The following is a 138,681-nucleotide window of genomic DNA, read 5'->3' as shown; positions in this document are numbered from 1 at the left end:
TCCTTCCTTCCTTCCTTCCTTCCTTCCTTCCTTCCTTCCTTCCTTCCCTTTTTCCATTCTGTCCATCTGTCTTCCTCTCTCCTTCTGTCTGTCTTGTCTATCTTCCTTTCTTTCTCCTACACATATTATTAGAGAGATGAAGGGGCTCACCGGTAGGCACAGTCAATAGTGGTAGAAGTGGTATTAAACCCAAATTGTCCAAAATCCAGGGCTTGTTCCTTTGGAGCATTTTTCTCAGTACGCTTTACTCAATGTGCACTGTAAGGCATTTGTTTCTTTGATTATTAGAAGCTTCCCCCAATAATCCTTATCCCCAGACACACCTAACCCCAACACCTCTCCATCTCTGACACTCACTCCTTTCTCTTTCCCTTCTAGCTGGATGCATTTTGTTCTCACCTGTCTTAAAGGGGCAGCTGACATACTCAGGATGAGGATCCCATAGGAATTCCTGAGGATACAGGTCAGTGTGATGAGTGGTAAGGAGTGTGGGAGGGGTTTAGGAGGGGATGGCCAGGAAGCCAGGCTCAGTAGTGATTTGGGGCCTCAGTTTCTCCATCTGTACGATGACAAGATTGAACTAAGTGATTTCTAAGGACCCTCCCAGCTCTGACATTCTATGCTCTATGATTGTCTAAGGGGGAGAAGAGTTAGAAAAATCAAAAGAGTGGAGGAAACCCGAGGCTCTGGGCTCAGATGGCTAAGTCCAGTTGAAGGCTGACAAGACTCTCCCATATCTTTCACAGACTTTAAGTTGGTGTGGTTAATCCCAAAATGGAGACTTTGTGGAAGCATGGCTTACACCCCTAAAGCCACCAGTGCTGTGGCCAAAATTCCCCTTCTGGAGTGTCCACTTCAGCTTCAATAGCGACACCCAGTGATGCTGCTTTGACTATGAGAAATTCTTTGTCATTCTGAAGAATGGGTAGAAGATAGAGAAAGAAGACTGTGACACCCACTACAAGAAGGGAAAGGTTCTATCTAATTACATCCATCCCCCTGAGTTCTTTCCCCTTTAGAGTTCCTTGGCCATGTCCATGACCATGTTTATTAGAGTTCTAGCTGGGGCAGCTAGATGGAGCAATGGATAGAGCTCCAGCCTTGGAGGCAGGAGGACCTGAATTCAAATCTGGCCTCAGACACATGACACTTACTAGCTGTGTGACCCTGGGCAAGTCACTTAACCCTGATTGCCTCACCAAAAAGGCAAAAAAGAAAACAAAACCAAAACATTAGAGTTCTAGCCCTCTCCACCCTGAGCATGGAAGGCAGACAGCACAGTGGAATCAATACTGAATCTGGACTTGGGCTAAAAACTTGGCTCTGTCATTCTTAGATGTATGACATTGGACAAGACATTTCTCTGGGCCTCAGTGTCCTCACCTGTAAAATGAAACATCTGGACTGAATGAGCTCTGAGATCCTTTCCAGCAGTCGATCTGCGATCCTATCACCCTCTGATCCTCTTTCTAGGTAGCTGAGAGACTCAGGATGGGGCGATCTGGCTACTGCTTCATATCCCTCCTAACAGATGCCACAGAGCCTTGGAGGGACGTGGACTTGGAGCTCTGATCACAGAATGACAGGAGACTTGTGTTAAATCCCTGAGCCTGGCCCTGACCTGTGGTATGACCTTGGGCAAGTCTTCTCCCCACCTTGGGCCTCAGATTCCATATTCATGAAATGAAGAGATTGGATGGCGTAGATTTTAGAAAATGCCTTCCAGCTCTGATATTTTCTGTTCTGAGGCCCCTCCCAACCCTGACACTCTATGATTTCAGGTTTCCTTCAAGCAATGATGATTTTGAACTTCCCCAGGTCTCTGGTCCCTTCCCCAGGGTGATGTAGTGGTGGTGGTGGTGGTGGTGGCAGGGCTGGGAGTAGGGGGGTAGTCCTATTCCCAGAGCTCTTTCAAAGGAGCGTGACCTTGAGGGTTTTCTCTGTTTCTAGGTGAAAGAGACAAGCTGACAGACTTTGGGGATAAAAGGGGGGCTCCCTCAGGCATCCATGGCTCTCAGATGGCTTGAAGAAATCTTCCCCTTCCTCTGGATGGGAGTTCTATGCAGTTCTTACAGCTTATTATAAAGCTGTAAGAGGGAGGGTGTGTGTGTGCATGTGTGTGCACATGTGTGTATATCCATGTGTGCAAAGAGCTCTAGGTTAGACAATAGGAGACATTAGTGGTGTTGCTTTGGCCAAGATGCCTCCCTAAGTCCCAGTTTTTTCATCTGTAGCTTGAAGGGCATCGGGTAGCTGGCCTCAAAGGTGTCTCTCCACCCTGATACTCTGGAGGCCAGAAAGAGAAGTCACTTCCTCAAGGTCACACAGTCAGTAAGTGGTAGAGATGACTCTTCCGATTTCGCGTCTGGGACTCATTGCATGACACCACACTTTCCCCAAGATGCCTTCTTCCCTTTGGATACCTGAGTTGGGTGCTCACCCCCTCTGGGAAACCCCTCCATGACCAGGTTCATTTACCTTCTCAGAAGTGACCTTATCTCTGACTTCCTGGGCCCGTCCCCAGGCCTTGAGCTCCCCCTGCCCAAAAGTATTAGCTTCTTCCTATGAGATGAGTTGTGGGATATCCTGTCAGAATGTTCCAGTGCTCTGTGACTGAGTAATTTAGAAGGAACTCTTTGGTGACTGGTTTCTCTACTTTGGCTTAAATATTAATACAACTTTTAGGTGTCTAACTACTGTCTCCTGTGTCTTGAGGAAGAGAAGGGGGGAGAGGAAAGAAGGCAAACTCTAGGTGGACATAGAGGTCAGCCTGTCTCCAGCAAGTGAAAATGTCAGGAGGTGGGAGATGGAGTGTTTTGTTTGATGAACAGCAAGAGGCCAGTGTCACTGGACTTAAAACTATGTGGTGGTGGTGGTGGTGTGTGTGTATGTATGTGTGTGTGTGTGTGTGTGCATGTGTGCAAGAAGGGGTATAAGGTGTGAGAAGCCTGGGGCTTTCTATTGAAAAATTACACTTCTGTGGCTCAGATTTTGCTCCCATAAAATCAATAATGAATCAATAAACATTAATTAGGTGCCTACTATGTGCCAGGCACTAATCCTCAAGAATACAAAAAGAGATAAAAGACAATCCCTGCCCTCAAGGAGCTTACAATCTAACGGGGGAGGCAACATAGAAACAAATAAACACAAAGCAAACTAAATGCAGGATGTTGGTGGTAGTAGTCTTTCATTTTTGAAGGGGACCAATGACATCACAGGCGATGATGTCTTGTGTGTGAATTGGATTGAAGTGAGGCAGAGTTGCACAAAGTCTTCCACCCCACTCTCTCTTCCAGTCATCAAAGTCCAGCGACAAGACAAAAGGTCTTGATGATGGTCCAGGATGCAGTGAATGACGTTGGCATCCTCAAAGTCTGACCAAGATCGAAGTGCTCCACAGCCCCTGCTTCAGCCATCTTCAAATTGTTCTCATCCATCCATTCTGCCAGGGGAAGTTCTCATATCCTCCTAGCCTATTGATTACCCTCAACCTAGTTTAGCCCGTCTGCCAAGACAGTTTACTGGGGTATGGCTGCTGTGCATGCTACAGCTTCTTGGAGCCACAGGTGAGAGTTGAGTGCCAGGTGCTATATGAATGGTAGGTATTATTATTAAGTATTACCTAGCCTAGGAGTGAAGTCTTTTAGCAAGGCCTCATTACATCCAGGGCAGACTATTTAACTTTTGGATAATTTTTCCTTGTTTTAGGGGCATGTTCAGAGAATGTGAGAGCTTGCTGAGTCTTTTTCAGGGCTACTCATCCAACTTTGGTGTCCACCTGGCACCCCTAAATTCAGGATAAATAGGACACAAAAGAGGGGAAGGCATTGGAATTAAGAGGGGTTGGGGAAGGCTTCCTGTAGAAGGTGGGATTTTAGTTGGATACCAAGGACCATAGTCAAAGTAGAGGAGGGAGAACATTCCAGGCATGAGGGATAGACAGAGAAAATGCCTGGAGCTGAAAGATGCTCTGCGAGGATCAGAGAAAGAAACAGAGGGGGTTTATCCTGGAGAAGAGAAGACTCAGGGAGCACATGCTAATTGCCTTTAAGTATTTGAAGATCTGTCCTGTGAAAGAGGAATTAGCCTTGTTTAAGTATTAGCAATGTGGGTGTTGGGGGGAAGGTACAAAGAGGCACTTACTTAACAAGGAAAATTATCCAAAAGTGAAATAGTCTGCCCTGGATGTAATGAGTCCTCGCTAAAAGATTTCACTCCTAGGCTAGATAATACTTAATAATAATACCTACCATTCACATAGCACTTTAAAATTTGTGAAGCTTTTTGCAAATATTACCTCATTTGATCCTCACAATGGCCCTGGGGAATAAATGTTATTATTATTCCTATTTTTCAGATGAGGAAACTGAGGCACAGAGAGTCTTAGAGACTTCCTTAGGGTCACATAGATAGTGTCTGAGGCAGGATTTGAACTCAGATTCCAAGTCCTGTGCTCTATCCACTGCACCACCTAGCTGCCCCTTAAGAAATTTTAAGGATGCAAACTGAATAATTAAAACCAACCAACTAACCAATCAACCAACCAGATTTTGTGATTATTGAATGGAGATATTAAAGAATATACTTATTTTTCAGTATTGCATGGCATCTTCACAAAAATAGATCATATGATGGAACATAAACAACTAAAGAAAAAATGTAGAAAGACAGAAATGCTAAATGCATTCTTTGTTGACTACAATGCAACAAAAATTATTAGTTAGGGAAATATGAACATAGGACACAGACTTAAATATAGAATGATAATGTTTTCTAAAAGAATGAATGATTCCACTCTTTCTGCTGCTATCTTTTTGGCAACTCTTCTGTGTTGTGTCCAGAAGTTGAAGATCTCATTCACCCACAGTGAGGATATCATGAACTGAACCAGTAAGAAAGGAAGGGCCTCTTTCCCCTGTATCTTCTTCTCCTTCTTCTTTTGCCCTTGGCTCTGAGAAATAGGCTTGGAGATGTTTGTTTCTGTTTTGTGTTCCTTGTCCTCCTCAGTTTCAGGTGCCAGAGGTGATCCCCATGAGACCCAGGAGTTCCATCTATGGCAACTTTGGAGTCAGAATTACAGATTAGGTGGTACATCCCTGAGAAGCCAGAGTGCCTTGATCTCAAGTCTGAAGGAGGTGGAATGGGGTTGGATTTGAGACTGGGATTGTGCTCTATGGGAAATGAATTAAACTATGAATTTAATCCCCTTCCATTTCCCAGAGAATGAAGTAATGCAGGGGAGGGGGGAGGATTATGTCTCCCACATGTTGGTGGATTAAGTTTGTACATTTGTAATTATACCTTTTAAAGTAAATATTTCTATGTAAAAGTTTAAAAAGAGAATGAATGATTCAAAAAACAAGTCATGGAAACAATAAATAATTACATTAAAGAAAACTATAATGATGAGGTAACATCAAAAATTGTGGGATGAAGTTAAAGCAGTATGCTTAGGGGAAATTTTTTTCTTTTTTTAGGCAATTGGGGTTAAGTGACTTGCCCAGGGTCACACAGCTAGTAAGTGTCAAGTGTTTGGTCTGAGGCTGGATTTGAACTCAGGTCCTCCTGACTTCAGGGCTGGTGCTCTATTCACTGCGCCACCTAACTGCTCCAGGAATATTTCTGAACAAAAGAAAAAAAGATGTTGATTGATGAAAAAACTAAAACAACCTTATGCAATTAATCAGTTAACAATTCTCAAACAAACACAAAAGTAGAAAATTTGAAGTCAAAGAGCAGATAAACCAAGTTGAAAATAGACTATTGAGATGATGAATAAAACTAAGAAACTAGGGAACAACCAATAAAATAGAAAAACTTTTGAGTAATTAAATATGACAAAAGACAGGAAAACCAAATTGCCAAAATAAAAAACGAGAACATGGTATGAATGGAGAGGAAATGAGAAAGTTATCAGATAAATCATATTTCCAACCTCTTGACAGCCTGGTGTGTTTGACTAGGGTGCAGAATGAGATGTGCTTTTTCAGACACAACTAATGTGTTCATTTATTGTGCTTCAGCAAACTTATTTGCTCTAAGAGAGGACTTTTATTGGTGGGGGGGGAGTGGAGGGAGAAGATTAGTGGGAGAGAGTTATAGTAATGTCTTAAAAAAAAAAGAAGAAATGAAAGAAGAGAGCATTGAGAAGCACTTAAAATATATTTTAGTGAACAAAACCTAAGTTCAGAAGGGGATACAGATACACAGGTCGGTGTTAGTACTATAGCGTTAAATATATCATATACAGGTTTGTTTCCCAAGGAGGCCATTGATAAGAAGAAAGTCCCCTATATACTAAAATATTTATAGCAGTACTTTTTTGTGATAGCCAATACTTGGAAACAGAGTTGATGCCCATCAATTGGGGAATGACTAAACAAATTTTGTACGTATATATTTATGTAATGGAATATGACTGTGTTGTAAGAAATGATGTATGTGATGAATACAGAGAGGCATGAAAAGATCTACATGAACTACATGCAGACTAAAGTCAGCAGAGCCAAGAAAACAATATATAAAGTGACCTTACTTAGCCTTAATCACTGAATGGGTGCTGCCTCAGTCAAAGAGAACAACAATGGAAATGGAAAGAACAACCATACACACAAAACCAAAAGTGGATGTTGCAAAATTATAGATTAAGTATGATTAGAAAGAAGAGTATTAGAGGAAACTCCTAACCCATCCTTCATGAAGGTAGAAGGTCCACAAATATTGCACATTGCACATGTTTTTGGACTTTTTCAAAGTATTGATTGCTTGTGCTTATTTTACCTCTTCTTTTTTTTATTTTAAAGATATTTACTTATACTAAATAGTATGTGTATTAATAGTATTAAAATACTATTTTATATTAGAGTTACATGAACTGATACAGAGTAAAGTGAGCAGAACCAGGAGAACATTGTACATGGTAACAGTAGTACTGTACGATGATCAACTGTGAATGACTTAGCAATTCTCAACAATATAATGATCCAAAACAATTCCAAAGGACGTATAATGAAGAACACTTTCTGGAGGCAGCTATGTGGTGTAGTAGATAGAGCACCGGCCCTGAAGTCAGGAGGACCTGAGTTCAAATCTGGCCTCAAACCAAACACTTGACACTTATTAGCTGTGTGACCCTGGACAAGTCAATTAACCCCAATTGCCTGAAAAAAAAAATGCTTTCTGCCTCCAGAGAAAGAACTGATGGAGTCTGAACTGAAGCATACTATTTTTCCACTCTTTATTTTTTTGTTTGAGTTTTCTTCCACAAAATGACAAATATGGAAATATGTTTTACATGATTGCATATGTATAGCCTATATCAGATTGCTTACTATATTGGAAGGGGGCAGGGGAGAGAGGGAGAGAATTTGGAACTCAAAATTTAAAAAACAAACAAATATTAAAATACTATTATATTGAAAATACTGTTATATTAAAATACTCCTTGTTATATTAAAAATACTATTTGTTATATTGGATGGTTTTCTGGGAGGGGGAAAGGAAAGAATACTGGGGAATACTATGGTGATATATAAAACAAAATATATCAATAAAAACTTATTTCTTCTGGGTCACATCAATAAAAGATGGAGGACTAGACTTTTTCTCTGATCCTCACAACCTCTCAAACCTCTCCAAAACATAAATTATGTGCCAAAGGTAAAACAACCCAGTTGTTTCCATTGTCTAAGTCACCTAGAATCAAAAAGAAGGTAAAAAAAAAATCCCAAAGCCCATGAACTGTTACTCACTGACCCTCACTGATTTAGCACCCCTCTCTCACCTCCCACACTATGGGCATAGGCTACACTAGCAGACTCAAGGACAAGATACAGGCTTGCAACAAAACCCACCCTTACACTGTGTTCCACCCTTCCTTTTTCCAGTTCCATGGAGATCCTGAATCCAGGCTTTGGAAATTTGCTCTGGCCAAGGCAAATACCATAGCTCCTCAGGAGCAAAAGCCTGCTGGGGGCCACAACTTTGTGGCACCAGTGCTGCAAAGCTCTGAAATGCCAGTGATGACCAAAGAACTAAGGAACAGAGGGAATAGGACAAGACACCAGGACAGGACACTGCATGTGTTGGGATGGGGTGGAATAAGGATGGTTGTGCAATACTCCACTAACCCTAAGGGAAAGAGCACAGCATTCAATGGGGGTCAGTGCTTACCACTCAAAAATTCAAATGTGGCAGAGACTTAGGGTGGTGAACCATGAATTGCACAACATGAGAGGAAACTGAGATGCTTTGAGATCCATCCCCTAAGGAAACCACAATGAGAGGGAAAGTAGACAGAAAATGAGTGACAGGGGAAAATATAGGGAAAAAAGGCTGAAGTTACTAAAGATTTTAGAAAGAAGAAAACTTTAGCCGATGCTATAAGCAAACTGGGAGATCAAGGAATAGTTTACCTGTCAGATTTATGGAGAACAGAAGGATTCATGATCAAACAGGAGATAGAGAACATTACAAAATGCAAAATGGATAATTTTGATTACATTAAATTGAAAAGTTTTTGTACAAATAAAGCCAATGCAACCAAGATTAGGAGGGAAGTAGAAAACTGGGAAAGAATTTTTACAACCAGTGTCTCTGATAAGGGCCTCATTTCTAAAATATATAGAGAATTAAGTCAAATTTTTAAGAAAACAAATTATTCCCCAACTGATAAATGGTCAAAGGATATGAATAGGCAGTTATCAGATGAAATTAAAGCTATCTATAGTCATATGAAAGAATGCTCTAAATCACTATGGATCAGAGAAATAAAAATCAAAACAACTCTGAGGTACCACATCACACCTATCAAATTGGCCAACATGACAAAACAAGAAAATGATAAATGTTGGAAAAGATGTGGGAAAACTGGAACACTAATGCATTGTTTGTGGAGTTGTGAAATGATCCAACCATTTTGGAGAGCAATTTGGAACTATGCCCAAAGGGCTATAAAAATGTGCATACCCTTTGACCCAGCAATAGCACTTTTAGGGCTGTATCCCAAAGAGATCATACAAATGGACGAAAATATTTATAGCAGCTCTTTTTGTGGTGGCAAAGAATTGGAAATTGAGGGAACGCCTATCAGTTGGGGAATGGCTGAACAAGTTGTGGTATATGAATGTAATGGAATACTATTGTGCTATAAGAAATGATGAACAGGCAGACTTCAGAAGAACCTGGAAAGACTTGTACGGACTGAAGCTGAGTGAAGTGAGCAGAACCAGGAGAACATTATACACAGTAACAGTCACACTGTGCGATGACTAATGTTGATAGATTTAGCCCTTCTCAGCAATGAAAGGATCTAAGACATCTCCAAAGGTCTCATGATTGTGAGGAATGCTAACAATTTGGTTCCCACAGAATTGATAAGAAAAGAGGACAGGGGGAGATTAGGTTATTGATTAATTGATTTCTTGGTTTATTGGTTTACACAAATATATAAACAAGATAAGGGACTGAATGGGATAATATAGGGTGAAACCCCCTCAGGGGAATGAACTAACTCCGACCTCAGTTACTTTTCATACTTATGACTGTTGTGAGACTGCACCCAGATGACCTTGCAGCACTTTCTGGCGAAACCGGATGTTCTGGTTGTGCAAAGAGACCACTCCCTTCTAACTTGTTTCGAACTTCCTTCAGTAGAAGTTAGAATTCCGTGAATAGATTGTGCCTGTAATATACCCAGCCAATGAGTTGAGGGTCAGGGGGTTAGAACGGGGACATTGCCGGTAGGGTCTATATATTCTGCTTTACAAGACACTCAGATGCACACCCTGGCTGGAGCCACCTTGAGCAAATGCTGGGTGTGTCCTTTCTCATGAGAAAGCAATAAAACTTGCTTTTGCCTTTCTTAAGAAAAAGTCTCTGATTTGATTATTTTGGGGGTCACAAACACCCCACACATGATGGAAAATGTTATCCACATCCAAAGAAAGAACTATGAAGTTTGAATGCAGATCGAAGCATACTATTTGCTATTTTTTTCTTCTGTTTTGTTTTGTTTCCTCTTTCTGGTGGTTCCTTCTATTGGTTCTAATTCTTTCTTACAACATCACTAATGTGAAAATATGTTTCATAGGAATGTATATGTATAGCCTATGTCAGATTGCGTGGCATATTGAGGAGGAAGGGAAGGAGGGAAGGGGAGAAAAATTTTAAACTTAAAAGCTTATGGAAGTGATTGTTGATAAATCAAAATAAATTAATAAAAAAGAAAGAAGAAAACTTTAGAAAGATCTTAAGCATAAGCTGATAAATCAATGAGAATAAAAACTTATTTCAAAAGCATTGTGTACAATAGAGTTTCATATTTTTATAAACAATCCTTTTCCTGATATTCTTTGTATTTGGAAATAGTAATATTTGTCACATTCATAATTTTAAAAGAAAATTATCAGAAACCATTATACCAATTATATCCAAACACATCTGATAAATTAAATTAAACAGATGAATATTAATGTAAATCATAGAAAATCCTCTAGAGTCATAGGATTACCTGGATCAGTTTCAGTCTTGGAGGGGTCACTCCAAAAATCACACCTATGTAGCTCATTGTACTCCCACTCAGAACCGTCCCTAGGAAATCTCAAAATACAGTCAAATAGATCTCATAGCTAGGTCTCTACAGGTATAGGTAAAAGGGTCCTTAGTTTTCACACAAGCACTCAAGGTAAAAATGTATATTTGGTATAAGATAACTTTCATTGCCCACCTCCCCAACATGCTGAAATAACAAAGGACAAACAACAGCCCATAAATAATCAGTACAATTTTTCTCCTTTTCCAGTAAATTCCAACCTTTCTCAAAAGGGCTTATACAAAATCTGGTAGACTCATAGTACCACTGTTCTGGGGAAACCTGGAGGGCTTGTTGGAGGTAAGAGAAGTGATCAAGCTCTCTGTTTGAATGTGCCCCCATTTAGCAGCAGATGCTTTCTAAATGACTGCTTTTGTGGTAGATCTCATCAAGCTGCTAACTCAGCTTTTGATACTCAGCACTTTCCCATCTCCTCTCTGATTGGAGGGTTGGAGGGTAGAGCACTAAACCCCTCCCAAAGCCTTCCTTTATAGATGGCAGGATTTGGACTTTCCAGTTAATTTTCTTCCTTTCCATCTGCAGCTCTGCTTGGTTTCAACCACACAGGACACAATACTCCCTATGTCTCCTCATCCCTTTCTAACTTTTTTTTGTGTGCCGTCTTCTCCCATTAGATCATAAGCTCCTTGAGGACAGAAGTCTTTTTCTTATTTGTGTCCCCAGCACTTAGCAGAGTGCCTGACATGGGGTAGGTGCTTAATAAATGTCTATTGTATTATATTGTACTGTAAATCAGCAGCAACCTTACCAGGAAATGAACCCCACCCCAAACCTAAGCTTTGGGTTAGAGCTAGATGATTCTCAGAAAGAATCATGGGGCAAAGCAGTAGAAACAGTTGCTGAGGGTACCTGAATAGTTAGGGTGGGACACACTTTCCTTCACACCTGTGGTTTCTGGTTTCAAGTCCACTGGGTCATCCTATGATCCTACCAGCAAAAGGAGGAAACAGGCAACCTAAGGCTGGAGGCTTCTGGCCCTTCTTTATAGACAGACCAGGACTTGCCTCTTCACGTGGGCTAGGTTGCTCCTGTCAGTTCCCTCACTTTCAATACCAAGTGGGGATCGGGGGTTCAGAGTCTGAAGCCCATCAGTATTGGACTCTTCCTTCATTGATGGAGAGCAAGGCTCCACACTTGTGTGAGAGCCGGGTGGGGGACTCAGGTTACTTTTGTTCCCATTATTTTCATAGAAATTGTCCCTAGGACTTTGAGAATATATTCTTATATACCTCCTGGCCCAAGATAGAAGGGAGGATTCTTTAGAGGGGCCAGCCCATCTTTTGGACCATAACTTTTATGGACAGGGAAGCCCCCTAAGGCTTAGAATTAATGATTAACAAAAGACCACTGAGGGATTTTAAGAGAAGTACACACCCACACACCCACCTACACACACGTACTTCTAACACTGGAAACACTCCCTTGGAAGAAGCCTCTTCCTCTGATTATCTAGCTCCTCCTTGAACCACCCTTTTAAGGAGAATGCCTATGCCAACCATCTCTTCCTTCAGCTTCCTTTTTCATGGTGTCTTTCCCTATCAGAATGTAATCTCCTTGAGGGCAGGGACTTTCTTGCTTCCTTTATTTGTATTCCCAGAACTTAGTATCAACTCTGGTAGATAATAAATACATAATACATGCTTGTTGACTTCCCACATACATATACACATAAATACATTTGTTTTTTTGCCAGAGTAGGGAACTCCTGGTGAGGAAACCATCTCCACCAATGCAGATTGGCAGCTACCGTTCACTTCATGGTCTCAGACTTACCTGGAGCATCTCGAGGTTGTGACTTATCCAGAGTCATCAGCCAGTATGCGTCAGAGGTGAGACTTGAACGCAGGGCTTCTTGGCTCTGAGGCCAACTTTCTATCCACTCCTTCATCCTACTTCTTCTTATCTTAATACTTTGATAATGTTAATTATAACTAATAATAATGATTCTAAGTCAAATTATAAGGATTTCAAAGAATCCAGGCCCAAAGGAAGTATAGTTTCCAAGAGTTCATTAGTTCAATATTCAACAGGGAATCTCTTTATTGTTGGTGACTATTAGCAAAATATGTCTTTAAGCAGGAAGCAATGACAGATTTCTTTTGCATTTGACAAGACTTGTTTAACAGAAAAAGCAGAAGAAATCTTAACGAAGACAAAAAAACTCTACAGGATTCTGACATTTGTGAAGGTTCTACCTGAGGAAGAGAGGTCCCCTAAGAATGTGGTGTTGCCAAATGTATGTGTGTGTGTGTGTGTGTGTGTGTGTATGAATGTGTTTATGTATATATGTGTGTATATATGTATATATGCATATATGTATTTAGGCTTTTTGCTCATTTATCCAATATATCTGCAGGAATGACAGCTTCCCAGGAAGCATGAGTCACAGAAGACTCTTCCTGCAGGCTCAGGACTTGAAGGCAGGGCTCCTGACCCTATGGAAGCTTTTTAAAGGTCTGGAAAGGAAAAGTGGAGGAGAGAGTAGACAGACAGTGTAGTCATAGAACTCTTCCCAGGGGGCTTGGAAGCCTCCTAATAGTCTGAACTGAGTCAGTCCTGGCCCAGGCACATAGCTCCAGTGTGATGTAAGAGAATACAGCAAAGATAGCTCGAATTCCTGACAGAATTGTGGTGAATCTACCACAACAACTCCCCTTGCTGCTGTTATCTGAAGTAATAAGTGACAAGGTTAATCGCTAAAGATCACTTTAACGTTGTGCCTGCTGTTTGCTTTTTCTAATAATGGCTTGATAAAGATCAGATCATTTTAGGGGCATCTGGAGTTTGTGTCTTGCTATAGAAAGCATGGGAGAGGGAAGGAAAACCCAAAGATATTTGATTGAGGCTTTCCCTCATTAGATTGTAAGCTCCTTGAGAGCAGGGACGGTCTTTTGCCTCTTTTTGTATCCCCAGCACTTAGCCGGGTGGTTAATAAATGTTTATTGATTGATTGAAATTCACCTGGCTAGGAGATCAGGATCCTGGTTTAGCAATTGAGAGATTGTGTGGGGGCTCAAGCATCTTAGGAATCATATTTGCAATTTGCATTTTTAATTTATTTTCTTTGTAGAGAAAGAAAGTCAGATGGAATTGGCAAGCACTAATCTCATTGTCTCCAAGCATTCTGGTGGATTTGTGCCAGGACCTTTGTGGTATTTTTTCTCCATCCACTAGGGAGAGGTGTGGAATAAAGACATCAAGAGAAGGTCACTATCTGAACCAGCCACAGTGATCCCTGCTGGGCAACATTTCAATATTTAGGTAATTAAAGAAAACCAAACGTAGAGGTAAATGTCAGGCACAGCATGTGCTTCTTAAGAAAAGAGATGATGGAAATCTGTAAGACAGAAGGGAAAAGAAACCCTTCTATCCAGCTGGTTGTAAAATCACTTCCAGGAGAAAGGTCAGTCAGTCTATAAACATTTATTAAGCACTTACTAGGTGCTAGGCACTGTGCTAAGCTCCTGGAGATACAAAGAAGGGCAAAAAACAGTCCCTGTTCTTGGGAAGTTCACAGTCTAATGTGGGGAGCCAATAAGCAAATTGTGGGAACTGAGTGAACCCCACTGACTCCGTCTCCCCATTCTAGGGCTAGCTCAGTTCCCTTTCTATTCAATGATAGGTCTAGTACAATTTCTGTCTTGTCGGAAAATTTTATTCAATTTTGGGCATTGTGAGAAAACTTTATTGCATTGTTTGAAGCTAGCCCTGGATGGTTGGGAAGCTGGACCACCACTACCTGCTGCTTAGAGACCCTTAACTAAGAACCTAGGTTATGCTGACCAGAGAAATCCAGTCAGATCCAAAGACTGATGCAAGGAGTTTTCTAACAATTGTATGCCTCAAGCAACCCATATGCCTTATCTGAAAACTGGACTTACTGTCTCCTTGTTCCCCTGATTGAGTAGAGCCATTTGGGAGGGATGGGACACCTCTTTAACTGATTTCAGGAAATTGCACCTATTCACTCTCCCCACTCTCAACTCCTGACACTCATTCATCCCTCTCTCAACTCAGCCCCTAATCTTTTCTCCAACTAGAAATCAGATGACCTAATTTTGTATCCTGGTTTATATCCTGTTAATTGTTTTCTTTTCATGCATAAAAATCTATTCGCCCCCATATTTTGGGGTCCACAGTCAAGCTGAGGAGGCCTGGTCCAGATTTGCTATGTTGGCATGCATTGTTTAATAAACTGATATTTTTGGAAGCTCGAACCTTTTTTTCTCAGTTGCTGTTCATCCTTCATTTTCAAAGAGGACCAATGACATCATGGGGTGATGTCTTGATTTGGGGGTGAACTGGATTTAAGTGAGGCAGAGTTTCACAAAGTCATCAGTTATTTCTGGTTTCACCAGTCACACCAAAACAAAACAAAACTGTACAAACATGGTATATGCGGGATAAATTGGAAATAATCTCCGAGGGAAGGTACTAGGATCAGGGGGAATTAGGAAAAGGTTTTCTTTAGAACTCGGCATTTTAACTGTGGCTTGAAGGAAACCAGGAGGAAGAGATGTGGTCACCTTAGTCTTGCGATGCTTTGTCATGGGGTGGAAGTGAGGCTGGGTTCTGTAGGGTTTTGCCAAGGGAGCACATCCTCCAGCAGGTTCGAGGAGCAAGGTTTTGGTTCCAAGCCCTGTATCAGACTGTGAGCCTTTCATCAGAGCTAAGTTCCCAGAGGCTCATCATAGAATGATATTGGCCTCCTTAGTCTTCTCATAGGACACTCCAGCTCCTTATTCCACCGGGTGTTATCCTCTTAATCTTGTTATTGTCTGTTATTGTCTGTCCTTCATTCTCAAAGAGGACCATGACATCAGGAAGATGATGCCATGACTTGCAAGTGAATTAGATTTAAGTGAGGAAGGGCTGTGCAAAGTCACCAGCCTCACTTTCTCCTCCAGAGCCATCTGGGTCCAGTGACGAGATAGAGATCAGGATGACTGGAAATGGCCCTCATCCTCTTAATCTTGGGAGATGCCTGGAATACTTTCCCTCTTACCCTCTTAGAATTCTTTGTTTTCTTCAAGTTCAAAACTCTTGTCTTACACGAGGTCTTTCTGATCCCCCAGCTACTAATGCCTTTCTCTTCCAATTATTTTATATTCATTATGTATCTTTCTTGTGTATGTTTATACGTTTACATCTTGTCTCCTCCAATAGAATGGAGATTCCTTGAGGTTGGGGACTATTTGATTTTTTTTCTTTGTATTCTCAGCACTAAGTGCAGTGCCTGGCATTTAGTAGGTGCTTACTAAATGCTTGTTGACTGACTGATGGATGTATCACATACTCTCATAATGATGCTACATGCATGGTCATAATACATAATCAAATAAGTATAAAACACCGAAAATAGCTAGTGGACCTCCACAGAGGTGATAGAAAGATAGAATTCTAGACGTGGGGTCAGGAAGACCTGAGTTTGCATCCAGTCTCAGACACTTACTAGCTGTGTCACCCTGAGCAAGTCATTTAACATCTCGGTAAATCTGTAAAATGAAAGGTTGAGTTTGATGGCCTCGGAAGTTCTTTTCAGCTCTAAATCTATGATCCTGGAGAGAGGCTATCCTAGGCTAGAAAGACAACGTTGTCTCATTGAGACATTGGACTCCGTTTTGCAGGAGTTCAGGAGTTTGTGAAACCAGTTGGGAGACAGAGAGAGAGAGAGGGAGAAGAAGAAGAAGAAGAAGAAGAAGGAGGAGGAGGAGGAGGAGGAGGAGGAGGAGGAGGAGGAGAAGAAGAAGAAGAAGAAGAGGAAGAAGAAGTTAATGACAACAAGGGGAATGAGGAGGAGAGGAGAGAGTGAGAGACAGAGAGAGAGGTTAGAGGGAGAGAAAGAGACAGAGGAGAGAGAAAAGAGAGGAGAGGGGGTGGGGACAGAGAGAGGAGAGACAGAGACAGAGAGATAGGGAGAGATCACAGATCTAGACAGAAAAAAAGAAACAAAATATGCGCATAGGTAGGTGTGTGTGTGTGTGTGTGCGTGTGTGTATGTGTGTGTGTATGTGTGTTGGATGGAATGCTAAACTTGGATTCTGGAAGACCAGGTATAAAGTTTTCACCTCTCTCTGACACTTACATGTGGTTGGGGCAGCTACCAGTGTTTGAATGCCTTGACAACTTTCTCTGACTTATCTAATGAGTCAGAGGTTTAGTGATACATGGGATGGCTCTGTAGTTGGTGGAAACCTGCCTAGCTATGGTGTAGAAAGTACTTTGGCATCGTTCTCTCGGAGTGAGGCTGGCTACATATCCCCTTCTGGGTTCTAAGGGGACCCCTGAGAGTTTGGGGGTGTCTCTCTTTAAGGCTATTGGTTTGAGCCTCCATTATGTTGTGGTTCTCTCCCCACCCCCACCCCTAGCTGCCACTGACAAGGTTCCAGTTCCTTTTAACTGATTAGCTTTCACAGAGGCATATTTACTTTGAAGCTGCAACAAGAACAGAAGCACAGACATTTCCGCTCCTCCCTCTCCAACACCTGCAGGCCCAGTCTCCCCCCCCCCCCCCCCCCCCCCGTATCACCTTGGTCTCTGGGGACAGCAGGGTCAGACTTCATGCAGTTTTGTCATACTCTTGGTCCTGCCAAGTTCATGTTCAAACGCAGCGTGCTGCTGAATGAACTTTTATTTCAGCTCTTGCTCAGCAGGATCATTCCTCCACCCTCAGGGCCTCTGAGCTGAATCGAATAGCTGCAAACCCTGACACTGTCCTGACCTTTCAAAACTGTCAGGTGTGTAGCGTCTAAGCTCCAAGCCTCCAAGCACCTAAAATGAAAAGGCCAACGTGGGCCACATGTGGCGTAGGACGTGGAGGTCCCAAGGCCTCTCCCCTCTCTTCTCTTACAGGCAAGCTGTTCTGGAGAACAAATCCTTCTTGTTCCCTTGGACCACAATTCCCACAAGCCTTTGCAGACACATTCTAGATTATAGAGCATTGGGACTTTGGTACCGTGACAGACAGAAGCAGAGAATGAACAGCCATGATGGGTCATCAAAATTCTGAGACTAGAGGCTGCTGTCTACAACTGTGTAACCATAAGAGGTCAGTTCCTTCCAACTCTCCCTCCCCAGTGGCTATTAGTTGGCAGGAGCTTCATGACAATTTTCTCTATTTCTGGTTCCTGATTTTTGTTTTATATTACAATATCTGTGGTCAATCATGATGACTTTTGTGATGTATGCCTTTAATTTACTTGTGTACCATTGTATCGGACTCTTTGTGACCCCATTTGGGGTTTTCTTGGCAAAGATACTAGAGTGGTTTGCCATTTCCTTCTCCAGGTCATTTGACAGATGAGGAAACTGAGGCAAATAGGGTTTAAATGACTTGTCCAGGGTCGCATAGCTAGTCTGAGTTCAGATTTGAACTCAGAAACTTCCTGACTCCAGGGCAGGCACGAATAGTAGGCATTTAATAATTGATTCTTTTTTTTTTTTAAACACTGCAAAAAGGTAATCTCTATTTACAGAAGAATGATTTAAAGACATTATGCTTTTCTTTACAAATAGATGTAGAACAAGAATTGTCCCCTTTTAAAAAACTCTTTACGTATTTATCTTCAGGATTTCCACCCTCCACTATTAAAATCCTCCTGATGGGCTGTATCACAGTTGTAAAAATTTGACTTTTTTTTTTTTGTGAGTCAATGAGATTAAATGACTTGCCCAGCTAGTAAGTGTCAAGTATGTGAGGCTGGATTTGAACTCAGGTCCTCCTGACTCCAAGGCTGTTATTCTATCCACTGTGCCACCTACCTGCAGGATATTAGGGTGAGGGCAATGGGGAACACAGGTGACTAGTTTAGTTTACATAGAATTTAAATAAGAGAGGATTAGGCTTCCCCACAATGTTAATTTCCCATCTACCCCTCTGTTGAGCCAAGGGGTATCAATGTTTTTTTTTTCAGCCAAAAACAAGGTTTATTGAAGATTCACCATATTAGCTAGACTCTTAAGTAATCTGAGCATCTGTGGGCTATTGTCTAGATTGTAAGAATCAGAGCATCTTAATGGAGACAAGATGGACTTTATATACAGAAAGATTGTGGGAGGGATCTAGGAGTGGCCAAGTAGTCTATGAGGTAATAGAATTCCAGGGAAATGGAGGCTAGGTGGGACCAAGGGTGGGAAGTGGCCTGGAGCCATAGAGAGGCAAGACAATTGGAGGGGAGATTGGGTGTAGCCACAATGAAAGGCCAGTTGATGGGATTATAGCCTCAGGGGAACGCCAGAGATTTGGTCACTGTGGGAAAGTGCAGGGTTTTTCCTTTCTGGGGCCCAGATCCCAAACCCATCATTCCCTACTCAAACAAATGGGACCCAAATTCTTTTGGAGTAAGGGGTGAAGGTCTCGGCTTCTGAAACTGCTTCCTACTGGCAAGGGGCGTAGAGCTGTCCCTGACTCGAGGGGGTCCCAAAGAGGAAGTTGACTGGAAATGAGCACAGGCTGCATCCAGGGAATGATGTAGGGACTGGTATTTGCTGTTACCAACTATAGGTGAATGCCCTGTAGTCTGGAAGACACAAATCTGACAGAAAAGACTGCAGGGCCCAGATATAAAACAGGGACTAGATTTAGGGCCCAAATGAGAGAATAAAAAATCATTAGCTCTATTTTGGATTCAGATAATTCAGTTTTCCAACCATGCAGTAATAAATTCACCTTATAGCCAGACTCAGGAATAGCCAGGTGGGTAACATTCCCTTTCAAAGGAACATAATGGGGAAACTGAGCCAGGAGGATCCCATCTTAGACTGAGGCTAAAATTGCCCTCTCAGCTTTTCCCCATGCTGACTTCCTACCAGTATCACATTCTCTGAGTAGCTTGTGACATATCTCTCAAGATGGTGGATTATTGATTATTGATGGATTATGATCCATCAGACGATTCAAAGTAAAATCCTATGAGCTTTTACCTCAAACAGCAAGTTTCACTAATCACAGCTTAGGAAAAACTTTTCCGGGATTTACATCTCAAACTTAAATTTGTCCTGGTGTAAAAAGCCAATCATTAGAGATTTCTATACACTTGCAAATTCTCAGCAAGCCATACATAACCCAAACAAACTTTTTGGCTAGTTTACACATTAAAACAATAACCAACAATAGCTAAATTATTTCAGCTGTAACCAAACTATGAAAAGTTGCTTGACATAACTGATACAAAAAGTTCACCGATTTGAAACTTGAAACAAACCCATTACCAATCAGGTGACTTCAGTTTTGTTAAATGCATTTCCAAATTACTTTACACAGAGAATCAGCATCTCATCGTTAACAGTTAAAACTACAAATTTAAAAGAGCACGCTTACCCAAGTTCAGTGGCCAGCTTCTTTACTTTGAGCAGGATGTGCTGAACCTGGGTGATGCTTCCAGGCAAAGGTTGCCCCAGAGCCCAAGGCCACTGCCAGTGGGGCCCACTCGGTAGCTGCTGCCCCTCCCCCTTCCTTCCTTTTCCCCAGGTCAGAGAGGGTGAAATCAAAAGTGAGGGGTAAAGTAAAGTAAAGGGTGAAACTCTCTTCTCCTGTGAGAGGGGTTAACAGGTATCCTATTGACTCAAGAGAAGGGAGTGGGAGAAAAGAGTGACCAGCGTTGCAAGGAGAAGTTCTAAACTCCTTAATGATCAATCATAAAACCTCCAGAATCTGTCAAGATATTTTTAGCTGTTCTAACTTTCCCTGTAACCTCCATGAAGGAGGATTCAGAGGTGCAGAGGGAAGGGAGTAAGTAAGCCTTAGGGAACCAAAAAGCAACTGCAGTTTTCCCCAATTCCCTAGCGCCAAGGAAATTAACAGATACATTTACAGGTAGGGCATCTGTCCTTGTCCTCTACGCTGAGGAAGGGGTACCCAGGTCCATGGCCTTGAACCGACCCAGTGGACCGAGAGCCTGAGAGCATCAGGCCTCGTGTGAGACAGCCTCGTAACTGTCTGCCCGAAAAGCACCTCCAAGCCTTGATGCTTGGAGAGCAACCCAAGGGGTATCAATGTTTAGCACTGAGCACTAGCCCTCTCTCCCAGAGCCTAGCGGGTAAAGATTCCAGGAGGTAACCCCGAGGGTTTGGAACATCTTTTTTCTTTGCCATCAGCCTGAGCCCCCATCAGTTGGGTTCTCTCCATTTCGGGGGGACCAGTGACTAGTACACCAGTTCCATTTACCTGCTTAATGTTGGATAGCTTTTTATGAATGGATATTTACCTCAAAAATGTAGCAAGAACAAATAAATGTAGAAACATTTCTCCCAGCACCTCTGGGGCATACTCTCCCCTGTACCACCTCAGTCACTTTGGAGCAGGCTCTAAATTTCACTCCATTCCTATCTAGCATTTGTCTCACCAAGTTCATGTTCAGAAACAGTACGACTGCTGCTGGTTTACCCATGTCAGCTTCTCCTGGCCTGGGTGTCAAGGTCATTCCTGAAGTCTGGTCCTTCCTCTGGAAAGCTCTGGTGCTGGCTGCATCACTCGAGTCTAAGCAGGTTCTCCATCCCTGGCTACAGCCTAGGCCCTGGAACATGGGATGCTGAAGTGCCCTCTGGACCTTTAGAACTCACTAGGTCTTGTGGCTTCACTCCACCTATATTGGCAAAAAACAAAAACAAAAACAAAAACAAACAAATGAAAAGTCCAAGGTCTGAGGCTCAGTTTTTGGAATCCATGGTGGATCAGAGGGTTCTCTCCTTACGGCATGGTCTCTGTCCAGTTGTGCTGAGTGGAATAACCAAATAAAAGAGAAAAAGGACTATGCATTTATATAGCACCTACTATGTGCCAGCCACTGTGCTAAGTGCTTTTAACAAATATTATCTCATTTGATCTTCACAATAACCCTGGGAATTGGGTGCTATTATTATTCCCATTTTATAATTAAGGAAACTGAGGCAGAGAGGAATTAAGGAACTTGTCTAAGGTCACACAGCTAGTAAATGTCTGAGGCTGAATTTGAACTCAGATCTTGAGTCCAGGTCCAGTGCTTTCTTACTTGTGACTGCCACCAGGTGCCTCCAGTGAAAGGAAGAGGAATTAGCCAATGCTGACAAGCAATTTTGGATACCTCTGAAGTCAATCTGAGCCTCACACTCACCGGACTAGCAGTCCAGCACCAATTATGGAATGTTTATACATGCTTCCCACTTTCTCCACTTAGGCTTCATCACAATTCCCAGGATGCAGCTTCCTAGCATCCTTTCCCTCCTCCACTTTGCCTACTAATTTCATTTAAGAACCAGTGGAAATCCTACCTTCTACAGGAAGTCTTCTCCAAACTCTCTTAATTCTAGAGCCTTCTCCCCGTTAATTATCTCTGATTTATCCTGTATATAGTTAGCTTTGTATATATTTATTTGCATGCTGTCTCCCTCATTAGATTGTAAACTCCTTGAGGGCAGGGACTGTCTTTTGCCTCTTTTTTTTGTACCCCCAGCACTTAGCACTGTGCCTGGCACATAGTAGAAAATAAATTTTTATTGACTGATTGCTTCATTTGAGCAAGCTAATGAGATCTATATGCACCAGTCTCCTATTACAAATGCATGATTATATCCTGGAACCATTGGTGATCACCCCAGGGAAAGTGAGCAAGGATTGAGCTCCTAGCTCCTGAATCATCCCAGCTCTTTCTTGTCCTTGGCTTTCTCTTTCCAGCCCTGCCCACTCCTTCCAGGCCTCTTTAGTAAGTCTGAGGAAATCATTAAAGAATTAAAACTTGCCTCTGTTCGGGGTGAGAAACAGGTCATCCTCTTTCATTGTAATTGCAAGACTAGCTCTCCACAGTCCGGGAGGATGGAACTAGGAGCCTTGAGTGGGAATAGCCGGGAGACCCTTTGAGTGTTTGCATAAACGCCCAAACCCTTGGAGCTGTCCTAGTGCTACCTGAGGGGCTGCCCTGGAAGCAGTGGGCTTTCCCTCTTGTAGGTCCCAGCAGCCGTCATTGAGGGGAGAAATCACTGTGGGGAAGGGGCTCACCACTAGCAATAAGTACTGACCTACTGCCACTAACAGGCAGATAAATACAGGCACTTTGGGAGTGGCAGCACCCCACAGACCATCAGCCCTGCCTCTGACTTAGCCCTCCCAGCCATCACGTGTGAAGAAAGGCCTGGCATCTGCACCAACTGCCTGTCAATTTCCATTTACAGAGAAGGCAAGCCAGCCTAGCTGAACCAACAGGGCACCCCAGGGGAGAGTCAGGAGGCAGTATGTGGTAGATGAGTCGAGTTAGCACACCTTCACCACCATCTCCTTCAGACTCCGATGGGGACAGGCCAGAAAGCTGAATCCAAGAGCCTTGGGAATAGTCAGGCTTCCAGTTCAGCGCCTTCAACCATCATACTGGGAAGTAACCCCTGGGGAGATACAGCCTGGCCACTGCCCCTGTAGGGGCTTCAGTCACAGCCACTGAAGACCCAGAAAAGAAAGGTCTTGACACCAGTTTTTGGCGTTGTCAAGTGGTTGTTCATCAGATACTGATATGGTTTTTTCAGTGACAGTTACTTTAAAGAGGAAGCTATCTGCTTGGCTGCTGGCCCCTAAGGGTCATGGCACCTTTGATCTGACTTGCAGCTGAAACGTTTCGTGTGCGTTGTCTCCGCTCTTAGAATGTGATCTCCCTGAGAGCCTGGACTGTCTCCTTTTTGTATCCCCAGCACTTCACACAGTGTTAGCATGCAGCAAGTGTTTAAAATATCCTCATTTATTTGTTCATTCAGAGGCTGCATGACAACCTGTCAGGAATGATATCACGATGAGCTTGGAATATGGGTTGGATTAGGTGGCTGCCTAGCCCCCTTCCGACTCTGAAATTCTTTGACCCTGGGCCAAAGAGGCATTAGGGAGCATAGGAGAGGAGCCTGAGGCAGACAGGCAATCGGGAGATTTGAGTTCTCGAGTTAATCCATTGGGTGACCTTGAGCAAGTCCCTTCTCCTACTCCTTTGTCCTCCATCACACCACCCCACTTCCAAAATGAAGAACCAAAACCTGGTTCATTTGGAATCAGAGAACCTATGTTTGACGCCCAGCTTTCTGTATGTAACCTGTGTGACCTAAGGCAAATAACTTAGCCTTAAGCAGAGAGCCCTCTGCCTCAATTTCCTCAATGAAGAGCGTGCATAACCTTCAGTCGGCTCATAGCCGCCTGCTCCCTTCTCAGTCTCAGTCTCTTCCCCACTCAATCTCCCTAGTGCCTCGTTTTCATAAGGCTTCTCAAGGACTCTGCAGGGAGGGAGAGAGTAGGGAGAAGGGTGGTGACAGACTGGAGTCACTGTTTGCTGCTCCTTGGGGAACCAGCAAGCCCTGGCTTTGGCTGGCTTTAAAGCTATGGAGTTGACGGTGAGGATGGGGTGCCCTCTTGTGGGTAAAGGAGACAAGTGCAGGGAAGAGAAGCCCTGGGCTCCGTGCAGCTAGTTGGCAGAGTGGGGGCCATTCTGTACCAGATTCAGGGCTGGAAGGGGCTTTAGAGATCTGAGCCAGTAGCCTTTCTCCATTTTGCAGATCAGGAAACTGAGGCTCAGAGAATTGAAATGACCTGCCAGTATATGAACCCAGGGCTTCTGGCTCCGTGTCCAAGGAAAATGTCTCAGAGAACTCTTCTCCAAGGAAATCTCCCTGATTCCATCACAGAACCCTCATAGAGCACAGTGCCTGGTCCTCTCCGTGGCCTGATCTCCTCTGCTCTGGACCCCTTCCTAGAGTGTAGCCCCTTGCATTGAACGCAGGCCCCTTCCTGCTTTAAAACCTATGACCCTCGGGGCAGCTAGGTGGCTCAGTGGATAGAGCACTGGCCCTGAAGAAAAGAGGACCTGAGTTCAAATTCGACCTCAGACCAAACACTTGACACTTACTAGCTGTGTGACTCTGGGCAAGTCACTTAACCCCAATTGCCTAAAAAAAAAAAAGAAAGAAAGAAAAAGAAAAAAGAAAAAACTCTGGCCCAAACTCCCTGGGGACCGTTAGGTCTCTAACCTAAGACCCAGCTCTGGAATACCTAGCTTCAAACTCCAGCAGCAGGAGGTTGGAAGGTTTCTTTAAGGGACCACCCTGAGCAGAAAGATCCCAGGAAAGCATCCTTTCCAACTTAATAATGAATGATGTGAACTAGGAAAATGAGCAGCATAGAGTTCTGCGTGTGGAATCAGGAAGAGCCCAGTTCAAATCTTGCCTAACTGTGTGACCCTGAGCAAGTCACTTAACCTCTGTCTGTCTCAGTTTTCTTTCCTGTAAAATGGGCATAGTCATAGCATCTAGTTCCCAGTTGTTGTAAGTATCGGATGAGATAATATTGGTAAAGTTTATGTAAATGCTAGCTGTTGTTAGGTGCCAGGCTTGAATTGGCATGAAACTGCCTAGAGGACATGTGGAGGAGGGAGAAAAAGGCTGGGTAGGGAATCAGAAGGCCTGGTTTCAAATCCAGGCTCTGTTACTTTGTGAATGTTGGCAAATAGTTTCCCTTCTTTGGGCCCCTTTTCTCATTCGCAAAATTAAAATAATTTCTTCCTTCTGCAAAAGCCTTCCAGGAAAGTAAATCATGGTCCTTTATTTGATCTTTTTAGTCAGATAATTATGTTAATGAGAGCTCCTAGCCTGGCAGTTGGAGGACTGAGAGCTGGAAGAGGCCATTCATGAGCCCAACCATCCCGATTGACAGATAGGGAAACTGAGGCCTGTAGGTGAAGTGAGTTGCCCATAGTCATATTAAGTGGTACAGCTGGGAATTGAACCTAGGTCATCTGGCATCAGAGACAGAGCTTTGTGGGCTGTGTACCCCACAGTGAGAGAAGAAGGAAGCAGTCTCATCCCTGCCCCCCTCCCGCAACTAATAAGCTTCTTCCTAATTAGGAGCTCACATTCTTATGGGGCAGATCCTAAAAGGATTTTTTCTGTGAAGTTTGGAGTCAGTCAAAGGGCTGCACTTGAGGACCTAGAGGTCCACACATGGCCTCAAGGCCGCAGGTTCCCCACGTGTTCAAGAGGGCTAGCATCTCTGGTGTGAGGACTCACCGAGCACTTTTCAGGGGTGCTCATCCACTATTGGTTTCCACCTGGTGCCCAACTCTCAGCTCTGGCTCCAAGGAGCTGTAGAATGTGCAGTGGCTACATCCTGGTAAAACCATTGCCGCAGGTGGGCTAAACCAGGCTGAGGGTAACTGAGAGGCCTCAAACACAGTGAGGTGGGGGGTGGGGGTTGTGGGTGTGTCTCCCCAAAGCACGTGAAGACTTCTCCCAGAGGAATGGTCAGATAAGAAAAATTTGTACCAACAGCCACAAAGGCAGCTGAAGCAGGTGCGGGGCCCTTAGAGTTTGGTCAGATATCAAAGATGCCAAGGTCATCCATCGCATCCTGAGGCGTCCCCAGCCATCCTGACTTTGGTCCTTCCACTGGACTTCGATGACTCTGGAAGAGAGAGTGAGGCTGAGACTTTGTGCAGCTCTGCCTCACTTCAATCCAATTCAAGACATCAAGTCAAGACATCATCCCATGATGTCATTGGATCTCTTCGAAAATGAAGGATAAACATGATTATTGCTATTATTATGATTGTTAGGACCCCTGGGGCACTGCAGAAAGCCTCCTGCAGAAGACGGGATTTGAGGGAAGTCTGGGAAGCCAGGAGGTAGACAAGAGGAGAAAGTGCATTCCAGACACGAGGAACAGTCAATTCCAAGGCTGGGAGATGAGACGTGAAGTTTGCCCAGTGTGTCTGGATTCCAGAGTGTTTGGAGCAAAGTGTAAGGATTCTTAGACAGGTAAGAAAGGACGCCATCTCAGGCAGCAGCAGAGCCCAGGAAACTACTAGGATTCCCAGGCTGGATGGGGACCTCTCCTCAACCAGCAGTACCTCCTGAGGGATGCCTGTCCCTCTTTCCCAAAAGATTTACTCCTATGCCCCCGTGGGACAGAATGAATCTTTGTTCCAAGCCCTTAGGGCAGGAGGAGGCATTCCCAGCTGGGTGTGGGGCAGAAAGTTTCCTGAAATTTCCTCAGGCTCTTCCCTAAAAGTTGAGTTTGTGTGACCTTTGTATTTCGAGAAGGAGGAGGGACAGGTCTATTGAAGTCAGCTTTTACCAGCTCCTAAGAGCCAATTCTTAAGCATGCATTTACACCTCAGAAATCAGCAAAGTTGACCAATCAGGGCTTGATTTGTTGTTTTATTGATGTCTGGACTTAAGAAAGTGATGCACAAGTGTGTCATGTGCATATTTCCCCCTGGAGAGCCAGTTAAACATTTTACAAGCCCACTCCTGGACTGGGCTTTAGGAGGCAGTGTGGTAGTGGGGAAAGAATAGTGACTTTGGAAGCAGAGGCCCGGGGTTCAAATTCTGGCTGTGTCACTTACTTCTTGTGTGACTTTGGGCAAATCATTTTACTTCCCTAGACCTCGGTTTCCTCATTTGTAAAACAGGGAGGACAAAATCATCTTTGAGGTTCCTTATAGTTTCACATGTGGTCCTCCACCTTTCAATCAATTGACAAACTGATTGAGTGCCAGGCACTGGGCACCAGACAAAAAGGAATCAATCCCTGCCTTTAGGGAGCTTCCATTCTATCAGGAAGACAACATGAATATAAATACATACAAGCTTAGTTTTTCAAGGGAGGCATGGCCACCTGGTGTGGGGTTAGAGTCAGGAAAGGCTTCCTGTAGAAGGAGAAATTTACAGAGTTTGAAAGGAAATAAGGAATTGTGGGATGGGAAGAGAGGAGGAAATGTATTGCAACAAAGGAGTGCATGAAGAAAATGGAGAGAGATAGACAGACAGATAGAAACAGAGAAAGAAAGAAAGACAGAGACAGACAGAGACTGAGAGACAGAGACAGAGTGAGAAAGACACAGAGAGAGACAAAGAGAGCAGAGAGAGGAAAGAGAGACAGAGACAGAGACAGAGACAAACAGAGACAGAGAGAAAGAGAAAGAAACAGAGAGACAGAGACAAAGACAGAGATGGAAAGAGAAAGAAAGACACACACACACAGAGACAGAGAGTGGATATGGTAAATGAGACCCGGGGAGAACAAGTCCATTAAAGAGCTGGAAAGAGGAAGAGGTGTGGGGATGGCACGGTTAGAGAGGAAGGAAGATGATCGGCCATGTGGTCTCTCCAAATCCCTGGGAAGGAAAAGTATGCAGTAGGAGGGCGGGGTCTACAGTGTCTAATGCTCAAAGGTCAAAGGATAAGGATGGCTAAAGCCTATGCAAAGAGTGGTTGTCAGCGTGCATAGTTCAGAAGAGCATAGGTTTAAGAGCTAGGAAGGGCTTCAGAGGCTACAAGTACAACCCCTGAACTCTGTGGAGAAGGGAACTGAAACACAAGGTTTAACAGACTTACCCAGTGTCCCAAAGCTAGTAAAGGGCAGAGGTGGGTTTGCACCAGGTCCCCTGGCTCTCCCTGTACCTTGCTGTCTCTCTAGCTTGCTGGAGACTAAAGCCCGAACGCATGGGGTTGATGAGCCAGTGGGTGGTGAGAAAGTGTCCACCTGTGACCATCTTCTTACTCAATCTGCACCAATTGCATGCTCTAGCTAGACTAAATAAAGACCAGGCCTTCTCCTTGACTCTGGAAGAACTCTGGACTTGGGAGTCTGGCCACCAGAGGTCTAGCCCATATCCAGAAGTGAAGTCATTAATTAAGTACCAAAGGATCCGATGGAAAGTAGAACTCAGCCCATTCAGAGCTCCAAACCAAGTTCTGGGTTCAAGCCCCAGCAAATCTGAGTAGCTGAGAGTGGGTTGAGCAAGGACCCATCATAATGGCCTCTAGTCAACCCCTCCCAGGTACCTGAAGAGCTATTCATTTAGTTGAGGGAAAGGTTTAATTAGCCTAGGCCTCCACTAAATCAGAACTGCCTTGCTCCTAAACTCCCCAGGCACCCCGCCTCTCCGGCATCACCCATTCCTTCAGGTTATCTTTGTGCCATCTCTAGAACTTTCTTATCTTGTTTAAAAGCACATGCGCATACACACACACCTACACACCAATGAGGCCTGAAAGACTGGTTAACCCAGATGAATTCCCTTCAGGTGTGGAAGGAGAGTCCATAGGAGGAGAACCTGGGGAGAACAGCTAGGGCAGGTAAGAGATCTGGGTCCTGGAGTGACTCCAGGCCTCCAGCCAGCCTTCCCAGGTCATCTCTAGAGCAATGACTTGGGCGGTTACAGGAGGGGTGGCTCAGAGCTAATGGTGAGCTCCAGCAGGGAAAGGAGGCCCAGACTCAGAGGGTTTCCCTGTAACTCCATGTCAAGGGCACCCTCCTGATCTGACAGACCCAGGGGGCCTTCTGATTGTTCTGGCTCATTGACACGATCCAGATCATCTGCAGACTTCAGCTTGTGGCCCTGCCCAGAGCCCCAGGGGTGTAGTCACCTCTTTGCTGATGCCCATAGCTTCCTATGGATGCTCCAGATGTGCCATGATGGGATCCTAACATGGGTCATTCTTTCCACTGAAGCCACAGAGGCCTGATTTTCTCATGGGCTGTGATGGCATAAGCCTCAGCTTTTCTTAGTTCTATTTACCTGGGATTCACTAGTCAGTCCAGAGGGACACACCAGAGCTGCAGTCTTCTCCATGGTTATTAAGTCCAAGTCAGCTGGACTCATGCTAGGTGACCCTAGATACTCTTCAGGGTCCTAGGGGTGGTCCCTGGCCTTGGCCCTAGTTTGGTGTCATGCATCCTTTGGGCTTCAGCTCATTCCAGAACAGCAACAGTGGAGGACAGGTTCTCTCCTCTTGGGTGCCTTATGCCCCTTTTTTCCATGGTGTGAGCAAAAACCCACTTGGTCCTTCCTGAAATCACATTTTGATTCCATTACTAGAGCTGAGTCATTACGCCTCAATTGAGTGACCTTAGTTTCTGGGGAGGCGAGACGGTCTGAAAATTATCTGTCACGGCTGGACCTCATTGGAGGTTTGGGGAGATCCACCACACCATTGACCTCCTGTCACTGTTACAGTTGCCCTCACTTGACTGGAGACCTCATGGACCCATGTGTTGTTTCTGGGTATTCTCTTTACCCTCTTCTTCCCTGAGGAACCTTGGTTATCACCCATGAGTGCCTGGGTGATCATCCTGAGCCCACTGCTCAGGAAGCAGGAGTTGTCACAAGAATGTCATCATAGTCCTCCCAGCACTTGGATGGGCCTTGCTCCAGACTCATGCATCCCATGATACCCCCACATATCATCACTCAACTCTTCAGAATTCTCTGCAGCTAATAATATGAACCTGGAGCCCTTGTCATTCTCTTCTTGTGATGGAGAGAGGAAGGAACTGAGCATGCCTGTCCTCAGTCCTTTCTGGAGGAGAGGGCACTCAGTGGGGCATGACAGCTGCCTTAAAATATTTGAGGGGATAGGATCAGGTTTGTAAGAGGGCAGAACTAGAAGCAAGGGGCAGAGGTTGCAAAGAGGAGGATTTAGGCTTGAGGTCAGGAAAAACTCCCTAACAAACAGAGCTGAGTAGCCCAAAGTAGGATGGACTGCCTCAGAAGGTGGTGCTCCCAATGTGACAGAAGACTCACAGAGTGGGAGATGTCACAAGAAATATATGGAGAGGCAGTTAAGGGGCACAAAGGATAGAACACTGACCCTGAAGTCAGGAGGACCTGAGTTCAAATCCTACCTCAGACACTTAATAGTTGTGTGGCCCTGGGCAAGTTCCTTAACCCAGGTTGCTTATGAAGGAAAGAAAGAAAGAAAGAAAGAAAGAAAGAAAGAAAGAAAGAAAGAAAGAAAGAAAGAAAGAAAGAAAGAAAGAAAGAAAGAAAGAAGTACATGGAGTCGGGGAATGGAGCAGACAGAAGCAACCACCATGATGCCAGAAATGAGGCTGTGTGGGCATATTGGCACAAGGAATGTTAAGACAAACATCACTGGAACCCTCCCCCACTATGGGCAGCAGCTATTTCCTTTCTGCCCTTGGATTTCCTCATAAGAACCTGAAGCCCTTTCCCCCTAGGCACAGGGGAAGTCAATTTCCCTTTGGTGGGGGGGGGGTTGTTTTAAACATTTATTTTCTCTTTATAAATAGCCATAGACATTTTCCAATCTTTACTTATTTATTGGGAATGAGATCAGGAGGAGGTGGTTAAGGGGAAACATCCTGGGAATAAAGAGAGGAAATTTTAATATTGAGATGTTTCACCAGAAGCTCTCTCTGACTGGGGCTGGGGGCTCAGAGCTAAAAAAAAAAATAGAAGAAATTATAGTTCCTGTTACAACTTCTCAGAACAAGACAATATTTATATTGATAAAGTAAAGTTAGTGTGTGTGTGTGTGTGTGTGTGTTAAAATGGCTGAATAATCCTGATTAGCATGTCACCCCTCCCTAGAAGAAACTGGCGGGGGGGGGGGAGGGAGAAATGTCATATGTCATGCTTGGAATCAGGAGGCCTGGGTTTATGTCACTGACTGTTTCCATGCCTTTGAACAAATAATTTTTCTTCTCTGAACCTAACAAGGGGATTGGATTGACAGTTTCTAAGGTTTCTACCAGTTGTGACATCTGTAATTCTGTGGGTCCTAGAGCCTTCAGGGCTGAGAGGCAAAGGAAGAGAAGACAACCTCCTCTCCTCTCCCCTAATGGGTTTCTTCCTAATTAGTTCACCTCTAACCCCTCTCATTCTTAGCAGGTAAAAACACCTTATGCTACCCCTCCTGCAGAGCAGAACCAAGGACCCTGCCTGGCACTTAGCAGTGCTCCCTGGGATAGGTTTATCTGTCTTTACCAGATTTACTCCTATACTCAGGGATGATGGGCAGCTTCAAACACTGGGGGCAAGAAGAGGCATTTGCCAGCTTGGCCAGATGGATGCTGGGACATAATAGAGAGAGTGCTACCAGTAACTGCAATCCCACCTCAGGTAGAAGAGCCTTAGGCTCTTGAATAATCCTTAGATGTTTTCTCAAATACTGACTGTTTGCTCCCCAGAATTTTAGATAGATGAGGGGAAGGGCATTGAGAGAAGGAAGACATTCCCACTTGGAGCCCATCTGTTGATGTTGAGCCCAGCCTATGGAGCTGGTGGGGAGTGGAACGAGCAATTGATAAGTGTTACGATGTGTCAGCACTGTGCTAGGCACTTCATAGATACTAGCTCATTTGGTATAGTAGGAAGATGTGAAGCCAAGAGATGGCTCTTGTCAAAGCTTCGCTCCTCTCTTCCTACTGATCTTGGCCAAGTTACTCCCAGTCCATGGGCCTCAGTTTCTTCATCTGTAAATTGGAAGGGAGCAGGTGACTAGATTTAATCTCTAAAATCTGTCCCAACACTAACATTTCATGTCCTAAGGTCTCTCCCAGTCCCAGCATTCAATTTCTAACAAGAGTTGGAAGGGCAATTAGGACTTTATCCCCGACACAGATATTGGGAGGAAGGCACTTTCTCCCCAGTGTAGAGCACTGGCTACCCGACTAACCCACCTCCTCTGTTGGGCTCTGTCTGCCGCTCTCCAAGGTCCTGGCCATCATGCCTCTCTCCTGGAGTGAGTTGGCCCTGACAAGTAGCTAGTGAACATTTATTAAGCACTTACTACATGCCAGGCATGACCACTAGGTGGCGCCATAGTGCATACAGCGTCGGTCCTGGAGTCAGGAAGACTCATCTTCCTGAGTTCAGAATCGACTTCAGACACTTACTAGCTGTGTGACCCTGGGCAAGTCACTTAACCCTGTTTGCCTCAGTTTCCTCATCTGTAAAATGAGCTGGAGAAGGAAACGGCAAACCACTCCAGTATCTTTGCCAAGAAAACCCCAAATGGGGTCATGAAATGTTGAACACAACTGAAAAATGACTGAACAATAACTTATCAGGCATTGTGCTAAATCTTGCACATGAAGAAAAGCAAAAATATCTTCCCTGACCTCAAGGAGCTTACATTCTAATGGGGAAGACAACATATAAACAACTATGTGCATACAAGATATACATACGGTAAGTAGAAAGAAATCTCAGAGGGACACCCTGGATCTCCAGGGCCCATAGGTGCTGTCCGTTTTCCCCAAGCAAACTTTGAAAATAGAAAATAGCTACTGTGACTTGTTCTATTTTTATCTCCCTAACACTCATGGAGGGAGGAGAGACCCAGAGACACCATGAGACTCATACTGCAGTGGAGAAGAAAAGTATGATGAGGGAATGAGAAACTCAATTGGGGTACACCCCATGGGGAGGAGGAGAGGACAGAAGGAGAGGAAATGGACCACCTGTTTCATCTAATTACTCCTGCTAATACCAGGAGGCAGGCTCTTCTGCCTGATGTGGGATTGCAGTTACTGGCAGCACCCTCTCTATTTCTCTGCCCTAGACCTGCCATAGATACTTGGGGTGGGGGGAGAAGTAGGAATATTGATACCTAGACATCAGATTCTGGGGTTGAGAGGAAAGACCTGGAACTGTGACAGTGATAGGATGATTGCATTGAAGAGAGTAGTTACAAATCCAAGGAACTGGACTTCCTTGATGGCCCCATGCCAAGAGGGCATATCTGGGAACCAAGCTAGACAGCTGGGTCAGAAAGCTCTGCCAGAGAAGGACTTGGCAACAGTAAGCCAACTCCCCAGAGATGTTGGGTGAGGTTGACTTTGCCAGTGACGTAGAAATAGATGACCCTCCTCACCCCCATCTTGGACATCTGGAGTTTAGGGCCAGCCAAGGAGAAGCTGCCACCAGGATGCCTGGGAAACCTTGCCTGAGATGAAGAATGGACAAACAGTCCATGGGACCCCAGTTCTAAGGACAATGCTAGGCAATATTGGAGATCCCTGAGGGATCTTTGGGCCACTGCCCCTCCATGGGTATGAGTGGTCAGGGGGGCAGTCACAACCATTGTAGTGTGGTGAGGGAGTCTATTTCAACACTTATGACTATGATGAAAGGAGGCATGGAACCATGGGTCAAGAGCTGGCCTAGAAGCCAGAAGGACCTGAGTTCAAGTCCCAACACTGATATATACCGGCAGTGTAGAACTGGGCAGGTGACACAACCTGTCACTGTTCTAATCAACTCCCCAAGACTAGCTGTAGACGAGGTGCTGCCTTATATTGGTAGAAAGAGTTTTTTCAACCAGAAGATCCCTAGACCAATGAAATCACAGGCCCATTCCCTCTTCTCTGACTGTGACATGGAAGTGATACGGGTTGGGGCAGAATGAATGCTAACTTTTCCCTGCTAAAGGCTCTGGAGAGCAAGCTCTGTTCACTTTGGGAAAATGAATATGTGAACTAAGTTGAGTGTTCAGACCTCATTAGTAGTGCTGCTGATGATTGGGGAGTTTTAATTCTGTGTTTTGTTTTCTTTTGTGTAAGGTGTGTGTTGACTGCGTAGGTTATATATATATTCATATGGGTTGCCTAAACGCAGCTCACTGGGAGGCATGGATAGATATCTCTGGAATCTTGCCCACCCCTCTATAAGGGAGTCTGTGATTTCTGCCTAAAAGGGGAGTAGAGGAAGTGGCCATTAGACAGGCTTTCTCATCTGAGAGAGAAGTACAGGACTAAAATTGTGTGTGTGTGTGTACACACATATACACATACATATACTCACCTAAATACTTCTGGTTTAGGAACATGATTTTTTAAAGTTCAAAACCAAACCAAACCAGAAAAGCCTCCATCTCCCCTAGTCACTATTCCTTGAAGGGGGAGGGTACTCCAAGATTGCACCTGCAGATTGACTCCCACAAAATGCTAATTGCACAGACCATCGCAAATCGTGAATAGTGAGTGAATCCATTTATCCAAGTAGATGGTAAGCAGATAGGTATGTATAAGATAAGTAAGATAAGTAAGCAGATAGAAGAGGTGATGCAGATTAGAATATACCGGGAGAATACACAAGGGTGAATGGGAATTTTAGATGAATCAAATTGTCTTCTATGAGAGCTAGGTGGTGCCATAGCGCATAGAGCACTGGGCCTGGGGTCAGGAAGACATCCTCATGAGTTCACATCTGGCTCAGACACTTACTAGCTGTGTGACCCTGGGCAAGTCACTTAAGCCTGTTGGCCTCAGTTTCCTTGACCGTAAAATGAGCTGGAGAAGGAAATGACATACCACCCCAATATCTTTGCCAAGGAAACTCCAAATGGAGTCACAGAGTCAGCACAACTGAAACAAGTCAACAATAACAACAACAAATTGCATAACTCTCTGAATTGTGAAATTGGTTTGGGATTACTTGGGAGGTAGGGAGAGAGAGGAATTCACAGGCTCATCTAGAATTTTAGAAACAAGGCCCTTTGTCACTCATCTAAGGTTTGAGTGGGGGGAGCTGTGATGTTCAGTGTGCAGAAGATAAGGGGGCATATAAAGACTTGTCTTGTGGAAGAAGAATTAGTTTTACTCTGATTGTCTATGGAGGGCAAAACTTGGAGCAGTAGGAAGAATATGAAGAGAGGCAGATTTCGGCTCCATGTCAGCAAAAACTCGGTGACAGACAGAGCTGTCCCAAAGTGGAATGGGCAGCCTTGGGAAGTGGTGGGTTTCCCTTCTTTTGGAGTAAAGGTTGGAGGATCACATATCAAGGACATTGATCTGGGGAGCTGGCTGACCAACGCGTGTGGGATTTGGGGAAGTAGCCCCAGAAAGGGGAGCTGCATCAGTGTTGAAGAAGAAATAGCTGTCCAGGCAGCTGGTATCTTCTGAGATTGCTACCAGCTCAGAGTTTTCCTTAGAACCTCAGAACATTCCAAAGCCTCCTAAACGAGCATCACTACCTGGATAGTCATCTCATTTTATGACTCAGGGTGGCCAGGTAATGCTGCGGTTAGTGCATGATTCCTTTCTTACTCAGCTCAATCGAACAAATATAGATCAAGCACCTCTAATGTGTCAGGCAGCATTCAGCAAACATTTACTGAGCGCTTATTACGTGCCAAGCCCTGGGGGTACACAGACCAAAATGAAACAGTCCCTGCCCTTGTGGGGGTTTCCATTCTAATGCTGAAGATGACATATCCACAAATAAGTACTGTACCAGGAAACTTGAGGAAGGAGACAGCACTGCTGGGCCTGGGGGGAGGGGAAGGAGGGGAGGGGGGTAGGAATACAGACAAAACTTCACAGAGGAGGTGGTACCTGAGCTGAGCCTTGAGAGGCAGAAACGAAGGAGGGAGGGAGGGAGCTTCCTGGGGTCAAGGTATGCAATCAGGAAATGTCCAGCTCAAGTTCAGGAGACAGCTGGCCACCCAGGACTTGGCATTCTCAAGGGAAGTAAAGTAGAAAATGAGGCCGGGGATGCACTGGTAAGTGTTGATCCATCTGTTTTATTAACACTTTCCCAAGACTGAACAATAAACAAAACAGTAAGTCAAGACCTTAGCATTTGATAATATCCAAGGTGTAAATGCTCACAGTGAAAATTTAGCAATGAGGTGGAATCCTTGAATAAAACTGAAAAAAAGAAGTGGTGGGATCTCTATTCTTTTTTTTTTTTTGAGGTAATTGGGGTTAAGTGACTTGCCCAAGGTCACCCAACTAGTAAGTGTCTAAGGCCGAATTTGAATTCAGATTCTCCTCACTCCAAGGGTGGTGCTCTATCCACTGTGCCACCTAGCTGGGATCTCTATTCTGAAAAGCCCAGAGACCCGGTTTCAAATTCCTGCTTCTGATGCTTACTACCTGTGTGACCTTGGGCTCATCTCCTCATATCCCTCCCTGTGTGACCTCATCTCCCTAGACCTCAGTCTCCCCATCTGTAAAATGAGGAGGTTGGACCCACAGGCCCCTGCCAAGGTCTGTTCTAACTCTAGGGACCTCTGGAAGATGGGGGGGCCACTGAAGATTTTTCAGTCTATTCTTACGGGGTTATGAGAAACAGGTTCTGAAAATCACAGGCGCACGACAATTTCTCTGTCAGAGCCTGCTTGGATCAGGATATCCTGAGTTTGAGTCATACCCTGCTACCTGTGAGATCCTGAGGAAGTCATTTGCCTTCTCAGGGCCCCAGGCAACTGTCTAAGACTGTAATGGTGCTGTTCAGTCATTTCTGACTCTCCATGACCCAATTTGGGGTTTTCTTGGCAGGGATACTGGAGTGGTTTGCCATTTCCTTTTCCAGCTCATTTTACAGTTGAGGAAACTGAGGCCAACAGGGCTAAGTGACTTGCCCAGGGTCACACAGCTAGTAAGTGTCCGAGGCCAGATTTGAACTCAAGAGGATGAGTCTCCCTGACTCCAGGCCCAGCGCCCTGCGCACTATGGCGCCCCCTAGCTGCCCTGCAAAAAGAAAAGAAGTTTCCACACAGGGAGTTCCCCATAGCAATAAGATCATAGTCCTGGCCCCAAAACAACAACCCCAACTCAACCAGCTGCTATTTCTACAGCTCCTTCTTCCCAGCCCCACGAGGATAGGTATTGCAAGCATTATGAGCTTCATACAGACGAGGAAACTGAAGTCTAAAGTCAGTGTCAGAGCAGATGCTGGAGCCTAGACCCAACGGTCTGACCGTCACCCACCGTGCGTGCTGCCTCTGGCGGTGAAACTGCTGTCTGGCAGGGATTTTCAGAAATAAGCCTCATAACCTCATAATCATAGACCAAAACACCTTCAGGGGCTCTCCCTCTTCCAGAGGATTGGAGTGCTGGAGGCAGGGTCAGGAGGCCTGGTGCCCAGGTTCAGCGCTGTTTCCTTACCTATATCCTCTGTGTTCTAAATCCCAGGACCTAAATTATGACCAAAGCAACTCCCCCAGGAGACAACTCCTTGGCTGACAGCAGGTAAGCTCCCTGAGGGCAGGGATGGTTTGGGTTTTTCCTCTCTGGGTACCCAACGTCTAGCATGTTGTATGGCATATAGTTGGGCAGCTGGGTGGTGCAATGGATAGAGTGCCAGGCCTGGAGTCAGGGAGATCTGAGTTCAAATCTAAACCCAGACACTTACTAGGTGTGTGACCCTGGGCAACTGTTTGTCTCAGTTTCCTCAACTGTAAAATGAGCTGGAGAAGAAAATGGCAAACCACTCCATTATCTCTGCCAAGAAAACCCCAAATGGAGACATGAAGAGTCAGACATGACAGAAACAACAGAACAACAATGGCACACAGTAGGTGCTTAATAAATGCTGGTTGAGAATGAACAATCAACCTGAGTCTGACTCAGTTCTCCTTTCTAACACTCAGTTTTCTTCTTACAGTTGCGTGTGAGCTGTTATGATGAGGGAATGACTTAACAGGAATGCGGTCAGATTAAACTCTCCATGCGTGTTTCCTCATCTGGAAATAAGCCATTCTTAGGCCCGGAAAGAGTGGGAGTCTCGGCTCCCTGCCAGACTGGATCGTTAAGGGGCCAATCAGAGCGATTGCTGGAGGACTGCCCGGCACAGGCCTGAGGGTGTTGTTGTAAGACTCTTTATTCTCAGGCTCCCCTCTCTCCCCTTGGTCTTTGCGTCTGCCCTCCCAGGGAGGATGCCCAGCCCCTGCTCCCTCGTGCATAGGCAGGACCCCAGGGTCCCTGTTCCTACACAGAGTTTATTTCATCACTTGGCTGAAGCTCCTACTGGCCATTTCTGCCCGAAGCCATTCCCCTCTGGGTGTTCTGATTGGCTGGAGACCCTCAGCCTGGAAATGGATCCTTTCTCCCTGTGACCAAACTGTCCCACAAGGCACTTTGGGCTGGGATATCTCAATTGTGCCACCTTTGTGGCCCGAGGAGAACATTTAACTTCCCTGAGACTCGGTTTCCTCACCTGTAAAATGGGAATCCATTCCACAGGGTTCATGGGTTGACCTTTCAGAGCTGGCAATTTGATTCAATAATCCAATTCACACGTATTGAGCACCTACTATGTGTCAGGCACTGAACTAAAACCTGGGGATACAAAGAAAGGTAAAAGACAGTCCCTGCCCTCAAAGAGTTTATAATCTAATGACCTAGATCATCTAATCCAACCTCTTTGTTTTTTACAGATGAAGAAACTGAGGCCTAGAGATATAAAATGACTTACCCAAAGTGGCCAGAGATGAGATTTGGACCCAGGGTTTCTTGCCTCATACCAGGGCAGTTAGGTGGTGCAGTGGATAGAGCAGCCAGGTCTGGAGTCAGGAAGACCTGAGTTCAAATCCACCCTCAGATGCTTCCTAGCTGTGTGACCCTGCACAAGTCACTTAACCCTGTTTGCCTCAGTTTCCTCATCTGTACAATGAGCTGGAGAAGGAAATGGCAAACCACTCCAGTATCTCTGCCAAGAAAACCCCAAAGAGACGGACGTGACTGAAACGATGAAACCATGACGACAATCAGCTACTGAGATCCGAATGATATAAAAGGAGTGACTGATTCTCAGCTCTAACGGGGAGGTGAGCAAATAGTGCTTTGCAAGCCTTTGAAGCCCTTGGGGAAACATAGAAATAGAAGGCGAAATGATGTAGCTGCAGCTGGCAGGAAGTTCTAGAGGTACCCTCTGTGTGGCTGTGGTGGGATTCAAACCCAGCTCCTCCTCACTCCTAGGCCAACCCTCCACCCACCATCCGCATGGGCCTCTCCCAGCTCCCTGGCTCCAGAGGGCTGGACTCAGTTTCTCCCACGTCTGTAGCACAGAAATGTGACTTACAAACTATGACAAGGCACTAATGAGTGCCCGATCTGGCCCTAGGCTTCCCTCCTTGACCCTCAGTTTCTTCCTCTGTAAGATGCTGAATTGAGCAGGCATGTGGCTAGGATAAAGGTCCCTTATGCTCTTCCTATCCCCTTCCCCTATGTGGACCTAAGCTTTCCCCCTCTGTACAAGGGGTCGCTTTCTTCTAAGACTTGGAGACAAGAGAACTAATCGTTAATTACCGCCACTACCCCGGGCTCTCCCAAAGCTATTCTGAGATTGAAATACCACCATGAGTCACCAGAGGCTGAAGAGATGTTAGAGCCCACCACCCCACCCCGTTCAACAACCCCCTTCTTTGTACAGAAGACCCGGGTCCGCGCAATCGGCGCCTTCTCCCAGTGGTGCTGAGCGGCAAGCCGAGTCGGGGCAGAGAAGGTGGGCAGAGGGGGTAATCCAGGGTCAGAGTTTGGAAAGGCCTGGGCAGCCAAGGCCGGGGATTCAAAGGATTCAAACTCCATTCAAACGGATTCAAGGGCCGAGGACACGGAAATGCCGAGCACTCAGACTTGGACAGGAAGAGCAGGATTTTGGGGGGTGGGAGGCGAGGACGGACCAGAAGGGATACGGGAGGGGCAAGGCACTGCTCGAGATGAAGAGACCGCCAGAGGCACTTGGGGGTTTGGGATTGAGGAAGTGGCGAGAGCAAGGGGGATGCCCCTCTCTGCGTGTGGTTGAGGCGGTGGGAAGGTGCAGCTCGTGGGCGCTGAGGAGGTCGGTGTGTTTGAGGGGACCGCGGTGAGCCGGCTGTGGCGCTCCTTGGGAGAAAAGGGATAGAGATGGACGCGGTGGACTTTGCGGGGTGGAAAGTTGCTGAGAACAGGGTGAAGAGTGGTAGGGAGGGGCAAGGAGTGGTCTTCTGGGGGATTGCATGGAGATGGAAGGACGGTGGCAGGAAGGCTAATGGCTGTTGGACTAAGGAGGCCCCGGAGCCCAATGGAAGGGGAGGGATGGGCTGAGGGAGGTGGGGTTGGGGAGGCCGGTTCCTTTTTTGTCAGGCTTCTATGTCTCCAGATCCCGGGGGCTCAGGACGGCAGGCTGAAGCAGTTTTCATCTATGCATTTTCATGTCACACTTATTTTCCCCTTCCCTACTCTTTGAGCCATCCCTCATGCCTGAACTCTTTCCACACGTGCCACATGACCAGTCAGAGAAACCTCAGTCCCGGAGCCTTCCTGTCTTGGGTGGTGAGCCAGCTTCCTGGGACCACCACTCCCTCGAGGAAGCGAGACCCCTCTGTCGGGCTTTACCTCATGTCCCTCCGAATCCCCTTCCCCTGTCTCTTGTCGGCTCTCCACAGCCATCTCCCTAACACCTTTCACTCCCCTTTTCTGGGATGTCTGCCTCTATTATGGAAGCTCTTTGAGGGCAGGAACTTGGTGCTTGTATCCTCAGAGCGTAGCACAGCACCCAGCACGTTGGAAACACTTAATAAATATACCTATCTGGCAGCTAGGTGGCGTCATAGTTCACAGACCGCTAGGCCCGGAGTCAGGAAGACTCGTCTTCCCCAGTTCAAATCTGGCCTCAGACACTTCCTAGCTGTGTGACCCTGGGCAAGTCACTTAGCCCTGTTTACCTCAGTTTCCTCATCCGTAAAATGACAAACCACTCCAGCATCTTTGCCAAGAAAACCCCAACCGGGACCATGAAGAGTTGGACACAACTGAAAAACAACCGAACAATAAAAATCAATCAATCAATCTATCTATTCCTTGTAATAAAGAATTGGAGAAAAAAACTTGTTAGCAAAACTAGCCAATGTGTCAACTGAGATATGTTGAGTCTGGGAGTATATGTGTAGGGTCACACACCCATAGTCCCCTACAACTCCTCAAAGAGGGAAAAGTATACTTCCTTGTCTCTGGCAGCTAGATGGCCTAGTCAATCAAGTACTGGACCTAGAGACAGGAGAGACGAATTCAAATCCAACTTCATTTACTAGCTGTGTGATTGTGAGCAAGTCACTCCACCTCGGCCCGCCTCAGTTTCCTCATTTGTAAAACAAGGATAATAACTCCCGGGATTGTCATGAGGATCTATTTGGAAGGAGCTTTGCAAACCACCAAGCATTCCCTAAGTGCCAGCTGTTATCATAGTCTGGCTGGGGTGTCATTGTTATTATTGGTAACAATGGGAATCAGAGGACCTGGGGTCCCAGAGGGGCTGCGCACAGCCTTGGGGCCATCCCTGGGGCTGACACCTGAGGGTCACAATTCCAGCAAGTTCACTTTTCTTGTTCTGGTCTTTCTGTGGATTTCCCCTCTTGTAGACCATTGTGTGTTTTTACGACCATCCCTTCAATCTGCAGGTGATTTGCCCGGGGTCAGAGAGAGCAGAGTTCAACCCTAATCGGGAGCTCTTCCCAAGCACTGAGGTCCTGGTCTCTGCCAGGTTTGACATCTCGTAGGGCATGGGTCCTTACTCTTTGTTGGCAGTGTGGCAAAACCCACCGACCCCTTCTCAAAACCATGCTCATTGTCTACAGCGACGCAAGGAGATGGCCACTCAGTTAAAGATCAGTGAAAGATGCAATTTTTCTTCTGCCCAAGTTCACAGACCTCTTGAAATTTATCCACAGATGATGGACCCCAGGTAGGAAGGTGCGTGGCTTGAGTTCTCCTTACCCCCTTCATTACATTTTACTTAAGGTGTCCGGCTCCCTCCAGAAAGTTAAATTCCAGGAGGGCAAGGACTGGGCCATTTTGGTCTTTGTACTCTCAGAGAAGAGCCTGGGGTCTGAGACGTGAGGAGGATGGGAGTGGGGAGAAAAGCTTAAGTGCTTCCATAATAAATCCTTCCTCCCTCCCTCCTACCTTTCCTCCCATCCTCCCTTTCTTCCCTCTCTCTTTCCTTCCTTCTTTAACATGCCCTGCCTGAGACTGCTTGAGGTGCATAGCCTTGGGCACATCCTTTCCTCTTTTTCTCCTCTGTAGAATCAGAGGTTTAGATTAGACGATCTCTCAAAGTCACCTCTGAAATGACATTGTATGTTGGGTCCCACAGCCTCCCCTAGCGCTCCTACTCCACCTTCACTCAGGAAATGTCCAGGTCATTTCCTTATGCTTTTCCCCTTTCAGTTTAAAAATACAAGCAAACAGGGGCCTGTGTGTTTGGGATATTCCTTCTTTTAAACAGTTATTGTGACAAAAAAAAAGTCCTAAACGGCTCTGGGACAGGGCTTCTGTAGCCACTGTCCAGGGAAACAACCTCAGCCTGGGAGAGAGGTGTGGCATAATTCTAGGTCTCACTGCCCAACGTGCTGTGTGAGCTTCTCTCTGGGCCTCAGTTTCCCCTCCTGTAAAATGAAGGCTCTCTGAAACCCCTTCCAGCTCTGGTATCCCCAAGTCCTAAGGTCTTTTTCAGGTCTGACATGCCCTGTTCTAAAGGCCCTCCCAACTGACATCCTGTGTTCTAAGGGCCCTCCCAGATCTGAAATACATAGCTGCCTTTCTCCTCTCCCCCCAGACCTCCCATATCCTCAGCTCTCATCACTGCAGGGATGTGACCTATGGTCTGTCAAGAATGGCGAAGGAATCAGGATGAGAGGAATTCTGGTAAGTGTCTAATTCGTGGTGTGGAGTGGGACAGTGGGATTTTGGGTCCGGATAAAGAGAGGCTGGCCATCCCTAACCTCACCCGGACCCTGGTCCTAGCATCCGAGTCATTTCAGAGGAAGAGATGGAGGGAAGTCTTTTGGAAGGTCAGTGGATGTCCAAGAGCAGGGGAGAGGGGAAGAACCTGCCTGCTCTCCCCATGATGCCCCCTTTGGGTCTGACCTGCAGCCTCACTGTCTGGGAGTTCATAGGATTATGGAATCTGTAAGTCACAGGACCTTAGGACCTAGGACTCACAGAAGAACCTTGGAGTCACAAAACCTTAAACTTATCAGCACAGAATTTTATTTTATTTTTGGTGAGGCAATTGGGGTTAAGTGACTTGCCCAAGGTCACACAGCTAGTACGCATCAAGTGTTTGGTCTGAGGCCACATTTGAACTCAGGTCGTCCTGACTTCAGGGCCGGTGCTCTATCCACTGCGCCACCTAGCTGCCCCAGCACAGAATTTTAGACATAAAATCTGAGAATCATGGAGGACCTGAGTTCAAATAAACAAAATAAAGCACTTTGTCAGGTTTGAAAGGGAAGGTCATTATTGGCCAGGGAGATCAAAGACTTCACAGAGAAGGTAGCATGTGGGTTGGATAGGACGGGTAGGAATTCCGCGGATAAAGAAGGGAAGAATGAGGAATAATAGCATGAGAAAGTGAAAAAAGTACAGTAGACATGCAGAGGGCCATAAAGAAGCCTGGAGAAGACTGGGGGTGCTAAGTCTTCCAGGATCCCGAAGGCCACCTGGGGAGGAGGAGCTAGCCTCATTCCAGCTCTGCCCTCCAGGGCAGGATCAGGAGCAGTCGGGGGAGGCTGCAAAGAGGCTTGTTTAACCTGGAGGTCAGAAACAGCTTCCTGGAGAGGAGAGCTGGCTTTGTCAGGAGCGAGTCAATTAGCCCCGAGTTCAAATCCAAGCCCAGACACTCACCAGTCGGCTGACCCTGGGCAGGGATGACCGCAGCACCCCTTCCCAGGGTTGCTGGACCAGACACACGACTGGCACAGACTTTAGAGCTGGCCAGGACCTTACGGGCTGTCCGGTGCCACTCTGTTGTTTCACCAAAGAGGAGCTTTTGAGGGCCGGGGGGGGGGGGGGCCCAGCCAAGGCTGCACCGTGGCCAGGCTCCCACCGCCGAGCCGGCCAGGCCCTCACCTTCTGTGGTCCTAAGTCTACTCCTCCTTTCATTTCCAAGCTCACCCCTAGAGGGGTGCAGGCAGCAAGCTCAGGCCTGACGCTTGGAGCCCTCGTTTGTGATGAAGGGGCTCCCTGGCATCATCTGAACAGCCCGAGGTGGAAATGCTGGCGTCAGTAAAAACCCCGCCGGTGAGGGGCAGCTAGGTGGCACAGTGGATACAGCACCGGCCCTGGAGTCAGGAGGACCTGAGTTCAAAGGTGGCCTCAGACCATACACTTGACACTTATAGCTGTGTGACCCTGGGCAAGTCACTTAACCCCGATTGCCTCACCAAAAAAAAAACAAAAAACAACCCTCCAGTGGGAGCTTGGGGGCTGGCAGGCTAACCCTCTAGCTGATACCGGACACAGATTGCCACCCCGTGCCCTCCCCTGGACAACCGCCAGAGTGTGCCCTGCTGGAAAGGAAGGTCCAGGCATCCCCCTCTCTGTAATTTCCCCCCCCCGCAAGGCTAATACACATTGTGAGCAGCACTGCAGGTGTCTCCTTTTCCTGGCAGAACCCAAACCCACTGGAGAGCTTAGCCAGCTCAGAGGGAATCTCAGAAAGTCGACAGCGCGATCCGTGCCTGGTCGCGACCTCCGGGACAACTGGTGGACCAGCCTCTGCTTGAGCAGGGGTGGAGACAAGGCCCTGGTCTCGGCAATGGGCGATTAGGAGGCTCGGGGCTCCTCAGAAATGCTACAGAGTTAAGGACGCCCCTGCGGCAGGGGGAGAGGAATCTGGACCGTCCAGGGCTCTTCCTGCCAACGGCTGCACACCCAGGCCAGGCCACCTCACCACATCGGCGCCAGGGATGGAAGGAGCCCTGGCCCACTTCCTCCATGACCTCAGGCAAATCCCCAGCTAAGCCCTGAACAACAGGGACCCTGGCCAGCACGGAAGTCCAAGGCATTCTGCCAGGCTGTGGCCTGGAGCCCCAGGGTGCCACTGTGGCTGGCCCTTCTGTGAACCCATCCTGCCCAGGCACCAGGAGCCCAGAGTCTGCCCACCCCCTCCGACCTTTCCCGGCTCACGCTCAGTCCTGTGTTACCCTCTGGGATTCCCTCTCAGCCCAGCCCAGCAGGGAGCCTCTCCACCCACCTAACCCTTATCCTGCAGAAGCAGTGGCGGGGTCCCCCAGGAAGCCCAGGGAGCTGCAGCGGGGCTATGCTCTGGCCTGGCAGCCCCTCCAGCCAGGAGCAGACACCACTTGGCTCCCTCCTAATTACTACTGCCTTAGTCGGAGGCCTCTGGAAGGCCTGGAGGTCCTCCATCCGGGAAAATGAGGGCATCCATCTGGCCATCTCCAGTTCTAAGAGTCCTGAATTCGAAGGAACCAACCACATCCCAAGGCCTACATATGCACGGGGGAATACAGCAAGAGAGAGGTTGGATTCACCCCCAGCAAGGCTGGAGACAATAATGACTTTATTTTAACATACTTAATTACAGACGGTAAAATAGCTTGGGGTGGGGGGGGGAGGGCTCTGGGTGGGCCTGGCTCTCAGCCCCTCCCCGGGGGCTCTGGAGACGAAGAGCCCGCGGTGGACCCCTGACCCCCAGCCCCTCGGGGGCCTATTGCTTCAGTGATGGGGTGGAAAAGGGGCGGAGCCATGCAAACGAAGGGGGGTTGGGGCAGCTCCCCTGGCCCTGCCCTTCCTCCCGCCCCCAGCTCTCACCTCCTCCTCCCAGAATGCCCTGGGGCAACAAGCCCCTAGAAGCCCCAGCCCCCGAATGCCCATCGTCCTGGGGATGCAGACCCCTTGAACCAAAGTGGGGGAATAAATACAAAGTTCACAAAGTAAAAGCAGGTGGAACTCCTCTGGTCTCCAACTTCTGGCCCAGGCCAGCCTCCCGCTCCTGGAGAGCCTCAGCCCAGGCCCCTGCCATCCCCCTCACATCATCCCCAGCTGCAGCAACGTGTTGGCATAGGCCATGGGCTTGACGTTGGGATGAGGCTGCAGATGGGAGGAGACACAGCGTTGGGAAGAAGGCCCCCCGCCCCACCCCGGACTGAGCTCTGGCCTGAGCTCTGCCCCCATCCCCGCCCTGGCCTGGAGGGTCAGGGGCCGTGGGACTCACCACTGCTGTGAACTGGTGGAACTGGGGCCGCAGGTCTGAGCCGCGCAGGTGGATGTAAGAGGCTTTGTTACCCATCTGATCGCTGCGGGACGAGACACAGGACAGAGCGGAGCAGCCGCGTGAGGCGGGAGGGAGGAGAGGGCGAGGGCAAGGGGAGACGCGGAGGGACAGGAGAGGACGAAGGTGCTGGGGGGGGGGCCCGAGCTTCCTCACCAGTAGTTGGGGGCGGAGAAGACAGTGACACATTTGCCATCATGGGCCACCTCGTAGCCCTCGGGCTTCACCTCATGGCTGCGGATGATGTATTCTAGCCGATTCTCCTCGAGAAAGGCCTTGGTGACGTCGGGTCCAAACTGGCAGCTCACGCCTCGCTTGCTGACCGAGCGCCCATTCTGGGGGAGAGAAGGCTCAGAGTGGGGCCCCCCCGGCCCTCAGCCCCAACCTGCCAATGCTCCCCGGCCCCCAGTGACCCCGCTGAAGGCGTGCACTCACTGACCTGGGGCTGTGGATCTGACCAGAGTAAATCACACATTGGGCCTGTTTTTGGAGGGGAAGGGAGAGGAAGAAAGAATTACTGGGGCTCAGGACCTCGGGAATGGGCCCCCACCAACCACAGCTGAGCCCACTGTCTCCCCGCTCTCCTTCTGGGGCCTCCTCTCTGATGGAGTGGCTGGGCTGGCGGGCGCCCTCGGTGTCTGCTCACTGAGCAGCCAGCCCCCAGACTCCTGGAAGGGCCTTTGTGATCACCTCATCTAACTCTCTTACTCTACAAACAGGAAAACTGGCCAAAGGAATTGTCCAAGGCCACACACCCAGGCAGATGGCGGCCTGAAAACCCAGGCTTCTGGCCCAGACCCTCGCATTCCCGGCAGAACTTACCGGAGTCTGGGGGCTGCCGATTCCGCTCTATCTTCCGGATGTCGTCCAGCGTGACCCCATCCTCGCTGAACAGCCCCCCGTGCATGATCTGGGGGAGGCAGGAGGCTTGGTGAGGGCACCCCCCTCCCTCCCCCGCTCCCCAAGGGCTGGCCCCTTGCCCCTGTCCCACAAAGGCTTACCAGCACCTTGCCGTTGATACACTGGGCCAGGGGTAGCCACTCAAATACCTCGCTGAATAGCTCAAACATCTGTGCTGTGTATTTGGCCTTCACCTCCCCCTCAAAGCCGTAGATTTGGTTCATGTTGTCTGTCTCGTGGTTCCCTGGGGGATTTTGAGGGATGGAGGGAAGACCCTGGGCTCACAGGCCTGCTTGTTAAGGCTGGGCATGGAACAGGGCTTTGGCACTCAGCTGGACCCCCACTAGGGCATCACCAGAGAACCAGAGAATTTTAGAGCTAGAAAGGCCTGGAGAATATCGAATGCTTGAGTCGGAGGGGGTCTTAGAAACTACCTGGACCCCTCAATACAGAGATGGGGAAACAGGCCCAGAGAAGGGATGGGATGCACCTTAGCTCCCCTGAGGAATGAGGGCAAACTCAGACAAGAACCTTGGTTTGCAGCGCCCCGCCACCCAAGGGCCCTGCTGGGAGCACTGGGAGCCTTCCCACCCCAGAAGGGCCTGAACGACGCTTCTCCGAGGACCGGCGTCCCAGAATCCAGGGGAGCTCGGCTCTGCTGCAGGCTGAGGCACAGGAACGGGCAGCTCTCGGCCCTGTCCTGGTCTCTCTGCCTGCGCCCAAGCCCCCACCTCTGGCTTACCTCGGAGGAGGTGGAAGTGCTCGGGGTAAAGCAGCTTGAAGCCAAAGAGGGTGAGGATCACTTCTACGGAGAAGGAGCCTCGGTCCACAAAGTCTCCGTTAAATATCTATGCCGCGGAGGCTCAGGAAAACGAGGAAGGGGCAGAAGCCCGGTGCCCCCCGACCCCCGCCCCCAGCAGATCCCAGGGCCGGCGGCTGCAGCTGACAGGCAGCACACACCGGCCACCGCGGGCCTGTGGTCACCAAGCTGGAGGGAAGCTGAGAGGTCGTCCGGGAGGCTGGGGCCAGGCGCAGGGCCGGGGCCAGGAGCAGGGCCAGGGCCAGGAGCAGGGCCAGGGCCAGGCGAGGGCCAGGGCCAGATGTGTGGTGGTCTAGGGGAGCGCCAGTGTGGGAAGCCGCCCAGGCTCTCAGGCCCGTGGAGAAGGGGGTAGCTTGGCTTGGGCCAGTGGCCCAGAAAGGATACATAGGGGTTGGTCTCAGAAGGCAGACCATTGAGCTCAAATATGTTAAGCAGGTCATAGAACTGGCCATGAGTGTCCCCGCAGACTGTAATCTTCTCTGTCTGAAAGAAAAGAGGCCAGGGAAGAGGGAGAGACACAGAGACAGATGGAGACAGAAAGACCCAGAGGGAGAGCAAGAGAAAGACAGAGACAGGAATGGTGTGAGAGAGAGAGACACAGAAGGAAAGAGAGAGAAGGCGGGAGACAGAGACAAACGCCACATTGGGATGGAGGAGATACCAAGATGGCCCAAGAAAAACGGGGACAGAGGAAGAAGCAGTCAGAGGAGGGACCAGGATGGGAGTAGGGACGGAGAGAGCCGAGGGGAGACAAAACCCAAACCGGGTAAGTGCCTGCCGGGCCCAGACCCCAGCCCCGCCCTCACCCCGCCTCAGGAAGGCCCTGGGCTGCCTCCTTCCCCCCCTCCACCCTCCAGGATGCTCCCACCCCCCAAACACAGAGGCACCTCTTTGAGCGTGGTCTCCACCAGCGTGGTTAACTTGGACAGGATCTCCTTCACCTGCACCAAAATCTGAGGGGGGATTGGGCTATGAGCACAAGGGGAGGGGGTAACCCCCAAAGGTCCCCTTCCCCGTTGTCTGGATGGGGCTTTCCGACACTTGGCCTCTCAGTCAGGGGATGTGGCTGCCTAATTCCAGTCATTTGACAGAGGAGGATGCTCTCGGGGCAGGGGGCTGGTGCTCAGCGGCCCCTCCCTCTTCCCGGGGCCCTTACCTGGTAGGCACACTTCCTGTGGAGCTTCTTCTGATCTCGGTACCACTGCATGAGCTCTTGCATGAAGGTCAGGGTCACTTTGCCGTTCTCTAGCTTGGGGCCGCTGTACTCATCCTCGATGGCTGGGGGCAGAGGGGGGAGAGGGATCAGCCATGGCCCCCCTGGCTCTGCTCCCCCACAGGAGGGGTGGGGCTGGCCTTGGAGGCACAGAGCCACTCACTGAACAAGGGGGGGACAAGAGTCAGGGTCGGAGGAGCTCCCGGGGGGGAAGAGAGCCCTCGGGGCTGGACCGGCCTGGCAAGCTTCCTGGAGGTGAGATCTGAGCTCCACCTGAAAGGACAGTTTGACTCTGAGAGCCCAGGAGGGAAAGGTTCTGGACCATGGGGACAGTCCTGGTAAAGGGATGTGTTGGGATAGGGTGAGAAATCAGCCTAGAGAAGGAGGCATGTGAGGAAGCTGGCAGAGGGCAGGGTTGAAAAAGGATGTCTGGCCAGACTGGAGGCCCTGAATGCTGAGCTAAGAAGCACAGCTGGGTCCCCAAGCCAGTAATGGGTCAACAGCTGAGACTAACCAGGCTTCTGGAGGGGGCCAGGAGGGAGAGAGCCTTGAGGCCGATGAAAGGGCTGCTGAAATCTGGGGGTCCAAAAGGGATCCGTCCAAAGGACTCGGGAAAGAGTGATGCTGATGACTGGGTGGTCTTTTAATCCGCTGAGTGGAGGGGAGAGCCCAAGACCACCCATGAGTTAGCAAAGGTCCCCGGAGGTCAGGAGACCAGAGCCACCAGACATTCTCTCTTGAAACAAATCTGCAGGGAAGAAGGAAGGTCATGCCAAGCTCAAACAGAGGCGTGGGGATGCGTGGGAGAAAAGAAGGGTGGAGACGTGGGGGGAGGGAGGGGTGTCTTCTGGAGCATCTGCATGGGGGTCATGAACCCTTCGGGCAGTCAGTCTGGTGAAACCGAGGGATCCTTCTCAGAATCCCACTTGTAAACACATAAGATAAAATATGTAGGATCGCAAAGAAAGCCAATCCTACTGAAATCCTGCTGACCATGGATCCCAGGTCTAGAACCCCATCTTCTAGGACAAAGAGTCGAGAACCCACAGATATCCCAGAGCAGACGGTGACAAGTGTACAGGGCTCCTATTCGGATCCAGAACCAAGGGCCCCATACGTGGGACGCTCAAGACGGCAGAGAGGCCGAGGGAGGTGGGAGCCCCTCTCCACTGCCCCCGCTGGCCTCCATTTTGGCTCTGGGCCTTCTTTCTTTCTGGACCTCAAGCAGGATTGTTGTCTTGAAACAGAACCAACAAGAAGATGCATGAGGACAGCCCAGCAACGTGGCTGGCTTCCTGAGGCACTGGGACAGGCTGGAGTATGCCCGGAGACGGGTCAGCAGAGGGAGTGGTGTCGGGGACACGCTAAACGAGGATCAGTGAAGGAGCCAGGCACCGCGGGCCTCGAGAAGGCTCTCAACGGCCTAGAGGGCTGGCTGGGAAAGTGGGACGAGCCTCGTTCTGCTGGGCCCAGGTAGCAGACTCAGCACCAGCAGGGAGGACAATTTCAGGCTAAAGAAGAGGAAACCTCCCAACAGTCTGAGCTCTCCCACAGGCTGCCCGAGGCAGGTCTGCAATGCTGAACAAAGTCAGCGGTGGGTCAGGCTCTGCAGCCTCCAAGCTCCCTCCACCAAAGTGACAACTTCAATACAAAGGGGGTTGGGCTGTAGCCCCCGGCTCCAGAGGAAACCCTGGCAATTACAGAAGGCTGAGTCTGCAGAAGGCAGGCTGGCGAAAGCAGAAGGGCCACGGAAGGGCGAGTTTGTTGCTCCTCTGCAACCATCAACACCCCAAAAACCTCAGTAAAAGGGGTGATTCACCAGGTGTAGAATAAGCAAAGCCACCACACGAAAAGGCAGGAAACCCTCAGCCAGCAGATGCCAAAGCCAGGTACAGCGAGGGCAGGGGCTCCCACGGCAGCCCGCCACAGTGGGGAAAAACTGACTCTGCCCAGTCCTGGGAAGCGTGGAGGAGGCGGGCGGGCGCCACGGGCTGCCCTCGGTCACAGCTTAGAGGGAAAGACCGCTTTGGTTCATGAAGCCCTGAGACGGAAACGCAGCGGAGGCCAGACCTCTCCCCCTGGAGCTTATTAAGGCCAGGAACCCAGGCTGGCAACCACACACTCCATCCATTCTCTGCCCACAGTGAGAGGGTCAAGGCAGCCCGGTCACCCAGCTGTGAGAGCTGGTACAGGAGGGGAAGAGGGAGAAGCCAAAGAATGAATGGGGAAGCAAGAACCAAGTGACTGGGGGTACACGGGGCAGCCTGAATAAAAACCTAGCTCCAGAGCAGATGAGCTGCCAGCAGACGATAAAAACAGAGGGGAAAGTAACTACAAACCCAGAGAATCTCAAGCATAACGAATAAATATTGAACCAAGGGAACCAATAAAAAAGAAAAATCTGTATTCTCCAGTGATCATAGAAAAGTAGTGAGAAACTCCAGCACGGTTCCAAATAGAAATAAAAGTTGGAAGATCCCATTAGGAACAAAATTAAAGCATAAAGCAGAAGCAGAATGAATTTAAAAGCTGAAAACTGATAGAAAATCTCTCCAAAGCAGTAGAGGCTCTGAGGGAGAGAATAAAATTAGAACCAAAAAGTACTGAAGTAGAAGAAAACTGGGTAGAAAAAAAGCAAACGGCAGCACTTACATTCAAAGAACACATGAATTCCATCAAAGTGACTGGCTTTAAAGAGGAGTGCCAGATCACAGATCAAACCAAAAAGCCTGAACACCACCCTGCAGGCAAGAGCATAAGAAAACTGTCCAGACTTTTGAATACAGACAGCAAAGCATAGATCCACAGAATCCAGAGCCAGCCAATGAGGCGGAGGAGGGGGAACAAACATGCTTCAAACTCCAGGATACATATTGACTGACTTCCCAACTCCAAAAAAACAAAGACAAATTCAGCAAGCAGCCAAGAAGAGAGCTCTCTAAGTATCAAGGAAAGAAAGGTAATTTGAATATCCCAAGATTATTTTATATTCATAAGAAATTAGTGAAAGGAAGGGGAGTAGTATATTCCAAAAAAGAAAAGGAGCTCATGGTGCACCCCAAAATAACATATCCTACACACCTAAGCCCAATCATCAATGAAAGAGCTTTCAACAAGAGAGGTGTTTGAGACATTCCTATAAAAACAAAAAATCCTTAAAAGGAAACAGATTCTTTGACCTGCAAATGTCCCAAACAATAAATAGGAACACAAGAAAAGTGAGTAAGTATAGTGATTTAAGAACAAAAAAAGACTAGGGAAAACAATTCTTTCGTGTTTATAGGCTTTTTTTAAAGGAAAAAGATTATGCCATTGGGAAAAGAACGAAACAGAATCATAAAGAGAACAGAGAACGGCTGAACTCCTAAGTAACTCAGATCTTGAAGATTTATGAGAAAGGACCATGGTGATTTATTCTATTCTCTCTGTATTTAAGTGAAGGGTCTAAGGCTAGAGGCACGGTGGGGTGTGTGTGTGTGTGTGTGTGTGTGTGTTGGAGAAGCCACTGGGAAGGGACAGAAGTGGAGAAGAGCACCCTAAAAAAATGCTGTAGGAAAGGCAATAAGATCTTTTTTTTTTTTTGTTAGTGAGGCAATGGGGTTAAGTGACTTGCCCAAGGTCACACAATAAGGTCTTTCTTAAGTTGGAACGATGGCATCATTGACTGCTGGGGTTGCAAGAGTCCTAATGAGGTCATCTGGTCTAGTCCTTTAAATTTACAGATAGGGAAACTGAGGCCCAGAAAGGGAAAGAAACTAACCCAAGGTCACAAAGTATACCAGTGGTAGGTCTAGATTTTTAACTCCTGGTTTTTTAGTCCCTTCCTGTGAGATTTTCAGGGAAAGGTCTGTCAGATGGGCTAAAACAGCTGAGGCTCTGTGGCCTGGAAGGACAAAAGCTGAAAGTGGGATATGCCAGAGGGAATGTGGTGCAGCAAAACAGATGTCACACTAGGAATTTCAGGTCTGGTTCAATCATCAACTTGATGCGTGACCTTGGCCAAAACCTCTTCTCTACTCCTATTTTTCTACTGGTAAAATAAGGGAGTCTGACTCTATAGTCCTCCAAATCCCTATCAGCACTAATGGTCTATTAACTGGTACAGCAGAAAGAGCCCTGCCCCGGAGTCAGAAGACTTGGGTTCAAATCCTGCCTCTGACATTACCTGTGGGACCTTGGCAAGGCATTTCAACTCTCCAACCTGTTTCTTTATCTATAAGATCAAGGTTGGATCTGATGTCCTCCAAGGTCCTTCTAGATCTATGCTCTTCTAATCTACAAAATCACGGAATCACTTTAAATGTCCTCTCTTTCAAGTCAGTCACTTTGGCTTTTATGGAATTCAGGTGTTCTTTTAATGTAACTGTTGCCTTTTGCTCCTCTTCTGCCAAATTTTCTTCTACTTAATAGTTTTGTAATCAAATTTTGTTCTCTCTCTCAGAGCCTCTACTGCTTTGGAGAGACTTTCCGTCAGGTATTCAATTTTTCTTACTCCGCTATTTATGTTTTAAAATTCTTTCTAGCTCTGATTTCTGATCTAATTTCATTCCTAGTATCTTCCTCCAACTTTTATTTCTCTTTTGAACCATTCTGGAGTTTCTTGGTGCTGTTCTATGATTTCTAGAGAATACAGAATTCATTTTCATTGACTCCCTTGGTTCAATTTCCTCAATGGTATAATACTTATTTCTTACTCTCTTTGGATTTTTACTTTTTCACTAAATCCCTGCACAATGAAATAAACAAGTGCCGTCTGAAACCTGAGAGGAAGTTTTAGTAAAAGAGATGCATGGTGGAGCTGCCACACATGAGAAAAGTCTCCTCTACATTTGTGAAATGCAAGTTAATCCTGGGCTGGAGTCCTGGTTCTCAGCCATTTATTACTTTGGGTAAGTCCTTTCTCCATGGAGATTCAGTTCTTTTATCTGTAAGATGGAAATAACAGCGATACATGCCCACCTGACTTGGAAAGAGTTTCAGAAATGTAAGGAATCCTGCAAGGATCTGTGAGTCAGGGGTGCCCCTCCCCTACCCCCAATACAGGTCACATCCTCTCTGCACCTCATGAGTGTGGATGACCTCCATGCACCCAGTTCGCCATCCTGTGCCTAGCTTGGTGATGCCCAAGCTCGGCTCCATGCTGAAGCGGGCTGCTCTTTGGATGAGGCCTCCCTACCACAGAGCCTGAATCAGAGACCTCCGGGTCTGGGAGAACTGGCCCAGGTGTGTGCCCTACTGCAGAGCCTTTGGCCACAACTCTGGGGCACTGCTGCTCTTGCTGTGACACATCAGGGAGCTTTGTGGGAAAGAAAGAAGAATGTGACAGGGTCTGAGGATGACAACGGAGAACCCAAAAGGCTGGTACAGTGATCCAGGCAGCAGGAGACGAGGCAGGGCCTGGCCTGGGATGACAGCCAGGTGAATGACCAGAAGGCGGAATTAGGAGCAGCTCCAGGAGGCGAGGAGGAGCAGACCAGGGTTCTCCGACAGCTGCAGGAGGAGGCGAGTTTCAAGTCCCCAGAAGATTTCGCTTAATAAGGGCTATATGAAAACCTGTCAGGGATGTCACAAGGAGGCTTCGTGCTTGGGGCCAGGCTGGACTGGGGGCCCTGGATTCCTGGGGTTCTACGGTTCTCTGAAGACCAACGGGGTGCTGCTACCTGGCCATCCCAAGCCGGCCCGGCCCTGACTTTCTGCAGTGGGCCTGAGGACAGAACTGGAGGGACCGTGGGGCTGATCTCACGTTAACTTTTTTGTGGGGGGGAGGGAACGAGGATGTTGTTCTTATGCTACACCCCGAGAAGCCGGACGTGAGAAAACAGAAGAAGTTTTACTGATGAGTAGCTGACCAACTACGGACGGAAAACACGAGTCTAGGAAGATGATTTGGTTAGGGTCCAAAGACGAAAATGAGGTCAAATAAAACAAACTTAAAATCAGACTTGACAGACGTCGGTGACATTCCTCTCTTCTAACCTGCTTCCTACCCCAGCCTGGGGACAGAGATAGGAAGGGCGGAAAACTAAGGGACAGGGCAGGGAAAGGAGAGAGAGAGGTAGAAAACTAAAGAGGGAGAGGAAGAAGGAGAAGAGGGCAGAAGAGAGGGTGAAGAAATGGGAAGGAGAGGAGAAGGTGAGAGGGAGATTAGCAGGAGAAAAGACCCTGGAAGGAGATGGAGGGAAGAAGGAATCAACGGCAGTGGGAAGGAAGAGAACAAGAGCACTACCGCCGAGCGTTCCCACGCGCTCCGCTGCAGGCCCCCTACAAAGGAGGCAGCCAGAGCACGGCCAGGCTTACAGACGAGGAGGGCGGCCCAAGGCCGGGTACTCTGCTGCCAGCAGAGGGGGCCCATGGAGGTGGGTGGGCGCCTAAGGAGTGGGCTGACAGAGGGAGAGCCCCTGCCCCCCTCCCCTACTCCTGGGTGGCCAGACACTCCACAGCCTCAGGGCTCAAACTGCTGGCCCCGCACAGTTCACTCACAGGGCCCCTCGGATCACCAGGGCCCCAAAAGCCAAACAAAAGCTAAGAGTTCCTGCTTCTCCCCCTGTAACAGCATCACTTGGAGGCTTCAAAGCCTGCCTGATTAAGACATTCCAATCGAGGAAAGAGGAAGGAGGAAAACCACGAGCAAAGTGAGAACAGAGAAGACGGGGATGTGGGCATCCTGGAGATCGTGCGCAGCCGGGGACCTCCAGGAGCTCTCTTAGAGTGTGCCTCCATAGTAGCCAGCTGTCACAGCAGCCCCCACGGCTACCAGGGGAGTGCAAGCAGGGGCTGGACCCCCTCTGAGGCCTAACACACAGTAAGAACACCTCCCACCATCCTAGGACTGCAGTGGGGCTGCTCAATAGGGGCAGAGTCCGGGCGGATGTCTATCTGTGCTGGCAATGGCTGGGGGTGCCTGAAGGCAGAGGAGGAGGAGGGGCCCTCCAGCACCTGGCCCGCTCTGGCCCAAGTTCCTGCTAGCTGTTCTGTCTGAGGGCCAGCGGACGCAGGCCTGTGCCAAGGTGCCCCCACCCCAGGATCCTTGCCAGTTTCTCCCTGGGAAGGCAAGGGAGGTGCTAGGGTGGGAATGGAGGGGAAGGGAGTCAGGCAAGCCAGATGAAGCCCGTAGGAATGGATCTGAGCACCAGCAAAGAGCAGCAACGGTAGAGGCCTGGCTTAGGGGAACAAGAGGACGGGAGAAGGGGCCGGACAGAGGCCTGATATCTGCCTTTAGGGATGGCTCCCCCTCCCAATCAGTGGAAGAATGGAGCCAGCTCCAGCAGTTTCAGGAGTGGTGCCAAGGCAATGGACAGATGTTATGAGGAGAAGACCCAGATGCCAACCCGCTGCTTCCTGTCCCTGGGCCCTGCTGGAAGGCTCGAGGGGCATCCCTGTGGGGCGGGGTCGCGGGCAGAGCGCCCGGGTGTGTCTGGGTGCTCGGCCGGAGCCTCCCCATCCCCTGCCCCGCCGGTGGGCAGCGCGTGACTCACTCATGCTCTCGATATCCAAGGAGTCCACAACGGAGCGCTTGTGCTCGTCCCCAGCGATCGCCCGCTCAAATGCCTTCTGCCGCACAATCTTGTTGCACTCCTGGTACTTCATCTTGGCGTCCTTGTCATTGGGCTTGACTTTCACCACCTGGACGGGGAGATGGGGGAGGTGCAGGTCAGCGGACAGATGGAGGGGAGGTACGGGTCAGCGGATAGACGGAGGGGAGCTGGAGTCCTGGACCTCGGGACTTCACGGGTTATTTAACAGATGAGGAAGATGAGTCATGGAGAAGCAGCCAGACACGCCCTATGTCTCTGGAGGGCTTGTTCCCCCATCTCAGTGCACTTTTCTCTAACCTGCTCAGAATTTGAACCCAGGTCTTGGGGCTCCAAATCCAGAGTATACTTTCCACACCAGCCCCACCCACCCACTGGCCTGAGCAGGAGCAAACAGCAGCCAAGAACTGAGATGGGCTCCCACCTGTGCCCTCTGATTTCCCAGTCTTTGTGTGGTCCCTGCCTGACCTCCAGGATCTTCCTCACCCCCCACGCTCAGCCAGGCACAGCAGCCCCGGGGCCCTTGCAGGCCAGGCCGGCCTAACCCAGTTTGCTCACTTGCCCTCAAGGTAAGGAGAGAAAGCAGGGGAGAATGGGAGGTGGAGAATTCCCCTGCCAAGGAACAACTTCTGAGCATTAGCAGGCTGTGACCAAGACCTGAGCCTCAAGCAAGGACAAATGGGGAGGGGGCAGACTGGCTGGGGTGAATCCCAGGGAGCTTCTGAAGGGGAGAGGGAGGAAGAAAAGAGAGAGGGAGGAGCCTGGCTGGGGGAGAGGAGGCAGGAAGGACCCTGGGAGAAGGTGAGGGATGCACACAGTCCATCCCCTCACTTTCCAGATGAGGAAACAGAGGCCCAGAGAGCAGAAGTGGGTACTGCCAAAGAGCGCGTCAGCAGCAGCTGGGCCTAGCTGCCAGGTTCCAGGATTCCTGGGACTCGCTGGGAACTGAGGCTGGAACGGATGGCCCTGCACTGACATTGCTCCCTGGGATGCTGCCATGGTAGCTCCCCATTGGGGGCAAAGCTCGCCAGGGGGTCGAGGCCAGCCTTGGCATCTCTGCCTCCCAGCAGCAGGGCCAGGCCAAGCCAAGGGAACGAGACAGTTCTCCTGCTAAATGCTAGTGATTGGAGGGGTCAAGGACGTCTGGTTGCTCCCAGCCCTAGTACAGAGAACAAGGCCAGACTTAAAATGACCATGGAGAAGACAAGAAAGGGGAGTAGGAGGGGGCAGCAGGGAAGGGAGCCCCAACCGCCTCCCCAACCTGGGTATAAACATTGAGTCCCTAGGCTTCTTGCCCAAACTGTGGCTTGATAACAGGACTCAGGGAGGGAGACAAAGGGGAAACGGAGGCTGGAAATCAACTCTTCCCTCCAACTCCAGACACCAGGGAGCTTGGAAACTCTGATTCATTTGCCTGGTTCCAGGGCTTGGAGCCAAGGGAGGACCTTTTGATCTTACTCTAGGAGGGCTGGGGAAGAAAAACAGGCTTTGTTCTCTCCCTCCTCTGAGAAGTGGCCCAGCGAGGACCCCAAGGAGCGCCCGGAGGGGACGGGCGACATGCTCCTGTGGCAAAGCTCTAACAGTCTGTGCAGCCGACTACCGGCAAGCAGGAGGGTGGCGAAGCCATATGTGACCGGTGAGGAGGCTCTAGAAAGGGGGCCAGGGTGCACATCCTTACCAGGGGCCCCCAAAGCCTCCTCTGTTCCTCCAGAAACCCCTTGGGGACCTCCTGGGAAGGGGGCATGGGTCAGCAGCCCCATTTTTCCAACACCCATGTGGGGCTAAGGGTGGAGCAGGAAAGTCTAATCCCTCCTTTGGGTGGCTCCTGCATCCAGGGCCAGGACTCACACCTGATACCAACATTTAGGAGTGCCTAAGGGGCAGGGCCCCAGTTATGGAGCTGTGGATTCAGAGGCATGAGAGACGGGCTCGCCCTGGTAGGCTTAGGGGCCACCTGGTGTGATTCTAGTTCCTTCCCCCCGACCCAGCCTAGTTCTCCTGCCGCGGCCCCAGATCCCCCGGCCACCAGGATCCAGGACAGGCCCGGCCCAGCGCTCAGCCCCCCGGCTCTCCAACACGCCCCATTTCCTCTCCCAGGCCTGGCTTTTCCCCAGTACAGACCAGGCTCAGAAACTGCAGAGCTTCCCACCCTGGGGCTGAGGACCCCAAAGTCCACGTGCAGATCCCTAGAGAAGCCAACACACCTCTGGAGGCAAAGAGCAGCGTGGTTTGTGCACGCCTGTTACTACTTCCCAACGTCAGCAGAGGCTGCCATGATTTATGCAGCGCCTGGGCCAGCACTCCTGACTACAACCCCCTGTCACTACACGGGCTCCAGATGAATCCATAAGAACAGTCCAACCGCTACTGGACAGGGGTTTTCAAAGTGTCTGATGCTACAAGAGGCCCCCATCTGTAAGGTGGAAAGGGTGATATCTGCACTGAGAGGTGGCATGGGCATGGGAGGGGTACGCTGATCAAGCTCTGGGGTCAGAGACCCGGGTTCAAATCCTGCCTCTAACATATCTGGCCTATCAAAGTCCCCTCCCTCTCTGGGCCCCAGGCTCTTTTTGAAGTGATAAGGTGCAGAGCAAGGGCCCCTGGTAGAGAGGACTGCCCCCCATGCCCACCCTGGGAGGTCCCCACAGAGAGCCGGGATGGCTCAGGTCCTCCAGCACTAGGGGACCGGGGATCCAGGAATCAACGTCCAGCGTTCCACACAGGAGTCTTCCCACACTGCCCAGGGTGGCCAGGGGCCTTGGGCAGCATGTGGGGGACCCTGGTAGAAGGATGAACAGTTCTGCTACCCAGATGGAAAACATCCCCAGAAGAGACAACAGTCATTTACTTAGAAAACCCCAGGGAATCAGCGAAGAAACGGAGACAATGAACAGCTTTGGTCAAACATCAAGACGAAAATAATCTCACAGTAACAGTGAGCATGTCTACACAGGACTAACAAAAGCCAGGAGGAGAGGAAGGAGGAGAAACGCCACCACGAGATCTGGAGGGCACTGGCCACGCCACGCTCAGGACTTGGAGAAACCAACAAAATGGCTCTGTACTGAATCAATGACCAGGGAGAACCAGTGCTTCCTGACCGCCGGGCCAGTCTAAATGGACAGGTTTACTACTGTCGAGGGGACAGAAATAACAGCAGGAACCAAGGCCCAGACTCTCGAGGAGATGATGAAGAAGCGTGTGCGTGGGGTGTGGGGGACAGATGGCCCCGGCTCTGTTATAAGACAGTGGAGCACTCAACAGGACCGCGAGGGGCTCGCCTCCCAGCCAGCCAACCGGCCAAGCCGACAGAAACACCGACGGTGCCTGTCGGGGGGGCCGGGGCAGACCGGCACCTTCATACACTCCTGGGAAAACAACCTGGAGTTATTCTGAAAACCTCGCTAACTTCGTCCACCCACCTCGGCCCAGGGATCCCCGACCGGGCACCTGCCCCAAGGCGGACAAAGCCAAAAAGCCAAAGATTGAGAGCAGCACCTCTGCGATGACCAAGAACCCAGAACATTAACCAGGGAGCAGATAAACAAACCACGGTCTAAGGATGTATCGGAACGTCCCTGCGGAGATTCACAAATACACGGGAGGGTCTGCACAGAGGGAAGAAAAGCCATCCCCAGGACTTGCCACTGACGGGAGCCCAGCCTCAAGGGATGCTGCTGGAGAGCAAAAGGGCGGGCGGAAGGTTTCGATGAGGCGGGGGTGGCACCAGGTGGCACCGTGGCCAGAAATGATTGTGATGTAAAAATAAAAGACATCACTTAACGTCCTGTTTACAAGAAAACCGAGGTCTTAGGAACATGCACCCCCGCCCCCACCCTGGGTTCTGGACTCCCGTTTCTGACCATGGCTTTGGAAGAAGACTTCCCCATCCTGGACCATATATCCCTTACGGGTCACAGGTGGGCCCAAGCCCCCTGCTGGGGGTCCATCAGACGGGAGTTTCTCTCAATCCTATAAAATCCATTCGTACTTTCAGGCTGGGACGCGTTTTGTGGTGCCGTCCCCCCGCCCCGCTCCGACACCCCACTCCCTGCCTCTCCCTTTGCTGGAGGTGAGAATCCTCTTCCTGGAGCCTGGCTCAGACCCCATCATAGCCCTCCTCGGGCTTCAGGGCCCCTTCCTGGGTATCCCCGGCTCTTCTCCACGCTTACTGCCTGAGAGCCTTTACTGCTCTCTCTGGGCCCCTCTTTCCTCATCTCAAGAGGAGGGGGCTCGATGATCTCAGGATCCCCACGGAAAGCCATCCACACGCCTAGGCCCGGCATTCAAGGCCTCCACGGTCCAGCCACAGCCTTCCTCTCCAGCCAAGGAAAGGAGGCGTGTGTCCCCCCTCAGCCCGCCCTCTGGCCCAGCCAGGGACCCCAATCCCTGCAGGTGTGGGGGAGCAGCAGCGGCTCACCGTCTCATAGTCCCGAAGAGCCGCCTTGAACTTGCCCAAGGCCATGTTGCTGGTGGCCCGGCGGTAGTAGCCCTTGATGTACTTTTTGTCCAGCTCCACGGCGCGGGTAGCATCGGCCAGGGCGTAGCCGTAGCACTCTGTCCGCAGGTAGGCCAAGCTGCGGTTGCCATAATAGATGGCGTTGTTGGGGTTCAGCTCAATGGCCTGGCTGTAGAACTTGACTGCGTTTTCATAGTCCTTGCCTAGAAAAGGCAGGGGAAGGGAAGGGGTGAGAAGCCCTCTCCTATCAACAGACAGACAGACAGAAAGACATCTGGCCACGTCACCGCGGAGCGCCCAGCCTGGATGACCTCGGAGGTCCGGCCAGTGTTGGCCACCCCCCACCTCTTTCCTCTACCTCAGTCTCTCCCTCTGTAAAAGGAGGGCCTGCAGTCCCTGATCTTACACCTGGAACATCCTCCCTCCCCTTCTTCTTCTGCCGCTAGCCTGGAAGTGCAACACAGAGGCCAGGAGGCCTCGAAAATGTCACTCCCCTAGGCCTCTGGTGCCTTCTGCCTCTGCGGGACAGTGCGCCCAGGAGGGGCAGGTACCGTGTTCTCCTAACTTTCTCTCAGTCTCTCAGCACCAACTACGGTGTTCTGCACACGGCAGGTGCTTCGTGTTGACTATCTGCTGAAACCACCTGCATTCATGTACACGCGCACGCGCGCGCGCACACACATATACACACACACACATCAGGCAAGGCCCAGTCTTCCCATGTAGAAGCACCGCCCATCTTTACAATCAGGCAGACAGGGAGCTCCTTCCTAGTCAAAGGGGAGAGGGCGCATGGGCAGGTGTGCTCTTGAGGGGCGGCCCTGAGGATCAGAAGGTGCTGACTGGGGGGCTGGCTCTGCCGCTACGAGAGGCACTTATCCTCTTGGGGCTCAGTCTCTCATGGACACGTTGTGGGGAGTGGCTCAGGTGCCCTCCCACGAGGTAACACTCCAAAGCCCTGGAGGACTGTCAGTGGTCACCATTAGCAATTCCTCTGGTCACTAAGGGACCCAGCCCTCACCTGTCATCCAGACCCTACCAATAGCCTATCTCTCGGCCAGTTCTGATGGAGCTGCAGAAGGGGTGTGTGCATGTGCGTGTGCGTGTGTGTGTGTGTGTGTGTGTGTATAGGACTGAATGAACACACAAGGATGAGCTGGGGGTTTTAGTGGACCATCTGGGGTAGGGGGCTTCACTTTGACACACCCCTTCGCACTGTGATAAGAGAGAGGGTTCAGAAAAGGTCAGCCTGAATGGTGACAGGCCATCTGAGGGCCAGATAAGGCTTGGAGGAAAGGAAGGCTGAGGGGGCTGAAAAGTCCTGGAAAGACTGTCCTAAGGAAGAGAGAGATGAGGCCCTCCGGGGCAGACCTTGCAGCAATGGGTGGGAGTCATAAAGACCCAAGCTCAGGCTTGCCACAAGGAAAAAACCTTTTTGCCCTTGGGAAGCCGCCAGTCCTCAGCTGGGATCCCATCAGAACAAGGCAATTAGCCTCAGTTTCCTCCTAATAAAACAGAGATAATAATACCTCTATATAATTGTGAGGCTCAAATAAGGCAATGAATGTCAACTTTCTGGCCAGCCTTAAACCGCTACCCTGCGATTATTACTGCGTACAGACCAACTCCAGCTTCTCTCCTGCTCTCTGCCCTCCTCCTCGGAACCAAGCGGCTCTCCAGGCCTCTCTGACATCCCTCCCTCCCACAGGTCCTGGATGCCGCCAGAGCCTCGGACCCCCAGACACGGGCACGGCCTATCCCTCCTGTCTGCAAAGCAAAGGCTGACTTCCTCTCCCTCTTGTACGTGTGGTGGTGGCTCCTATGTCTACACTGTTCCCCTTTTCACTTTCTCCGCTGAATTCTGTGTCATGCAGGCCACCAGGCCTTCCCTCCTTGCTGCCCCAGAGGACAGGGCAGCTGAGTGACCTGTGCTTGTGGCTTGTGTCTGATCCCCGCGCTGGACGGTAACATCCATGGGGCAGACATGGATCCCTGGATCCCTGCCCACCCTGAGCACAGGGCTCTCTAGGGAGCTGGCAGGTGCTTACTGAAATGAATGACCTAGGGGTCAGGGCTTGAGAAACCAGCATAAATGGACCTCTCCCTTCTCTCTAGGAGGGAGTCGGCAGGCCCTGTGGGCCAATAAGCCTGAGAGAAGGAAGAGTGTGATAGGGAAAAAAGAAAACCTGGACACAATGTCCTCAGGAATCTGAGGGAGTGAGGGGCGGAGGAAATGGTTTTGGCCTTCGGGCTTGGCTGGGTGAAATCAGGGAGGGTTTCCTGGAAGAGGTGACACCTAAGAAGGAGGGATTTCCACAGGTGGGATATGGAAGGAGTGCAGCACAGAAAGGGGGCAGCTGTGTGAATGCAGGCCTCTAGTCTAGGGGTTCTTGGTGCAGGATGAGGGGAAGGCCAAGTACACAAGGGGACAGGACACTTCCTGCTCAAATAGGCGATGGTATCCAGGCTGTGAAGGAAGCGAGTGATACCACAAAGCGGTGACTGCCTGCAAGAACAGGGAGAGCTGGGGGCAAAGGTCAGGTTCTAGAGAGGTGACCTTGGGCAACTACTTTCCCCTCCTCTGGAAAAAGAAACTCACTGTCTCTAATGTTCCACGACTCTCAGAAGGTGGGGGTACCGCCAAAGGGGCGCCCCCAAATCTGTCCCTGCAAAGGCAGAGGGCAGCTCCTCCTTCCCACGTGTCTCAATTTCCTGTGGCCTCCCCCTTCTTTTCAGACCGGCTACTTCCTGTTGGGGTTTGATGGTAAGAGAAGGGTATCCCCCCTCCCCGCAGACACATTGTTATCTCAGAAAAAGCCCTGAAAAAAAGGTCAAGAAACCTGGGTTTTGGCCCTGGCTCTGCCCTGATTTGGTGTGAGGCCTGGGGCAAGTCCCTTCTCCCTGGGCCTCAGTTTCCCCACCTATACAAAGGGGCTTGGACAGGAGGGTCTCTCACAAACCCTGTGCTCTCTTCCTGTTCCTTTGTCCTTCCCCTGGCCCCCCCTTCCAGCCTTCTCTCCTCCTGGGGCCCCCAACGCTCTTCCTGCCTCCAAGTCCCTTCTGGGGCTCACCCTCCTCCCCGGGATCCCTTGCTGGTAGCTCCACTGGGGTGCTGTGTGTCCTTTACAGACCCCGGTGTCTGTCTCTGACGAGGAGGGGGTGAACGGGATCGCCCATCCCCTTCCCACGGCCATTAATCTGCCACCTCGAGGCTGTGGGGCAAGCCCTGCCCTGGCCTGACTCTGAAGCTATGTGTATCTACTTTGGTTTCTCCAGAAGCAAAAAATGTGAAAACTCAGCTCTCTCATTCCACAGATAAGGCCCAAAGAGCCAGCAACTTCTCCACCGTTGCCACAACCTAAAGAGCCCAGCTCCATGTGATGAGAAAAAAAGAGCCGAGTTCAAATCCTGGCTCGGCCTTTTACTGCCTGGGTGACCTTGGGCAAGTCACTTTCTTTTATGGACCTCAGTTTCCTCATCTGTAGAAATGAGGTTGGACCTTCTGAAGGCCCTTTAGCATCTAACTCTCTATCTCTTCTCCTAGTGCAGGGCTCAGGACTGGGTTTTAGGGGTCACTCTGGGGGGCCTTTGCCTTGGTGTGTGGCTCACTCATTGTCAGGGCGCTCCCGTCCATCTTCTCCCCTTGGATTCACCTCAGGCTCCCTCCCCACTCCCATCACTTTTTGGCAGCACATCACCTCTCTGTAATCCCTTACTGAACAGGATTTCCTGGTCCTTCCCAGGTTCCCTACCTGGTCATACTCTTCCTCACCTCTCCCTATCTAGCAGCACTTTCCCCATATCTCCTTAGGGCTCCTTCCCTCCCTGGCAGGATTCCATCCCATAGCTCCCTATCTGGCAACAGGCTTCCTTACAGCTCCCTCTCTGGCAACGGTCTCCCTATCTTGCAGCCGTCTCCCTGCACACCTTTCCATGGCTCCCTATTGAGCAATCCCTCCCATAGCTCACTATCTGGCAGTGGTCTTCTCGTATTTCCCTATGGCTCACTATATGGCAACTGGTTACATTTTCCCATGGCTCTCTATGTGGCAACCTTCTTCACATGTTCCCATTGCTCATTATCTGGCAAAGGTCTCCTCATGTCTCCATATGGCTCCCTATGCATGGAGCAAACTTCTCTACGTTTCTCCATGGCTCACTATCTGGCAGTACTCTCATTTCTCCTTATGTGGCAACCTTCTCCTTATTTCCCCATGGCTCGTTTTCTAGCAGCAGTCTCCCCATGGCTCCCTATGTGGCAACCTTCCCCATGGCTCACTATCTAGCAGCGATCTCTATATGGCTCACTATGTAGCAACCCTTCACATTTCCCCATGGCTCGCTTTATATGGCTCACTATGTGGCAACCCTTCACATTCACCCTATGGCTCATTATCTGGCAACAGTCCATGTCTCCATAAGGCTCACTATGTGGCAACCTTCCACATTCCCCCATGGCTCACTATCTGGCAGCAGTCTCCTCATGTCTCCATATAGCTCATTATATGGCAATCTTCTCCCCATTTCCCCAAGGCTCCCTATCTGGCCAAGATCTCCTCCGGTCTACCCATGTGGCAGCATTCTCCCCGGGGGTCCCTCTGTGGCAGCCCCCTCCTCTACAATCTCCCCACAGCGCCCTATCTGGTAGCGCCAGTCTCCCGTGTGTCCCCCATGGCTCCCTATCTGGCAGCGCCCTTCAGCCTCCCTCCTCCCCCCGCCAGCCCGTTGCCATGGCACCGCCCGCCGTCCGGCGCCGCCGCCCTCCCGCCAGCCTCGCGGGGCACCTTTAAAGTACTCGTTAGCCTGCGTCTTGAGCTCCTCGGCCCGCTTCAGGGCGCCGTCAGCCGGCGGGTCCTCCCGGGGGGGAGGTGCACAGCCAGGCCGCTCGCCCTCCGCCATCGCCATGCCGCAAAGCGCGCCTACCCCTCCACCGCCACAACCCAGGCAACGGTCGCCGGCAACTGTCGTAAAACGCCCGCCTGCCCCTCTTCTCCCTCTTCCTTCCCTGCCCTTCGCTCAGTGCGCCGGCCTCGCACCCCGACCTCGCGTGCGCATGTGCACAGCCGGCCGGGAGGCCGCACAGTCCCCTGGGGGACGGGGGCGGGGCCTCGGCTGAGAACCATAGAGAGTCGGGAGGACCCGGGTGGCTAGAACGGCCCTGGGAGTCCCGCGGGCCATCGAGAGACCATGCGGCTTCTAGAACGTCTAGAGCCGGCGGGATCATCCCTAGACAAGACAGGACGTTCCTCTAGACGCGGAAGACTGAGGCGGGTGGGGAGATTTAGCTCAGAGCCTCACGGCGAGGCAGGGCTGGAAATCCCGGAGGGCTTCCTGGAGGAGTCGCTTATCTCCGAGTTAAGTGTGTCCTTTTCCCGAGGTCATCCGTGCCTCGAGAGCAGGGGCTGGGCAGCTCACCTCTGGGTCACGGGGGCCATCTTTGCACTCGCACCAGCACCGGCCTCTGCCCCCAGGTCCCCTCCCGTAGACCCTGCAGCAGCCTGGCCTCCACGTGCCGCGGGTGGGGCTGGTGATCTCCAGCCTCTGCGCCTTTGCCCGGGCTGTTATCCTCCCCTCCCCCACCCCTGGAAGGCGCCCCCTCCCCTCCCAGCCTTATCTCCCTCTTCTGGGCTCAGCTCCGCCTCTTCCCAGAAGTCTTTCGGCCTTGTTAGCCCATTCTCCCTCCCCCAAATATATCTTAGTTCCTTATGTGTTTACTTGTTATATCTTCCAGTGAAAAGTAAGGTACATTGTTGGTGGAGCTGCGAACTGGTACAACCGGAAAACAATTAGGAATTATGCGGGAAGAAGAGTGCCAGAATGCCCGTGCCCAGAGATTCCAGTGCTAAGACTGTCTTTTGTTTCTTTTTGTATCTCCAGCACTTAGCACCTTACACTTCATAGGCACTCAAAAATGTTTAGTCATCCATTGACTGATTGATCCCAAAGAGGGCAGAAAGGCCCTCTATGCATCAGAGTATTCATAGCAACCCTTTTTGCAGCAGCAAGGACTTGGAAACAGAGGACCCGGCCCCTCTTCTGGGGAATGGCCAAGCTATGCATGAATGTAATGGGGGGCAGGGCGGTATGGAGTCACAGGAAGAAACACCAAACACTTGATACAGAGAAGCCCAGGAAGATTTCTATGAACGGATGCAGAGGGAAGTCAGCTAAAATGACTACGACAATGGAAATGGGAAAAATAATGGCAAAATAATTATAATTATTGTAATTGTAATTATTATAGTTATAATTATATGCATAATTAGAAATAATTATAATGACTAAGATTGCACTCCAAGAAGAAAGCACAGAATGTTACCTCTCCCCCTTTCTAGGCTGAGGTGGAGGACTATGGGTGTGGAATATTGAATACATACAACCTTTGACTTGTGATAAAGAATGACTTATCATAAAGAATAGAGGGCTAGGCTTGGAGTCAGAGAGAAACTCATTTGATTTCTGCCTTAGATACAGTGTGACCCTGGGCAAGTGGATTAGTTTCTCAGCCTCCTTTTTCTCATCTGTAAAATGGGAAGAATAATAGCATCTACCTTGCAGGGTTCTCATGTGGATCAAATTGAGATCATTGTCAAGTGCTTAGCACTGTGCCTGGTACTATAGAAATGTACATAGTAGTCATTTAATGACTGGGCTGAAATCCAGTGGATTCAAGAGGGAGTTTCTTTGTGAAAAATGGAGAATGAGTCCCACTTTCATACCTTTGCTCAGGCTGGGATCCCTGCCTGGAGTGCCCTCTCCTATTAATACCAAACCTTCCCTGTCTTTCTGGGGCTGGCTAGGGTCTACCTCCTCCCACGAGGAGAGCTCTGGCCTGCCCTGTTTTGCCCTCACAGACTCCTCCAGCCCTTGGGGAGAGCCCTGGGTCTTTTCCCAGAGTGGAGGGGAGGTGGGTGGGTGTGTCTCATCTCTCCAGCCAGCCTGGGAGCTCCTTCCCTTCCTCCTGGGAAGGGCAGTACAGGTTTTACTTGGCCTCCTCCACTGCCCCAGTCACCCCAACACCAGGTGGCAATTCTCATCCCCAGTGAGTCAAAGCACCCATTTAGCAGCCCTGCTCCTCCTTGGAGGAGGGCACTAGGAATCCAGAGTCCAGCCTGGGGCACCCGGGCAGGGGAGGAGGGGAGAGGTGCCTTCTAGGTAGGAGGATTCACGGGTCAGGAGGCTGGTTTGGAGCCCTGCCGCCCCCACCAACCCAGCCAACTAGTGTGACCCAGGAGTGAACACATCATACACACACACACACACACACACACACACACACACTCTCTCTCTCTTTCTCTCTCTCTCACACACGTGCAGTGTGCTGACATAAGGCAGCCTGGAGTTTGGTCACTGAACCACCAAACTTTCAGAGCCTGGAAATCACTGGGGCCTATCCCTCACTCTTCAGCCTCCAGGGCAGAGCTCGAGACAGGGAGGACGACGTCCCCAAGGTCATGGCAGTGCAGTCACCCGGCCTGGTGGGGAGAGGGCTGGGCCCACGCAGGGTTAGGGAGTTTGGGTGGATCAGCCCCTGCTTGGCAACGGAAGAGCATCTGGGCCTGGGTCCGGTGGCAAGACATAGATCAGGACAACTGGGGATGGCCCCAGTGCAGTGGGAGGCTGTGGCCTTTTGCAGCTAAGGTCTTTCCCAGGTCTCGGTTTGTCTGAGGCAACGGGGCCCATGCAGTGATTGAGGCTAGGTAAGAATGAGGCCGGCAGCTAGGTGTCCCAGTTCAAATCCGGCCTCAGACACTTACTAGCTAGCTGTGTGACCCTGGGCAAGTCACTTAACCCCTATTGCTTCAAAACAAACAAACAAAAACAACAACAAAAAAGAATGAGGCAAAAAATGGCCTCTTTTGACTAGTCAAAAAAAAAAAAATCTGATCTGGGAGGGGAAGATTTAGGGTTTCCGGCCAAAACAGAAACAATTACTATTTAGGTTCACTCTGAGCCCTGTGGACCCAAACAATGACCACTCAGTGGGCAGGGCCCTGTTGCTGGCCAGTCAGTGAGAGCCAGAGTGACTTGGATTTAAGGCCTGGTCCATAAGTTACCTGAGCAGACCACAGGTCTCCCCACCTGCTCTGCCGCATTACCACTCTCTCTCCAAACGAGCCTGGCACCTCACCCAAAAACTCACCCACCCACTTAGACACACATCAACCCGTGTTTACAGAGCAAAGTTGGCAAAGCACGTACAAATATTCTCATTTAATCCTCACAACCCTGTAAGGTCGGTGCTGTTATTAGCCCCATCTCACAGATGAGGAAGACTGAGGCAAACAGGTTAAGGGAGGTGACCAGGGTCACACAGCTAATAAGTGTCTTGAGGTAGGACTGGACCTCAGGTCTTCCTGACTCCAGGTCCAGTGCTCTATCCGCTGAACCACCAGTTACCTCACTATCTAAATGTCCATCCATCTATCCATCTATCCGTCTGTCTGTCACCTACTATGTGCTGGGCACTAAAGATAAAGGATCCCAGCAGATATGAGCATAACACACCTATTATCTGTAAAGCCCTTGGCAAACCTGACAGTTATATAAATTCTAGCCATTCTTATTATAAACATCGGATTTCAAATTCAAATCCTGCCTTGGGCAAAACCCACACCTTCTCTGGGCCTCAGTTTACCTCTCTGCAAAAATAAAGGCAGACTAGATCTGTGACCACACAGTGGAGGAGAAGCCCAGTGGGCAGACACCCGGAGGCTGGAAGCAAGCTATCTATAACACAAGGAAACAACAAATCACAGTCACAACCTACACAGACACGCCCTTCTGATTACACACAGAAGGAGCCATCTGCGTGACCTTAGGCAAATCATTCCCCTTCCAGAAACCTCAGTTTCCTCATCGGTGAAATGAGGTCCCTTCCAACTCCAAGTGTCTTTGTCTCTGACAAGCAAACATGCACACACAAACCCACACAAAATCAATGAATGCAAGTCAACCGGGGGAGTTCTGGTGCCTTTCAGGCTGAAGGGTTTATTGGGGGTGAAGGTGGTAGTTACACACGTAGCCCCCCCCAGTTCCCCCCTCCCACTTCCACAGCCCCCTCCACTGAGGCCTCTGACCTCCTGGGGAGAGCTGGGAGAAAGCCCTGGTCCTTACCCCACAAACCCCATAGCACCGTCTGGTCAGACTTCTTGACTCCCCAGCTTAGGGGGAGGGGAGCCCCCAGGAAGGGGATGGTGGGAAATCACCAGGTGGTTTATGTGTGTCTGTATGTGGGAGGGGTTCTTTGTCCCCACTCCAGACCCAAAGGGTAGCACCATCGTGTAAACAGGGAAGGGGGAGAGGGGATGAGAGGCAGGCGGCACGGAGGCGGGATAGAGGAAGGGGTGTCCTGTGACCCCTCTCCTCGACCACAGCCCGGCCCGGAGACCTGCAGCTGGAGCTGTGCGTGTGACTGGGCGGCCTGGAATCTGGGCTTGGCCTGAGGGGAGTGCGTTGCGGTCCCCACCTTGCCTGGGGCTGGGAAGCAGAAACAGGGAAGAGATGGAGGCAGGGAGTCTGGAACCGGGATGGAGAAAAGGCCATGGACAGACCCCAAGGGACCAGCCTTCTGGACCCTCAGCTCTGCTATCTGTGGTCTTGGAGAAGGCTCTTTCCTTCTCTGGGCCTCAGTTTCCACTGATGTTAATGAGAGTTGAGCGGGTGGTCCCCAAGGACCTCTCCTAGCTCTGTCTTTTTCTGCTTCTGTAACTCACTGTGTGGCAAGTCTCTTCTCCTCTCTGAGCCTCAGTTTCCTCATCTGTAAAATGAGGGGGGTCAGAGTAGATAATCTCTAAATTTTAAGATTTGAGGATTTGACAAGTTCCCACCCCCACCCCTCCACCTGTAACACATTCCGATTATGTGAAATGAGGCCTGGAGAGAGGGGTGTCCACTCACAGACCCACAAAGGAGCAGAGCTAGGAGGGTCCTTACTGACTGCTGAGTCCAACTGCCTCAGCTCATGGAAAGGGAAACTGAGGCAGAGAAAAGGCAAGGGAGACCAGGCCAAGTCAGATAAGTGCCAGGGCTGGGGCCAGGGGCTAGGTCTGCCCCCATGTCTGGTGGTCTGGATGGGGTGAGGTCTGGAAGGAAGGAGAGGCAGTTGAAAAGGTGAGAGGTCTGAAGAAGGAAGGCATTAAGGAGATGACGTGCACAGTGAGGAGAGGTCTGGTTCAAAGGACTCCCCCGAAACCTTGGGGGAAGGGTTCAGGGCTCTGTATTCCATCAATTCTCCCTCACCCCCTCCCTGTACCTTTAGATTATAACAATTTTAAAAAGAGATCATTTATCACAAAAGGGGAGATTTTTCTCGTCGATAAGGTGATTATGTGTACCCCAGAGTTAAAAATAAAGCATGCTGTAGAAAAAGTCCTAAGCCCTCCCCCAACCCCCCACCCTGAAAACCCCTAAAGTAAACCCCTAAAATATGGGTGAGGTAACTGTGTAAATAAATGAGCACCAAGAGATCCTGAGAGGGCGTGGGAGGAGGGAGAGGGGAGGTCCCTGCCCTGCAAGAGGGGGGGTCACTGAGCTGAGCCAGGGGTTAGGACCCTGCCCGCTTAGGGAAGGTGTGGGACCGGTGGGAATGAGATGGGCCTCCCTCCATCCCGGCTGAGGTTTGCTTGGCTCTCCCTGGGCCACCCACATCCCCTGAGACACAGAGGGCTGGGGTGGGGGGAAACAGTGAGGTAGGGCCCGGTGCAGAAGGAGTGGGGATGGGAGGGGGATGTACGTCCCTCTCCCCTGGCCCCAGATCCCTCTATCCTGTGCGTAGGCTGCGGGCTTGGAGTGTGGCTGAGGTCCTGGGCGTGCAGAGGGAGGAAGGGGAAGAGGGCGGGGACTGGGGGCGCGGGGAGGAGAGGGGGTGTCTCAGGTGCCTGGGGTGAGCTCCTGAGGTAAGGTCTCCTCCAGCTGGAAGTGACCCCTGGGCTGAGCGGTATCCTCATCCTCATAGAAGGACAGCAGGGAGGAGGAGGCCAGGGCTGTGGAGGGGGCAGGAAGGGCAAAGTCAGTGAACCCAGGAACACTCTGGGGGGTCGGCCCGCCTCGGCCGCTCCCCATTTCAGTCGATCCTCCACTCACTGCCAGAGCCCCACTCTGACCATGTCACTCCCCTCCTCAGCAGACTGTAGTGGCTCCCTAGTACCTCAGCGATGAAACATGAAATCCCCGGTCTAGCATTTAAACACCTCTGCCACGTGAACGCGGCCCTTCCTACCTTCCCATCTGACACCTGACCCTTCTGTGCATTCTCCACCCAGCGATACCGGCCCCCTTGCTGTTCTGGAATCAGGGGGCTTTCCCTCTCTTCAATCTACTCTGTATGTATCTTGTGCAAACATATGTGCACGTTGTATGAACACGCGTGTATCTTGCATGTTGCCTCCTTTCTTAGAATGTAAGAGATGATGTTGCCCAGGGTCACAGGGGAGTGTGGGGGTGTTTGGAGGGTCTGGACGACTGCTCTGAGGGTGAACAGTACAACTTCCACACTGCCTCCATCAGTCAGTCAACAAACACGTATGAAGCGTGTGTCGAGTGCCGGGGAAGCAAAAACAACCCCACTCTGGGGTAACCCGCAGAATCGCGGCGGTGGCAGGAAGCTTAGAGGTCATCCCTCCTGGAAGGCACATTGGCTTTGGAATCAGACTTGAGTTCAAAGCTGGCCTCAGACCCCTACTAGCTGTGTGAATCTGGGTAAGCCACTTGACCTCATCTGCCTCAGTTTCCTCATCTGTGAGGGGGATGAGCGAGACAGCCTCTGAGATCCTTTCCAGCTTTGGATGCTACGATCTCTCTCCTCCAACAGCTAGCCTTCACTAAAAGGTCTCCATGACGGTTTACTCACTGTCTGTCAGACACCTCTAATGATCAGGACACTATTCCTTCCGCTGAGCCGAAATCCGCCTGCCTGCAACTCCCCCTACTAATTGCTCCTGGCCAAGCCCGATCCTCCCTGAAGGCGGATCATTCAGACAAGAAATTCCTCTTCGGGAATGCACTGACCCACCTGGGACGACCCCAGGGCTTTCCTGGGCCCTTGCTGAAATATCCCCCCCTCCCCAGAATTCCCTCACTCACCCACGGGCTCCTCAAGGTCCAGGAGCCTGTTGTCGGCATCTGATGGAGTGCCAGGAGCGGCCTCGCCGCTCAGGAGAAAACTCTGGTGGAGAAGGGAGGAGGCAGAAATCAAGAAGTGCTCCCTGAGGTTCCAGATCCACTGCATGCCCTCCCGTCCCTTCTCCCAGATAGCCACCCCTCTCTGCTCCCTGTGGGCAGCTGGGTGGTGCGGTGCAAAGCAGGAAGATTCAACTTCCTGAATTCAAACCTGGCCTCAGACAGCTGTGTGACCCTGGGCAAGTCACTTAACCCTGTTTGCCTCAGTTTCCTCATCTGTAAAATGAGCTGGAGAAAGAAAAGGCAAACCACTTTGCCAAGAAAACCCCAAAAGGGGTCACGAAGAGTCAGACCCAAATGAAAAATGACTGAACAACAACCCCGTTCCCAGAGCCCCGGCTGACTGTGTGATATTTTTGCCTTTCTTTGTATCCCCAGGGCTCAGTACACAGTAGGTGCTTAATAAATGCTTGTTATTCACTGACTGACGAGGCTCCAATGAGTTCCTGTATGGAAAGTAACCAACGTGGCTATTCCCTGCCTGTGGCATCCCATCTCCCACGTCTTTGCCTTTGCACGGGCTGGAATATGTTCCCTCCCCATTGATAGAAAATCTAGCTTCTCCAGAGCTTTAGGACCAGTTCCTCCGAGGAGGCAGCCCTGATCTCCCGCTCAATAGTGTCCCTCCCTCAGCAAGTAACTTTGAATATCTTGGGCGCTGACTTCTCTCTGCATGTCCTCTCCCAGTATGGAAACTTTAGAGAGCCAGGCTGTTTTTGGCTTTTGTGTCCTCACTATGTGCCTGGCACGTAGTAGGAGTTTAATAAATGCTTCCTTTTTTTTTTGTTGTTGCTAAGCAATCGGGGTTAAGTGACTTGCCCAGGGTCACACAGCTAGTAACTGTTGTGTGTCTGAGACCAGATTTGAACTTAGGTCCTCCTGATTCCAAGGCCGGAGCTCTATCCACTGCATCACCCAGCTACCCCTAATAAATGCTTCTTGATTGAAGCATTAAAAAACACACAGAAAGAAAACAAAGAAATTCATAGGGGAACACAAACTGGGCAATCTTGTTACTATCTTCGACGTTCAGTATGCGGTTTTATCATCATCATTACCTCTTCACAAACATTACCTTGTTTGGTCCTCACAACAATCCTAAGAGGCAGGTATTGTTATGTCCATTTTTCAGATGAGGAAACTGAGGTGGACAGAGGTTAAGTGACTTGCCCAGCTAGTAAATGTTTGAGGCTAGATTTGAACTCAGGCCTTCCTGACTTCAGGCCCAGGGCGCTATTCACTGTGCCCCCTGGCAGCCATGGTAGGGCCTTCCAGGGCCTATGTTCCAGGTACCCAGGGTCACACGTGGGTTTCACACCTGTGTCAGAATGGGACAGTAGCAGAGAAACTGTCTACATGATCATCATGCTAGCAAACATTTCCAAAGAGAATTTAGGTTTGAGAAGCACTTTGCATGGATGACCTCATCTGAAGCTCACAATGACCCTGGGAGGTAGGTGCTATCATTGCTCCCGTTTTATAGATGGGAAAACGGAGGCTACGGGACCTAACCGTGGTTGTGCAGCTATTACATGTCAGACGAGGGATTTGAACCCAAGGCTCTCCTGACTCTGTCTAGTAATCTTCATCCCGTGGCCTCCATCGCAGAAACAAGGCTATCTGTGGCATACGGAAAGGAATCGGGGCAGGTGAATTCAGATCCTGCTGCCATGACTCAACAGTTGCAGAATTTTCTCCTCTGGGCCCCACTTCCTTCCCAGGTCAAATGAGAAGGTCTGCTCGAAGGTCCTTTGATTCTCTCCCTCCACTCCCCCTCCCCCGTGGACGCCCCTATTCCCCAACATACCAGGCTGAGGGGCGGCAGCAGAAAGTGTTCCGGTGCTGGGCTGGGGGATCGTTTGGGGGGCTTTGCTCCCAGGGCCTCGGCCCCGCTGTCCTCCTCCAAGCTCTGGGGCAGGGTCCTGCAGGAAAGGGAGAAAAAGAGTTCAGGACCCAGGAGACCTGGGGCACAGTAGCAATCACCAGTAGCGGGGGTTGCAATCCTTCCCTCACTTTTGCAAAGAGTGCTGACTTGAGCATCTCAGAGGTGCTCAGCCCCAGATCTGTGCTAGGTACCAAGAGGGGAGAGGAAAGAAGAAGTCTTGGTAATAAGGACTTCACTCAAGAGATTAGCTGTTGTTAATGACCTTCTACATGTAATTAGACTGTAAGCTCCTTGATGGCAGAGACTATCTTTTGACTCTTTGTGCCCCCAGCACTTAGCACAGTGCCTGGCATATGGTGGGCACTTAATGTTTACTGACTGATGGAGGCTTTCTCCCACGCGGTCACTGGCCTTTGTTCTCAAAGAAAACCAAAATGACATCACTACGTTGGCGTCAAGGTCCGACCGTAGCAGATCAGGCCGATACGAGCTCGGAATTCTCTAGCGCAGACTGGGCACAGAGGGTAAGGATGCTAACCTAGGTGACCCTGGGCAAGCCTCCAACTTCCCAAGCCTCACTCTCCTAATCTGTAAGAAGGACTTAACATTTGTACAACTGGTTTGAGGAAGCGCTTCTTAAAAAATAAAGTCTGTTTTTACTGCATGAGCTATCCTCATGGCTACAAAATCGCATCCCTGCTCGATATCCTCCTTCCAGGGGCTCCTTACTGCCTTTGGGACAAAGTGCAGACTCCTCAGCTGACCACATGCTGGGGTCCAGGAACCGCTCCACCCTGAGAACCCACTACTTCACTTGATAAACTCGAGCTTTCACTCAGACTAGGGTACAGCACGTCTCATTACCTGGTCCTGCCCTGATCACCCACTCCTTAGAGGGCCCTCCTCCGTCCTCCTCAGATTGTCCTCCATTCACATTCTACCTTATACCATGCTCATTTATTTTGATGGCATCACGGTCTAGCTCCCTAGTGGATTGTCCTTGAGGGCAGAAAAGATGACCATCATTTTCTATTTCTGTCACCCCAGGATTACGAGCAGGGCCTTGTGTTGAGGGATGGGGACTGCACCCATCTCCCAGATGAGCAAACTCTCTTTACATCTTCTCTGCAAATTATAGTCTTGAGAGAGGTGCCTGGGCCATTGAGAAGTCAAGTGATTTGCCCAGGGTCCTACAGCTTACATGATAGGGCAGGATTTGAACCCAGGTCTTCTTGGCTCCACTCTGCCCATAGAAGGTTCTTAAGAGGAGCTAATGTGATCTCAGGATCCACTAAGAGAGGCGGAGGGGAAGGAGAGAGGAAACCAGTGTTTATTAGGCACCTATTACGTGCCGGGCACCGGGCTAAGGCTTCACGAATATTATCTCATTTGGTGCTCACAACAATCCTGTGAGGTACGTGCTATTATTGCCCTCATTTTATAGTTGGGGAAACTGAGGCAGGCAGCAGCAAAGTCACTTGCCCAGGGTCACACAGCTAGGAAGTGTCTAAGGTTCTATTTGAACTCAGGTAGGTCTTCCTGGCTCCTGGCTCCTGGCCCAGTGCTCTGTGCACTGGGGCGCCCCCTATTGGCCTATGTAAGCGGTGCAGCTCCTAGTAATAAGGAGGGTGTCCTCTAGCTTAGTCTAACCACAGATAGAGGAGGGAAAAATAAGGAAACAAGCACTTATTAAGCACCTACTATGTGCCAAGCAATGTGCTAAGCGCTTTACAGATGTTATCTAATTTTTCCTGCATTTACTTTTTTTTTTTTGCTTCTTGGTGAGGCAATCAGGGTTAAGTGACTTGCCCTGGGTCACACAGCTAGTGTCAAGTGTCTGAGGCCAGATTTGAACTCAGGTCCTCCTGACTCCAAGGCCAGAGCTCTATCCACTGCACCACCTAGCTGCCCCTGCATTTACAGTTTTTGAAACACACTGGAGAGCTTCTAGACACAGGTCCATGAACTCGTGTTCATCATTATCATCACCACCACCATCACCATCACCACCACCACCATCACCATCACCACCACCACCATCACCATTAACACCACCACCATCACCATTACCATCACCATCACCACCACCATCAACACCATCACCATCATCATTACCACCACCATCACCAACAGCATCACTACCACCTCCTCCATCATCACTACCACCATCACCATCACCACCACCACCACCACCATCACCATTACCACCACCACCACCATCACCACCACCATCATCACCACCACCATCATCACCACCACCATCACCACCACCACATCACCATCACCACCATCACCATCAACACCATCACCATCACCACCACCATCACCAACAGCATCACCACCACCACCACCATCATCACCACCACCATCACCACCACCATCACCATCAACACCACCACCATCACCACCACCGTCACCATCATCATCACCACCACCACCACCACCACCATCATCACCACTACCATCACCATCTTCATCACCATCACCACCAGCATCAACATCACCATCACCGTTACCACGACGACCACCACCATCATCACCATCTTCATCACCACCATCACCATCACCACCAGCATCACCACCACTGTCACCAACACCATCATCATTCTGATGACTGTATTTCAATATAATTGGCTTCCTTTGCAATCCTTGTATTTGATGTTATGCATTTAACAACATGATTTCGAGAAGGGGCCCTGGGCTTCATCAGATTGTCAAAGGAGTCTAGGACCTGAGAAAGGTGAAGAACCCTGACCTGGAGGAAGGTAACCAGAATGGTGAAGGGCCTTGAGTGCACATCATGCAGGGATCAGCTGAAAGAACTGGGCATCTTTAGCCTGGAGACAAGCCTAAGATTTACAGGGCTCTCTTCACATACTGAATTTGGAGTTCTCCTTGGTCCCAGAACCAGGAGCATGCAGGGGAGTTGGGGAAAAGCAGATTTAGGGTTGGCATCAGGAAGGATGTTAGAGCAAAGCCAAAGGACCCTCCATCTCAAAAAGTTCAGGTGGCAGCTATTAGATGATGAACAGCTTGGCAGATCAGGTATGCACAGGTGTGGGCTGGTCTGGAGGGTGGTCCTGAGCCCCCTTCCAGCTACAAGCTTCAATGGGGAAACCTTCCCCAGACCCTCTTCATTCCAATGCCTGCCCTCTGCTGATTACTTCTTGTTCTGTCTATATATGTTTGTTTGCATGTTGTCTCCCTAATTAGATTGTAAGCTCCTCGAGGGCAAGGGATTGCCTTTTTCCTCTTCTTGTGTCAACACAAGTAGGCACATAGTAGATGCTTAATAAATATTGACTGATCAATTGCTAAACTACATGGGACAAAGACTGGTGGACTTCCTCTTTGCAGAGATTTCCAGATCACAAGATTTAATGCCAGAAGGGATCCCTGGATAGCATCAGGTCCTACCCATCATCCCCTATGACTCATTTTATGGATGAGGAAACTGCAGACTTACCCAAGGACACATAGTATCAAAATGCAGGATGCGGCAAATGCCCAGTGAGGGCTACAGATGATGAACAGTGGGGTACCATGGAAAAGGGGGCTGGGGGAGCTCAGAGAGAGCAATGTATAGTAGAAAGAGCCCTGGTCTCAGAGTTGGGAGAGACCTGGGTTACAGCCCTGGCTTTGACACAAGTCAGGTGGTCATGTACCTTGATTTATCAGGGCCTCAGTTTCCTCATCTGTAAAATAGGGATAATTATACTTATTCTTGTTTGTCCTTCATTCTGGAAGAGGACCACGACATCAGGAAGGTGATGTCATGACTTGCAAATGAATTGGGTTTAAGTGAGGGAGGGCTGTGCAAAGTCACCAGCCTCACTCTCTCCTCTGGAGCCATCTGGGTCCAGAGGCCAGATACAGATCAGGTCGATTGGAGATGGCCCAGGATGCAGTGGGAGACCTTGGCCTTTTTAAGCTAAGGTCTTTTCCAGGTTTCCATCTGACTGAGGCAACACCCATTCAGTGATTAAGGCTAGGTAAAAAATGAGGCTAAAAATGGCCTTTTTTACCTAGTCTAAAAAAAAAAATCAATCTGGTACAGGAAGAGCCTCAGGGTTTCTGGCCAAAACAGAAACAATTGCTATTTACACTCACACTGAGCCATCAGAGGTCCAAACAATGACCAAGTGGGGCCTGGGATGGGACCTATTGTTGGCCAATCAATGAGAGCCAGAGTGATTTGGGTTTAAGGTATGGTCCTTAAAAAAAGAAATCTAGCTGTAAACCACCAGATATTTTGAGAGGTTTCCATGATCAAAATTTATATTCCTTACCCGTGGGTAAGGGTATGTTTTCTTATGTGGACACAAGGAGAAGAGGGAAGGAAGGAAGGAGCGAAGGAGGGAAGGAAGGAAAGAACTGCATTGCCCAACTGGCCAGTTTGATTTGATTTGATTTGATTCCTATCCTCAGGGAGCTAAGCATCTATTAAGAAGGGAACACTTACTAGCTGTGTGACCCTGGGCAAGTCACTTAACCCCAATTGCCTAACAAAAGAAGGGAAGACAAAAACAACTATAATACACACAATTAGGAACACAAGATTTAGAGGTGGAAAGGATGTCCAACCTTCTCATTTTACAGATGGGGAAACTGAGGTGTAGAGGGGCCTTACAGGGTACCTAGACCAACCTCTTCATTTTACAGATGAGGAAACTGAGGCAAACAGGATTAAGTAACTTGCCCAAGGTTCCCCAGCTAGTAAGTGTCTGAGGTCAAATTTGAATTCAGGTCTTCCTGACTCCAGGCCCGGTGCTGTATCCATTGAGTCGCTCAGCACAGAGCTGGAATTTAAATTGGAGTCCTCTGATTCCAAATCTAAGGTCCCAATCTCCCTCCCTCCCATCCCTCTGTACTCCATCCTCTCTCACCTCTTCCGAGCTCCGGCCTGGGAGCTTGTGCCCGCAGGGTGGGTCTTCTGGCTCAGTCGTGGGTCACTCCCCCACCGAAGCAGAGGAAGAGACTCTGGGGGTCGGGGGGACAGGCCGTGGAAGCTGCGGGCTCGGGGGCGGGGGGTTGTTCCTGTACGCCTTCGAGGGGTCCTGTAGGGCTGCTCGCTGGTGTTGAGCTGGAAGTCATCGTCCATGGAGATGTAGGGGGCCAGCATCTCTAACTCTAGCGCCTCGATGTCCTGGGCAGAGAAGGAGGATTCCACATAAGTAACCCTCCTCCTTGTAGCTTCTTGGCCGGGGGAGCTGAGACAAGACCCAGGGAGCCAATTACATCTAGTTCTGGACCCCAGTCCTTTCCTTCCTACGGCACCATCCCTCCCACGAGTCACCCAAAAAGACTAGGAGATCCCACACTTAGAGCTGGCAAGGGTCTCAAAGATGATGTAGTGATTCCCCCAAATTTTACAGATGAGGAAACTAAGGCCCAGAGGTCAAGACTTGCCCAAGGTCACACAGGTCAGAGAATCCCAGGAGCATAGATTTCAAGCTGGAAGAGAGCTCAAAGGCTCTCCTAAGACCAGGTCTCCCAATTTACAGATAGAGAAACTGAGGATGACTCTGGTCCTTAGTAACAGAGTTTGGTTTTGAACTCCAGCCCTGACTCCCAATTCGGTCACCTCCAGCTGCATGCATCACAGAAATGTTGAGCTTTGGGGCAGGAGCCCTGGGGCCAAACCCCAGATCTACTGCTGACTGAGGTCTTTTGAGACGTTGAAAAGCCCCCTTCAGCTCTCTGGAGGGCAGTTCTCTTCCCCAGAAAAAGGGTCATGCTGATGCCCGAAGCATCTGCCCATCTCCAGGCATTGTTTGTGAGGCTTGGACAAATCACGTCCTCCCAACAAGGCTGTGGGCTAGGTCCTGCAGGGATTATCACCTCCATTTCACAGGTGAGGAATGTTGGAAGGCCCAAGTGACCTGTCCAGGGTCACCCAGGACCATTGCAGAGCAGGGCTGGAATTCCAGCCCAGGTCCCTCTGGACCTCTCTGTTCCATCCAGCTACCTCTCCAGAGTTAAGGGGGAAGCAGAAAAAGTCTCTGAGCGGACAAAAGAGCCGTCACAAAGCCCAAGCATTTCTCCTTAGAGGAGCGACCCTCATCACATGGAGACACTGCCTCCTGCCTTGTACAAGGTGCTAACAAGAGTGGGTGTGCGGCCTGGGGATGCCCAGGAGATTGGGAACGGTAAACTGAAGAGAGAAGGAAAGCTGCTGGAGACAAATGCCCAGAGAACAGCAAGATGTGTGAGCTAGGGAGGAGACCAGAAAGTACCAAAAACCCAAGAAGGCAGGCAGCCCCTCTAAGGGCAGGGTGTCAGCCACTGAGGCCTCGGAATTACAGGACAGGAAGTACGGCCTACAAAGTCAGGGAGCCTGGGGGTCCAAACCCAGGACTTCAGAGCTGGAAGGGGCCTCTAATGCTGTCCCTGATAAAGAACCCCCACTACCATAACCATGATGAGAGCTCAACCAGCTGCTGCATGGAGGCCTCCAAAGACAGGGAGCTCACTACCTTTCCTGGCAGGCTATTCCGGGGCAATTCTCATTGTCTCATGAGCTCGGGCCCAAGCTGGCGTCTTTGCCTCCGTCCCATCGCTTCTGGTTCTCCACTCTGGGGCCAGGCAGAAGGAGGCTAATCTAATCCCCCCTCTGGAGGACAGTTCTTGAGGTGCCTGAAGGTCACCTACCCCCTGAGCCTTCTACTGTCCGGGCTAAAGGTCCTAGTCCCAGCAGCCTAGGAAGCCGGGATGGGGGTAGGGGGCAGTGGAATCCTGGCTCTCCCACCTCCTCCCTCTGTGGTCTTAGACCAGTCAGTTTGCCCTCTTGGGCCTCAGTCTCTTCATCTGTAAAATAAAAGTGTCAGGTCTGATGGCCTCCAAGGTCCCTTCCAATTCTAAATCTACGATTCCAGGCACTCAACAAGCACCATTTCTATATTGCTATTGTCCCTATTTTGCAGATGAGGAAACTGAGTTGAGCAACAGGAAGAGATTTGTCCATTCAAGGAAAGGAAAGGCTGGGGTGTGACAGGGGAGCACTGCCATGTTCTAGCCACCAGTCTTGGCCCTACCTGCTCCACATCCAGAGTTTCTACAGCTTCCAGGGTCTTGCCGAATCCAAACATCTTGTGTACGTTTTCCATTTCCAGGAGGAGGTCGTTTGGGAGATCCGCCTGTGGGCGAGATGGAGATGAGGTAACAGGTGAGTACAGAGTGCTACAAAATGAGGGCGGGGGGCAGTAGGTCGTCTCCAAGGTCAGGTCCATCTCTGCCTCCCAGACGGGATAGGAAGCCCAAAGTCCAGCTAGGAATGGTGGACAGAAGCCAAGCACCAAACGGTGAGGGAGGAGTCGAGCCTCCAAAGACCCTAGACAGCTCTGCCCAAGAGGTCAGCAAAGCCCGAGTGCGGAGGGTCCGAGGGCAGCACCCATGACTGGGTCATTTGGTAACGGAATCTTTGGAAATTTTTTTTTTAATGCACTTGATAAACATCATCAACACACAGAAATATCTCCATGTACAAAGAAGAAAAGAGAAAAAAGATTGTGCATGAAACTAGGCATCTCAAGGTCAAAGGCTCTGATGGGAGGGGGCCAAACGTCCAAGGTTAGCTAGCTCAAAACCTAGGAGAGAAAGCCTTGGTCCCTGGCCATGGGAGTCAAATATCAAGGGTCACTGACTCTAGACCTGGGACCAAGGAATCCCCATGGCAGGCAGGGAATCAAGAATGTAAGGGATGGGAGCGGTTAAAAGTCAGAGAGGTCAAAGGCTAGAGGGTAAGTCCAGATACTGGAATGTCAGAGCTGGAAAGGACCTTGGAAAACAGAATATCAGAGCTGGGAGGGGCCTTAGAACAGGGAATGTCAGGGCCAGGAGGGGCCTTGGAACAGGGAATGTCAGGGCTGGGAGGGGCTCTAGAACAGGGAATGTCAGAGCTAGGAGTGACCTTAGAACAGAGAATATCAGAGTTGGGAGGGGAGCCTGGAACATGGGATGTCAGAGCTGGGGTGGAGAGGAGGGACATCTCAAGGGTCATCCATATGGCAGGTACCGTGCACCTTTCGAATATTTCAACTGATCCTCACATGGCTTTACAAATATAACCCATGATTTGCTAAAACAGGACACGCAGAAAAGCAGCCTTGGAAGGCGTGGTGACTTGGCCCAGAGGTCTGCATACCGGTGGCGGGCTTCGAGGACGCTCTTTGGCTGGGGTTCCGCTGGGGATGGCGGCGGTGGCGGTGGCAGGGGCAGCAGTGGCAGGGGCAGGGGCGGCCCCATCCAGGATGGGGGCCAGGAGGTGGCGAAGGTCTGGGCTGCAGAAGCGGCGAGGGTCAGCAGCCAGAGTGGCCTCGCTCAGAGCCGGGGGCTTCAGGAAGGCAAGGATCCTGGGGCCGGGGGTATCTGTGAGACATGTACTGGGATGGTTACGTGTGGTGGGCTGGGGCATCTGAGGGGCCACCCCAGTGATCCCGACCTTCAGCAACACGTATTTTCTGAGCAAGCACTTACTGTGTGAGGATGTTGGGGTTTTTCTGGGGGGGGGCAGGAGGCTGACCTTCATATTGCAGGGGAGGGGGAGGAGATAGAAATGCTGGTCTGGTGTCTGAGAATCAAGGGAGTGTGCTGCCTAACCTAGGTGAAGAAATGCAAACCCCGTAGGACAGGAGAGATTCTAGAGTCAAAGTGGAGTTCATCCTGGGAGGTTGTTGGGTCTTGGGGGGTGAATGAAGGGATTGGGGAGAGGGCACTGGGGGAAATGGAGAGCCTGGAAGCCTTCCTGGAGGAGAGACTAGGTGAGTCCTACTGGCACACAGTGAGTGTGTGAGGACATTCTAGGTAGGGGTGGGGTAGAGGCTGGACAGGCTATGTCTGGAAGCTTAGGGATGAGGTGGGGAATGCTAGATGCTTGGCTGAGTGGGCATCATGGGAGCCAAGGAAGTGGGCAAAGATCAGAGAATGGCAGCCAGGAAGAGGTGGGAAGGGTTGATGCCAGCACATAGAATGGGGATGATGTGGAGAAGGTGAGACACCCCGTGAACCTCCCCTCCTCCCTTCTTTCCACCTCCCAGGCTCCCTTGCCTTCCACCCCCATACCAAAGCCGTCTCCAACACCCTGGGGGCTCTTCTCCGAGGGAGGCCCCCGGTCGGCGGGGCGGGGGGGCCGGCGGGTTGGCTGCTCCGTCTGCTCCAGGGATAGCACCACCCCAGTCTCCTCCACCCGGCTGGGGGGGGGCAGGATGGGGCAGAGGGGGCAGGGTGTCAGGGAAGGGAGATCAGAGCTGGGCATGACTTTTGTCCCCTGGAGGGCCACCCCAACCAGCCTATTATGATAGTTGCCCCAGGAGAGATATCCCAGCTCCAAGGTCCCCACAGGCATTAATTAGCAGAAAGAGGGACAAGCTGAATTCCAGAGCTGGAAGAAACCATTAAGTCCAACTCCATCTATTTTACAGATGGAGAAACTGAGGCACAGAAAGGCAAGGAGGTTTCCCAAGAGACAGTAAGTCAGGGGCAGGAGCCAGGATTTGAACCCAGGGCACCTGACCCCCAGCATAGGGATCCTTCCATTATAAAGATCTCAGCCCTTGTCAGCCTCCCGCCCCACTCCCCAAGGGGGTCACAGTCCCTTCCCTTGCCTGGCACTGACCTCAGCACAAAGTGGACACAGACGACACTCTCGGGCTGGGGACCTCGGCCGCCTGAGATCACCGTGGCCTGGGTCTGGGTCCAGAGGTACCCTCCATTGCGGGCCAGGAAGCGATACTGCCCAGTCACAGCCTGGCCCTTGCTGAGTACTGGGGGGCAGAAGGCAGAATAGGATGGTGGGACGGGGAGCCAGGGAGGAGAAGGTCCCAGACTGGGGCTTGGGGCTGGAGACCAGGGCTGAGATCCCCCCGGGTGGGGGAGGGTGTCTCTGGGCAGACTCACAGGTGTGGATGCTTTTGCTGACAGCATCGAAGTCCAGGGCATGGATGTACTCGTAGGCTGAGCAGCCAATCAGATCATCCGGGCTGTATCCCGCCACTTCTGAAATCCTGGGGGTGGAGGAAGATGGGCCCTGTCAGTTCTGGCCTGCTCCAGACCAGAATCCTGAGAATGGGGGATAGGCCCATGGGGAAGGAGGGAAGAGGACGGGAGGGTGGAGAGGACGGGGAGGGGAGGGGGTAGAAGGAAAGGGCAGAGGAGTACAGGGAGAAACAGGGGAGAGGGAAAGAATGGGGATGAGGGCAGACTAGAGCTATTAAGAAAAGGAGAGGGAAGAGAAGCATGGGATTCTCCACGGGCCAGGCGGGACACAAGACGGACCTGTCATCACAGTAGGTGAATTTCATGTCCAAGCTGTGCCGGCTGAGGAAGGCCCCTCGGCCCAAGGGCGGCTCCAGGCTGCTGGGGTGTGGGATGGCCTCACAGATCAGGACCAGGCAATGGAGGGGTGGCTCAGGCCCAGACCCCAGCCCACCACCCGCAGAGGGCTCTGAAGGTGGGGTGTAGGCCCGCATGTGCCCTGTACAGTGTAGAACCTGGTGTGGAGAAGGGGAAGGATCAGCTGCAGAGCCACGGGGTCCTCCCAGCTGCCACCATGCTTTTTCACCTCCCAATCTCTTTCCCCAGCTCTGCCCAATGCCAGGGCACTTGTCCTGCCCTGCTCCTATGCTTTAGGTTTCCTAGAGAGGTGGGGCTCCACAGCTCCACCCTCTGGCTCCCTGGCACTGTCCCTAGGGACCTATGTGCCTCAGTTTCTCAGACGGCCCCCCTGGTTTTCCCAGATTTCCCCATACTTGGGCACCTGCCTCAAAGGATCATAGGTCTAGGGGTGAAAGACGCCTCAGAAGCCATTAGTCCAACCTTGCTCATTTTACAGATCAGTAAACTGAGGCCTAAAGAAAGTCATGGAGTGTCCCCAGAGATGGCCCCACTCCAGCTTCTCCAGAACCTTCCCTCACGGTGCTCAGATCCTCCTTCCTCCCTCCCCACCTTCCCTAGCCCCTCCCTTCCCTCGGGGAGCCTCATTGTCCTGGTGTGTGAGTGCCCCGTAATGCAGGCCACTGTCCTCGGTTCCCAAGTCTCCAAACCTGGGTGCCTGGGTCCCCTATCCCCAAATCCCCTGAGGCCTTTTCCCAGGGACTCCCACTTTCCAGAGCTCCCTCTCTGCCCAGGGCGCCCCACTGGCTTCCGAGTCCTTCCGAGTCCTTGCGTCCCCCACCTTCCAGGTGGCAGCTTTGAGGTTGAGGGTACGCCCGCGGCTTGTGAGGGTGTTCTTCATCCGGAGGGAGAAGCTCCGCTCCGTGGGCTCCTCCAGCTTCCTCTTGGATAGGCCTGAGGTGGGACAGAAGAAGGTGGACATCGGGCATCGGCTCCGGGCCCCCCCCCCCCACAGGGGCTGCTCCCCAATTCTGCATCACGCAGTGTTAGGCTTCCTGAGGGCATGGCCCATCCCCCTCCTCGAGGAAAGACTCTTCCGGGGTCCTCCCCTCAGAGCCGGGAGGAACGTCTGAGGCCATCTAGTGAGCTGAGAAGAGGCCCAGGCCCAGGGAGGCTGGGGTCTGCTCTAGGTCACACAGCTAAGTTGCAGAGGGAGGATTTGAACCCAGGGCCTTTGACCCCAGGAGCAGTGCACTTTCCACTTTACCAAGCTCTCAAGGCTTCGTTCCCCAGCCTGCCCTCCCATTCCCCTTCAAGATGGGCCTCCCCAAGGGCAAGTCTGGGGTCCCCTTGGGGTGGCAGCTTCCTGGAGGCAGAGGGGACCCTATGCTGGGGGACAGGGGTTAAACGTGGCAAAGGTTCACCTTGCCGGGGGGTCAGGACGTCTTGAAGTTCTTCTTGGTCACAGGGATGGACAAAATCGAAGACGCTGTGCCCGATCAGCTCGAGCTACAAGGGGAGGAAAGTGTTGGCTTTAGGACCCCTCCCTCCTGGGGCTCAGGCCCCAGCCTTCAGTCTCTTGACTTCCTGGCCCCCAGCTTCCCTTTCCACAGCCTGGCTGTGAATATCATCCCTCCCTAGAGTCATCACCCCAGTTCAACCCCCTGTCTCAGGGAGATGAGTAGAGAGACAAGTTAAGAGCTGAAATGAACCTTCAAGGACATCTTATCCAGCCCATTCCTGAACACCAACTCCTTTATAACATCCAGCCTCTGCTTGGATTCCTCCAGTGATGGGGAACTCACTACTTCTCAGAAGTTGAGAAAGGGAAATGTTGGAAGAGAGGAATTTTGAAAAAACAAACACGCCCAGCCTATAAGAGCAACTTGCTGTGTGACTTTGTATAAGTCCCTCGCCCTTTCTGGACCTCCCATGAAAGCGGAAGGGTCCAGATGCAATGATCTCTCGGGACCCCGCAGCTCTGGGAATCTCCTAGTATATGGTGCCCGTGCCCGTCCCAATGGGAGCGGCTCTCACTTGGCTCAGGCCTAGGTGTTTGCTGACATTCTCAGACAGATAGGCCATGTCCCCTTCGGCCGTCAGCACCATGACAAAGCCGTCCAGCGCCTTCAGGTAGCATGCGTCCAGCGGCTCCCTGGACCCTGCACCAGCTGACGAAACCTCACTCCAGTCCCCTGGAAGGAGAGGCACCAGTTAGCCCCCAGGAGCCCTGCCTCCGTCTGGGAGAACTTAGAGCTCATAGCTCTGCCTGGAATGCTCCAAGGACGTTGGTCTCTCTGGGCAAGGGGTCAAGGGGCACAAGGTTATCAAGGGGGCACAGTGTGTGTAGCGGGGGAGGGGGCTGCTCAGGAGACAGAAGCAAGAGGGCTGAAGGGAAAAGGGGGAGAGACTTTCCTGGGGGCTGCCCCCAGGCCAGGGTCTCTGGGGGAGTGGACTATCTAAGGGGGCCTCCCAAGCTGGGGGCTCCTCCTGCGGAGGCTCTCACCTGCTGCACACAGGCGGTGCATGCGAAGGTAACTGATGGTGAGACGCATGATAGAAGCCTTGTCCAGATGGGCGCTGACCCCCCGCGCAAAGGGCAGAGTGTGGGCCAGCTGGTAGAGCACCTCGGTCTCCTGGCTCCGGCGGCTCCGGGCTGCATCCCGGGACTTCTCCTTCCGAAGTTCTGTGTTGGACCTGCCCAGGAAAGGGGATGGGGATGGAATGGGATGCAGCCTCTGCCCTGTCCCTGCCCCTCAGACCCCAAGGGTCACTGCCCGCAGGAGCCCCAGGATCTGGGTGCAGAGGAAGATCTGAGTGGGGGCGCAAGAAGAGAGGGGAGATCGCAGCGTCCTTCCCAGAGGGCTGGGAGTCAGGAGGCTTGGGGCCTATGTTTGTTCTGGAATCTCAGGTCCTTCCCAGCTCTGACATTCCCTGTTCTAAGGGCCTTTCCACATCTAATATTCCTTATTCTAAAGGGTGTCCCAGCTCTGGCCTTGTTCTACCCCTGCCCCTCCAGCTCTGACATTCTCTGTTCTAAGGGCCCTCCTAACTTTGACATTTTATACTCTGTTCCAAGGACCTCTCTGAATCTGATGTTTGACTTCCTTCTCCCCCACCCCCCCGCCCCAGACCACTACCTGTCTCTGTTCCAGTGCATGTCCCCTGGATTCCTGGCTCCTCTCCCTGTCTCCGCTTGTCCACTCAGCTCCCTGACTCCCTCCCCCCATCCCTGCCTGGCCCCTTCCACACCCTAACTTATCTGCTATTTACTAGACCAGGAGAGGTCCCAGGGCTGGCACTGAGCCAGGAGCCCCTGGGGAGTTACTGAGGCCCCAGAAGAAGGGGTTAAAGGTCTCAGGTCTTGGGGAGGAGGGTGGGGGAAGAGGACATCTCTCCTGTAGCACTGAGGAGAGGCCCCCACTCTCTTTTGCACCTTTTTAGCAGACTGGGAGCTAGTAACAGAATATAGGAGCTGGAAGAGCCATCTATCCCTGGGGTAGGTAGGAAGTGGCCAGGCTTGGCAGACAGAGGGATGGACATGGAGTCAGGGAGCCTTGGGTTCAAATTCCACCTCAGACACTTACTACCCAGTGACTCCAGGCAAGTCACTTAATCTCCCCAAAACTCAGTTTCTTTATCTGCAAAATGGGGACAAGAGGAGCACCTTACTCACAAGATTGTTGTGAAAATCAAGTGAGATAAAGTCTGTGAAGTGCCTAGCAAATCTTAATGTACTGTGCAAGTGTTTGCTATCATCATCATCATCATCGTCACAGTTATTACCCCACCCCCCCTGTAATCAGCATGGCTAGAGAAGCTTGGAAAGGGCTTAGAATGAGTTTACATCATTGGATTTCTACCTGGAAATAGCCTTGGCTCTTCTGTAATCTAGCCCCCTGAGTTTACAAGAAGGGGAAACTGAGACCCAGAGAGTAGTAATAAATTGGCCATGGTTGCTGGAATAATACAGAAGCCACAGCAGAATCAGGGTGCCAAGCCCGGTCCTCAGAGTCTCAAGTGTTCTGCAGCCTGAGGGCACCCCGAGGACCCACCCTGTAGGTGCCCCTCTCAGTCCTGCCCCAGGAGCCAGGGTACTACTTTCCTCCTCGGGCCAAGAGGGTGGAAACATTCTGCCTCAGAGCCGGCAGCAGGGCAGGCCCCAGGGTGAAAAGATCCCTCTTTCCCACTAGTCTAGGATGACTATAGAAAGGGGGTGGGGTGGAGGCCTCCCCTAGCCTGAAGTGGGTGGGGCTGGGAGCTCCAGCTGGCTCACCCTCCCCTCTGCGGTGGGCGGCCAGGGGCCCCCCAGTCCTGGGAGGACATTCTGTTCTGTTCTGACCGTTTGTTTTCCTGCCCAGAGGGTGGGGGTGGGAGGGACAACCAGAACCAGGGGGGCCCCAGACAAGCCGGAACAGGGGAGTGGAGAAAGGGAGGAGGGGAGGAGGGGAAGAGGGAGGACCTGGGACAGCAATATGAGCCCCAAGGCCCTGCCCGCTCTGGCAGCTGTGGGCCCGGCAGGGAGGTGGGGCACAACCAGAATTAGAAAGCCTGGGAGAAATGGCCGGATAAAGGGAACCCTAGCTTAGCCACCTACTTACTACCTGAGTGACCTTGAGGAAGACACTGTACTTCCCCAGGCCTTAATTTCCCCATCTGTAAAATGGGGGTGGGGGAGACTAGACTGGAGACCCTGGGGGCAGGGGGAGGCCTGTGTCAAGCCCCCTGGGTCAAGTTTGGCCTGTTTCCCCTCCTGGAGCATGACAGGGTGAGGCCAGAGGAGCTCAGCCTGGTGGCGGGAGGGTAGAAATTGAAGGAACCCCTCCACCCCTGGAGGGGGACCCCAGGGAGCTGTGTGACCTTGGACATGTCATTCACTGGCTTGAAATCCTACTCTCAGTTTCCCCTCTAAAAAGGAAGGCGACTTGGGCTAGCAAAACAAAGTATCTAAGTAGAAGGGCAGTTGTGGAGAAAGAAAATACATTGTAACCTTAGCAGGAAATGGGACCTATTGGTCTCTAGGTTGAGATTTCTCCCAGCTTTGAGAGTCTGGGTTCTCAAGGGCCTCCCAGCTTAGCCATGCCATGTTCTAGGTTCTCAGGGGCCTCCCAGCACTAGCATACCATGTTCTAGGTTCTCCGAGGCCTCTGGGCACTGATATCCACATTCTAGGTTCTCAGGGACATCTCATGTTCTAGGTTCTCAGGGATCTCCCAGCACTGACATGATATAATCATGATTCTCAGGGGCCTCCCAGCTTGGCCATGTCATGTTCTAGGTTCTCAGGGACCTCCTAGCACTGACATCCCATGTTCCAGGTTCTCAGAGGGCTCCCAGCACCGATATCCACATTCTAGGTTCTCAGGGACATCCCATGTTCTAGGTTTTCAGAGGAATCCCAGAGAATCTCAGCACCAGATTTGAGGTGCTGCTAAGCTCCTCACACTCACACATAGGGCTCTGAATGTGGACCCCCCATCCTACCCCATAAACTCTCTCCTCACAGAGGCTTGAGAGATTTTGTATCCCCCCAAGGGTTTGGGTCTCCCCTCCTCGGCCGATCCTGAGTCAGTGACTGGATGTCAGTAGTTTTGGGCTGGAGTATGCCATCATGCATGTACCCATGTGGGTCTCTGTGTATGCATCCATGTATGGGTGTGGGTGTATGAGTCCATCAGGCCAGGAAACCCACCCATCCTGCTGTCAGTTGTCCCAGACACTCCCCTTTCCACCCCGCCCTGGCTTCCTCTCTTCCCCAGGCTGGCCGTCTCCCTGCCTGGCTCCCAGCCTGGCCCTTCTCCGCCTCTTTGGCCCTGTGCCCAACTGGGACGTGCAGCTGGGGGGGCCATCACCCTCCCCATGTTCCAGCTGAGAACAGGAGGCGGGGTCAGGGAGGCCCCTGGCAGAGGCCAGGGAAAGAGGGGAAGGGCAAGGAGGGGGTTGCTTCTCACCAATCCCCAAACAAGGAAAGACAAACTCCCCCACATGGAAACACAAGAGTCTTGGGGCACCAAGACCAGTGAAAAAGTGGTGGGGGGGCTCCTCACAGTTCTGAGCCCTGGTTATTCCCTGGTGTGTGACCCTGAAGCCCAAGGAGGTGGGGTGGGGGTTAAGCTGACTTCCTGGGGCCCAGGGGTTTAGGGGGTCCTATGCTAGACCCTAGTCCCGACAGCCAGGAACCACTAACGGGTTTACAGAGAACACCCAAGGTGGGGGTAGGTGCCCGAGATACCCCTACAGTCTTCCTGGAGATGGGCATATCACCTCAGCCCCATGGAAGGGGTTAATGGGATTGGCAGGCACATCCTTTTCCCAGCATCTCAGAAAGAAGATGGGCACCCCAGGGGATCCCCATCTCCTGGGCGGCAGCTCCTTCTCCCAACAGCCAGTGCCACGCCTGCCCCCTGGGCACTGTGCCCACTGGGGAGCCCTTCACTACATTCCTTCCTCCCTACCTAAAGGAGGTACCTATCATTCAAAAGAAATAGAAAAAAAGAGACCACTAATCCACCCCCCTCCCCAGGGCCCACTCACCATTGCTTGGATCCCCATCATTCGGGGCAGCCTTCAGGGCCATCCCTGGTCTCCTTCCCCCCAGACTGGCGCCTGTGCCCCCAATTCCCATCCATCCAGGGGGCCTAGGCTGAGGGTAAACAAAGCCAGGAGAGAACAAGATGTTCCTGGCCCTGAGTGCGAGTTGTGAGTGGGTGGCGGCAGCCAAAGGGTAGGGGAAATGGGGGGGGGAATGGATGACAGGACAGGAAGGGGCTGGGCTCTGGGGTGGATTGGGGGGAAGAGACACCCCACCTCAGCCAAGAGGCAGGGTGGGTGGGGCTGCACCCAGCCAGGCCCAGGCGCCCAGGGGAGGGGCCAAGCCTGCCTCTCCCCTCCAGGGGGTGTTCCCTGCCAGAGTGAGAGCCAAGGCTCAGGATGGGGGGGTGGAGGGTGGACAGTAGGGGCGGAGATGAGATCTAACCAGGCCTGGAAACGCTGGGGAAAGAGGTGGAGCCTGGAGAGCCCCAGAACCGGGACCCCCTGGGTAAGCTGCTGTTGGCACCAGGTACCCCACCATCGGGCTTAGGCACGCCCACTCTGCTGCACCTGCTATGTTACGGAATTAGCTTCGAGCACCCCCCTCCCAACTCCGATGCCCCTATAGGAGAGACTGAGCTGGAGGAACGAGGCAAGACTGCTACCTATCCCCAAGCCCAGCGTTTCAGAAATGCTTCAGCCCCCCCATATTGGTCCTTGGGGGACCATGAGTGGGCCACATCCCTCACGCTAAAGGGATCCAGGGAACTGCTCCAAGGGTCCCCACAAACCCAAGGAGTCCTAGAGCCTGCCCTCCCTTTCCTTGGAAAAGCCGGTCATGGGGTGGGGGTGGGCATAGAAAGGTAAGGAGTTTGACTCTCCGAAAGGATAGTCTCGTCTTCTTGGCTCTAATGGGGAAGATTCCAATCTTCAACCCAGATTCTGTTCCCTCCTGGGGTTCCCTGACAGCTGTTTAAAGGGCCCTGACCCTAATTACAAGGGCTGCCCAAATATCAGCCTGCTCCTCTAGGGACCCCATACGTAGGATATTTTGAGCTAGGTGGAATTTCCAGGTAATGGGAAGAGGGTAACCTCATCCTCCTAGGCCCTAAGTAAGGGGGAAGTCCTTATTCTTCCTCCTGGGGGTCCCAGGGCGCTGCTCGAAAGGGACTGCTCCGCAATTCCAAGGGGAGCCCGATCTCAGCTCCACCCACAGCAACTCCAAGCCCGGGACACTCTAATCTGAGGGAAAGAGGCGATGTCTTCACCCCTTTTACTCTGGAGGGGAGCGAATCCCCCCTCCTGGGGAGGTTTGATACGGGGGTCCCCATCTCCACCTGGCCCAGAAGGGGGCGCCCCTTGACCAGGGTCTTCAGGAGTTAGGCTAGATCCTGCGCACCCTGGGCGCTGCAAGGGGGCGAGAGCAGCCTCCAGGGGACCCCCTCCCCCCAGGGCTTGCCCTTTGCCCATACCTGGATCTCTGCAGCCCCCGATCCATGGCCACTGCCGCTGCCGCCGCCACTGACGCCTCCACCGCCTCCACCGCCTCCGCCACTGCAGAAGCTGCGGCCCCGGGCCCCGCCCCCTTCCCTCCCGTTCCCTCCCCTCCCGCGGTCTCAGGCGCCCCCTCCCCAGCCCCGCCCCCAGTGCGCCCCTCGCTGAACCATTGGTCGCCCCCCGGACCCGGCTTCACTCTGCCTCGGGGATTGGCCACAGGAAGCGTCACTCAAGAGTGGGGGGGGGTGGAACAGAGGGGGAGGGGGGCGCCCCTCTGTTCCACCCCCATCCCCCATTCCAGTACAGACACGCCCCCTCCCCCAGCTTGCCTGCGTACCTCCGCCAGTCCCACTTCCCTCTCTGAGCCCCTCATCCTTTTCTTACTTCCCTCATCCCCCACACACCCCCAACCATTCCCTGGCTTTCCTACCTCCTTCTGCCTCCTCTGCGCCCCCGGTCATCCCCATCTTCCTCAACTCCTTAAATCCTTCTGTGCCTCCCAATCCCCCTAACTTTCTTGCCTCTTTCAGCCTCCACTGATTCCCCAGGTCCTCCTCCTTCAACCCCTTCTGCTCCCCCAACCACCCTCACCTCCCTCAAAGCCCTCCACTCCCAACTGTCCTCATCCCCATCAACCCCATTAGTGCCCCAACCACTCCCACTTTTCTCAATCCCCTCTTTGTCCCCAACTCTTCATTTTGACTCAACACCCTCTGTAACACTGACCACCCCACCTCCCTCAGCCCCCTTTGTTCCCCCAAGCACCCCCTAGCTTTTCCACATTCCTCAATCTTCTCACAGCCAACCCTTTCTTGCCTCTCTCAACCCTCTATGCTCCACCAACCATCCCTCAGCCCCCACTTGACCTCCAACTCCTTTCTCACCTTTCACTAGGTCTAGTCCCCAAGAGGCACTGAGGTGGCCCAGAGGATACAGCACTGGGTTTGGAATGTTGACAGGCATGAGTTCAAATTCAACTTCAGACACTTATCTGTGTGACCTGGGCAAGTCTTTTAACTCTTATCTGCCTCAATTTCCTCAAATGGGGAAAATGTCAGCACCAACCTCTAAGGGTTATTGTGAGGATCAAATGAGATATTTGTAAATAAATTGCTTTTGTGCAATGCCTGGCACATAGTAGGAGTTTAATAAATACTTGTTTCCTTCTTTCCTCCAAACTCTTTTGCGCCCTCAAATCTTTCCTCATCTTCTTTTCTCTACTTTTAGCCCTTTCCCTCATGTGTTCCACCAATCCATCCAGGCTCTCATCTTCCCAGCCTGTGTGATCTCAAACAGACAATTTAACTTCTCAGGCTCAGAAAAGGGCAAAGCCCTTTTCTTTTCTAAATCTTCCCATATCTCTGTGCCTTCAGCTTTTCTCCTCACCTCCACCAGTCCCCATCGGCCCTGCTGTGATCCACCCCCTCCCCATTCTGTCCCCCTCACCTCCACAACTTGCTCCTCCTCAAATAAACCAGAGGATTAGATCTTCAGGAAGATCTGGGTTTGAATCTCAGCTCTGTAACCAATTCTTGCAGCAAGCCATTTCTCTCTGGACCTCAACTTGCTTATCTACAGTAATCTCCAGTGTTTTTAGAGCCAGATAGTCTACAGACTGTGCCAACCACTTTGCATTTGAGTCACACAACAATCCTGTGAAGGTAGATGCTACCACTATAACTACCCCATTTTGCAAACGAGGAGGCTGAGGGGGAGAGTTTAAGGACTTGGCAAGGGACAGGATTTGAACCCAGGTCTCTCTGGCCCCTAGTCCAGCCTTTCACGCACCCCCCTACCCCCTTTACAGAGTTGAAGGAGTACATCTTTTTTTTCAGCCAGCTGCAGTTAGAAGACCTGGGCTTGAGGCCTGGTTCCACCACATGCTAGCTGTATGGCCCTGGCCAAGTCACTTACTGTCTCTGAGCCTCAGGGTCTTTCCTCTGCAAGATGAGGATTATCAATGAACTTCTGCCCTCAAGATTCAAAGCAGGCACGTGGTAAAGAAGAAGGAGCCTTGGAAATGGGAACTACTTTTATTATTCTTCTCACATCCTCCCACCCCCATCCATTGGTATGTTAAGATACTATGGAGCAAGGAGGAATGAGAATAGGTGGGTATTTACAGAACAAAGGTAAATGGGGCTGGGGAAAGTTGGTGGAGAAAGGGATTACGTAAAGGAGAAATGGAAATGCCATTAAAAAAAGAAAAAAAACCCTCAGAACTTTGCATTGGGGGGTACGCTTTATATATAGGCAGCAGGGGCAAACAGCGTTTGATTTATAACCTTCAATACGGCAGCAAGCCTTACTATAGGCAACGCTGGAGGTGGGGAAGAGGCTCAGAGACCCAGAGCTGGCCGGGACACATTCTCCGGGGTCCAGAGGGATACTGGAAGAACGTCAAGTTCAAGTTCGCCTCTAATCCCCCTCCCCCTTCTTTAGCAGCCCCAACGTGGATCCACAGCACATGCGCATGTTTCAGGAGCCTCGGGAACCTCTCGCTGACGTGCACTGCAATGACTTGAGCATGCGCAGAAGGCTGACTTTAACTCCCCACCCTCCCCCACTCTGGCTTGTTGCCCATGCGCAGACCACTGCCTTCTCTCCTCCTCCCCCTCCCGCACCATCACCAACTCTGTCTAGGTTAAGCAGCAAAGTTTTACGGCTCTCCCTCTAGGTGGCGCCAGGCACGCGCAATAATTGCTACAATCCCGGGCACGTGGATTTACAGGGCTAGCCAATGAGAGCCCAGCTAATAGACAGGCCTGCCGATGGCGGGGAGGGGCAGGGGAGGGTGAGAGGCGGGAAATGCGCACAGGTGAGAGGCACGTGGGTGAGCGGAGATTGGCTAGGAGGGGACCAGAGACTCCAGGCATGATGCTCATTGTGGCCATGCCCGTCTCCCTCCATCTCCTGCCTGGTCTCTTCTCACCCCTGTTCTTCTAGAAATCCTAGTTGCCCTCTCCCCTCACTCTCTCGCCAGCTCCCTTCTCCTCTCTCCAGCTCTTCTCCTTTCTTCTTTTCTCCTTTCTCTTCTTTCCTCTTCCCCATCTCCTTCCCTTCCTCCCTCTTTTCCCTCTCCATATTGTTCTCTTCCCACTCCTTCCCTTTCTTCCTCCTCCTCTCCCCTCTTCTCCTTTCTCCCTTTCTTCTTTGCTTCTCCTTTCTCCCACTCTTTCCCTCTCTCCCTAATTCCTCCTCCTCCCTTTCTTCCTTCTCTTTCTTTTCCTATCTTCCCAGCTTCTTGCCTTCACAGCTAATCTTCCTTTTTCTCTTTCCCTCTCCCTTTCCTCCCTCTCTTCCCCTCTCTCCATCCGCTCTTTCCCTCTCTTCCCTTAATATCATCTAGTCCACATCTTTCCATCTTCTCCATGATAACAGAATGAGATACTTTATCAAATGATTTATTAAAGTCTAGGTAAATTATCCCTTCTCCTCTCCTTCCTCTTTCCATCTCTTCATCCCTTCTTCTTGTCCCTTCTCTTTCTCCTCTCCTTTTATCCCTATCTTTTCAATCATTTTTACCCATTGTTTTCACTTTTCTCCTTATCCTTCCCCCCTTTCTTTCTCCCTTCTAGAGGACAGAGGAACTATCTCTAACAAGCCAGAGGAACAGTACCTCTCCCTAATCTCCAAGGAGTATGACATAGCAGATAGAGATCTGCATTTAGAATTAGGATGATGTGAATTTGATCTTCCCTCAAATCCTGGCTAGCTATGTGACCCTGGACAAGTCATTTAATTTTTCTGAGCCTCAGCTGCTTCATATGAGACTTATCTGTAAGGTCCCTTCCAGCTCTAAATCTATTCTCTTTCCCCCATCTAATCAACATCCTCTTCATCAACAAAACACCTTTTTTTTTTTTGGTTCAGCATCCATCATTTTGCTGTCCTTGTTGTACCAAACACTCTCAGATGAGTTGTCTGTAAGCCTTTAGTCCCAAATAGACAAACTGATGTCCTCAAATGGGAGTGACAAGAGAGGAGTAACGTTGAAACCCCAACTGCCTAATTAGAATGATTAACCAAAGAGACAGCTAAGTGGAAATCTAGCTTTTTTACACATATTGGTTGTGGGACCTTAGAAAGGTCACTTAAACTCCCAGGAGCCTGCACAAGTACTCATCATTATTAACTTTAGAGCAAATGCTAAATCTATATCGGCAGGGAAAATGTCCTTGCAGGGAGCTCCTGATGCAAATGAAATTACAGCTTCAGTTGCAAAGCAAAAGATGTACATTTTGATAGGGATGACACGATGTGGGGATAAAGACCATACAGATCCCCTAGCTGCATCTTTGGACAGAGGGCTAGGAATTGGGAGTAGGAGATGAAGGGTAGAGAAATGGCAACCTGAGAGGCATGGATTTTTATTTTTATTTTTATTTTTATTAATTTATTTATTTTTGGCGAGGCAATTGGGGTTAAGTGACTTGCCCAGGGTCACACAGCTAGTAAGTGTCTGGTCTGAGACCGGATTTGCACTCAGGTCCTCCTGACTCCAGGGTTGGCACTCTATCCACTGCGCCACCTAGCTGCCCCAAGGCATGGATTTTTAAAAGGATGTCTAGTAGGCATCTCCAATTGAGCACGTCCAAAACTGGACTCTATCACGGGCCCTTTCTTGGGTGACTATCTTTTGACACTATGTTCCCATCTCCCCATGTTTCTTCTGCTATTAGCCACTGACGCCCTCTGCTAGAGGTTTCCGTTACTGTGTGCCAAAGGATATTGTGGCTGCCTCCTCACAGACTTTCCAGGATGTCTGGACATTTCAGAGCTCCCAAAGCTGCTGGGATACTTCCGTCTCAGGTTACTCACTTGCCTAAGAAAATCCCAGTGCAAGAAGACCCTACCACATGGCCAGAAGGAGGCTACATTCAAGGTTTGAAATGGCCAATTACAAACAGACAGAGAATATCTGAGTGTGTTCTATCTAACCTGGCAGGAAGGGCGAATCTGAGAATATTCTTCCTGATGCTATTACAAAGATTTGTTCCTGAATGTAGGAGTGTTGGGCCAATAAGTGCACAAAGTTTCAGGATGGGAAAGATTTAAGATCATTAAACCCAAATTCCTGATTCTATAGAGAAGGAGAGGGCAAAGGGCAGTGGATAGAGTTCTGGGCCTGAGGTCAGGAAAACTTGAGTTTGAATCCAGTCTCAGACACTTCCTAGCTGTATGACTCTGGGCAAGTCACTTAACCTCTATTTTTCTCATCCCCCCCACCCCCCACCTCCATGTGGGTGATCCATCAAACAGACCACTGGGAACGCAGTTAAGACTCAAATTTAAATCCAACCTCAAACACTTATAAACTGTATGACCCTGTATAATCACTTAACCTCTGTTTGCCTCATCTACAAAATGGGAAAAATAATAGCACCTACCTCATAGGGTTATTGTGAGGATCAAATGACATAAAATTTGTAAAATGCTTAGCACGGTGCCTGGCACATAGTAAGTGCTATATAAGTATATTCATTATTATTAGCTATAATTAAGCCTAGTATAAGACTTTGCATTTATTCTTTTCAACCCAGTGCTCTAGCCTGTTAAGATTCTTTCAGGTCCAGGTTGTTAGCTAGACCTCCCCATTTTGTGCCATCTGTAAATTTGGCGAACATGCCATCCTGGTTGCCATTTCCCATCTAGTGTGATGGCACACTGAGCAATATTTGTAGGCACAAATAATTCCGTTAATGGAAAACAAAGTCAATAACTTCTGGGCAATCTCCAAGGCTTCAATGAGCAAGTAGAAAGTTGCTGGCAAGCAGACATCATGGACAGTTTTTTGGGGGGGTCTCAGAGCTTCTCCCCAAAGTCCTAAAACTGTTTTTATGGCCTCTTGCCCAGAAGGCCCACATCTGGGTCCTATATAAGCCTACCTGGGGACAAAGTTCATTCAAGCTAGCCCATTGCTTCTTGGCTTACAATAGTCCCAGTTGATGGTGTGGAAGTGTGGGGGTTGGGGGCAGAGTGAAGTGAGCTTTTTTGCCTAGCTCTTCCAACATACACCTTTAAACAACTTTAAAAAGAGCATCACATCAAAGGGATGCCCATCAACTGGGGAATGGCTAAACAAGCTATGGTATATGATTGTAATGGAATATTATTGTGCCATAAGAAATGACAAGCAAGATGATTTCAGAAAAATCTGGAAAGACGTGAATTGATGCAAAGTGAAGCGAGTAGAACCAGGAGAACATTATACACAGTAACAGCATCATTGTATGATGAAGAACCATGAATGACTTAGCTATTCTCAGCAATACGATGATCAAGGACAAATGATGAAGCATACTATCTGCCTCCAGAGGAAGAACTGAGAGTGTTTGAATATAGACTGAAACGTGCCATTTTCACTTTCTTTCATTCTTTCTCTTTTATTCAAATCTTCTTGTACAATATGGAAATGTTTTACATAATTGCGCAAGTATAATCTATATCTGATTGCTTGCGATCTTGGGGATTGGGGAAGGAGGCATAGAATTTGTAATTCAAAACTTTAAAAAAATGTTAAAAATTGTTTTAACATGTAATTGGGGGGAAAATAAAATTATATATATATATATACATATGGAGAGAGAGACAGAGAGAGCATCAAATGGAATTCTGAGCAATAAAACCAACAAAAAGTCACAGTGAGTCAGTTTTCTAGCCCAGGGTACCTTAGGAAGATTGAAAGAGAGGTCTGCAGACACTGGAGCAGAGGCTGAGCAGTAGCACATACACAGAAGTGTAGGGATTAACTCAATCCTCCCTAGTTCCACAAGTGTCTTAACCCGTAACATATGACTTTATCAAAATCATTGATAAATGATATATAGCACAAAGTCAAGCAGCTAGGTGGCACTATAATGCATAGAGCACTGGGCCTGGGAAAAGGAGGAGGAGGAGGGATGAAAAGCAGGAGGAGGAGGAGAAAAAGAAGAAAAACCCTTTTATTATAGAAACAAATTCAAACAAAAGAAATTCCCACATTGGTTAGTTGAATAAAGTGCCATCTGAATAGCTCTCGTAGGACAATGTGTCTACCTTGCTTAGGATCAGATCATATAAGAATGTGATAGATGAGAATATGATAAATAACATTTTAAACAAATTATTGAGTATGAACATCAAGCGTAGTGTCAACAGAGAGAAATCTGTTCACTTGAGGTGCTCTTTTCATGATGGAAGATGTCCTGCATAAGGACAAACAAAACAATTCCCTACTGACAACCAAGTTCTCCAAATGCTCCTCTTTGAAGATGACTTGGCACTAATTGATATGTTGTGATGTAGTGGAATGTTGCATTTTTGCTCTTAGTTTTAGAAAACCTAAATTTGATACTTAGCTCTAACTTATCTCAAAGTGGAACTCTGAGCTAATAATTTGACTGTTCTCTGTATTTGTTTCCTCATCTGTAAAATGGGGATAGCTTTTAGTACCTATGTCATAAGGTCACTGAGAACAAAGTGATTTGTAAAACTAAAAGTACTACATAAACATGAGGTATTTTTGTGTCTCAGAATACCACAAAAGATCCTCGGTGAAATCCATGAAGTAAAATAGTTTAACATGATCTCCACACTGAGAATACAAAAGTGATATAGACTATATATATTGCCTAGATGATGATGTGCAACTAGTCAGTCAGCCCACTCAGTCACAGTCCTTGGCACATAACAGGTGTTTTTAAACGCTAGTAAAGGGATTCATAGAATTTTTCCATTTGGATAAGCATTGTAGGTGAAAGATGCCCTGGTCCAGATCATAGTAGGGAGAAAACATTTTTGGCTAGAATTGTATGTGGGTGGTTGTTCAATGCTTTCAAAGATTTCAAAGTGTTCCTTGATGCAAAAGCCCATTTCTTATTTAAAAAATAGTTTTGTTGGTTTTTGTTTGTTTTTACATCACCTAAATCTCCTCCATGTCCTTCCCTTCCCCCTCCCAAAGAAACATCTCTTATAACAAAGATGTTTAAAAAGAAAAAACAATTCAGTCAAATTGATCAACGCATTGAAAATATCTGATCTTATACCCAATGATCCACACCCGTGTGTCCTGACCTTTGCAAAGAACCAGGGGAAGGTGTCTTCCTCTATATCTTCTTTGGGGCCAAGCTTGTACTTTATAATTTTACAACATACATGTTTGATTGCTTTGGAATCATTGATTTTTTTTCTATTTACATTATTGTAGTCGTTGTGTATATTATTTTACCCTTCATTTTGCAACAATTGCACTGGGCGTGGAGTCAGCAAGACTCCTCTTACTAGCTGTGTGACCCTGGGCAAGGCAGTCAACCCTGTTTGCCTCAGTTTCCTCATCTGTAAAATGAGTTGGAGAAGGAAATGGCAAACTTCTCCAGTATCTCTGCCAAGAAAACCACAAATGGGGCCATGGAGAGTCAGACACAACTGAAACGACTCAACAACGAACAAGGACAGATTTCTGGGTTACCCTCCTGGAGACCTATCGGCACATTGACAGTTAAGAACGACTCTTTGTCTGACAGGCTCTGAGTCTGACTCTTATTACCTAGTCTACCTCTCTTCATTTCATCTTGAAGAACAGCATGAGATACACAATCAAAAGATTTGTTGAAATCTTGGTGAACTTGATCCACAGCATTCCCCATTCTCTCGGAGTTTAGAAATTCTGTCAAAAAAAGGAAATGAGGTTCTACCGGCATAACTTGTTCTCACTGCCTTTTTGTAATTACTACTTTCATTTATGGAAGTTCACCAGCCATCTCTTTCATAGTTCATTCTAGAATTTTCACAGGAAATAGTCCAGCCCCTGACTAGTCTGTAAAACTCTGTTCTTGCCCTTTTGGAACTACATTTGTTCTTCTCCAATCTTGTGGTACCTCTCCTGTTTCCCATGATCTTTCAAATATCTCAGCAATGACATCTGCCATTTAGCCAAGGCCATACAAATAATGAATGACTGAAGTGGGGATTCAAGCCAAAGTCTCATGACCCCAAGACCAACTGGAATTTTCCATTGCATGAACTAATCAACAAATTGTTCTTGAACAAATATTAGGTTCGAGGGTAAGCATAGGGAAAAGAATGCTCGAGTAGGACTCAAAAACCCAAGTCTGAATCTTTACTCTGTGACCATTACTTGCTCTGTGACCTTCTCTATGGGACTCAGTTTCCTTCTCTGCAAAATGAACCAGTTGGACTAGATAGTTTCAAAGGTTTTTTTTGGCCCCAACATTCTGTTGTTGTTGTTTTTTTTTATTGTAAGCTCTTTAAGAGCAAGGACAGTCATTTGCCTTTTTTTGTATCCCCAGCACTTAGCACAGTGCCTAACCCATAGTAGGCACTTAAAAAAATGTTCATTGACTAACCAATGTGTCTTTAGGAGCATTTGCTTGGAATTTTGTCAACTCTCTCTCTTGTTGTTGGGGTTCTTCTGCATAACTGTGTGATTCATCTGCTCCTGTGGAAGCCTGAGGGCTTTGCAGAAAGCTGATTGCCAGGCTGTGGCCAATTCAGGATTTTTCACCTATATCAACAGTTTCTAAGATGCTATCAGCCTTCCTCTCCTTTTTTGCTTGTGGCTATAGTTCCTAATAATTCAAGCTTGGAAAAAGTCATTGGAATCTCTGCTGTATATATCCCACATATTGTAATCATGAACATAATTCCCCACTTTCAAAGCCAGATTGTTGGCCCCACGCCAACCATCTTGACAGGGCCATCCAGAGGTCAGTATGTAATTATTTTCAAAGCTGTAAGTGTTAACACACTACCGAGTGCAACTTCCTTGTTTGACAGGGAGGAGACAGAAGCACTTATCCATGGTCAGGAAGTGTAGTAGAAAAAGAGGGTTGGAACAAGACCTAATTGCATTCATCTATGGACCCTCATTGAGCAGTTTCATGAATTTCTGTGGCTAAGGTTTTAATCATCTGGGGACTAAAGTTCCAGTGATGCGCCACTTGGAATTGGACTGAGTTCATTCTTGGACCATAAAAACAGAACCCATTTCTATATATACTGTATTGAAACTTTTCCAAGATTTTCCGGAGCTTGAACTTTGCTGGCATAGCCTGTGAGAAACCAGGATCACCTCCAGACCAACAGTTAGTGGAGATCAACGGGACAGAACAGTCAAAATTCTCAGATATATCATTAAAGGGATGGTTAGTGGATGTCTAGAAAAGGAAGCGGTGATCACAACAAAGTGTGTGGCTTTATCAAGGAGAGGTTATATTGGAAAAACTATATTCCCTCCCCTGATAAGTTTACTAAATAGGTGGTTAGAAGAGTGCTGAATATATAGAGTACCTAGATTTTAGCAAAGAATTTGATAAAGTGTGTCATGCTATACTGTGGAAAAGTTGGAGAGATGTATGAATAGTCAATAGACATTTATTAAACACCTAGTACTGTGCTAAGCACTGAGGAATCAAATAAAAAAAAGAAAGATAGTCCCTATCCTCAAGTAGCTTACAATCTAAGGGGAGAAGACAATACACAAAAGGAAGCTGAAAAGAGGGCTCGCCTGAGGGTACTAGCCAGGGAACATGATGTTCTCAGACTTGAAACCAAGCAGAACAGCTGGTAGGAAATAAAGATGTGTGTTAGGTGATGAATGACTGAATTCAAGGGGAATCATTAATGCAGGGTTCTAAAGCTTCTTTTTTTTGCATCATGGACCCCTTGGACAGTCTGATGAACCTATGGACACCTTCTCAGAAAGGAAACCAATTCTATTTAAATATAGTCATCAAAATATTAAAAGTTTAAGTTCATGTACTCCACAAAATCTGTCCATGGACCCGGGTTAAGAACTGCTGCATTAATGCTTTAATTGCAACTTGGAAGGAAGTCCCTAGTGAGTTCCCCAGTACTGCTTAACATTTTTGTCAGGGACTTGGTGGAAAGAATAGTTGACCACCTTATCAAATTTGCAAGTGGCACAAAGCTGGGAAGGGTGGTCAACAGAGTCCATGACAGCATCAAGATCCAAAAAAAAAAAAATCAAAACCTTGATGGACCAGATTGAGTAAGAAGTAATTAAATAAGGAAAAATGTAAAGAATTACTCTGGGGCTCAAGAAGTCAGCTTCGTAAGTACAACGTGAGGAAATCATGATCAGACAGAAGTTCATCTGTGAAAGATCTGGGAGTTTTAGCATACCAAAATAAACAAATAGCTTGGTATGGGCCAACAGTACAATATGATGGCCAGGAGAGGTGATGCATTCTTGGGCTTTGGTGCTACTGTGAGCTGGTCCACCATTCTAGAAAGAAATTTGAAACTATGCTCCCCAAAGTACTAAACGGTGCATATCCTTTAATCTATTATCCCCACTATTAGGTCAATACACCCTAAAGCAATCAAGGAAAAGGGAAAATGACTCAGAGGAACAAAAACACCTGTAATAGATCTTTTTGTGGTGACAAAGAACGGAAAACTGAGAGAATGTACATCAATTGAGAATGTCTGAACAAATTATGCTGTTGTTCATTCAGTGAGCCATGTTCAACTCTTCATGATCTCCTAGACTGTAGCAGGCCAGGCCCTTCTATCCTTCACTATCTCTCCAAGTCTGTATAAGTTCATGTTCATTGTTTCCATGACACTGTCTATCCATACTATCTTCTGAGATGGCACTCTGAAGGTCAGCAGTATCAATTGTGTCCCTCTCCTAAATGACAGTCTTTGAAATACTTTTTCTTTTGCCTTCAACGTTTCCTAACATCAGGGTTTCTTACACTGAGTCCTGTCTTCTCATTATGTGGTCAAAACATTTAAGCTTTGACCTGCCAGTAAATAGCCTGAATTGATTTCTTTAAGTATTGACTGATTTGATCTCCTTGCTGTCTGAGGGATTCTCAAAAGCCTTCTCCAGAACCACAATTCAAAAGCATCGATTCTGTGGCACTCAGCTTTCCTTGTATTCCAACTTTCACAGGGATCCATTGTTATTAGAAAAACCATAGCTTTGACTATACGGACCTTTGTCAGCAAGGTAATGTCGCTGTATGCTATCCGGATTTGACTTAGTTTTCCTTCCAAGGAGTCTTTTAATTTCATGGCTGCAGTCATCATCTGCAGTGATTTTTGAACCCAAGAATATAAAACCTGACATTTTTTTCTTCTTCTATTTGCCAGGAAGTGATGGGACCAGTTGTCAAGATCTTAGGGTTTTTTTATGTTAAGTTTCTCTAGAATTTGTTTAGAGCCATTTTTACAGGTATTTGGAGGGTTTGGGGGGAGAGCTCAAGCAAGTCTTTGATGTGAAGTTTCAAGCCAGCTTTTATACTCTCTTCTCTCATCCTCATCTAGAGGCTTCTTAATTCCTCTTCACTTTAATGTGATGGAATACCTGCTATAAGAAATAATCAAGGGGATGATTTCAGAGAAACATGGAAAGGCTTGTGTGAACTGAGCAGAGTAAAGTGAGCAGAACCAGGAGAACCATTTATACAATGATGACAATATTAAAAAGACAAGCAACTTTGAAAGTCTTAAGAGCTCCAATAAACACAAAACCATCTACGAGTCCATGATGAAACATGTTACTACCTCCTGATAGGGAGATGAAAGACTCAAAGTGTAGACTGAGATAAATATTTTTTTGGACATGGCTAATGTAAGAATTTGTTTTGCTGGACTATATGTGTTTGTAATGGGAGTTTTGTTTTTTTTTTCCTTTTTTTTCAATGTGGGGGGGGGAGAGGAGTGGGAAGAAAAGTTAGATTTTTATTTATTAAAATGATTAAATTAAAATTTTATAACATAAATTTGTGAAAGTTTAAAAAAAACTTGGGCTCCATTAAGAGGGGCATTGGCAGCTAGGTGGCACAGTGGATAGAATTATCATATATGGGTCTGGAGTCAGAAAGTCCTGAGTTCAAATCCATCTTCAGACATTTACTATCTATGTGACCTTGGGCAAGTTATTTAACCACTATTTGCCTTAGTATCCTCAAATGTAAAATGGGGATAATAATAGCACCTACCTCCCAGGGTTGTTGTGAGGATAAAATGAAGTATTTGTAAAGTGCTTAATGTAGTGCCTGGCACATAGTAAGTATTATATAAATGCTAGCTATCATCATCATCATCATCATCATCTCTGGCCATGCATTTGATTTTCCTGCTGGCTGTTCCCTCTACCTGGCATTCCATCTCCCATCTCTAGTTTTGTGCTGGCCCTCCCTTCTCACAAGCACCTCATAGAATCCCTAGTTTCCTCCGAACCTTACCTAAAGTTCTACTTCCTACAGGAAGCCTACTTGATTCTTTCCCCACCCTCCTCCAGTTGCTCTGTTCATTGAATTGAATAAGGTCAGCTCCATTCACCAGGGTGGAATTTTGTTGTATGGAGTACCATGCCAGGTATCGTATTCCCATTAGAAAGGAAGTTTGCTCTAGGGATGAAGTACTGGGTTTGGCATCAGGAAGACTTGGTGAAATTTATCTATGGGACTCTGGGCAATTTTTTCCCCCTCCCTCTGCCTCAGTTTCTTCATCTGTAAAGTAGGAATAATAGTACCTGCAAGTACAAATATGGTTGTTGAGAGAAGATTTCTATGCATAGCACTTTGTGAAACTGAAGGAGGTAGGTATCAGTTATTAGTTTCATTGGGTAGAAGATTGAGGCAGCCTTTCCCCTTTCTTCCTTATATCCCGAAGATTTGATTGAAACCCAGAATCTTAAAGGTGGACTTGACCTCAGCAACCAACTAGTAGAAACCAAACCTAAAAAGGTTATCCTTCTGCAACATACCCATCAAGTGAACATACAGTTTTTACTTGAAGCTACTCTACTCTGGTGAGGGAGGAGCTTCTGACATAGTCCAAGCCACTTTGGAAGAGGTCTAATTATTAGAAAGTTTTTCCTGATATCAAGTTTTATCAAGATGGCACAGTGGATGGGCCTGTAGTTAGTAAGTTCTGAGTTCAAATTTGGCCACAGACACTTATTAGCTGTATGACCCTGGGCAAGTCATTTGCTGTTTGCTTCAGTTTCTTAATCTGTAAAATGAGCTGGAGAAGGAAATGGCAAATTACTCCTGCATTTTCTCCAAGAAAACCCCAAATGAGGTCTTGAAGAGTCAGCCAAGACTGAAACGAATGAATGACAAATTTTCATAGGGAAAATCTAACAATCAGTTCTGAAGGTGGCTAGAGCTGGCTCCAGCACACTCCTGCCTTTTTCTGTTCTGGTTGCCCTTTTCTGGATATTTTTTGCTTATCAATATACTTCCTAAGCTGAGGTGCCCAGAGTTGAACATGTGTTTTCTAACCAGGACTGAGAGTATAATGGTACCATCAATCCCTTCCTTATTCTTAGTAGTTCCGTTTCTCTTAGTACAGTCCAAGGTAGCATCAGTACTATGCTGTGGACTGCCATTGAAGCCCTAGTCCACTAAAAACCCTTCAGCTATTGCAGGTGAGCAAATTTAGCCATCCCTCATGTCCTTAGGAAATTGATTTCTTAAACCCCGGCATAAAATTTTACATTTATCCCTACTCATTTCCATCTCAGTCACACAGGGCCCTGACCTAGGCCCTGTGGGGAGATAGCAAGGAGTATAACACTCAGGCTTTGACCTGAAGGAGCTCTGAATGAGGGTCTGATGGAAGAGACATAACAGTTAATAAATGCTTTTTGACTGACTGATCTGGAAATGAGAAGACCTGAGTTCAAGCCTCAAATATACCCTAAACTGGCTGAGTGCCCTTGGACACTTCCTTTCCTTTCTTTGGCGCTCAGTTTCCTCCTCTTTAAGATAAGGACCATGGAGCCCTAACATGCCACTGTTCCCTGACGCTCTCCCCGAAGTAAAAGGGTAGATGGAGGCTGAGCTCACCTTTACACCATTGGGGAAAATGGGTTTTGCTCAGCAGGTGTTCAAAGAAGTCAAGTCCCACTCTTCATCTTAGAGTGCATTCTTTTAATGCTCCTTGGGAACATTCCACGTGTTAGTTACAAACCATTCTTATCATCTCCTTGACTGCATTCATTATAAACTATTCTTGCATTAAAGCAGTACTCCCGGAAAAAGGTTTTGCAAGCGCCAGAATTACTGAATGTATTTAAAACAAACACATGTAGCTGCTCACTAGGGAGCACGATTGATAGAAGACTGGGTCTAGAGTCAGGAAATCTTGAGTTCAAATCCAGTCTTAGATAATTTCTAGCTGTGACCCTGGGCAAGCCACTTCTCATCTGTTTGCCTCAGTTTCCTCAACTGTAAATGCAGATAATAAGAACACCTACTTTGCAGAATTGTTGTAAGGATCAAATGAGATCATATTTGTAAAAAGTGATTGTTGTTGTTCAGTTATGTCCAACTCTTTGTGACCCCATTTGGGGTTTTCTTGGCAAAGACGCTGGAGGGGTTTGGCCATTTCCTTCTCCAGCTCATTTTACAGATGAGGAAAGGGAGGCAAATAGGGTTAAGTGACTTGTCCAGTGTCATATAGCTAGTGTCTGAGGCCAGATTTGAACTCAGGTCTTCCTGATTCCAGACCCCCATTCTATCCACTGCACCACCTAGCTGTCCCAAAAACGGATTAGCATAACATAAATGCTTATTCCCTTTCCTTCCCTGTTTGAGTCAACCTGATATAAGGACCAAAGTACTCTTCATAGAGTCAAGAAGACTTGAGTTCTAAACTTGTTCCTGTCATTTACAAGTCAGGTGCCTGTGAGCCAGTGAGAGTTGAATTTGGGAGTCAGAGGACTTAGCTTTGAATCCTGGCTCTTTCACTTATTACCTAGTAGGTGACTTTACCTCTCTGGGTGTCATTTCCCACCTCTATAAAATAAGGTGGTTGTACTTAATTAATTTTAAGGTTTCTTCCAACTCTAAATGTATGATCAGAGGTTCTTACTCCAATGGAGCATGGTTGGAATCACAGACCTGCCACTGTGGGACTTTTGGAAAGATTGCTTAACCTTGCTGTGCCTTAGTTCTCTCCTCTGTAAAATGAGGCAGTTTGGACAAGATCAGCAATTTTCTTTCTCTGTCTCTCTCTTTCTCTCTTTTTTTTTTTAGGCAGTTGGGGTTAAGTGACTTGCCCAGGGTCACACAGCTAGTAAGTGTCAAGTGTTTGGTCTGAGGTGAGATTTGAATTCAAGTCTTCCTGACTTCAGGGCCAGTGTTCTATCCACTGCCCCACCTAGTTGCCCCTAAGATCAACAATTCTCAAAGTGTGGTCATGATGGGGCACTAATGATGGACCCCTAAAAGGTCTTGGACTTTCCCCTGGCATTCGCCTGGGGTACCTGGCCCTTCCCAGTTAATCTTTCAACTGTCCTTACATTGTGGCTTTGACCCTGTCCCAATCTCCAATTTTCTGTTACCTCTAACATGACCTAACCTTCATTGTTTGCACCTGGCCCTACCCTAAACCATTAGTCCTTGATTCCATCTAGACCCCTTCCTTGTGGTCTAGTTCTCTGGTGTTCACCTGGGGCACCCAGCCCTTCTGAGTTCTTCTCTGTTACCTCCCAGTCATCTAAGCTATTGGTCTCTCCTTAATCACATTCAGATCATCCCGTAGTCTTTCTGTATAAAAGGTCCATCTTGCCTCTATTAAATCATTCATGTGTCTTAAGAGTCTGGCTCTATTGTATTGGTATCACAAAAGCTCAGATTCCTTAAGAGTCTGGCCCAGCCATCAATACAAGTGTCACAAACTCGAGAATTCTTAAAATCTTGCCCACCTCAGTTGGTGTTTTAATAAACCTTGTCTCTGACTGAAGGAAGGCTTGAGTAGAATTCATTTGGGGCAGGACCCATGTCTTTTACCCTTGAATTTTGGGGTTCCCACTACCCCTAGACCTCAACAGTCAGGGAACCCCTAGGATCCCTAAGGTCCTTCCAGAGGGCCCTCAGAGTCAAAACTATGTCCATATTAATACTATTTAACATACATATTAAATTTTTTGTACTTATTTAATTAGCACACATATTTGATTTCTGATACGGTAATAGCAATAGATGTAATCCACATCAACAAAAACTCTTGGGGGGGGAGGGAAGTTCCCCCAAATTCTTCAAAAATTTTTAAGAATGTAAAGCAGTTCTGAGACCAAAAACCAGAACTAAAGGACTGGAAGAACTCTGAGGTCCCTCCTTAAAGCAATGATTATAGGCTTCTACTTCAAAGGAATTGGGTTTAAATCCCAGACCTCCTGTTTAGTACAAGTATGACCTTGGGCAATTGCTTAACCTCTCTGGGACTCAGTTTCCTCAGCTGTAAAACAAAGAGGTAAGACTAGGTCTCTTCTAGCTCTAGACCGTAAAGACCACCTGCCCCTAAGATAAAAATTCCCAGACCTCAGAACGACCTTGTGTGGGACAGCGACTCTAGCACAATTAAACTCAGAGACTTCTCAAGGAAGCAAAAATTACTCTTTATTTCAATCTCGCGAGAAGGGGTGTCTACTCTCCAGTACACTACCAGCAGGAGAGAGGTGAGGCACAAAGGACAAAGCAATGTTATATATCTTAACGCAAACAAGAAACTCCCACCCCGCCACTGTCCCTTACTCCCATTGGCTGGGAGGCGGGCTTACATTCTAGGCGCGAAAATCTTTCCCATTCCCAAAGAACAAGGAAACAGGGTCTAGCCAATCCAAACATACACGTCCTTATTTAGTATACCTAATGCTGACGTGGCAGTAGCAATCAGGAGAGGGTTTAGGGCCTTCTCTCAGAGCCTATCTCTAGTTTCGAGACAGTCTTTTCATCGCCACCCTGAGAAGTCTTCACAGAGGTTACATTTCATTCAACCTGATTTCTCGGATTGCTCTGGATCTAGGTCAGTCCATGTGGGCAATTCCTTCATTCTTGGTGGAGTCCCCTGCCAGGGGCTGGTGGATATCCCCAGAGAGGGGCTGCGGCTAGAGAAAGGAAGGTGGGAGCAAGTTTGCTCTAGTTAAAGACAAAAGTCGAAAGGCCCTCTGGTCCTTGGGAATCCCAGAGTGTTTTTCCAGTGACATTGCAGATTTCTCACATACCCCAATTCTCCATTCTTCAAATTCCTTTCTGCATTCCTGTTGTTCTCCTTCCTGGGAAGGGGTTGCCTTTTCAGTAGGTTATATCAGGCAGCCAAAATGGAAATAATCAGCATCATTTCTCCTCTGAGGGTGAAACTTTGTAACAGGAAGGGCTGTTGTAGCAAGAAATACCATGAAAATGTTTGCATGTTGAGCTGTGTAAATATCCGGGGCTCCACCTTGAGAAAATGTGGGAATAAGCCAGGTAGGGGAGGGGTGACATCAATCTGAACGAGCTCAGGGCTAAGAGGGACTTCAGAAAAGCCATCTCCTACAGTGGAAAAAAAAAAGCACTGACTTTGGAACAAGAAGACCTGAGTTCAATTCCTGCCTCCTATCCTTACAACTTGTGTGGTCTTAGACAACTCACTTTTCCTCACTGGGCCTCAGTTTTCTCAGCTATAAAATTAAGAAGTTGGGCTGGCTAGAACCTTCCCAGTTCTAGATCTAGGATCTAGGATTCATAGAATCTTTCTGGGTCTCCGATTCCTCAGTTGTAAAATGAAAGAGTTCATTCCACCTCTAGGTCTAGATTCCTTTTTTTTTAATATTCATTTTTTTTAAAAATTTGAGTTTCAAGTTTCTTCTTGTCTTCCAGTCCTTTCCCCACCAATTGAGAAGGCAAGAAACATGATGCCCACTATACATATGAAGTCATGCCAAACATATTTCTATATTAGCCATGTTTCCCCCCATCCCCCCCAAAAAAGCAAGAAAAATAAAGTTTTAAAAATCTGCTTCAATCTGCACTTAGAATTCATCAGTTGTCTCTGTGGATGTGGATAACCTTTTTCATCATGGGTTCTTTGAAATTGTCACGTATCATTGTATTAATCAGAGTATGTAGGTCTTTCAGGGTTGATTATTATTACAATGTTGCTGTTACTGTGTACAATGTTCTCCTGTTTCTGCTCATTTCAATTTGCATCAGTTCATTAAGTCTTACCAGGTTTTTCTGAACCCATCCCCCTCATCATTTCTTACAGCACAATAGTATTCCATTACATTCATATACCACAACTTGTTCAACCATTCCCCAAATGATGGGCATCCCCTCAGTTTCCTATTCTTTGCTCCCACAAAAAGAGTTGCTATAAATTTTTGTACATATAGGTCTTTTCCTCTTTTCTTTGATCTCTTGGGGATACAGACCTAGAAGTATTGCTGGGTTAAAGGGTATGTAGAGTTTTATGGCCCTTTGGGCATAGTTCAAAATTATTCTCCAGAATGGTTGGATCACTTCACAACTCCACCAGCAGTGCATTAGTGTCCCTGTTTTCCCACATCCCCTCCAGTGTTTGTCATTTCTGACAGGGTTGAGGTGGTACCTCAGAGTTGTTTTAATTTGCATTTCTCTAGTCAATAGAGACTTAGAGCATTTTAATGACTATTGATAGCTCTGATTTTTCTTTAGAAAACTGCCTGTTTCTATTATTGGTAGGGCTGGATACCTATGATCTCTCTTTAACATAATGGAAACATTGTTTCATCCAGGCTCCTCTGGAAGACCTCTGGTGACAAAGGAATTCTCAATCTCCTAAGGCAGCCCATTCATTTTTTATTCAGACATTTCCCCCTTCATATTAAACCAAAAGCAATCAACCAATCAGCAAGCATTTATGAAAACATTTGCTATGTCCCAAGCACTGTGCTAATCTCTGGGGATACACAGAAAAAACAATCACAATCCCGGTCCTCAAGGAGTCTACATTCTAATGAGGGAGACTCCTCTAAGTCAAAACATGAAAGGAAAATTCAGAGGGGATAGAAGGAGCCTAAGAGGGGGAGGGACTGGGAAAGGCCTCCTGGGAGAAGTGATGTTTGAGTTAAAAGAAGCCAGGCAATCTAAGAGCTGGAAGTTGAGAGGGAGGGCATTCCAGGCATGAGGGGAGAGCCCATGCCACAACATGGAGGTGGGAGAGTCCCATGTGGGAGGGACAAGTTGTGGTTCAGCATAGAGAGGATTAATGTGTTAGAATGAGTAGAAGGACAGTTAGGAGTCAAGTTGTAAAGAGCCTCAAATGCCAAACAGAGGAGTTTATAGTTGATCCTAGAAATAATTGGGAGCCATTGAAGTATATTGAGTAGAGGGGTGACATGGTCAAACCTGTGCTTTTAGAAAATCACTTGGGCAGCTGTATGGAGGATGGGCTGGATTCTTCTCTCCATGACTTCTGCCCTCTGGGGTCCAACACAACAAGACCATTCCCTCTTCAAACATTGTAGACAGTTATCCTGTCCCACTTTCTGTGAGGGACTGTCTGATGTTGACTACTGCCAAGTGGAAGTTGTGGCAAGATGGGGTAGGAACTGGGTATTAGGAAGTAACCGGAGCTTACGCTCCCGAGGCAGGGGCTGTGCTAGGCAGAGTTGTGGGGGCTGGATACGGAGAAGTAACTGGAGCTCACGCTTCTGAGGCAGTGGGCAGGGCTATGTGAGCTGAGATAAGCTGGGGAAGGAACAGAATACAAGGAAGTAGCCGGAGCTCGTGCTCCTGAGGCAGGGGGCTGTGCCACGTGGGAGTGGGACGACAGAGGACGAGTTCCCTTTGCTTAGTCCTCTCCCTAAGTGCAACGTCAACCCCAGACACCTCCTTCCTGTGTCCTTCCTGACTTCCTGGGTCACGTACCTTCCCTTTGTGTAGCACTGACCCCAGACGCCTCCTCCCGGTATCTGGGCCTGACTTCCTAGGTCACATGCTCTCTCTTTGTCTATGCATTAATCCCAGACGCCTCCTTCCTGTATCCGGTCCTAGCCTCCTGTGTCACTTCCTCTCCCTTGGTGTGCTAAACTCAGACATCCCCTTCCGGTATCTGACCCTACAATCATTGACTAGTAGGCGGGCTGAGGAGGAGGGGCTAAGTAGGTACTTAAGGAACGGTCCTGGTCGAAGCACGCGCTCTCTTTGCTCCTGCTCTGTTGCTCTGGCCTTCCTGCTTGGCCTTGCTGTGATGGCCTCTGAATAAAGCTCGGGTGTTGGCACCTCCTGGTCGGCTCGTCTCTGTGTGTTTATCCGGGTAGGCCCCGAAGGCTGGTAAGTATGACTCTGGCAGGCTGCTCCTTATAGGAGGAGAGTGCACGGCGCTGCCGGCACAACTTTCCCCAGAGGTTCTTCTTTTTTTTTAGGACAAATATTCCAGTTCCTTCAAATCAGAGCGGCATCTCAGAATTGGCAGGGACTTTCAAGGCCAGCCAGTCCAACCCTGAACCTGAGAATCCCCTCTAGCCTGTATGTGAAGACCTCCAATGGAGGACAGCTCACTCCCTCCACTCCATTCCACTTCTGGAAATGAACCCCTAATAGTATGGTTTCAAGACCCCTCACCATCCTGGTCATGATCGTGTGGATGCTCTATACCTGTCTCTGTCCTTCCTAAAATGGGCTGCCCAGGATGGAATTTAATATTCTCAATGTGATCTGTCTGGTTCTTATAACAGCCCAGGCTAGAGGTGATGAGAGTTTGAACTACTTGTGGTGATAGTCAGAGCAAAGAAAATGGGAGGATGTGTGAGAGGCTTCTGAAGTATAATTTATAGACCTTGTCAACTGATTGGATGTGGGTGTCAGGAAGAGAGAGGAGTCAAAGGATTTTCTGGTTTTGATCTTGAGTGATGGAGGGATGATGGTGTCATCAACCAAAACATGGCAGTTGTCATGGGGCAGGTTTGGGGGAAAGATGACAAGAGTTTGGAACAAATTGAATTTGAGGGGTCAGGAAAATGGTTGCAAGAAGCCTACCACACAACACAAAGTTGGAAATGTGGGAGTGGTGTTCAGGGTAGAGATTGGGCCTAGAGATGGAGGTGGGACTGTGGGATTTACGTCTGGAAGGAACCCAAGACAGCATTTATATATTGCCTTATGCGTTACTTTACATATGTTCTCATACTTGATCCTCACAACAATTTTGTGAGATAAGTACTATGATGATCTTAATTTTATAGATGTGGAAACTGAGGCAGGCAATCATTAAGTGACTTGCCCAAGATCATGCAACTAGTGTCTGAGGCCAGATTTGGACTCAAGCCTTTCTGATTCCAGGTTCATTGCTCTATCCACTACACCACCTAGCTGCTTTAAAAAAAAAACGAAGAGAGAAAGCAGTTCTGGGCTTCAGGGAGCCCCATTTTAATGGAGGAAAGTACTATTTATTGACTATTTGTGCCCAACTGTGGTAGAGCCTTCCGAGCTTGAACTGGTCTGATCAGCCACAGACACACTGTACCTTGACCTCAATATAGTGATGTCATTTTGGTCCTCTTCGAGAATGAAGGACAGTAACCACCAATCAACCAAAGTTACAAGGATGGAGAGCAGAGCCAGAAGGGAATAGCTCCATCATTTCCTGTAGCAGAGGCAATATTGATCTGATTATGGTTCTAGAACTGGAAAGGAAGGAGGAGGTACATGGAGGATATCTCTACTGTTGCTGTGAAGATGCAAGCAACATATTGCCAGTGCAGCCCGGCTGGTGACCCATGTATGAGGTTCCTACCAATCAGGACCTTAGGGGTCCCAGGAGGGGAGTTCTGAAGCTGAAAAGGTTAAGTCATCCAGGTGGTCCTCCAGCAGCAATGGACTAGCAAGAAGATGGCGGGGAAGTAATGTGAAGTATAACTAGAGGCATATACATCCCATATATAATATTAGAATATAAGTATAGCAGCCCCTTTGGACAGCTCCTCCAACTCAGAATCATTAGTTTTGCAGGATGGGTCCTCAGGGAATGACTATTGCCTCAGTTATTAAGGAAGTAGTCTGGGTTCCCAGACCCAAATGTTCTAGCTCATGTACCTCCATTAGTATGCTGCCCACCAACACTCAGCCAGTAGACAGAATGGGGGGCAGCTAGGTGGCGCTACAGTGGATAGAGCACCAGGCCTGGAGTCAAGAAGACTCATCTTCCTGAGTTCAAATCTGGTTTCAGACACTAACTAGCTGTGTGGCCCTGGGCAAGTCATTTAACCCAGTTGGCCTTGGCTTCCTCATCTATAAAACCATTATAAATATCTACAGTCAAGCAACACAAATAATGCGGGGCAGCTAGGAGGTGCAGTGGTTAGATCACTGGCCCTGGAGTCAGGAAGATCTGAGTTCAAATCCAACTTTAGACACTTACTAGCTGTGTGACTGTGGGTAAGTTGCTTAACCCTGTTTGCCTCCGTTTCCTCATCTATAAAATAAGCTGGAGAAGGAAATGGCGAACCACTCCAGTATCTCTGCCAAGAAAACTCTAAATGGGGTCACAAAGAGTCAGACAAGACTGAAATCAACTGAGCAACAAGAACATAAGTAGACCGGATGAGCTCTCAGAAGAGGTATCTGCTGAGACAGAATGGTAAGAACAGTAGCTGCAGAATATTCCCCCACTAATACACATAGCATTCAAGAGGAGAGTGAGCTCAAATTAGAGTACGATGATGGCGAGTCGTACAAGGAGGAAATATGTGGCCAAGACCACTTATGACTCCAGGCCTACAGGGACTCAAAATTCTTTCTCTGTGTTCACAGTCTTCTCTGCTGTCCAACTTTTAGTTGCCAGGGCTAACTGTCTGTGGAGTCCAACAGCTGGTTTGTTTCTCTGCTGCCAGCAGTTCCCACTCCTTGAAGTTGCTCTGTCCCTTGAATGGCTGACTCTCTATGTCCGTATCTGTCTGGTGAGAGCTTCTCTGTTTTTTTCCTCACTCTCTTTCAAAATTACTCTTTAGCTGCTGATTCAGAAGTATCCTGGCTGATAGACATCATGACTGCTGGGGAGGGGACTGAGTGAAGAGGTAACCCCACAACCCCCAAGAGGCCAATAGCTCTCTTCTTTCCCAATTTCTGCCTCTCTCTTTGGCTGACCAAAATTGCTGAATTCTCCAAGAGCTTGCTTCCAGGGCTTAGCTATTTAAGCCTCCAGGCATGTGGCCAATTTTAAGCCCAACAAATCAAAGTGACCCTCTTGGCTCAGAGAGTAGTAATCATACCTTGTAATAGGTTCTCTGTGTGCCAACATGTTGTTATCAGATTAACCCCTCACTGTCTATGATTATGTCAACTGAATTGGGAGAATGGAGGTAGAAATCAATCACCCCTCCACTATACTCTCTCCTCAATTAGACATTTTCTTTCTCCAACAAACCAACTGGGATGCTTTTCTTGGTGTGTGTGTGGGGAGGGGGCAAATTCCATGTTTCACAGATCACACATAATCTGAAAATTAACATTTTACCAAAAATATATAAGCTGGCAGATCTAGGGATTTCACTCATTTCTAAATTCAAACTTTTTTTTGGACTAAGTGTCCCTCTTTTGCCCAGGCTAGAAGTGTAGGGTGGGCTACTCATGGACTGGTCCCCCTCTGATCAATACAGGAGCTTTGATCTTCTCCATTAATGACCTGAGAGAGTTCTCCCCTCTTTAGGCAATCCATGTAATTTCCCTTTCCTGGGGGATTACCATACTACTGTCATATTTAGTGCAGCCACCTAATTGACTTAGCCCACTATAACTCAAGAAGTCTGTCAACTTCAGCCCTGCTGGCAGCAGGAATCATAGGGCTGCACCACCTGTAATTTGAGCCAAATCCCAATCCTAGGAAGGGGAAGAGTTCATTGGAAGAGTTAGGTTGGCTTAGCGCCCCCTAGCGGTCTCATGGCATGCACCCCTTACCTCTGCTTTACTTGCTCTGAGAATTGTAATCAAATCAACACACCTATTGCCTCTGGAAAGAGCACCTCCATGTATTTCCCTGTGACTCCCTGGTCAATACTCTCCATTAGGATATTGTTTTCTCCTTCATTATAATATAAACTCTCTTTTTGTTTTGCTTAATGTTACATATTTGTAGTGGTTTTGTGGTTCTTGCTTTCTCAATGGGGAGAGGAGATGGAGGTGGGAGGGAGAGAATTCATAACCCTAGATATAGTAAAACTGGATTTAAAAAGAGAGAGTGACTTCCTGGAGGGCAGGAACTGTCTCAATTTCCTATTTGTATCTCCAACGCTTGCTTAACTTGGTGTTTGATGCAGTAAACACTTAACTAATGGTTTTCATTCATTTATTCTATCACTTCCTGGTCATTTCCAAATCATGTCACCCACCCTCCAGCCTCCTCTTCAGTCTCCTTCCACCAGAAACTGGACTCTGGCTTTCCCCCATTGGATTGCAAACTCTTTGAGATTAGGGACTGTTTCACTTGCTTGTGTATATCTCCAGTGTTTTCCACAGTGCCTAGCATTGAATCATTGATTCATTCACAGTATTGAGCACACAGTAAGGGATTAATAAATGTTTATTGATGAATTACCCTGCATTGAGCCAGAGCCAACCACACAATTGTGTGACTCTGGGCAAGTCATTTAGTCTCTCTGAACCTCAATTTCTTCATTTGTACAATAGGGATAATAATACCTGTATTATCTACCTTACCAGATTGTAGTGGGAATCCCATGAGATAATACTATGCAAAATACTTGGCAAACTTAAAAGCACTGTATTAACATCAGCCGTTATTATTATGATTATTAGTCCTCATTACACACCTGAAGCCAAAAGAAATAAACATACTCCCTCTACTAAATAAGATCATAGGATTTAGAACTGGAAGAGCTCATAGGATTACAGCTTAAGTGGGAGTGACTTTAGAGGCCATTCTGATCTCTTCCAGCCCCTTCACTCTAGAGATAAGGAAACTGAGGCCGAGAGAAGATAGTGACTTGGCCAAGACTACACAATGTGTTGGGGGTAGAGTCAGGCTTCACACCTGAGCTTCTTGGCTCTTAACCCCAGTGCTTTTCCCATTACTTGGTACGATCTCCTCCAGAGCTGATGACTCTTCATATAACCTGAAGGCAGGGACCATGTTAGCCAAGCCTTCTCTTTCCAAGCAAAACATCCCCCCCCACCCTTTACTCACCTTCCCATGACATGGCTGCCCTTACCATCCTGGTCACTTGTTCTCCTTTAGCGACAAGCTCCGCTTTTTCATTGGCTTGTCTAAAAAGCTGGGGTAGAAGGGAAGGAAGGGAGAGTAGGAGAGATGGAAATTGAGGGCTCAGAGAAGCTCCTGATGTCCCATGTGCAAGTCAAGTCAATGAACATTTATTAATTTATATTAATTACTATTATTATGTAGCTATAATTGTGGACCCTTATTATATAGTTATAAAATGAAATAACTATTATAATTTATTATTACTACATAGTTCCAGGCACTGTGCTAAGCTCCGAGAATACAAATACAAGCAAAAAGGAAGATAGTCCCTGCCCTAAAGAAGCCTATATTCTAATGGGGGTAGATAACCAACAAAGGAGAGCTGAAAAGTGGGGGAAGAGATGGAAGATGGGCAAGAAATTGGATTTGTTCTTTGTTTACTCTATAACTTAGGAGATAGTTGCAACTGTAACCTAAATAATACATATACATTTATATATAATATTTATAGAGATATAAAATTGAATTATATTTAAATCTAAAATAAACTAAGTTTATTTTTTAATAAAAGTTTTAAATAAATTGTTGATACTGTTAATACTGGTCCCCACTTTAGATAGGTTCATTTATGTAATCTTTTCCTGATGCCAATTACCATTGGATTATGAAGACTTCTAGGAATAAATTAGGGTGAAGAAACCTGGAGAGTCAAGTGCAGAGCCAGGAGGAGTAAAGGAGTAAGCATGGTGGCCTGGGCACTTCCTCAAAATAGAGGCTTAGGAAGGAACTTACCAGTTGGACCAGGGGGCCACAGGGCTGAGGACATCATCCAGGGTGAGGAGGATACAGGGATTGGTACATCTTCTAGGTGGAGGAAGCTTCTGGGACATAGTGGAAAAGTACAGAGATTCAGGAGCAAAGTTGGGGGAGGAGTGAGGTGAGGACCCGGGAAAGAATGGAGAAGCTGGGGAGGTGAGGGAAATCTGGGGAAAGAGGTCCCTTGAAACACTGGGTAGAAGGGCCAAGAGCCGGGAAGAAAGCTGGACACTATGGGCATGGGTGAAATGGGTGCCCAAGGACATCAGGAGAAGAGGGGCAAAGACTCGGAGAAAAAAAGTTTAGGGGTACCCATGGTTATCACCTTCAAATATGTGAAGACTCTGGGGCATTCTGTTTGGCCCCAGAGAAAAGAACTGACATGTGACTGCAAGTTCCAAGGATGCAGATCTTAGCTAAGTGGAAACCTGGGGAGTAAGGTCCCCATCATTGGAGAAACTGGGGGAGCTAGGGGCACCATAGTGGATAGAGTGCCAGACCTGAAGTCAGAAAGACTCATCTTCCAGAATTCACATCTGGCCTCAGACACTTCCTAGCTATGTGACCCTGGGCAAGTCACTTAACCCTGTTTGCCTCAGTGTCCTCATCTAGAAAGTAAGCTGGAGAAGGAAATGGCAAACCACTCCAATATCTCTGCCAAGAAAACCCCAAATAGGGTCACAGAGAGTCAGACATGACTAAAACATGACCGAACAAGAAGCAGAGGATGAATAAGAGCCCATCAAGAAAGTTCAGGTCAGGTTGGACTAGAAAAGTTAAGAAAAAGCAACATGAGAATCATAGGTTTATACTTGAGATGGATTGTAGAGGTCATGTAGGACTGACCCCTGCATTTTTTAATGAAAACCTTTCCTGATCACCTCAACTGCTAGTGCCTTCCCTTCCCAAATGACCTGGTAGTCATTTATATATGTTATGTGTTATAGACATATATGTTTGTGTATGTTACATGTACATGTTTTCTCTCTCATTAGAATGGAAGCTCCTTGAGGGCAGGGACTATTTCATTTTTGTCCTTGGATCTCCACTGCCTGTCATATAGCAAGATCTTAACACAGTTCCTGGCTCAAATAAGCTTTGAAGAGTGTTTGTAGGTTGATCAAAGAGGGGACAAATGACTTGGCCAAGGTCACTGAGAGTCAATGGCGATGCCAGTGCTAAAGTTCAACTCTGCCAGCTTTGAGCTCAGTTCTTTTGCACTCCACCTCATCCCAGAGGGGATTCCCCACTACCGCTCCTCCCCACACACGGTAGTTCTGCAGAGAGCTCGAGAACACCTGCTCATGCTCCAACCTAACCCAGGCATGCAGGGAAGATGGCTGGGAGCCTAGACCCAAATTGTACTTGGCAAGGGAGGCCAGTTCCTTTTGGAATGAAAAGATGAATGCTTGAGTGAAAAAAAGAGATCAGCTCAGAGAGTTAACAGTCTGTCTGGCATCTACTGCAGGGTGCCCTGTCTTAGGAACTGTGGAAGGAAAAGAAATGGAAGAAAATAACTCCCAGAATCCAAAAGAGGTTGTAGAATTGTAGATCAAGATCGGGGAGAAAACTTAGAGGTCACCTAGTTAACCTGCGATCCAAGAACTTGGGCTTTAAAACAATTTTTGTTTTTGGATAATTATCCAGCATGTCCCAAAAGTCTTGGTGCAGTTTAAAGCCTCAATGACTTCAGAAACATAAATGCTATAAAGGTACCAAAAACAACATTTTAAAGATTGCTTATTTAAAATTTTAAGATTTTGATAGGTTTCTTATTATAACTGCTAATAACCACATCTTGGCTATTAATCATTCTAGTTGATTTTTGACCTTTCGTCTGGTATTGCTCAGTACCTGAAAGGACCGTAGTTCAAATCCTAGCCCTAAGATCTTCCAAAGAACAAGGTTTGGATGCAAACATGACAGTTTTGATGTGATTCCAAAGGGAAAAGTCTAATAGAAATGGATCAGGTGACAGTGATGGGAAGTAAGAGGACTTTCTCTACAGATTTACTGGCTTGAGAAATTGTCATCCAGAAAATTAAAATTCATTATTAAAAATGAACAAACCTAAATCAGTTTCAAAAATGTAAATAAATTAACTTTCAAATGATGTATTTTTAAGTTTGTAGCCCTTATACTTCTAAAGTTATTAAACTGCACTAAGACTTTTGGAACAGCCTATAATTCAATATCATAGGTTTCCTTTCTAATCCTTTATATTTTATATAAATGTTTATTTTAAAAACTGAATTTAAAAATATTCTGAGAAAGGGTCTCTGGGCTTCACCAGATTGGCAAAGGGGCCCATAACATCTAACAGTTTAAGCATCCCTGATGTATTGCAACTCGAAAGGTGGTGCAGTGGCTAGAATGCCTGATCTGCAGTTAGGAAGACTTGGATTCAGATCTGGTATCAGACACTCACTAGCTGTGTGACTCTGGGTAAGCCAGTTCATCTCTGTCTCTCAGTTTCCTTAACTGTAAAATGGAAAAATAACGGAACCTCCCACAGTCATTGTGGGGATCAAATGAAATAACACTTGTAAAGTGCTTAGCACAGTGCCTAGCACATAGTAGGTGCTTAACAAGTGATTATTGATGGACTGACTGACCAGTGAAGCTGGGCACCAGCTGGAACTTTGTAGCCTTGGGGTTGTCTGGGGGCGCTGAGTTTAAGTGACTTAGCCAGGGTCACACTGCTAGGATAGATCAGCAGCAAGACAGATCTTTCTGACCGAGGCAGGCTCTCTATCCACACTAGACCATGTTGCCTCTTACCTCGAAGACTTAATAAGTGTTTGTCGAATTAAATTGAATTGAATCCAGTTCAACCTTCTAATTATATAAATGTGCAAGGCTGAGGTGCATGGATGTTACGTGACTTATCTAAGGTCATGCAGGGAATGAACCTCAGAGCCAGGACTAGAGTTTGATGCTCATTGTTCTATACCACCTCTGTCCTCTGCCCTTTAACTCTTACAACTTGGCTTTTCATAGGGGATTTTCTACCTATCTCTCTCTGCCCTGAGTACATTGCAGGCGATTCACAGACAGCTGCATGGCATAGTGAACATAAGTGCTGACCTTCATGTCAACAAGATCTGAGTTCAAATCCTGGCATTTGCTAGCTAGGTGACCCTGAAGTCACTTAACCTCTAATCCTGTTTCTTCATCTGTAAAATACATATTAAAGCAGTGTCTACAATACATCATAGGGCTGTCAGAAAGATCAGATTAGATTGCTATATGTAAAGAGCTTGGTAAAACCTATGGTTTTGAGAGCTATTTAAATGTTAGCTATGATTGATTATGATGATGTGATGGGGAAAGTGTGGGGACTCAGACTACCCCGAGACCCCTGTCTATGTGAGCATGGCTCTGCTGATGCAATCCCCACATGGACTTTAGAGCATGCCCAGGTATTTTTTCTTACCATTTGAAGAAGGGAAGCCTTTTAATTGGCTGCCGAGCTGAAATTGAGAAAGTTTACAAAAGGCACACCATGGATGGGTTGCTCCTCTCTCTCTTGCTTGGCTGCATTTGAAGGAGGGCCATTGCAATCCTCTAGGAAGCAAAAGAAGTCTTGAGCCTTAATCTCCCTACTTGGGGCCACTGCCTTGTGGCTCATGAGCACACAACCCTGTTACTGCTTTTATCTTTGTTGAGCTTTTCCCACCTTCTTTTGTGAAGGCATCTTGGAGTAAGCAACGATCTTGTAAGATCTTGTAAGCTTCAAAAGGTCAGGAGAGTGAGCTGCCAGAAGTCTGGAGGCTGAACTCCAGAGCAGATTTTATGGACAACTGAGCCCAGTGAGAAGTGAAGTCTGGTGGGGCCTCCTTGACCCAGCATAGAAGTGGATAGAGGGCAACAGGTGATAGTGATAGCAACTCATGCATTGGCTAATCTGGAAGTGAATGTGACAAATTCTGTGTATAGACTGATTTATATTTGAGTCCACTCTCCCCCAACTGAGGTGGTATAAAGGAGTGTGTCCTCAGGTATTGGGGTAAGGAGAATGTTTGTACTTCTATTCTTGCCTTGACTTCTCAGTAAATATTTCTTTGTGAAAGCTAATTGATGTTAATTGGTTGAAAGAAACTGTGGTACTAATTACAGGTGATTGATATGGGGAAAATGCACTGGAATGGGAGGCTTAAGCTAATAGCACTAGAGAAAACCCCTAACCCCTCAGGGTTACCCCTAGAAACCCGAGGAAGGGATGGCCTTGGAGCACCACACTCATCAATGCAAATGGAGATTCAGATGAGGATCTCCAGAGCTTATAAAGGCCACACACACACACACACACACACACACACACACACACACACAAACACACACACACACACACACACACACACACACACACACACAGAGTTACCTATATACTTTCCGTTTCTATTCCCTTCTTCCAGTCTCTGCCTCCTCTACTCCTACTTGGACTATTGCACCAGGCTCTCATCTCTGCCTGTCCAAGATTTCTTGTGTAAACTCCCAGATTCCACTCCTTAGAGCCCAGTTATGACCTCATCCCCTTGCCTACTCAGGAGTTTCTTTTGGTTCCAAGAGTTGAAAGGACTCGCTTGTGTAGTAATGAGCTCCATATCACCTGAGATAATTAGTTGGATGACCATCTGTTGTAGTCCGGATAGATGAGATGACCCCCAGGCTGCCTCATATCTCTAAGAATCCATGGTTCTTCCCTGCCCAGGCAGAAGCATAGGATCCAAATTCAGAAGACCTGTATTTGAATCCTACTCTGCTATGCTCTACCTGTGTGACTTTGAGCAAATCATTAGGACTTCCTGGACTTCATTTTCATCATCTATAAAATGAGGGGTTGGACCTTATAATCTCTGAGGTTCTTCCAGTTCTAAATTCTATTATAAATCCATAGCCATCAGTCTGACACTTAAAGTTCTCCATGATTTCCCAACTTGCCTTGGCATACCTAACTCAGCACTTCAATTACACTGGTTCCCCGGAACCCATCACCAACCTGACCTCCTCCATGCTTCTGCTTACAGTATTCTCCATGCCTGGGATGCCCTCCCTCTTTCCCTTAGTTTGCACAGTATAAATCCTCTTTATTCTTATAGATCCCAACTCAAGTCCTATCTAATCCTCCATGAAGTATATCCTTACTTGCAGTGGTTTTTTTTTTCCTTCCTCTAAATTCTGAAAGTACTTGTCTATAATATTTATTTGGTACTTTCTATAAAAAGCTTTGCCTTTTAATTTTTTTTTAAATAGCATGCTTCCATCTGCATTCAGACTCCATAGTTCTTTCTTTCTTTTTTTTGGCTAGGCAATGGGGTTAAGTGATTTGCCCAGGGTCACACAGCTAGTGAGTGTTATGTGTCTGAGGCCGGATTTGAACTCAGGTCCTCAAAAACTTTTATATTTTATTTTTTCCAATTACATGTAAAAACAAATTTTTAGCATTTAAAAACACCTTTGATTTCCACATTTTCTTCCCTCTCTTCCTCCTTCCCCTCATCTCTTTGAAAAGGCAAGTAATTTTATATAGATTCTATATGTGCAGTCATGCAAAACATATTTCCATATTAGCCATGTTGCAAAAGGAAACTCAGATGAAAAGAAAAAGAAAAAAAGAAAGAAAGTTTAAAAAAAAAGTATGCTTCAATCTGCATTCCAAACTGACTCCATCAGTTCTTTCTCTGGAGATGGATAGCATTTTTCCTTATAAGTCCTTTGGATCATCTTGGATCATTTTATTGCTGAGAATAGCTAAGTCATTCACAGTTGATCATCATGCAATAATGTTGTTACTGTGTACAATGTTCTCCTGGTTCTGTTCACTTCATTCTGCATCAGTTTATGTAAGTCTTTCCAGGTTTTTCTGAAATCATCCTGCTTGTCGTTTCTTATAGCACAATAGTATTCCGTGACAATAATATACCACAAATCATTCAGCCATTCCTCAGTTGATGGGCATCCCCTCAATTTCCAGTTCTTTGCCACCCCAAAAAGAGCTGCCATAAATATTTTTGTACATGTGGGTCCTTTTCCTTTTTTTTAAATCTCTTTGAGTTACAGACTAGATAGTGGTATTGCTGGGTCAAAGGATTTACAATTTTGTAGCCCTTCGGGTATAGTTCCAAATTGTCCTCCAGAATGGTTGGATCAGTTCACCTCCACCAGCAGTGCATTGGTGATCCAATTTTTCCACATCCCTTCCAGTATTTGTGATCTAAACCCCCTTTCTATGTTGACCCTGCAGAACATAGAATATCAGAGCCAGAAGGGACCTTAATATATCAAATGCTAAGCAACCTTAGAACCTAGAACTTAGAATGTAAAGTTAGCCAGCATTTATTAAGGGCTTGTGATGTTCCAGGCACTGTGCTAAATGCTGGGAATATAATGAAAGGCAAAACAAAAAAACAAAAGCAAAAAAACACCAGTCCTTGCCCCCTAGGAGCTGGGCGTCAGAGCTAAGAGAGACTTTAGAAGATGGAAAGACATTAGGACACAGAATATCAGAAGAGAATTTGGAACAAAGAATATTAGAACTGGGAGGGAAATAGAATACAAAGTTTCTAATGTGAACCAGGAATAACAGGATTATACAGTCTCAAAGATGGAAGTTAGTCCTTTCCAACTAGATGGGTTAGATGTCCAGTCCAGCCTTTACCTGCAGGTAAATCGTCTCTATACCATCACTGACAAACAGACATTTAGCTACTGCTTGAAGATCTTTAGTGAGGGGAAACCCCCCATATCTCCTGCAGCACCCTTTCTACCTCGGACAGCTCTGTTGCTTAGGGAGTTTTTTCATGACATCAAGCTTAAATCTGCCTCCTCTGTAAGTTCCACCCTTTGTTGCCAGTTCTGCTGTCTAGGACCAACCCCCCAAAAAAATACAAATCCCTCCTTCCAAGTGCTAGCCCTTCAAATACTTAGTAATAGCTATCATGTCTCGACAAAATCTTCTCTTCATCGGGCTATGAATCCCTGGTTCCTTCAACTGATCTGTTTATGGTATGGTCTTCAGTTGTTTCCTTTTTTTTCCCTCACCATCTTGCTTTTCTTCCTCTAATTATGTTACAATATGTGGATGTCCTATTAAAATATGGTGCCCAGAACTAGACATAATACATCAGATATGGCCTGGAATTTTTGTATCCAGGACATTTTATTTCTTTTGATGTAGTCCAAGATTGTATTAGCTTTCTTGGCTACCATTTCACCCTGCTGACTCACATTGAGATTGTAGTCCACTGAAAGGCTCAGATCTTTTAAAACAGTTATCACCATGGCAAATATTCAGAATCTCCCACCTATATGGAATGGAAAGCTTTCAAACTGTAGCAGGAGATCAAAATCATATGGGATCAAAATCATATGGGACCAAGAAGAGTGCCTACCTACCATTGCTTTTGTCCTGCCTGCTACTAGAGTCATCCCAAGGATGCTGGCAGTGAGCCTACAGATAATGAGCTGACATCCCAACAAAATTTTGCTCACTTCTGAAGAGTGGTTATTCTGTCTGCCAATGTAAGAGTTCACAAAAACATTAGCTATAGGAAAATATCTGAATAGCCACTTGACCCAGGAATGTTTCTATCTGAACCATCAAAAAGACAAAATGAAAGAGGTGGCGATAATAAGAATAAGAATTGCCCACAATCACCTGAACATAACATGGATCTATGAAAATTCAAAAATAATGTTTTCAATAGATGTTGCTGCACCAGATACTAATAATCTCCAAGGTACATGGAAAGGAAAGCTTTTGAACTACAGAGAATGTTGTAGTTGTTGTTCAGTTGTTTCAGTCATGTCCAATTCTTCATGACCCCATTTGGGGTTTTCTTGGCAAAGATATTGGAGTGGTTTGTCATTTTCTTCTCCAACTCATTTAACAGATGAAGAAACTGAGGCAAACAGGGTTAAGTGACTTGCCCAGGGTCACACAGCTAGTAAGAGATCTAGCAGAGATCAAAACCATGTGTGAACAGGATGAGGTACATAGTATTTCTGTTGTTCTATCTGCCATTGAAGTTGTCCTAAGGATTCTTGCAATGGAATTTATAGCCTCATATTTTATTCAAACTATGAAGAGCAATTATTTTGTTCACTTGAGCAATAGTATTGTTGCATGCAGCCTTCAGAAGGGCTACCTGACCCTGACCCTGACCCCATGGCCAGAGCAGGTTAGAAACAGTTGGAGCAGGTCTTATGGTTTCTCTGGAAACTCCCCATTGCTGCATCTGTAATCTACTGTTCTGACCAGATGTCACCATTCCCCAAGCCTCCTCAGTCGTCTCTATGGACTTTTGGCTATTTTGCAAAACAACTTATGTAACAGCTTCAAGAGGCTGTGGCTTCCATGAGACTCTCTCCCTGTTGAAGTGTATTTCAACCCTGCCCCTTCTGCCCCTCCAGTACAGGACTGTGGTGCTGTATAGTAACCTGGATTGTAATTCCCTTGCCTAGATTAAAGACCCTTACTGTTGCTACTTTGGTAGTCTTCCTCATTTCAGGTTGACGGTATCCAAAACATCAACTATAAAAGACTAATAGCAGAGAGAATGCATTGTTCTGGGACTGTTTCTGTCTTCACCCCATAAAACAAGAGAGGAATGGTTTTTCTACAGTAATTACCATTTTTTCAGTGCTTCAAATTTTGTAAAGCGCTTCCCTTACAATAACCTTGTGAGGCAAGCAATGCATTATTGTGCCCATTCTACAGGTAAGGACACTGAGGCTCAGAGCTGTTAACTGACTTGTCCAAGGTAGCACAGTTGGTGGATGTCAGAACGTGGATTCAAACTCAGGTTTCTTCACTCCAAATCTCATTTGATCCTGAAAGAGCAAAGCCCAGGCCACATGAATCTGGGGAGCTCCTCTCTCTCTATGTGGGTAAGAAATCTGGGCCTTGGGCCAGTTTAGCAGCTGATGGCAAGGAGGCCAACAATTTGATCATCATGGGGAGGTGGAAGAAAAATGGAGAAGAGCAACAGAAGGGGATGGTTTCAGTGAATCTGCACCTGTAGACTCAAGTCAGTGGCTACAACATCTGACCAATGAATTAGTAATTCTCTGGCACATGGGCAAGGCTTTGAGGTGCCAGAGGCATAGTGATTAGAGCACTGGGCCTTGAGTTAGGAAGACCTGAATTCAAGTCTGGCCTCAGACATTTACTAACCATGTGACCCTGAGCAAGTCAATTAACCTTCTTCAGCCTCAGTTTCCTCATCTGTAAAATGAGGATAATAATAGCATCTCCTTTCCAAGGTTATTGTGAGGGTCAAATGTGAGACTATTTGTAAAGTGCTTTGCATAGTTTCCGGTACACAGTAGGGATTTAATAAACACTTGTTTCCTTCTAGGATTAGCATTTTCTAGAATCCCAGAGTTAGAACAGACCTTGGTGGTCCTCTGAATTGATAATGACTACTCTTTGGGTGAAGCAGCTAGATGGCGAAGTGAATAGAGCACCAGACCTGGGGTCTAGAAGACTCATCTTCCTAAGTTCAAACCTGATCTCAGACACTTCCTAGCTGAGAAAGTCACTTAACCCTGTTTGCTTCAGTTTCCTCATCTGTAAAATGAGCTGGCAAAGGAAATGGCAAACCAGGCTAGTATCTTTATCAAAAAAACTCCCAAAGGGGTCACAGAGAGTCAAACATGACTGAAACAACTCAGTAACAACAACTCTCTTTGGGGCTGGTCACTTAATCAGTTCTGAACACACCTAACTGTAGTATCATCTGGTCCAGTGGTGTCAAATTTCTGGAAACTGATTCCTGCTAGTGTATATCAGCTTAGAAAACCACAATAATATTAATACATCAATAATGTTAATACATTATCTATGTTGTGTTTTTATTTATTTTGTTATATATTTCCCAGTAGTTTGGGGTCAATTTTCTGGCAGTGGGCTCAGAGTTTGATGCCTCTAATCCAGCCCACATCTTTCCATCTTGTCCACAATAGTACCAGGAGATGCTTAGTAAAATACTTGGCTGAAATATGGGTATATTATCCTACAACATCCCCCTTATCTGACATTATAGTTATACTGTCCAAAAATGAAATCAGATTAGTTCTTAATGAAGCCATTTGGCTTTTGGGGAATTACTACTTCCCTTCCTAAATGCTCAAAAAAAATCCCTTTAATTATATCTTCTAAAATTTTCCAGAAATAGATATCAGAGTCACAGGTCTACATTAGAGCTGGAAGGAACCTACAACTAGAAGAGACATTTGACACAGAATTGTGGGATATTTGAGCTGGAAAGGAATTTAGAACATAGAATATCAGAAATAGAAAGGACCTTGAAAATCAAGTTGAAATCTCTCATTTTACATCTTTTTTTTTTTAATAACATTGGGTTATTGGCAGGATCATGACTAGAATCCAGATGTCCTAACTTCCCCATTCAGCATTCCATGACTTGAGGTTGGGAACCATGTTTGGGTCTCTTTCTTATGCTCAAAATGTTAAGCAAGTTCTAGGTATGGCCTGGAGGTAGGTGAATCATAATGATTAGTGTAGTATAAACCAGTGGTATCAAACTCAAATAAAAAGGGATCCCCTGCAGGCCCACATGTTGACTTAGTAAATCACAAATAAACATTACTCATATTTCATTATATTTTTATTTACTTTGTTAAACATTTCCCAATTACATTTTAATCTGGTTCAGCCTTGCTTGCTGAGAAAATGTGATATTAATGGTTTAAACAGTATTGGACCTAGGGAGTGACCAAACAAACTGTGGGGAATGACCCTAAAGGAATAATCACTGCTCTGCAGGAAGCAGTGATAAATAGAATGAATTTCAAGAAGCGAACATAGGAAGATTAATATGAACAGATTCCCGAAGGAAGCAAAACTAGGAAAACGATATACAAAAAGATTACAGCAATGAAAAAAGAAAGGACAGTAACCACTGAACAATCCAAACTGTGAAACGATAATGACCCTCAAAGAAAAGATATGTGAACACACCTCCCTTCTTTCTTTGCAGGAGGGGACTACAGGTGTGTAATACTACATATAAGGTTGGACTTGATTGATTTATTGATTATTTCTGCTGAGCTATTTTCTCCCCCTTTTAAATCCACTACACTAAAAGGATGGCTTTCTGGGAATGGATGATAGAGGTATATTATGGGAAATGTAGGTATTGTAAAAATCAAAGGGGTAGTACCCCATTCTGAGTTATCCCTCTAAGTCACATTCACAGGTTATATCTCTGAGGGCTCCACTACCCCAAGTTCAAAGAACTCTGTGGGTCTGTAGTCCTAAGACTATAGGTTACAAGTCCCCATCAGAGTGTTCACCTTCAGTAGGCAGTCATTTGGCACGACTAGCTCAAAGCTAATGAATTTACTGAAGTGTCAGAGCATGAACAATAGAAACAAAATATTCCCCCTAAAACCAGGGGGAGGGGTACTCTCATACAAATATACACGAAGTAGGAAAAGTGGGACATACACATAGAGTGTATTAGTAGAGAAACATGTGTAAGGAATAGAAGTGGTTAAGGCAGCACACAGAACTCTGGCTCTGCAGGGTCCTAGATCTTCTCATGGGGTCCTCACACTGTCCTCCTTAGATATAGCAACTCTCCTGGACAGAGCACTTCCTTGGACTCCCTGGTCCTATTGGCATCTCAACTCTACTCTGTAGCTAGACTTTCTAGGCAAGTTTTCTCCTGAAGGGGGGTGTCTCCCTACTGGTTTGCAGAATTGCCCTTGTGCAAGATGTGATTATGATGGATGTGAGAGGAGAGAGAAATTCCCTATTTCTACTGAACTCTGGAAGAGGCACAAGGAAAAAGGCAAAAAGCAATTCCCTCTCAAAAGCTGAGTTATTCCTTCAGAGATGGTTCTCTTCTCAACTGCCAGGAATTTCTCTGTCAAGTGAATCCTTAAAGAAGAGTGACTACCTAGCTGGTTAGCTTGTTCACCAGGGATGTGGCTGATCTTTCAGCCAGTTAATTGCTAACTGCCTTGTAGTTCCATAAAGCTGATGAAGAAACTTCAAAGTATGAGCACAAACTGTGACTGGGCCACTCTTAGCTTGACTCTTTACAATCTGCCAGTAGACCTCTCAGGGGGTGAGCTATTCAAGTTCTAACACACTTTCCATTCAAAATCTGAAAGGCGCACCCTCTTTCCAAGGTACAAATGTGACTCCTCCAAGTATGAAAGGGACAAACCCTCAATACCTCATTGTCTCTGTTACCTGCCCCTTACATTCTGCAATCTCACCAAGTGGGGTGGGAAGGCTTAATTCAGGAAACCCCTGAGAAGCTTCTGGAGTCGAAGAACCTGGGTTTGACACCCGTCTCTGCTGCTTGTTACCTATGTGACTTTGGATAACTTTAGGTCTTTGTTTCCTGACCTAAGAAAAGGAGGGAATGGGATTAGAGGATTCCTTTGATTCCTTGCAGGATTCAGTCTATGATCTTTGTGACCTCTGAGCCAGTCTTGGGCTCCAAGTGAACATAAGCTTTGGGAAGCTTGCTCTTTGGATGCACCCAGCATCTTTGTATACGTTTGTTAGCTGGTTGTCTCCTCCGTTAGATTGTAAGTCCCTGGAGGGCAGGGACTGTCCTTTGCCTCTTCTTGTACCCCCAGTGCTTAGCACAATGTTTGGCACATAGTAGAGACTTAATAAATATTAATAAATGATTAAGTTGTTGTTGAGTTATTTCGGTCATGTCTGACTCTTCATGACTTCACTTTAGGGTTTTCTTGGTGAAAAAGTGGTTTGCCATTTCCTTCTCCAATTCATTTTACAGATGGGGAAACTGAGGCAAACAGGGTTAAGTGACTTTCCCAGGGTTACACAGCTAGTAAGTTTCTGAGGCTGGACTGGAACTCATGAAGATGAGTTTTGCTGGTTCCAAGACCAGTGCTCCATCCATCGTACCACCCAGCTGCCCTTTGATTAAGGCAGAGGAATGAACACAGGGAGGAGTTAACCCTTTAATCTCCAGAACATTCACCCCGGGGGCCCCACTGTCCTGATTGCTTCATGCCCCATGTTGTTTGCCCACTACCTATAGGCTGGCTTTAGCCATGTTTATCTTCTTCCCCAGCTGTCTTTGCTTAGTGAAATGCTTAATAAACACTTTTAAATTCATTCATTTATTGTCTGCAAAATGCATTCTTTGAGCAACCCTGTCATGTTTCACAATTATCTCCACTTTTCTAGATGAGGAACCTAAGGTTCATCAAGCAGATGTGATTTGCTCTTAGTTATACAGCTAGTCAGCCTCATTGTTGAAACTCAAACCCAGGTCTTCCGACTCTAAGGCCACCAATCTTTCCATTACTCCCACACAGCCGGCTGCCTCCACTGGGAGCACCTGATCCTCTGCCAGCTCCACTTTCAGCCTGCCTCAGTGGTCCTCAGAAGATCCACCTGGCTCTCCCTAACTCCCGTCCGGCATTATGCCTACTAGAGTCAGGTTGGGGCAGGTGGCTGACTAAGCCTTTGGAAGTCCGGGAGAAGGCGCCAAGGGCTCCAGCTCCAGGCAGTGGGGCCTGGGCCTTCCCCTCAGCCTCTCCTCCCTCTCCACCTCTGCCCTAAGTGAAATGTTTTTTTTTTTCTTTCATTCTCCCCAACCTGTACCTGGGTGGTAGCATACCCAATCCTGCTCCACACTCATCCTCTCTTCTCAGACAATTTTGCAATAGGACCCTTAAGCTGATGCCGCTCTGGCACTCTGGCCTTGAGCTGCTCTCGCTTTGCCCCGGAAGTCAACCAGGCCCTCCTGGGCCCAAGCACCACTTCCAGGAAGAAGTGACAGGAGGGAGATGGGAACTATTTTGGCGGCAACTAGCTAACGCCAACAAATCAGGGAGATTCCAGAAGGAAATGACTGTCTATCAGCACACAACAGCAAAAGAGTACAGGAGGAGAAATAGCGTAAATGCACAATTTTGGCAAGCCCTTTGCCCTAAGCCTAAACAGCACAAGCAACAACCTTAGCCACTCTGACAGGCAATGGGGCCTTGGAGCTAGGGTTCTAGACCTGGGTTTTAGAGTAAGCTTTCCTTTGTTAGAGGGGCAACCTATGGCAAGTCACATCAATTCTCTGAACCTCAGTACTTTCTTCTGACAAATGGGGTGCATAATTAGCCTTCCTCACAGAGCTGGGGGAAAGAAAATGCTTTGGGCTATTTAGAAGTGAGCTATCATTATTAATGATATTACTAATATTAAGAGATAGGATCTGGACCTGTGATTTCATTGGCATAAGGGATTCCCAGCTAAGGAAACTCGTCTCCCAGTACAGGTCAGCCCCTTCTCTGCAGCTTATAGTCTTACTGAGCTGCCTAGGTTGTCACTGAGATGCTTAAATGACTTGTCTGGGGTCACACCACCACTATGGGTCAGGCAGGAACCAAGCCCAGGTCCTCCTGGTTCCAAGGTCAGCTCTTTTTCATTACTACTGTTGATTATTAAATTCTTCAATACCACAAGAACACATGATTTCTTTCACATGGTTACTCCCTTCGCCAATGCAGATCGCAACCCTTCTGGGTCTCAGTCAACAGTCTATGAGTTGCTGGGGCTCAGAATTTTATCACTCTGAGACCCATTCTAGTGACAAGCTTCTCCACAGTGAGTCATGTCCTTGAACAAAACACATACGTATTTAGTCCACTCTGGAGCCTGTTCTTGAAGTCTTTCCAGGTTGATAAGAACTTCAGGAGACTTTACTTTCATTGTCTTTGTGACATTGTCATTGGGAAACCAGGGTCATCCCTACACCAAGATGGGGCATCAGAAGGGGATGCCAAGGGAAGAGTCTTAAAATCAGCCATTGTTAATTAGTATAATGAATTATGAATAATAATCATTATTATTGTTAGCAGGACCGCCTAGCTGTCACACAGCTGTCTGTCTTTCCTTCTTTTGCTTGTAGCAGCAACAGGGTTTGGATTCAAAGACCAAGAGATGAATGATAACAGCTGCCGAAGAACAGCTCCAGTCTAGGGGAGGGAGATGTGAGGGTGGCAAGATCACAGCAGGCTTCTTCTTCCTGGGGCCAGACCTTGAGTCCACTCATCCTACTCATGGTGGCATAAGCTAGCTTTAACGGGAAGCTGAGAACCCTGAGAAGGACAGAACAGGCTGAATGGAGGGAGTCACTAGCCTTAGAAGCTTCTGTCTTCACCTGAGCCTTCAGGATTCTGAACATAGAAGCCCTGGAACAGAGGTGGAGCCAAGATCCCTCCCTGGTCCCGAGTTCCTGTGGCATTCTTGAGCCTTCAGATAAAGACTGGCCCTATTAGAAAAAGGAGTAAAACATGGAGGCCAAGCTGTACTGTCCACACTCCTTGGCTTACCTGTAGGAGAAACAGCAGCTAAAGAGAGCAGAATCCAACATGTGCATTTCCCAGAACTCATAGGTTTAGAGACCTCTGTAGTGTTTGGGACACGCTAGAGTCTGGGAGAGGCCATGCTTGTGTGTGTGTGTGTGTGTGTGTGTGTGTGTGTGTGTGTGTGTGTGTAAAGGGAGAGGGTGGGCGTGCACAGATGTTTTATTATACATTGTTTTATTGTTAACATTTGCTTTTATTGACTCCAAGCCAAGAATAAAGTCGTGTTTGTCATTAAGTGTGGTTTGTCCCCTGCTGTGCAGTCTACTTGTTGTCCTGAGGATATATGATTGGGGCTCAGGAAATGTAGCAAGCTCAGGAAAGAGATAAGGTTTGCCAGAGGTGAGGTAGGGTGTAAGCATGGGTTCTGATTGGGTACATACACATTTCTCCACACCATCCTCAGCATCCTCTCCTGCTGACCTCATGCAGCATGTCTACGCCTTTGTGATGCATTTCTCAAGTTCTATTTTGCTCTGTGGTTATTTGTGTATGTAATGGACTTGGTGACAGTAGGGGGAAATGGCCTACATTTCCCAGAATGCTGTGGACTGCAGACACATGGCAGAAAACACTGATGGGGATGTCAGGGGGAGAAAAAGGATCTGGGGGCAGGGGGAAGAGAGAGAATTCTTCACATTAGGCCAACAGCTAAAACTCCAAGTGCCTTTAAGGCAGGACCCATTTGGGGATGGGGTAGGGGCACAGGAGAGGGGAGGACAGTACTTCGTACCATATAGATGTGACTCATTATTACTTCTGGGGTGCAGGGTGTTCAGGGAATACTAGTGCCTTTGGTGTGAGGGCTGCTCATCCACCTTTGGTGTCCACTTGATCAACCCAACTCTCACCTTGGGCTCCAAGAAGTTGCAGCATGCACAGCGGCCAAACCCCAGTAAAATGTCTGGGCAGATGGGTTAAACCAGGTTGAGGGTAATCGAGGGGTCTCAAACCCACCGGTAAGGTAGCGGGCCTCTACCCTACGCGTGTGAAGACTTTCTCCAGCAGAAGAGGCTGTTGAGAACAATTTGTTTCAATGGATGATCCAAGGTAGATGAAGTAGTTCCTGTGGAGTGCTTAGAGCTTGGTTAGATGTTGAAGATTCTGACCAAGGTCATCCAGTGTATCCTGGGCCAGTGGTCTGGACTTTATTTTTTCTGCTTTCTTTCTCTTTTTTATCAATTTATTTTGATTTATCAACAATCACTTCCATAAGCTTTTGAGTTTTAAATTTTTCTCCCCGATCCACCTCACCTCCCTCCCCAAGACAGCACACAATCTGATATAGGCTATACACATACATTCCTATTAAACATATTTTCACATTAGGGATGTTGTAAGGAAGAATTAGAACCAATAGGAGGAACCACCAGAAAGAGAAAACAAAACAAAACAGAAGAAAAAAATAGCAAATAGTATGCTTCGATCTACATTCAAACTCCATAGTTCTTTCTTTGGATGTGGATAGCATTTTCCATCATGAGGTCTTTGGAGTTGTCTTAGATCCCTGCATTGCTGAGAAAGGCTAAGTCTATCAACGTTAGTCATCGCACAGTACTGCATACAGCGTTCTCCTGGTTCTGCTCGCTTCACTCTGTATCAGTCCATACAAGTCTTTCCAAGTTTTTCTGAAGTCCGCCTGCTCATCATTTCTTATAGCACAATAGTATTCCATCACATTCATATACCACAGCTTGTTCAGCTATTCCCCAATTGATGGGCATCCTCTCAATTTCCAATTCTTTGCCAACACGAAAAGAGCTACTATAAATATTTTTGTACATGTAGGTTCTTTTCCCACTTGCATGATCTCTTTGGGATACAGCCCTAGAAGTGCTATTGCTGGGTCAAAGGGTGTGCACATTTTCATAGCCCTTTGGGCGTAATTCCCAGTTGCTCTCCAGAATGGTTGGATCAGTTCACAATTCCACCAACAATGCATTAGTGTTCCAATTTTTCCACATTTTCTCCAACATCTATCATTTTACTGTTTTATCATGTTGGCCAATCTGATAGGTGTGATGTGGTATCTTAGAGTTGTTTTGATTTGCATTTCTCTAATCAATCAGGATTTAGAGCATTTTTTCATATGACTATAGATGGTTTTAATTTCTTCATCTGAAAACTGCCTGTTCATATCCTTTGGTGTTCTTGATTTTTCTCCTGCCACTGGACTTTGATGACTCTGGAAGACAGAATGAGGCCAATGTCTTTACCCTACTCTGTCTTACTTAAATCCAATTTACACATGAATCAAAAAAAGTTACCCACACCATTTTACTATTTTTACCTATGTCCTGTGGTGACAGGCAAGTGACGAAGCAGCAGGTGCAGATATGCTGGGAGCTGTAGTAACAATCCTGCACCCAGGTGGCCCAGGCCACAGTGTCGCCTTCTCAGTGGAAGCAGCAGTGGGATTCGGCACCCCCTGGGTGTCTAAGCTGTGTTAAGGTCCTCCTTAAGGACTTGCTCACCTCCTTGCATGAGGAAGGGGCTAGAAAAGGTGCCCTAAAATTGTCTGTTTCACCTAACCTAACCCTGGCCTGTTTACCATGACAGGCAAGGATCCCACCCTGTGGTTGAAACACAAAAAAAGTACAAACACTTTTGCGCACTTATAAACAACACAAAATCCAGTTGACCTGAAAGATGAATAGCTCTTGTGAGAGAATTCAGCAGCTGTTACATCCAAATAGCAGCCCTGAGTGAAACAAGGCTGGCAAATGAAGGCCATCATACTGAAGTTGGAGTCGGGTAACTGTTTTTTCTGGAGTAGCAGTAGTGACGGGGAGTGCTATGAAGCTGGAATGCGCTATGCCACCTTCATGAGTGTGTATGCTCCCACCATGATGAACCCTGATGAAGTCAAAGAAAAACTTAATGAAGCCCTGGAGGCCCTCATCATCAATGTGCCAAAAGGGGACAAACTTGTAATATTGGGTGACTTTAATGTTAGAATAGGCACATACTATCAGGTATGACAGGGAGTCTTTGGGAGGAATGCAGTTGGAAATAGCAACAGAAACAGAAACTTAGTGTGGAAGACTT

General features: G+C 48.1%; 2 protein-coding genes and 2 long non-coding RNA genes across 7 annotated transcripts; 2 read left to right on the top strand and 2 right to left on the bottom strand.

Moving 5' to 3' along the window:
- Nucleotides 1-17,188: 17,188 nt before the first annotated feature.
- On the top strand, nt 17,189-38,432 carry LOC114030912. The gene is made up of 4 exons (XR_003567686.1): nt 17,189-17,352; nt 17,468-17,663; nt 37,281-37,337; nt 37,753-38,432. It is a non-coding gene; the product is annotated as an uncharacterized LOC114030912 (long non-coding RNA).
- Nucleotides 38,433-45,430: 6,998 nt separating this feature from the next.
- LOC114031043 (serine/threonine-protein phosphatase 5) lies at nt 45,431-65,969 on the bottom strand. The gene is made up of 13 exons (XM_027846047.1): nt 65,849-65,969; nt 61,026-61,267; nt 56,549-56,696; nt 49,017-49,138; nt 48,748-48,813; nt 48,245-48,343; nt 47,783-47,888; nt 47,142-47,284; nt 46,963-47,050; nt 46,580-46,620; nt 46,297-46,475; nt 46,084-46,165; nt 45,431-45,959 (listed from the first exon to the last, which is right to left on the bottom strand). Exons 1-13 carry the CDS (start codon nt 65,967-65,969, stop codon nt 45,897-45,899), a joined length of 1,500 nt encoding a protein of 499 aa, XP_027701848.1. The 3' UTR covers nt 45,431-45,896.
- Nucleotides 65,970-70,102: 4,133 nt separating this feature from the next.
- Nucleotides 70,103-93,530, bottom strand: LOC114030966 (hypoxia-inducible factor 3-alpha-like). 4 transcript variants are annotated; one of them, XM_027845933.1, is made up of 15 exons: nt 93,462-93,530; nt 87,965-88,155; nt 87,496-87,653; nt 86,883-86,967; nt 86,300-86,412; nt 85,402-85,616; nt 85,024-85,130; nt 84,743-84,890; nt 84,190-84,317; nt 83,273-83,496; nt 82,164-82,265; nt 80,016-80,275; nt 75,052-75,166; nt 73,149-73,230; nt 70,103-72,049 (listed from the first exon to the last, which is right to left on the bottom strand). In XM_027845933.1, exons 1-15 carry the CDS (start codon nt 93,485-93,487, stop codon nt 71,937-71,939), a joined length of 2,067 nt encoding a protein of 688 aa, XP_027701734.1. In that variant the 5' UTR covers nt 93,488-93,530; the 3' UTR covers nt 70,103-71,936. The 4 variants fall into 4 exon arrangements, with proteins under 4 accessions (XP_027701734.1, XP_027701736.1, XP_027701735.1 ...); XM_027845935.1 differs by lacking the exon at nt 93,462-93,530 and adding an exon at nt 91,993-92,195; XM_027845934.1 differs by lacking the exons at nt 70,103-72,049; nt 73,149-73,230 and adding an exon at nt 74,399-74,864.
- On the top strand, nt 92,388-98,851 carry LOC114030968. The gene is made up of 3 exons (XR_003567688.1): nt 92,388-92,497; nt 95,322-95,597; nt 98,169-98,851. It is a non-coding gene; the product is annotated as an uncharacterized LOC114030968 (long non-coding RNA).
- The last annotated feature ends 39,830 nt before the right edge of the window (nt 98,852-138,681 follow it).

This window comes from Vombatus ursinus, unplaced genomic scaffold, assembly GCF_900497805.2.
Source record: "Vombatus ursinus unplaced genomic scaffold, bare-nosed wombat genome assembly UNPS02015030.1, whole genome shotgun sequence".
In the NCBI taxonomy this organism is placed as follows: domain Eukaryota; kingdom Metazoa; phylum Chordata; class Mammalia; order Diprotodontia; family Vombatidae; genus Vombatus; species Vombatus ursinus.
The sequence above is the reverse complement of the archived record's forward strand: the minus strand, read 5'-3'. Positions and strand labels throughout refer to the sequence as shown.

Bases quoted from the DNA above. Each gene is read 5' to 3' on its own strand.
- LOC114031043 (XM_027846047.1), bottom strand. From the start codon at position 65,969: ATGGCGATGGCGGAGGGCGAGCGGCCTGGCTGTGCACCTCCCCCCCGG. The intron at 61,268-65,848 runs GTGCCCCGCGAG...TGCCTTTTCTAG, and splicing joins GGCTAACGAGTACTTTAAAG to GCAAGGACTATGAAAACGCA. The intron at 56,697-61,025 runs GTGAGCCGCTGC...CTCCCCGTCCAG, and splicing joins CTCTTCGGGACTATGAGACG to GTGGTGAAAGTCAAGCCCAA.
- LOC114030966 (XM_027845933.1), bottom strand. From the start codon at position 93,487: ATGGATCGGGGGCTGCAGAGATCCAG. The intron at 85,131-85,401 runs GTCCGTCTTGTG...CTCCACCCCCAG, and splicing joins TTCACCTACTGTGATGACAG to GATTTCAGAAGTGGCGGGAT. The intron at 84,318-84,742 runs GTCAGTGCCAGG...GCCCCCCCCCAG, and splicing joins TGTGTCCACTTTGTGCTGAG to CCGGGTGGAGGAGACTGGGG.